The sequence below is a fragment of the Podarcis erhardii genome (assembly GCF_964252035.2).
Source record: "Podarcis erhardii genome assembly, chromosome: 8".
NCBI classification, from domain to species: Eukaryota; Metazoa; Chordata; class Lepidosauria; order Squamata; family Lacertidae; genus Podarcis; species Podarcis erhardii.
Window position 1 is genome coordinate 33,890,371 of NC_138499.1, and position 144,179 is coordinate 34,034,549.

General features: G+C 39.7%; 1 protein-coding gene and 1 long non-coding RNA gene across 12 annotated transcripts; one reads left to right on the plus strand and one right to left on the minus strand.

Moving 5' to 3' along the window:
• Positions 1-14,636: 14,636 nt before the first annotated feature.
• On the minus strand, positions 14,637-17,970 carry LOC309349153. Its single transcript, XR_014159773.1, has 3 exons — positions 17,835-17,970; positions 15,795-15,849; positions 14,637-14,704 (listed from the first exon to the last, which is right to left on the minus strand). It is a non-coding gene; the product is annotated as an uncharacterized lncRNA (long non-coding RNA).
• EYA1 (EYA transcriptional coactivator and phosphatase 1) lies at positions 16,448-100,172 on the plus strand. Of its 11 annotated transcripts, XM_081874289.1 has the most exons (20): positions 18,499-18,603; positions 18,712-18,750; positions 23,907-23,956; positions 25,431-25,558; positions 26,864-26,926; positions 43,395-43,472; positions 45,145-45,214; positions 45,519-45,661; positions 49,343-49,480; positions 56,472-56,554; positions 56,939-57,125; positions 58,447-58,589; positions 59,172-59,255; positions 65,476-65,565; positions 85,737-85,795; positions 85,988-86,148; positions 86,326-86,440; positions 87,778-87,899; positions 89,923-90,023; positions 97,377-100,172. In XM_081874289.1, the coding sequence occupies exons 4-20, from the start codon at positions 25,435-25,437 to the stop codon at positions 97,455-97,457; spliced, it is 1,842 nt and encodes a 613-aa protein (XP_081730415.1). In that variant the 5' UTR covers positions 18,499-18,603; positions 18,712-18,750; positions 23,907-23,956; positions 25,431-25,434; the 3' UTR covers positions 97,458-100,172. The 11 variants fall into 11 exon arrangements, with proteins under 11 accessions (XP_081730417.1, XP_081730410.1, XP_081730408.1 ...); XM_081874291.1 differs by lacking the exons at positions 18,499-18,603; positions 18,712-18,750 and adding an exon at positions 16,448-16,466; XM_081874284.1 differs by lacking the exons at positions 18,499-18,603; positions 18,712-18,750 and adding an exon at positions 16,912-17,282 and having other exon boundaries at positions 58,450-58,589.
• Positions 100,173-144,179: the final 44,007 nt, after the last annotated feature.

The window sequence follows — 144,179 nt, forward strand, 5'->3', positions numbered from 1 at the left end:
CTGCCTTACCCACTAGCTGTGCCATAGTCGTTTGGTTGGGACAATGCCAGCACCAGCAACTCTTTGCATGCTGAGTAAAAGTGTCTGAGAAACATAGGAGTTGGGCAGGGTAGGGGAAGGAAGACTGCCCCTTTCTGAAGTAAAAAGAGGCAATGTTGGGGGGAAATCAAATCCAAAGATTAGCATTTAATTTTTATTTATTAATAACAGAAATAGAAAGGGAAGACTATGAGAGGAAGAGAATATAGGAACTGCTTGTCACAAGGAAATGCTGTGGAAAATAATGTAGCATTTTCAAAACAAATAGATTACTGTTGGTGCCTGGAAACTGTGCCTCCATCTGCCACCATTTTGTGACTGGTGGGCCTATGTAATTTTCAGCTAAGTGAGCCATGTGGGTAGAAAGTTCGAGAGCCCCTTTTTACTATCCCCATTGTAAGGCAAGGGAATGGAGAAAGGATGGCTATTTACTGTTTTCTGTCTGATTGCCTCTTCTCACTAGCAACAGCTGCTGATCGGCTGCTTTTCCTTCAAGTGAAAAGTGGTAATGTTAAGCATCCTTTAAAAAAAGAAAGAAGTGTGCTTAATGTGCAGCTTGACCCTGACATTGGCCAAAGGGTATCTTCCTGTAGCCTTTCAAATGTGCATATTAAGAAGCAATATGCACAGATGTATGCACACATCTATAATGGGCACGGACTCATATGGCAGGATAGAGTGGTGTGGAGCCAAAGGTTCAAACTTACTCTTGAGAATTTTGACCGAATTTTCATTCCAAGGTCAAAAAAAGCAAGACAGTGTCAGAATTAGCTAAAACAGCATCAATCATTTAGAAACCTATTCAGAGAGCTACTTACCAGTAAGGTGATATGTCTCTGCAAAACGCAATTCTTTGCCTTACATTTTGCATTTATTCATCTGGATGCTGTGTGTATCTAATCCCTTTGCTTTTTAAAATTAAATTGTTTACTTTAAAAAGAAAACAGCTTTTCTGTGCATAATTTCCAGTGAGGGAACTTTATTATCCTCCTTTGGCTTTTCTCCACTCACTGCTTCCTGGTCACAGAAAAAGGTAGCTATCAGGTGCTATGATCCTAAATAGGTGTTCTAAAAATGATTGGGAAATTTGAGGGTGCCTCGGTTTTATATACCATGTAAAATATCAATTTATCAATAACATGCACTAGTATATTTAAGCATAGATAGGTGTTGAGGGTTATATCCATGTGGATATTATTACATTTGTTCCAAATATACTTATTACTAGGAGATCATATTGGTTGGGATTCAACACACAAAAATAAATAACATGGATCTAATTCCTCTCCCCCACCCCACCCCGTGCTAATATGAAGGGTCTAGCTGCACATACCCAGTTACAATGCCCTTGTTGAAGCCATTTTACAAAGTGCAAGACTGCATCAGCCATATCTTCTCTGGGATTTGACTCAATGCCAGCACACTGTATGTGTTCTTCAGCATCAGGAAGACCGGCCTGAAAGAACAAGATACATAGCCTGCTTCTCTGTCCCCTCTCTCTTTTTGAAAATAACACTGATCCTATGAAGTTTGGGCATTTGAGATGTGCAAACATTTCAGGACTAGTGGAAAACTGAACCGAATAGGACCCATTTCTAGTCATTCTTAAATGAATGACAAGTAGAACAAATGGGTAAATACGGCAAATGTTAGATCCCAGACACAAGGAGCCCTGGGATGTGTTGTTCTCCAGATTTTTGATGCTCAGGACATTTCCCAGAGTCCCTGAAAAATGTTGATTTTGCAGCATTTGGAGCACCAGAGGGAAGGGAATGAGCAAAAGTCTTGCAAAGAACAATGAAGGTGCATCTGGAGGCTATCTGGAGATGCTGAAGTATGATGCTCCAAGTCAGGATGGAATCCCCTTTATAAACTTTTGCTAAGTCACAGTTAAGGTGAGAGGTCTGAGCTGTCCGCAGGACTTCTCCAGTGTTGAGTCATAACCCCCAGTGGCAGCAGCATCCCTTTTAGCCTGGGAGCTCTCCTAGGTCCTAGAGAGTTCCATCTATGCTACCATCTTATGCACACCATACATGTAAAATCTTAAGGCAGCCCTGTTCAGGGAAGTTTTTAATCTGTGATATTTTAGTGTATTTTTGGTTTCTATGGAAGCCGCCCAGAGTGGCTGGGGAAACCCAGCCAGATGGGCGGGGTATAAATAATAAATTATTATTATTATTATTATTATTATTATTATTATTATTATTATGCATTTTCAGGGAAGTTTTTAATATTTAATGCTATATTGTTTTTAACACTTGATTGGGAGCCGCCCAGAGTGACTGGGGAAACTCAGCCAGATGGGCGGGGTATAAATAATAAATTATAATATTATTATTATTATATTTAAAGCACACATACACCCAAGAATCCTGGCAACTGTAGTTCATCCGTCACAGAGCTACAACTCCCAGCATCCTTAACAAATTGGTTTCCAAGATTTGGGGTGGAGGATGTATGGAAGCCTTAATCTAACTTCCAGTCTGTTTCTTGATGCCTGGTGCTGAATCACACCAGTGTCTCACAGGCTCTCTGCCTGGTCAGTTGAAAAAATAGATAGACAAGTTAAGAAGACAGGGAGGAAATATTGTCTTGTTGCTGTGGAAAAGAAACATTTCAAATCAGTTAGGGTTGCTGTGTCTGCTGAAAATGGGATCTCCCATCCGTAGCTGTAGGGGAATTAGCAGAAATAGGCTCCTTCCTGTGTTCATCCAGCTGGAGTCTGTGCTGGATTGCATTCCCTGCTGTGGATGGAAGGGCAATTCAGGATCCAACCCTTAGCTTGTCTGCTTGACTCAAAATGGATGATGATAGCCAAGCCATTATGGCGAGCAGCTACACATGAACACTTCACTGATTAATTTTTACAGGCATCTGCATAGCATTCTGTGCATGCATGATGGGTCTATTGTCATACACCCACACCTTCACTCTGTTTTGAGCAGATGAGTTAAAAAAAGCACCACGTTAACAGGATGCAAGTTTATTCCTTACATTATTTATGCAAAACAAGTGGCAAGATGCCCGAGGCTTTATAACAATACCTCATTAGTTACAATCAATGTAAGCACCTCTGTATTGCTCGCAATTATGAATCCTGTTACTTTATGATCTGCTCAAAATATCTCTAAATAATACAGTAGAAGCATAAGTATCTGTTGTTTATGCTTGGTTTCTTTCAGTAGCATATTATAATAATTACTCAATTGCCCAATATAAGTGAAAATATAATCTTAATTTTGCTTGTTTTACGGACTGAAGATGTAATTCAGGATAATTTAAGCATTTGTGATTCTGACTGAGTACCAGTGTACAGTTTGTATATAGGGCATACCTCTTGCAACTTTTTTCTCAGAGTAGCACTGGACACTTTCTAAGTTTAGAGTATATGCTAGTTGAAAAGGAAAATGTTTGTGTTAGCTACAATTATTAAAAGATAGTTTTTGTTGGATAATTAACCAGTTCCCACTTTTAATCACTTTTAACTGTTTTTCCGAGAGAATCTCTGTTAAAGTGAAATGCTGATATCAAACCAGCTGAGTTTTGTTTGTCTTCAGTGTGACTACTCAGCTCCAAAAATGAAACAATTGATGACTCAGCTGATCTAAAACCATTGGATTTCATCTACTGATTGCCACTTGCTCTACATCAGAGCCCATCGGTCCATGGGGAGAAATAATTTTCAGAAAATGCTGACTGTTAATGCATAGAGGCGTGTAGCAGATGACTCAATGATCCCAAACATTCAGGATTATTTACTTAATTTCTTTATTTTCAAGATGTCTAGACCACCATTCTGACCGAAATTATGCAAGGCAGTTTACAATAACGTGAAATCAATAACAATAAAAATCAAGACATATGACCACAATATAAAGCATCACTCTCAAATGACCAAAATGATAACGCAGCACCTGCCAATAAACCCATACCTGTCACAGTCAAAATATGAAAAAGGTGGTGGAATAAAAATGTTCATTGCATGCCAAAAGCTATAAGTGAGCTGGCCTAGCAGGCCTCCTGGGAGGGACAGTTTCAAAGCAACAGTAGCATCATGGAAGAAATCTTGCTTTTTGCTTGATCCTAAAAAGGTCTTGCCCAGCAGATTGCCAGCATCTCAAGTGCTCACACGGCAGAAGACATTCAAGGTTTGCTTGTTCAGGTCATTTAATGGCAAAGTGGAAAACCAGTGCAGCCGAACAGGAATGTAAGTATGTTGGAAGCTGCCAAATAGTGTTGGAACAGTGGTCCATCTTGCTCAGTATTGTTTACCCTGACTGACACACAATCTCCAGGGTTTCAGACAGAGCCTCTCCTCCTCCCAGAGGGGAGGGGTTGTGAGTGGGCCCTCCTCTTATGGGTATTCTGTTAAAGGAATCCAGCGGTCGTGGATCCTGTCCGATGCCCTACTAGTGGCTAGGGCCATGGCACGACCCCCGGTGATGTCATGGGGTTGCTTCCAGTTGTATTTGCATCAAGAAGCTCCTCCTATTGGTTGTTAACCCTGATATGACCTCCGGCTGTGTGGGGTGGAGTCTTGTATTGCTGTTTCATCCAATGCCTAAGCCAATACTACTCACATGCTGTAACCAATAAAAGTTGTGGCCTAATTTTGCCCATTAACCTAAAATAACATGTCTGTGTGTCTTATTATAACCCTATGTGGGTGGAGAGTCCTCAACTCACAACTGTCTTACCCTTCCTGCAGTTGCCGGTTATTCAGCATGTGACCTTCTGCAAGCTCTATTACTTTTTTTTTTATAAATATTTATTAAAGGTTTGTTTTTTTTAATTACAGTACAAATAACGAAACAAAATAACACATATCATAAACATATTTTCTTAACTTCTTTGGACTTCCTCACATCCCCTGCTCCTGCGTTCCTAATTTCTAAAAATTTAATCAGCAATTTATCTCCTTAATTCCATTCTTGTTATCTAATTTTCCAATGTTGTGTCTCTAATTTTAGATATCGTTTATTCAAACCTTAAAAATTTAAATTTAGCCTAATACTTATCTAGAATTTATCTTTTCTTAAATTTAACTTATCTTCATACTTCACTTCATCTAGCTTAATGGTGCCAAGTTATTTTTAATCTAGCATCCTTCTTAACATTCATACAATTTACAATATTTTTGTAGATAAATCTTGAATTTCTTCCAGTCTTCTTCTACCGTCTCCTCTCCCAGGTCTCGGATTCTGCCAGTCATCTCGGCCAGTTCCATGTAGTCTATCAGTTGCATCTGCCATTCTTCCAGTATGGGTAAATCTTGGGATTTCCAGTGCTTGGCAACGAGTATCCTTGCTGCTGTTGTTGCACTGCAAGCTCTGTTACTGAGGACCAAACTAGGTTGGTGTTAAATATGTCTTTGCCCAGGGGGCTTGGACTAGGTGACCCAACTCTACAATTCTATGATTTAATGTGCACATTTTTATTTTAAAAATGCAAATATAAATTGCTGTGGGGTGATAATCATCAGCATTATAGCAGGTACTGCAGTCCTGACAACAAGTGCTTCTTCACTGCTGCTGCTATTTGCATTGGTTGAAAGCCCTGCACTGGCTTCTTATTTAAGTAAGTGGGATGTAACTGCTGCTGTTGAATTATGGGAAGGGGGGGTGAAGGAAGGAAGGCCCCAATTTTATTTTGTGATACCTGTCCTAGCAGCTGCTTTTAACAGGGACAAAGTGGGAGGTGATTTGGCTAAAGCTGGGGATATCAGATGGTCAGACTCATGGATTTCATTAAGAGCCCAGTGACATTTCCCCAATAATTCAAAAATTCTTATTGTTTTGCTTTTTTTACACACATACATTTACACTCATACATACATAAAATCAAATACAAAAGTTAACCATGTTGAATTGATAGGTTGCATTTTTTTTTAACCTATCTCCAAAAATACTGTATTTGAAAATAGCGAAGAGGTGAGGTTTTCATTCTGCAGCCTTCCCAGTAGCCTATGCTTCCTGAAAACCTCATGACGTCCACTGCTGGGCTTTCCTGTAAGCATGGGAAGCCAGGGAGCCTGTCTACCTGTGTTTCAGATGGCCCTCTGTTAGTGCTGTTGTTGAGAGTGGAGTCTTTTCACCGTTAAAGAAATCATTGCAGAAACTGTTTTTGTCTTTCTTTAAAGGTAAAAGGGAAGTGTTGGCAGGCTGCTAGCTGCAAGAGCCTGGGAGGCATTTCGCTCCAGTATTGACTATGGTTTATTTTGCAATAAAAGCAAGGAGGCTGCTGGATGCCTGCCTGGTGGAAATTGGTCACCTCGACTGAGATGATGTTGCAATTCACATGCACAGGACCTCAGGCAATGAAACCCTGTCAAGCCAGTATTACAATAAGGCATCGCTCCAGAGAGGAGGCCGGTCTAAATTTAATTTAATCATTCTAACTAAAGAGTGCATAACACTATTGGCCTCCACAAAAGCAAAATCTGCAGGGTGGGGACCCCATCCTGCCAATAAGTGCATAGTTACACTGTGCTGCAAGAAAGGCTGCCCAGGAATTACACCTCCCTATAGCAAATCAATTTGGGAATTTGCTTCAGAGATTTTGTTTAGGGCAGTATATAAACACCAGGCTTCACAGCCAAATTCTGCAGTTTGCTGCTTGAAACCACTCGTACTGAAATCACTTTATTTCAGCATGGAACTAGGGGACTGATTCAATTCTCTTCCGCAGCTTTTCCTCAACTACCTCCAGTTTTCTGCCTGCCTGGATCCCTACTTGTTGGTGGTCCTTGTTGGTGGTCAAGAGTCATTTTAAGGACTCCTTCTCAGTTGCTGCATCTCTGGATCCTGGCTTGCTGAAGCAGAAATCTTTGCTCCTTGTTATCAGGCATCACTGTAGTTCCTTTTTGCACCTACTAAAAACGATTTTGTTTTGCCAAGTCTATCCAGATATGTAGAATGTTGATGTCCCACACCTTTCTTATAAAGAGCGGTGTCAACTCTCTTTGGCTTATTCTTCTCCCTTCTCCCTGTTGCTGTCCTATGCCCTCAGCTTGACTGAATATGGTATATGCTTCCATTCAAAGAGCAACAGGGGTCTGTTCAACCTGGCACATCCCCACTCAGAGACAAAAGTGTGGTGGGTTCTTAGCTGAGAGATGATGTTTGCAGATGACGCAGCCTTGACAGCGCACTCCAAGGAAGCTCTACAGAGACTCATGGAGTTCGGGCTCACCATCAGCCTGACAAAGAGCTGATCACCAGCACTCCACACATCAGCATTGGTGACTGCTCTCTAGCAGCCCATTCTTTTAAAAAACACACCATTGCCTTACACAGACCACTTGTTACTCACCCATCTTTCTCCTATGGCTTGTGTATTTTTTTGCTTCTTGTGTGTGCATGTTAATGTAGTACTAGTTAGATTTACCTAATCCTCTCAGTCCAAAGAAGTATGTGTGTACACACACATATAGTAGCCTCATTAAACGTGTGGGTGGAATTCAATGCAGTGCTAAGTGGGGTAGGCGTGAGTAGAACAATTATTACTGCAGAGTACACAAGAACAGGGACGTGGGTGGTGCTGTAGGTTAAACCACAGAGCCTAGGACTTGCCGATCAGAAGGTTGGTGGTTCAAATCCCCACAACAAGGTGAGCTCCCATTGCTCGGTCCCTGCTCCTGCCAACCTAGCAGTTCGAAAGCACGTCAAAGGGCAAGTAGATAATTAGGTACCGCTCCGGTGGGAAGGTAAACGGCGTTTCCATGCGCTGCTCTGTTTCGCCAGAAGCGGCTTAGTCATGCTGGCCACATGACCTGGAAGCTGTATGCCGGATCCCTCAGCCAATAAAGCGAGATGAGCGCCGCAACCCCAGTCGGCCATGACTGGACCTAATGGTCAGGGGTCCCTTTACCTTTACACAAGAACACTGGATAGCAAATCAGATCATTGGTCCCTCTAATTCAGTATTGCCTAAACCAGGCACCCCCAAACTTGGCCCTCCTGCTGTTTTGGGACTACAACTCCCATCATCCCTAGCTAACAGGACCAGTGATCAGGGATGATGGGAACTGTAGTTCAAAAACAGCTGGAGGGCCAAGTTTGGGAGTGCCTGGCCTAAACTGACTTGCTGTGGGTCTCCAGGATTTCAGGTGGAGACATGCCCAATCCTACCTGGAGATGACAGGGATTGAACCTGCAACATTTTGCATACAGAGCTCTACCACTGACACACAGCTCCTCTCCCCTGTAGTCCACGCTGAGAGATGCTGGCTAGTCTAAAGTCAGCCATTGCGTTGCATAATCAAATGGAGATTTGAAAGCAGGTCTCCCTGGATTTAGCACACTACACAAAACTGTGGTTCTTCAGACATTTTCACTAGTACTAGCCTGCATTTTGGCATAGGGCCCCATGCTACTGTAAACTAGAAAAACATGGGCTTTAAACAAAGTGAGTAAATACTGTATTAGAAACTGGGCTAAATTACCTCCTTAATATTGCCGAATGAGTATTGTGCTGTATGAAGCAAAGTTATCGGAAGTTTCACGTTTTAATCCGTAACTTTAAGTTCTGTTTAGTTTTCCCCCACCTAGGAGTTTCTGTTTGGGAATGAATTCATATCTCACTGGCCAAGAAAAGAAAGTGAACAGCCTTCCGATTAGGCCTCAGCTAATTGGAGCTCAATAGATCAGCCAGCAGGGGATGACATGATAGCAGCACTACTATTATCCTTCTCCTTGCTTCTCAGTGATTTGTTTTCCTGAGGTAACTTGAATCCTAGACAGTCTCTATCAGCACGGTTAACAGCTTTTATTTTACAAATGCTGGAGGAAATCTCATTTCCAGTTGTAGTTTGTCATTTTATTTAGTCTTGTTCATCTAAACTAATACCCTGCAAGAGAATAAAACTCCATTCTTCAAGGCAGAATCCCAGATTTTTATATGATACTTCCTGAAACTGGTTTTATAGAAACATAAAAACAATTCACATTGATTATAAGAAAGGCCATTTAGAATTCTTAAATGGACCCATTTGCAAACAAAATGAAGACACTCATATTTGGCAAAATAATAATATTTCCATATAATTTATTTATTATTCTGTCATATAAAATTATTGTGTTGGCAAAATGGCTGGGGATATGACTGAAGCAAAAGAAGTGGGAATATAATTGAAGGTCAGTATAAATATACAAATAACTCCCCCCCCCCCCGAAAGTTATGTCACCTTGTTCTCAACTGCAAAATTAATTTCCAGGTAAATTTTGTTCTGTTTGTTGTGCCTGAAAAAGCAGTTTCTCATAACAGGGTTAAATCTTTATTTAATTCTATATAATCTGAAATGGCTGGGGGTTAATAGAAGGCTATATTAATAGAACTGTCTCTCGAGTGCTTATTTATTATTTTGTCTAATTTTTAGTACCATGAAAGTATGGTACTAAATAAGATCTTAACCTTTGTTTACATTTGAGCTGGAAAAGGTACCTCTTTTAAGTATTTGATAAAACAAACCAAAGCTGTTGCTTTTATTACCAAATAACACACGGTCCAGTTTCCTCACCTCCCAGAGAACTAAAGTAAAATTCAGCGGCTTTAGGCTACTTGATCTCTTGCAACCGTAAGTTAAGGAAAGGTTTTTTCCCCTCTCTCTCTGTCTCTCTCTATTTTTTTAATATAAATGTTTGTGTGTGTGTAATATGTATGTATATGTATAAATGTACTGTGTACAGGTTGTATACTTACTGACATTGCTTAATATAAGCCTCAAGAATGCAAATACTCCTCAGTGTGTTTCCAATAGCAATGTGATTGTAGTGTTCTGTGGATTAAGTTACCAACCCTTTGAATTCTGACCTTCAGTCTAAAACAGCTTTAGAGGTTACTCTTTTTCCGATTTGTGAGACTGAAGAAAAAGAGCTAATGCTGCTGGAACGAAGGAGGAGGGGTAAAACTTTGAAGTTGCTGGATTCCTCCACCCCTACCATTGTTCTCCAATTATAACTCGTTAGATTTTCATTATTATTAAAAAATTTAAAGGAGAAATTTCAGCCACTGTGCAATCATTACACTTTAACTCTGAGATTAAATCCTGCTTGCATTGACTTTGGTTGGAATTTTGACATTGTATTCAATGGCAAACTAATGGATCTCTGGTAAATACAATTAAAATAATATTACGTATATGATATGAAGTATTGAAGTGAGTCACTACGGTTAATTGGAGTTAACCAATTAATAGGTGGGGGAAGTATACAGCAAGTGATTCATCTAACTATACTTTTAATTCAGACATCCTCCTTTGTCATTTACAGTTGACACTTCTACAAGATGGTGTTGTTCATCCACCCCAAAACAAACAATAACCAGGCATGAACTAGCCAAACTGAAATGATTGGTTGCAATAGCAGCAAATTAAGCATGTGCTTTTCTCCTCCATGTGCTGCAAAACAGACAACACTGAAAGATCAATGACATTGGATCTGGGTTGGATCTGGGTTGTATGGTTGTGCATCTCCCCCACAAGCCCCACAATCTGATTCAGAGCCTGATTCAGCTATTTATACCAGCCCTAACTCGGGGCAATCAGGATCCAGCCTGACCTGGCGCATAGATCCAAACCACAGTGGAGGAAAAAACAAATCAGCTGAAATGCCATTGACTTGGAATGGAAAACCAAAACAGCCATAACTTTCTTTGTTTTTAACATTGGTGCATGGACTTGGGATATACGGTTGCCCCTCAAGAAGGGATTATTCCTGTCAAATTTCAAAATGGGTAGTTCTAGGTGTGTGTGTGTGTGTGTATTCAAAAATAAAAATTAAAAATACACTCATGTATGTATTATTGCATTGCATGTGTGCTGCTTGTGCACTTACTGTGTACAATATAGGTAGGCAAACTAAGGCCCAGGGACTGGATCAGGCCCAATCACCTTCTAAATCCGGCCCGCAGACAGCCCAGGAATCAGTGTGTTTTTACATGAGTAGAATGTGTCCTTTTATTTAAAATGCATCTCTGGGTTTTTTGTTGGGCATAGGAATTCATTCATTTTTTTTCCTTCCAAAATATAGTCCGCCCCCCCCCCCAAGGTCTGAGGGACAGTGGACCAGCCCCCTGCTGACAAAGTTTGCTGGCCCCTGGTGTACAATGTACTCACAAGACTTACACACACAAAAGTACTAATAAACGGGAGGGTGGAAACAAGAGAATGGGCCTTTTCTGCAGTGGCTCCCCATTTGTGCAATGCTTTCCCTTTTAGGTGCCAGGAGAAAATGTCCCTCTTTAACCAGGCCTTTGGCTGATTGACACCTAAGAGACAGAACTTATTAAAAGAGAGGTGAGCTTGCTGCATTTTGACACCACCATCCCTCTATCCAAGCACTGTGATTGGAGAGTATTTGGTGAGATTCTAGCCCTGGATTGGAAGCTAGAGCTGTCCAGCTCTCCTTCCTCTCCCCACCCAGCATTCTTCTTATATGGCGTGCTTAATAATTACAGCAGTGGAGACAGTCTAGCTTTAGAGATACTAATATTTAGTTTCAGATTGGCACAAATTGTTACAGATTTATTCAGGCCCATGCAACCCACTCTGTGGTGTTTTGTAGCTGTGTCAATCTGATCCAAATTTGGCACAAATCTGTACAAATTGGCTGGTTCAGTTTGCATTTGGACAAATTGGTTGCACAGCCTTGAATTGCCTCCAGGGAAGAGTATTGTAAGCAACACTCTTGGAAATAATAATTAATGAAATGTATGTCATGGGCGACAATGTACTTTTCTGAAATAGCTGCCTAACTCTTTCCTTGGTGGAAAAAGGAAATACTTTAGGCCACCAAGTACAATTCAGTCCATGTTAGACACTTAAAAATACAATTGACTTTAATGACAGTTAAGCATTTGCTTAACACTCTCTTAAATTAATGACTGAATTCTAGAAAAGCCTGTATTACAGTATAATTTTGTGCGGGTTTACTCAGAAGTAAGCCTCATTAAGTTTAATGGGACTTACTTCCAGGTAAGTGTATATAGGATTGCAGCCTTAAAAGTACTTAGCCTTGGCTGCACTACGCACACGGCTAATTTTTATTCAATTTTACAAAGAAAAATAATCTGTTTTATTGTTGATTTCAAAGTAATTTTTAAAAGGCTAGCTAACATTTCATAACCACATGCATGCTAAACTTCTGTTTTTATAGTTTTGGTGAAGGCCAAGGAGCCAATAAAGTATTGGAATAGATCTGATTATTCTAGGAAGCATAATTCAATCTGTTGTTTTTCACACAATTAAATGTATTTGTAAGCATATACCCATAATAATTATGATCTAGTCACAAAGCGTGCTTATTATCTGTGTTGAGTGCTTTATTAAAATGAATAACCAAATTACCGTCAACTCATGTAGCAAATGATTATTATATTATGTTTTTCCCCTCTCATATTGAGAATGCATTAAAATGTTAATATAAATCATTATCAACAGTGTTTTGTATGGAGCCTATAATGTTCCTGATCTGTTTTCATCTTGGTCTTACAGTCATTTAAGTAGTGTACAATGCTTGGTTCAGGAGCTTTAGACCCTAGTGGAACTATGCAAAAGAATAAAGTTACTTAACTGAATCTGTGTGCTCTGAACTGGATTTTATTGTTCATTATTAAGTGACTTCTACGGTGACACAAACATTGTGTTTGAGAGAACTAGTGCTTTTAAAGCTAATAAAAGATGTTTTACTTGATGGAATTACAATGGCGTGACACAGACAATACCTACAGACTCCAAGAGCATTGTTTTGATATTGGGTCACATTATAGTGAACATACAATGACATAGCCATGCCTTCTCAACCTCAAAACTCTACTGCAGACAGTGGCTTGCACATTTTATCACTAAATCCCAGTGAGCCTTTTCCAATAACTAGAGTTCCTTGTCCCCCTTCTCCTCAAGTGTAAGTAAAGAGCTGTCAGTTGCCAGAGATCTTGCTATTATTACAAGCATAGAGCCAGGTAGACGGATCTAAAAAGAAGGAAACAATAGATCTACTACATGGAGTGTTGGTGTATTTTAAGATTCCCAGAGAAAGACCCAAGGAAAGCCACAAACTGCTGCCTAAACTACATGAAAGGCCATCTTTCCCCACATGAACTTTCCTATTATAATTTTCCTTGGAGGCTCTTCTTCAGGTCTCACTATCATTAAAGGAAATATGGGTGGTGAAACTTGTATTTTGTGATGCCCAGGTTATAGAATTGTTTCCCAAGAAGATTCATCTGACGCAAAGCCTCATTTTTAGAGGTTTTAATGGATGCAACCCACTCTGAAAGTCTTTTGACTAAAAAGTAGGTTGTCAAGAATTCTTAATTAATTAATTAATATAAAGCTAGGACTGGGCATCTGTGGCTCTCTAGGTGTTGTTGGATTAAAGCTGCCACCATCCTTGACCATTTGCCATGCTGGCTGAAGCTGATAGGAGTTACAGTCCACAGGTTCACTAACCATGATATAAAGAATTTCTTCCTTGGCTTCTAACACCAAAAACTAATGTTTTTTGGTGAAGCACACTGTGTTACAGTGATTGGGATAGGGTGAGAAGTTGCAAATGAAGATGAGAACCACTTTCTTGACCAATCAAGGTGCATCCAAAATCTGATGCAGAGCTATTGCTTTTGCTTCCTTTTGTTAACTGCATTGGCATATGTGCAATTATGGTTCCATACACATGATCTGCCTTGGTGGATCAAGATACGTAATTTAGGAACAGAGAGTAAAGATTCAAACATCAAAACTATGGGTTCATAGAATCATAGTTGTAGCCAACATTATTCATATTCAGAATGAGATTACTCATGTCTATTAATTTCAGTGGGTCTACTCTGAGTATGATTCACACACACACATTCTGACATGTATTTCTGACTAGGAGAGTCAAGATCCATTATGCACAGTAGAGTTTCAAAAGCAGTTTTTTGATACAGCTTTGAGGGCTTCTGTTCAAAGATTTAAAAAAAAATAGAATATCACACTGGGAATGTGCAATCTTTTGAAGGTGTTTAAATCAGCTCCTTAAGATGAGTGGGAGGGAAGTAATTTGTAAAATTTGCATACTGCAAGATTTGCATTCCAGTACATAGTTACCAGATTCTGTTAAACAAGGACTATTTATGAAGTAAATTGCTCTTTAAGGATTTCAGAGATGGCAGGATATAATTTGAAGATGCCTTAAGCAAATGTATTGCCTTCGTTTCACCTTTTGCAAGTGATGCAAAATGCTGCTAAATATCAAACTTTTCGGCTTTCGAAATTCGTTTGCTGAGATTTGCAGGAGAGGACCAACTTCTGTGTCTGTTGGGAAGGACATACAACAGGGCCTTCTTGGTTGTGGGGCCTGCTCTATGCTTTCCTTTCCTAGAGGAGCCTGCTAGAGTTCTTCCCTGTAGATTTTTAAGAGTCAGGTGAAAACCTCTAGTTCAAACCAGCAGTTGGCATGTGATTTGAATTTTAAAAAAACTTTTTCTCTGCTATATTTATTGATTTATGTTATTTTACTATGTCTTATGAGTTATTGTGAACTGCTTTGGAAATTTCTGAATTGGAGGGTGGTTTAAAAAAAATTGACACCATTTGACTTTTTTATTGCTTTATTGTATTTTTTTAACAAAACAAAACAAAACCCCAGCTATGTCTCCTCAGGAGGAGTCTTCTCCAGTAACATGTCTGAAAATTTATTAGACAAATAAATAATAAGCATATCAGTGGGATTTTAGAATGCTTTTTTCAGACTTCTCAAGCTTAAAAGGCATATAAAGAAATAATTTCCATTGATATTAGTAGAAGAGCATGTCCTTGCTTGGGATCACAGGCTATAAAGTTTCAGGATCATTGTCCAACACCTTGATCTTAAATGCATGTGTTGGATTAAGTCCTACTGATATTAATATAATTTAGTGCCAGATAAGTTGCATGCAAGAACTGTGAATTGGAGCGGGTTGATTGGACCTTGGTGACATTAAGAGCAGAAACAATGTATGAAAATCAACACACTTCCCTATGCAGAACCCAGGAATCTGCTCATATAAAGTCAAGAAGGGCGCTTCAGATAATATAAATAAGGCTCATAGTGAAATCAAACACTTATTTTACCCTTGCTGAAAAAGTGGCCTCCAATAGCAAATCTGTGGTTTGTAAATTACATTTAAAAAGGAATGCTTATGCTGAAACAGGTATTTTTTCAGAGACTACTGGCATTTTGACAAATAATTATATACAAATAGTCAGATCAGGAGTTTAACACAGACCTACAAAGCTATGATCCTTTATATCTCTGCTCACTGTATGAAGTATGAATGAATGCTTTACTAAAGGATTATTAAAATGTTCACCAATGAATCTCTTGCAAATCCAAGGTAGATTAGTCTTTCCAGACTTGAATATATCTATCTTGTACATAAAATTAGCTACTTGTCTGTCAACCACTGTAAATACATATTTGAGTATAAATGATTTTGACATTGGATACATTCAGACTGAATTCATCGTGTAACCTTCAAATGATTTCAACACAAAATTTAAGCATGGAAAGCAATTGCTTTAGTATCTATTGTAAAACTTTTGAAAGAGCAATTTGATACATGACTACTCAGAAGTAAGCCCCACTGAGTTCACTAAAACTTACTCCCATGTAAGTGTATGTAGGCTTGCAGCCTTAATGTAGTTAATAAAACTGTATCTTTGGCGGGGGCGGGGGGGAGAGACTGGGTTAGTATTGTATTTGTATAGTAGAAATATATCAGGCTTGGTACATTGCCTCACTTTTTTATTCTTTGCATATTTGCAAAATTATTTCCAGCAGTTGTGTGTTTCTGGGGAAGAAAGCAAGGTTTAATAGGTATCTACATACAATGTGTACCAACTTTTCTAATGTTTTCATTTTAACAGTGTGCTGGAGAAACAAATTTATGCTGATAAACATCAATAACATATTCTTTTAACAGATTGCTTAGAATGAAAATAAAGCCCAAAGCAATGGCTATTCCTTGTGTCATAGTAAGTATAAGGATTTCATTTTAGTAAAATCTTGCCTAATAAAATTAAAATATTGCAAATAAATTTATTTCTAGTGCAGTTTAATGAACCATTATAAAGAACACTTTGAGTATGACGTTAAAGCGATATAAAGAAGGCAAGCATCTCTGTTTATACTGGCTCCATTAACAGATCCAATAGAAATATGTGGATTTTGACCTTAACCTTCCATATATGGTAGGTGTCTATCCCATGATTTTTTATTTTTTTGCCAGCGCTAAGCAAATAGAGACCCTTGGTGTATCAGCTTAAGACTGTTAGGCACAACTTTTTTGCTTGGTGGAAAGTTTTATTGATAGATTTTCTTCAGAATGTGTATCAGCTGGACATTGCAGCCAGAAGGTATTTTCTATTTATGAGAGTTGTTTTCAATCACAAAGTTTGTTAATGGAAGGTAAGGCTATACTCAATATATGATAACAGAGTCTGAAACAAAATTATGAATGTGAGTCGGAAACCAGCTAGGGCATTTGAACTTGTATAAGTAAGTTATGTGTACAATTCACAGTGTTTATCTCCTTGTGAGAAAATTATTTGTATTGTGGAGGAGGCTGTGCTTATTTATAAATGTATATCTTATGGTGAGATTGGTTTAAATAGCTCAGGATAACTCTGTTATTGTGGGTGGGGGGCACTGCTTTCTCTGGTGATGTGTAGTTCGATTTTTTGAAGAACGGTAATTGTATTAAAATATCATTCTTTTAAAAAGACATCAATTACCAAAAATATTCCCACTAGATTCTTTCCTAGCTTGAGTTTTTATGTACACAAAGGACAGATAAAAACACAATTAATGTAAAAAGACACTGTGCACCACCAAGTATGAATAAGGATGAGGTGCAATTGCTCTAAAAATGAAATCCAAGTGGAAGTGTGTTTAAATGATTCATTTTGCCCACCATCATTTGTATCTGCACATTATGAACTGTTGAAAGGTTTGTGGTTATCGTGTCAGATTGCTTGATGTTGGCACAGGGCAGGGTTTAGTGTAGGTTAAATATTTCTGAACTGACTTTTTATGTGGATATTTTTGCCCCTTTCCTTACGCAGCAGAGGACGAATCTGCTACGCGCGCCCAAGTCAAGTTCAGACGTGAATGTTGCGTGATATTATTATTATTATTTTTGTAAAGAGTGGACTCGATCGTCCCCTTCCTTATGGAGCTTCTCCCGGCTGGATCCCGCGTTTTGTCGTCCGCTTCGGGCTTCTCGTAAGAAACCTCACTTAAAAGAAACTGCCCCGTTCAGAGGGGCTTAAATCCGCTCCCCCCCCCCATATCCCCCAAGGCTCTCGGCTGCGGAAAGCTAATTATGCTCTCTCTCGCTCGGAAGGTGCAGATCTGGCTTTTCCCGTGCCTCCTCTCCGAAGCTATAAATGGTTTGGTGGTGATGGTGCCTCAGAAGCAGCAGAGAGAGAGAGAGAGAGAGAGAGAGTGAGAGAGAGAAAGAAATCCCGCGCGCTTCTTGACAGGGCGCGCTCGGGCCGCATTCTTCCCCCACAGCTGTTTATTCGCATACCGCGGGATCCTTTATTTGCATACTCAAACTGCTCGCCAGCAAAGGTTTGCCTCTGAGGCAAGCCAGCCCAGGGCTCTCTCGGTTCGATTGTGTTAGCATTTATTTATTTTTTAAGGACAAGAGAATAGCTGTGGTTTGCATTACAAATAAACAAAAGGGGGAGAAGGAGAGAGAGAGAGAGAGGGAGGAGAGAAGCCTCGAGGCAGACCTACAAGACTGGGCAAAAAAATAAAACATAAAACCACCTATATGGAGAGGGGGAAGAGATGAAGATTGGGCTGCCGCTCCTTTGTCTGCTCAGCCTCCCCACAGATAATATCTTCGGCCGCCTTCGCTGAGGAGCCGAGCGGGAGAGAGAGAGCGCGCGCGCCGGGGCTTCTTCCCGAAGCGGCGTTTGAGCGGGAATTTCGGAGCGGCGGCGGCGGCGGCTGCGTCCTCCTCAGAGCTGGGTGCTGCCGCTGCCGGAGACGGGCCCCTCGGTGCCACTTCCGACTTTAAGCCTTCCTGGGAAAGCCCTCGGTGGCTGTTTTCAATTTCTTCGCCGAAGACACAGCGCCCTCCCTCAGCTCCGCTCCCCACAGCCACCCCACCTCTCTCTCTCTCTCTCTCTCTCTCTCTCTCTCTCTCTCTCTCCCACACACACACACACTCGCTTGGCAGGCACAGCCCGCGGCGGCTGCAGCAGCAACAGCAACAGAAGTCAGTCAGTCCAGTCAGTCTCTCGCTCGCTCCTCAGCCACCCTCTGCTCTCAACTCGGAATTTTCCCTCCAGACTGAGCTGCGCTTCTGGTCGAGGGGGAACTTAAAAAATAAAATAAAAAGTAAAAACTACGTCTTTTTTTTTAAGCCAAACCAGTGCAGGCTAGAGAGAGAGAGAGGATTCACCCAGGATTTTTTTTAAAAAAAAACCCAACCAAAACAAAACTATGTGAGCAACGGTTGGTTGGGCTTTAAGTTAAGCGCCAGCGTGAAGGCAGCCCATAATACTTGGTGGATGCAGCAAAGCCGTTCACTGTAAGTACGAACCCGGCTGTTTCAAAAAGTGCATGGATTTGACAACAGCTGCCCCATCTTGCAAAACAGGGAGAGAGGACACGTTTTTGTTTTTGTTTTTGCTTTCAGACGAAAAGCACCTTCGTCCGTGGCCTGTTTGCAAAACAAGTTTGTACTTTTCCAAGAATCTCAGTAATCTTCCACGCCTGGATCTCCTGCACGTTTCTTTCTTTTTCTCTCTCTCTCTCTCTTTCTCTCTCTCTCTCTCTCTCTCTCCCCCCCAACTCCCACCTCCAATTAATATCTAATATACGTCACTTTTTGCAGTTAATTGTGTTTCCCGGCTGGCTCCGTAGCCTCCCCACAAATCAGATGCTACATGGCTCTCAGCTCTTTATTTGTGTTCAACTTGCATTTTGTGCCTTGTGTTTGGTTTTCTAAAGTGTTCGAGGGTCACTGAAAATAAGGAACACAATGCTGACTGATTATATATATATATATATGAATTTTTATAGACCTAGTTAAAAGGCACAAGAATTTAGAAGAACAGAGAAAGGGGGACATATGGCAGAGACTGACAGCTCTTGCCGAAGCAGGAAATCCTGCTTAATATGTTTAAATGCTGGCAAAGCTCTGCTGAACCTTAAAGGAGGGCTTTATCAAAATGGCAAAATAAACAGTTCCCTGACAATATTATATATGACGTTAGGTACTGCTGGAAACTCAACACTTCGAATTAGGAAACGACCTCTTTAAAGCCCAGGCATACTTTACATCATGTTTATGAATCTCCTTACTCACGAAATTTATAAGAATGTTTTTCTTGAAGCTGTTTTATGAACGTCAAAATATTCTTTAAAAAAAACCCAAAAAACAACAACCAGCCATCAAATTATATAAAATTACCCTCGAGCCCAAATTTTAGGTGCACTTTAATGGGGAGGGGGAGTGCAGAAGTCACTTTTAAAGCCGATAATAAATGTAAGTTTATCTTTTAATGAAAGGAAAGTCCAGATGGTCAGCTTTAGGATAATTTTTTTAGATCATCAGAATGGTGTATGTGTGTGTGTGTGTGTGTGTGTGTGACTGTTTTGTTTTGTTTTTTGTCTCTCTTCCCCCTCCCCTTCATGCATACTTTCTGGAATCTGCATTTTAAGGTTTCTTGGAGGTTTCTTTCTACTAGCCTCAAGAGAATTATGGATTTCATAAATGCATGGTGCTGCGTGTGTATAAAATACATATTAATGGAATTTTGGCATTACCTGAGGTTCAGCTTTGTTGCTTAATGACCTATCTTTAGCTTTAGGAAGCTGAAAACCCAGCACAGTGACAGATTTTTTTTAAAAAAACAAGCCATTGTTTCAGTTGTGGTGGTCGCAGCAGGGGTTAACACAGATCCAAATGAGAGGGAACAAATGAGTGGGGTTTTGTTGAATGTTTAATAGTAACTAAAAAGTTGTTACACAAAGTGCAACATACAATGCAATGCTGGGCATGTTTACTTGGAAGTAAGTACCATTGTGTACAAAATAAGAGACTTTAAGATTGCAACTTCAAAGTTACATTTATGTTGTTTCAGAAGCATTGTCACAGTGACATATGTCTTCTGTTTTTAAATTTCAGTGATATGTCAAAATTTTAGATGTATTTAGGGAGATTATCATTATAATATTCTGTTTGGGGGATTGATGCACTAATTTAATCTAGTTTTAATAATATGGTTACATTTTTAAAGCACATGGTTTAAAAAAGTGCATTTAAATACTTTAGCATTTGGAGGTAGCCCTTATTGAAGATTGGCAGGGTTTTGTAAAATACTGAAGTTAAGAATTGTGGTTTTCTTCATTTTTTTTATTTCCATTTCTGTCAATGTTTTATGTTGAAGATGTTAACTTTGCGGGGGGAAATGCAGTTTCAGATATAAAAAAATATGATTAGAAAGTTCCCATTGTCTTTATGATTTCTGGTTTAGATCACAACTGTGGTTGAAAGTAAGTTACTAACTCACATGTGAGCTATATTTGTTTGAATAAGCATAGCTTTTTTTACTTTGATTTTTTTCTTTCAGCTGGAAGAAATGTTCTAAATTATAGTCATTTTATAAGAATTGCTTCTAGCAAGTGAAAAAAAGTCTGGAAAACCAATAATTTAGACAAGTACCTACATTTTATTTGTTCTATGGTGCTGAGATTTAGAATCCCTTCCCATTTACAGTTTACTTTTCACAGAACATTATTAACTTTTTGGCTTCATACATGATTTTCTGTCAGATGCTTTTGATTTGTAATTTACCAAAGTATAATAAACAGTGCAAAAGTCATGAATTTTCTCCTGCATCTTGAGCTCTGTGGTAGGGAAAATGTGATAAAATGTGTACCTTAAGTCTTGTTTGATGATCTCTCAAAGCAAGTTTGCCTTCTGGAAATAATTTCTGGGGTTGAAGAGCATGGTATTAACAGATTTAATGTGGCTATTCAGTGGATTGGTGGAGTACTATGTGAGGTTTAACAAAATGAGAGCGACAAATTGAACATCAACAAAACCTACATCTGTGAAGAATTATAAATTTAATTAGAAAAAACCCAAAATTAAAAGATCTCATTAACTAATCAGAATTAGATGTTACTGCTTTAAGATACTTAAATATAATTTTGGTGTTATTTAAGATGCTAGTAGCTTTGCTATCACAATCCTTTCTTTTTCATTTTAGAAATACTAAGAGGCAATGTTAGTCAAACATTTTTTAGCCTTTTAAAGCCACTTCCTAAGTAGTAATCATGTGATTATTCATAAGGAGCAGTAAGTTTTATTTAAAATATTGTTGGCCTGATTTCCCTGTGCATGGCATTTGCTCATTGTAGCAATTCTCCCTCCCATTTTTAAAGTATTCTTTCTTGAGTAAATTTTAATTATTGCTGTAATCTTCCTACTTGTGTAATAATTAATGAGCCATAGAAGACCATATACTTTGTTGTTTAAGGCTGTATTAGATGACAGTAGATGCAGACATATTAATGTAGCAGTAACGGTGAAACGCTATTCATACATACCGTATGTTGCTTTCCAAAAACTGGGCATCCTAAGTGCAGTTACTCACTGCACTGTAATTTCGCATCCTGCATAAAAAACTGAAAGCATGTAAAGTGTAGCATTTTGTAAATTGTAACTAATTTCACCAACATCTGTGTCTAATTGTTGTCTGCATTTGCATTCTTGAGAGTAGATTTATTTTTCCTGTACCACTATGTGGATTCACTTGACCAATCTAAGTAAGGATTAGTAGTTTTAAAGTTATTTTGATTAAAGAATCATTTTTAAATACCATAACACACAACACATGGTTTAAATAATCCTTAATAGGAAAAGGACTGTAACTGAAGTATGACGAATTAAAATGAAGGTCTTGGATATGAACTCTCACAGCTTATAGAATCTTAAAAAGATATGCTAATATCTGCAGCATATGAGATATATACACACTAGTAGTTATTTAAAGACAGGTAATAGAATATTTCATTATCCATTTTCAGAACAATTTTTGTTCATTGTCTGTAATTGACAAATTATATTCTATAACATCAGCAAAATAATATACAAAACATTAATACATATCACTAGAAGTTCAGTTAAAATTATTATATTTAAATGGCCCTCCATATTGTTAATAAGAGATAACTGTTAAGTATGCATCGTTCCCTCCTATAATTTATTAAAGGTGTACAGAAGTACAAGGAGAGAACATATCCTAAAGCCATTCCACCGCAGTGTCTAGGGTTAAGAGTAAAAAGTTTCCATCTTACACTTGGGTCCTTTGTATTTTCCTTTTTAAAAAATGTCTTAGCTGTTGCAAATACACATTTCATACTCCAGTTTGATTTGGTTTGCTATGGTCTATTAAAAAGCACACTATGCAGCATTTTAAATACCTTTGGTGGGGGGAGAGTTACAGTTTTCCTATCTGTGTTAGTACATGCTTTTTGTTATTGTGTGTAACATTATATGTTGTCTGGCTGCTTATACGAGTGGTGTACTCCTGCTGAAGTAGTAATTCTGTCTGCGATTAAAAATAACAAAAACTAGAGGCACACAAGTGAGATTTTCCTGGATGACTTTTATGGCACTTAAAATGCCTCATCTTGCTTGTCTTTGTTCTGTGATCATGTAAGAGATGTCAGTTCAGGTTGGGTGGAATTCTGAATTCAGACATTTAGACAATGTATGTCCTTGCTGGGGAAGTTTTGTGCTTTCAAGCCAGCAGCCAGTCTTCACCTGGGCTTTATCACCTGCTGGCAGTTGTTAGTGGCTTTTTTGGCGGGTGTGGGTGTGTGTGTGTGTGTGTGTGGAAACTGGTATCAAAGGCTATTCATTTAAACACAACCTTACACATTTTTTAATAAGATGCAGCAGCACTGCACTAAACCAGTGAGGGTCTAGATTTCAAACATTATTGAATCCCTCACCCACCCTAGTCCAAAGAGTGTACATTCACAGAGAATGCAAAAGAGCAATTCATGACCACAGAGTTCATTTTAGAAATATATTTTTGCGTACTGCTCGTATTCATTCATTCTGAAGTGTATGCTCTTTTTTTTTAGTTTAACTTGATTGTGGGGAGAGGTGCAGATAAGAGGAGGGGGAATTTCTGGCCTAGATAAACATAAACATTCAGGAACTTTCAGTCAAATTATAGGAGCCTAGCATTGCATTTGACTTTAAATCCTTCAGTGTTGGTTTGCAGTCTTCAAAGTTGGCTGGAAACTGGACTTGCAAACTTAAATGACGGAGTGGAAGGAGGAGGGAGGGATGAAAACTAACATGATAAGGATAAGAGACTGTCAAGAGTTAAAGGAGTGGGAGGGTGATGTGTTTCAGCCAGTGATAACAAAAACTGAAAGATCTTCAGAGGATGCTGGGAGAGAGCATTAGGGAGCTTCTTCCCTTTGCTAGATATATTTTCTCTGTTAATAGCTACCTTACCCAGGCACCTCTTCCTAAACTACCTTAGCAAGACTGCTTTGCATGTTGATTGGGGGAGGGGAAATCCAGCGTGCAGCTGTCATAGGCCAGTGATGAATCACTATCCCGTCATTTGGCTGCCTTCCCCATGACATGGGCAAGGGGGGGGGATAGACCTGCTGGAGGAAACAACAGTTGAGGCTTCAATTTAAAGACAATATGTCTTTCACTGCAGCAGTAACCCCCTCCTTCTCTTTTGGTTAAAAGAGAGCATTACCATCCCCAGGAAGATTTCTTTGTTTAGTTAGATTAAGACCTGACATGAACGTAGAATAACAGAGGCTTCTATTTGTGTCCCTGGTTTGCAGGTGCAAAAATCCCAAACCAGTTCAGATGTTGCTGTTTCATCCATTTGCAGGTAAGGATAAGATCAAAGTGGCCTATCTGTAGGGGGAAAAACTACTTAGAATGAAGTTATTTTACTCCATGTGAAAGACATATGAATTATATTTGATTGTTGTTCATTTTAAACTGGAGAATATTGTTTCACTGCTTTGAGAAGTAATTTAAATATGCACTTTTAAATAAAGGTTCTGCTCAGCACTAAAATGTTTTATAATTCATGTATACACTTCTGTGTATTTTAAAATTGTTTGGATTTGGTCATGAAAGTAACACCAGTAGTCTAGCATTTAAAAGGACTCCAACTGGTAATTTTTAAATGGAGCATTATTAGGGAGAAAATTTGTAGTGTGAAAGCAATATAACTGTGAAAAGTAAAATACATATTTATGTTAGAAAATGTGCAATGGAATTCTGTGCATGCTTCCTTGGTAGTAAATTCCACTGAGTTGAGTGGGGTTTACTCTTAAGGAGGTGCACAGCTTTGCAACCAAAGTTAAACTGATTTGGTGGACTTCAAGTATATTGTGCAAACTTTTCCTGATAATATTTAGTCCAAAAATATTACGAAAGCAAAATTTGTTAGCATATTGTAAACTTTGGGCTTAATGCAAACTGATACTTCATTACATAGAAATGTATCAAGTGTTCCAAAACTTTCTTCATGCCGAAGGGCCCTTATTCTAGAGTACATGATTTGAACATTGCCCCTTAACTATATTATGCAGATCTTCTATTCAGTATAAATCTAATGGAAGTTGAGTATTATAAAAGCTATTATGATCAGGAATCGTAAGCACAGAGGCAATATATTCTATAAAATATTGACAATTTGCACTGATTCTGTTCTTGTTTCACTTTAAGTGACAGTTCAAGTACTGCAAAGTGCTAAGGCATACTAATGCCTGTATGGATTCACTGTATATTGGCCCTATCCCTTTTCAATTGGGCACGCTTTATGTAATCCACAAAGCAAACAAGAGAGCAGACATAATAATGTTTTAATGCTGCATTTGTTTCAACGGAAACAGAAGAACAATTAAGTAGTTTGCCAGAGTAAACACATACATCAGGAATATCTCATTCCTTGTCAGTTGAGCGTAGGTTCAACTATTGCTTCAAGTGTTTTATTTGGTTTGGAGGCCCATTAAATCGTAATTGGGTGGTAAATTATATGCAAGCGAACAGTGTGACTGTATTGCACTTGGGATGTGCTTTTCAATGCATTTTAATTTTTGTCTCTAATTTTGCACTTTATAAAAATGTGTAGACAAGCAGGTATAAATGTATTTTAAATCTGTTAAGGATTGTGTATTATACAGAGCCAATATGAAATGAGTGTATGAAACGACTCAAAAATGTAAGGCAAACTAAGGAAGTAATAATGTATATGAAATAGTAAAATCAATGGTAGGACATGGGTTGTACTTCCACAGTCAGATCTGAAAGCAGTAGTCAATTTTTCTACTCACTTTTTTTTTTTTTTTTAGGTCTATGGAAATGCAGGATCTAGCCAGCCCTCATAGTCGACTAAGTGGTAGTAGTGAATCTCCCAATGGTCCAAAACTTGATAATTCTCACATAAATAATAATTCCATGACACCCAATGGCACAGAAGGTGAGTTGTTGGTGGGGTTTTTGTGATATGATGGGATTACTTTAGACCTCAGTTTTCACTGAGATGGTAAATGTGTGTCTGGACTATGCCACTTCGGACTAAAGGTGGGGGCTTTCATGACAGAATACTCCTTCATACAAGAACAGTCTTCTGCACATAGACAAAGCAGCATGTCAGGGAAAGTATCCTTCTGCTTCCTGTCAGCTAGCTTTCTATCTGGTGGATTTTACTATTATTTTGGATGGAGGAGCTCCCATCTGGAAACTGAAATGGTAGAGCCTTTACACACTAGTTTACCACCTCAGATTGCCAGGCCTTGCCTTTCTATTAGATATGAAATACTGTATAACTAGATAAGATTCCAATGGTTATTCATGGGCACTTACTGAAGTTTGACTATAGCAATGACAGTGATGTGAAACATCTATCAAATGAGTTATCCATTTACCCACCACTCCCATGCCCTTTACCCAAAACATTTTTGTGGTCTGAGTTCTAACTGAAGACTATTTGGGTTATCAGATTATACTTTTAGCCTCCATTCCCTCTAAATCTAATGGAGCTGCATTGTATTTTGTCAGATAGACCATTTTTGTCCCCTTTCTCTAAATTAAAATAATGCAAATTTGTATCTTTAGGATTGCAACCTTAGTCAATACTAATGACTGACCACTGCCTTTTGGATAAAGACATCTGATTGAGAATGTAGTCATAGCATACTTACCTGTGAATAAAGATCTTTAAACACAGAGATTTGATTCCAGACATGCAGAGGAGTGTGCTGTTTATCTTTTTTTGTGTGCGCATACACCACTGACTTCTGATTTTAAAATTGGAATGTAAGCATACTGTTTTATCTTAACAAAATCCAGAAAACTTTTCCTGTTGATAAACACACTTACATCGAAGTTAAGTTTTAATGTGATGGCTCCAAGTAAAGAGAAAAATGGTGCACTGGTAAGGAGAAAAAGAACTCCTTTAATAGGACCAACGAATATGTTATGAAATTGTGATTTCCCCAGAAGTCTTTATCAGGCAAGGTATCCCCCAGAGCAAGGGATAGTGGGTGCATGAGGAAATGAGGAAAAATAAAAAGGAGTACAAAAATTAGTCTGGATGTTGAATCAAGGTTATATTTTAGAGATTGTAGACTGCAGGAACACAGTCTGAAGCACTGCCCTTTAATTAATTAGTTAACAATTTTAAAAAGAAATGGAAAATTTCTGTACATTTTTATACGTATTCTTTTGGGACATGTGTGGAAAAGGTACTAGCTTTTTCATTTTCTTTGCAATTTTCCTTTAGGTGACATGACTCTGCTCAGCACTGCAGACTGGTTGTTAAATACTAATACACAGACCACTGCAGGTTTGTGTAGTAACGGTGAATGCACAGTTATTAGCATGCGTTTTAAGGTTTGCAAAAATATTAAAAGGTTCTGACTGATTGTAGCTAATCAAAACTGGAAATGCTGTGGTTTGCCCTCATTGATAAATAAGCAAAGTCTTAACCCTTTATATGATTTCCATAGGTAAACTCCCTTGAACACTACAGCTTCCAATTTGGCATGCATAGGGTTAGGGTATAAATATAGTTTTCAAGCAAAATGTTAGCACAAAAGCCAATTTTTTAATCGGTTGCTGTGAGGCGGGATAGGACTTTGCTTCACAATTACTTATATAGTAACTAAGGAATACACCAAGAGCTCTTTTATCTCCTTAAAATGAATTTGATGTTTTGTGTGTTGGGGTGTATTACTTACCCTTGTCCCTATTTGTTTTCCTTTTGTTTATCTGTTGGGGTAGAGGATAATAATGGTCTAGGACAGACATTTGGATAGTAATAGTAACTTGGAGGCGGGCAAGAGAGTATAAACTATTAAAAGGAAATCTTACTTTAAATAAAAGTATTTTGAAAAATCATAGGATTGATGGAGATGCTGTTAGTGTTTGGTTTCCACGTGCTTCTCTTGAAATTAATGTACACAATGTGTAATCTGCTTGTTTGCTGCATGTGAGAGAGAAAGATGTCACTGAATAGTCAGGTGGTCAGTGTCTGATGGTAGAATGGATCAGATTCTAATGTGAACTCTGATGTCACTCCTATGGCAATCTTAATCCTGTTACAGTATGTGTTTTAAATTAATTCTGAAGTAAAGTTAAGTTTTATGTCATTATAGACAGGTCAAGCTGCTTTCACTGATTTTTTTTTTTTAATGTACTAAATAAAACAGCTCTGTCCAAACCCCATATTCTTTAATTTCTTTCAAATGTGCTTGCAGGAGGATGTGGTTGATAGATATCTATCTGTTAGTAACGAATATTTTTCACTTCACACTTAGTGGTTAACCTTTTACGGCAAGAAATTGGGATGTAGATGGGTGCCAGTGGTCTGGTATAATCAGAGTTTAGTGCTGATTCCTGCCGCATTAGTTCAAGAATGAACTAAATTATAGAAACTCCTTGTTGCAGTATGTGGAAAATGTTACTTTCTTAACATGATCCTCAACATATTTCTGCAGAAGGGCATCAGGATGTGAAAGTATTTACTTCAGCATTAAGCATAGTTGCGACTGAAGTTTATTCATTTAGTTGTTTAACAGAGACTTAGCCATTCTTGCAATAAATCAGTTATAGAAATAGTTGTATGCCACATCTAATGGGCCATAAATTCATGTTAGGAATATACGAAATTTTAGTTTTCATCTCTCTCAAGCCTTGCTCTGAGCCAAGTTGGAAAACAATAGCTTATACCTGATACGGGGGGAAATAATAATTGGTAGTTGGTGGAACTGCATAAGTGCTTCCCAAGAAATAACTTTTGTGGATAATGAATGTGAACAGAATTTACCAATACAAGATGGGATGTCATGATTGGCACAAAAAGCCTTGATTGTTGAACCAGATAGTGGGCATTCCGGCAACAGTCTATCAATATAGAACTACCTAGTGCAAGATGTGAATACTGAAGGGAATAAGCAAATTTGAGTTTAAATCAAACTGCTAATGGCATGAAGTGCCATTTTAGGATGTAAGTAGCCATGATTCTCAGAATAAGAAAGGAGAACCATTTCCTCAATTGCTTTCTAGACCACGGCTAGCAAACATAGTACACTCAATACATGTTGGACTACAATGCCCATCAGCCCTTACCAGCTTCTATCTGATCAAAAAAAATGTATGCTACATTCACTTCGCAGTTAAGCTGAGGTGTGTACATTTGAGACAGGAGTTGCATATGCATAGATGAGAGTTTCATAAATAGGAGTTAGGAGGGTGGAGATGCATGGAAACAAAACAGGTAATGCACATTGGTTGAAAATATCCCTGCCTCCTCTCTGGTGTGTACAGCAATGTGCAAGTGTGACTTGAAATTTGAAATGTGACTTAAGCAAATAATATGTTTAAGCAGAGGTTGGATGGCCATCTGTTATGGATGCTTTAGCTGAGATTCCGTCATTGCAGGGGGTTGCGCTAGACGACCTTCGTGGTCCCTTCCAACTCTGTGATTCTATAATTCTATGAAACACAATTAGGAAGAACAACCTCACTGAATGATGGGTGTTGTAGTCCATAATGTCTGCAGTGCACCTGGTCTGCTATACCTGCTACAGAATATATATATTCTTTTGCATATATATACTGTGCTAAAGTTGTCAGTTGGTTTTAATACTGTGGTAGACTAGCTGATATTAAAAGTACTGTTTGGCTTGTTTTAATAGAAAATGGATAACTGTATGTGGCTGTTGTATGTGCTGTTATGGAATGTGTTGAGTATGTGATTTATATTTACATGTGTACTGCTTCATTGCAATTACTTCTTTTATTGTATGCCTGCTTATGTAGTGTTATTGTGAGAAATATTGTGCAATGTTGTATTGGACATAGATACCTTTTACAGGAAAGGTACACTGTACTCCTTAGCCCAATATTCCCTTGAGCAATAGGTACAGCTCGTGAGATGAATCCATTTTGTGAAAGGGATCCTGCAGGCAGCTTGGACTTGATAACCCACTGAACTTTAGAACACACACAATATATTATTCTGATGCCAGCAGATCTTTTGGGGAGTGGCTGTGTGTAGGTGGGTGCTTTATAAGAATTAATGTATTTTAGGTGGTAGAATACTAACACCCTGGCAATAAATGCAGTGGGTGAAACTCAAGAGCTATGGGGGCAGTTTCTATGCATTCTAAGTTGCAGCTTCTGAGTTTACATGCCTATTGAATCAGTTTATGATACCCAAAACACTTTTTACGGAAGTCAGGGACTTTTTGGGGTGGCCTCTGATGCAATATGTGCTTGGAAGAGGAGACAAGAAGAATTTGATTTTTATATCTTTTCACATCCCACATTGGGACAGCTGACCTAAAAGCCATTTTTGCAACAAACTCTGGCAATACATGTGGGAAAGTTGTTCTTTAGATCTGAAAGGAATATGGTTTGCATTTTCTGAATCAGTCATTTTATAGGCAAGACATATCTCATGTTTTATGTTTCATTTATTGGACTGAAGGTGCAAGGTGTTAGATTCTACTGTGTATCTTAAGGAAAGAGGAAGGATAGCATTTGTTTTTATTGCAGGAATTAGGCTTTTTGTAATATTGTTTTAAAAACAATAAAACAGCTTATTAAACATGTGTATGATACATCTTTCTTTTCCCCTTTTTCTAATTGAAAGAGCAATCCAGTGCAGTGTTTGCACAAACTGTCCACAGTTAAATCATATAGCAATATCTTGTTCTTTGAAAGCATTACTTGTGAAGGTGCATCTATTTTATTGTATTTTTACACTGTCATGACATTTTATACAGGAATTCATAAAAAAAGAATACCTGTTGCTATATAATATCTGGAAAAGATACAGAGATATAAATGGTGGGGATCAGAATTGTTACCTTCTTTAAAACCTAAGGCATTTTAAGAAGAGATACATTTTTTTCTCAGAATGGATCAAGGAAAAGTTATATGTATTGCCACTGTTCATTGATACCAAAGTTCTTGATACCACACCCCTTGAAAATTGGTTAGACAAATAGTTTAAGAACCCTTAAATTCTTAATTTGTGGAATTAATTTCTACTTTCTCAGAGTGTGTGCAGATATAAACAATGAGCATACAAACCTTTATGGCAAAGTTACTCAAGCATTTTCAGCTTGGGCTCTGACTTCAAAACTTACTCTTCTTTTGGAGCCCGCACTCTACATAAATAATATTTTACACAGATGAGCATACAGACACCTTTGCATGCAGTCACAGCACTGTCATTATGGAAAGGCTAGAATGAGATTTTGTACCTCTTGTTCCACTCCTAGTAACATGTGCAGCAATTTAACAGGAGATGCTGTATGTTCAAATATCAGAACCCTCATTTTCAAATCACAATGGGATCGTGAGGAAGGTGCTGTCACCTCACAAATCCAGTGTTGATCAATAAGGGTCCTTGCCAGGTCCTAGAGAGGAAGAAAGGCAACGCCTACTAAAGGTCCTATCTGTCCCTATAACTTGGTCCATTCTCACATCTGAGTGGGCTATAAATATTGAAAATAGAATAATAATAAAATATAAGGCTGGATTCAGCTACCCTGTTCCATTAGTAGAAGCCAGCTCGAGGGCCCCTGCTAGTGTAAAGGGGCTTTCTGTTCTTCCCCCCTACGACTCTCATCCCCCCAAAAAATCCACTCTAAGAGGTCAGAAGACTTCCCCACCTCGACCAAGGTACAAGGGACAGAGGGGAAGTCATTTCATCAAGCAAGCAGAAATGACAGAACAATTTCTTCATTGCTCTGTTGAATTCCACCCACATACTTTAATATATGCTTATTGCGACGGTTTTATGTGGACTTTTAAAGTGTTATCTAACATGGGGCAATTGAATGAGGTAATTGAAAATTCTAATAAATAAATTAAGAGTGCTATGAATGTCCAAGAAAAATAATATGTTCACTGCATATCACATATACACACATTCTGGCTCAGTATTATTATTATTTTAAGATATTCTAGTGCAAAGTTGTCCATTATCAAACCTTACAGTATAAGAAGAAATGGAAAATTATGGAGTATTCATGGACAGGAAGAAATTTCAGATGAAATTTAGGGATACTTAGTACTGTCCGGAGGCTGAGCCTGCTCTGACGTACTGTCACTGCATGCAACAGGGAGAATGCAACAGGGCATGCAAAAGGAAGATGCTTAATTGTGATGGGTGACAACAACATCTCCCAATTTTTCAATATATTTTTGCTTAAACTTCAATAAGTCAAACAGATTTAACAATTAATGTATTTATTTTTAGTAAAACAACAGCAAAAGACTAAGGGTGGTGTCCAGTGTTAGTCATACTCAGAGTAGACTCAGTAAATCAATAACTGGCCCACTGAGTATGACTAATGTTGGATACCAGCCCAACAATTTTATTGTGGCTAAATGTTTGCTGGTCAGAATCCTTTTCATTGTATCTGAATTCATTAGGCTTAATAGTACCACAAAAGTTCTTGCTATTTTTGATACAGCCAACTAACATAGCTGTTCCTGAAGTTTATTTTCAGTGAATATCATCAATAGTAAATCTATTTGGAAAATTGAATAAAGACAATAAATTTGAGATTTAGGTCTGCAATTGTATTTCTTTTAGTAGTAATCTCCATGAATGCAAAGATCTATCTGCATAAACTGTTCATTGTGCATAGGACTACAATGCATCTGTGCTGTCAGATATTGTAGTACTTCAGTGGTCTGTGGGTCTCCTCAGATTTGTGTGGTCGTACATGCAGCCAATTTACTGCTGCGTCAGCCACTGTTAGTTCAGCATTACTGTAATGAGAATAATAAGGGAGTAATGCAGCAATGTATTCTGAAGCAGCAAAAAAAACCCCACTTGTGCCTGTATAAAGCTGTAGAAAGAATGGGATCATCATAGGCTATGTTTGTAATCCACAAGCCTTTCATGCTGAGTGGTCCCGTTGTGGTTAGACATAGTACTACATAATAAGTGTTTGGGTTGATATGCATTTAGAAACATTAACTCATTTATTTTGAGTAACCTTGTCATGTCATACTAATGGATGATGCATGCAGCCTCCATCAGACACCTAAGCATTTTCACCAGCGGTCTATGTGGAGCTGTTATATATAGTGAAGGCAGGGGTCTTGCTTTATCTTAAATTATTTCCAACTGAGAGCTAGCGTTAGGAACATCTCATCAGTACTCACTAGCCTTCAAGTTGCTCTGATTTAAAACAAGAGGGATTACTATGAAATCCTATACATGCCACGCAGAAGTAAGTCCTATTGAATCCAATATGGATTACTCCCGGGTAAGCAGGTATAGAATGACATCTTTAAATAAACAAAATAAATTATTTAATAATTTACTTAAATCAAGTTGTTCAGTAAGTTACTCTTGTATTTTCTGAACAAGAGCTTATAGTAAATGGCTGATGAAACAAAACACATTTAGTTGGCATATTTAGTTGGATCACTGGAGAGTGGAGGCTTTAAGGCCTTCTAATGATCCTGATGCAGCCAAGATAACTGTCTGCAATGGCAAAAGCAAAATGAAAACAGTGGCATGGACTGTTCTGGGATTTCTGGAGGGAGGTACACTACCCTGCAATTTTGCATTAGTAGCATGGGGACAGTAATCTTTTGATCACTGGGATCTCCTTTATATATTCCCACTCACCCACTCCAGTCTGTGGGACTAGCATTGTTACAGGTGCCATATAATGCTTGTTCTTCAACTGTAGGAAATCAGTCTTTTAGTGTGGTTCCCTGCCTGTGTAGAGGAACTCCCCGCCTGTAGACATATGGCAGGTGCCTACTTAAAACCTTTTTGTTTAGGCAAGCTAATCTAGACACGCAGAAGGTACTTATGTTTTAATCTGTTTTTAGCTGATTGTTGATTATAATCAGTGTTTGAATTTTTTAATACCTGTTTTTAACCGTCTTTTTGTTGATATTTTAAATGTTTTGTTTTGTAAACTGCTTCAAGGTTTTATTACAACCAAGCAGCTTAAATCACCATGCTAATGCTTATTAGCAGTATGGAGAGTGATTGTTTTTCTTTGCCATCCAGTTCCTGCTCAATGAGCTGGAGGGAGTTAATGGGGCTCCCAGGGAACTTGGCAGGCTGTACAGAGAACAGCCAAGAGCTGCTTGCAGCCTATGGGTTACTGTGTGTTTTATCTTACTACTGTTGTTGTTGTTGTTTAGTCGTTTAGTCATGTCTGACTCTTCATGACCCCATGGACCAGAGTACGCCAGGCACACCTGTCTTCCACTGCCTCCCGCAGTTTGGTCAAACTCATGTTGGTAGCTTCGAGAACACTGTCCAACCATCTCGTCCTCTGTAGTCCCCTTCTCCTTGTGCCCTCCATCTTTCCCAACATCAGGGTCTTTTCCAGGGAGTCTTCTCTTCTCATGAGGTGGCCAAAGTATTGGAGCCTAAGCTTCAGGATCTGTCCATTCAGTGAGCACTCAGGGCTGATTTCCTTCAGAATAGATGATAAAATAATAATAATAATAATAATAATAATAATAATAATAATAATAATTTATTATTTATACCCCACCCATCTGGCTGGGTTTCCCCAGCCACTCTGGGCGGCTTCCAACTGAATATTAAAAACAATATAGCATCAAACAAATAATAATAATTTGATTTTCTTGCAGTCCATGGGACTCTCAAGAGCCTCCTCCAATAACATAATTCAAAAGCATCAATTCTTCAGCGATCAGCCTTTTTTATAGTCCAGCTCTCACTTCCATACATCACTACTGGGAAAACCATAGCTTTAACTTTATCGACCTTTGTCGGCAAGGTGATGTCTCTGCTTTTTAAGATGCTGTCTAGGTTTGTCATTGCTTTTCTCCCAAGAAGCAGGCATCTTTTAATTTCGTGACTGGTGTTACCATCTGCAGTGATCATGGAGCCGAAGAAAGTAAAATCTCTCACTGCCTCCATTTCTTCCCCTTCTATTTGCCAGGAGGTGATGGGACCAGTAGCCATAATCTTAGGGTTTTTTGATGTTGAGCTTCAGGCCATATTGTGTGCTTTCCTCTTTCACCCTCATTAAAAGGTTTTTTAATTCCTCCTCACTCTTTGCCATCAAAGTTGTGCCATCAACATGTCTGAGGTTGTTGATATTTCTTCCTGCAGTTTTAATTCTGGCTTGGGATTCATCCATTCCAGCCTTTCGGATGATAAATTCTGCATATAAGTTAAATAAGCAGGGAGACAATATACAACCTTGCCGTACTCCTTTCCCAATTTTGAACCAAACAGTTGTTCTTTATCCAGTTCTATCTGTAGCTTCTTGTCCCACATAGAGATTTCTCAGGAGACAGATAAGGTGATCAGGCACTCCCATTTTACTAGGAACATCTAAAACTGCTAGTCATGACACTTCCATTTGTAGTAAAATACAAGGATACTGAGCAAGAACACGTTATTATTTTTGTTGTTCGTTGCTTGTTACCTGGATATCTGCAAGCGACTTACAGCATTTATAAGGCTGTGTCTGAATAGAGATGAATGACTTCTTCCGCCACCACCAGATCATGTCAGGTTGGCTCAAAAATAGGTGAAAAATCAGGAAATAGCTTATGTCTGATCTAATCTGATTTCAGAAATAAGCCGGCCTCCCTCCCTGAAACTCTCCTCTCTCTCATGGATTCTTTCTCCCTCCCGTTCTCTGATCCCACAAATTCATTCTCTCCCTCTCTTCAACCCCACTTATCAGTCATGGTGAGTGTCTGGTGAAAAGAAATTGCATATAATTTAATTTATCATTGAACAACAAAAAAAAGTGTAGGCTGTTAAGGGCAATACAACAATACTGCAATACACATTTCACAAGTACATGTTATAACTATTGTTGTACAATGCTCTCTGAAATGATGGGGGGAAATATTATTTCTGCCAAAAAGCTTGCCTTTTCAGATGTTCTCTTCCTCCTTTCTCCATGAATATTTGCATCATGTTTATTTACACTTTGTAGATATACAAAATAGAAAAATTAATAGAATAGAAACAATGAAACTATTCTTACAAGGGGACCTATCTGCTGAGCTGGTGGGGAAGGTTTATTTTTTAAAGGCTTGGGGGGATGGAAATATAATTATGTGATACAGCACAGACTTTGTATGCAGAACCATGGTAGGACTGGCATCTCCAGATAGGGCTGGAAAAGACTCTTGTCAAAGCCCCCAGAGAGGTTATGCCAGTCATTGTAGACCGTACAAAGTCAATGGCCTGACTTTGTAAAAAGCAGCAACTTATATACTGTATAAGTCAGCTGAAGGTATTGGACTCAATATCATTTGAAATGGCTATCTCATGGGTGTTCCTGTTTTATTGTGGGTGTACAGCATTCTTCAATGTGTTCTTGGCACAATAATAGTGGTGAATTTATTCCACTTTAGTTTCTTTTGAGGTGCTTTCACAATGCTATCATATTATTGCTGTTCGGAGTGGCTATAGCACAAAAAAGTGGGACAGAAATAACGAAAAACATTTGTGGTACATAAAGTTAAAGGATTCCAGTAGGAAGTTAGTACTGAAATCAGGCTTGGGTGTAACTGCCCCAATAGCATCATGAGGATGGCTTATTATGATGCGTGATAAAAAGGACATCTGGAGGGGCCCTGGATGGTTGTTTTTCTCTTGGAAGGTGGATAGGAAGAGATATCTAGAATTTGACACACTTGCAACCCTTTCTCATGGCTGGTGTACCATAGCCTTGGTCTCCTTTTCTGCTCACTTTCCTCAGATGCAATGGTACACAGCAGGAAGAAGGATTTCTCCTCCTATATTCCCATATTTCCACTTCTCTCTTCCTCACTGCCCCAACTCCACTCACTAGCCTCTACCCTTCTTTCAAAAGGAAGTATAATCAGGCTTCTTTGTCAACATGAACCATGAGAATCTATTTTAATTGGTAGTGCTTTTGGATAACTGAGGGCCAAATGAGACATGGTACTAGATGTGTCATTAGCAATTATGTGTGTGCTTGTGTGTTTAAGTTAATAGGTACATGTGGGTCCAGTTTTCATTGAGACCACAGTGTGTGGTGGAGTGCAATTTGGCCAAAAATGCTATCTAAGCTGCTCTTAGGAAGGAAAGTTCCCATTGTCAAGGGGAAATTTTCATTGGTTTCACAGCAGGAAGAAAAGGTTAACCCTTATCTCCCCATGCACAGCTGCTGTGATGAAAATAATATACACACCTGCTGTTTAAGGTTGTTGGTTTTTTCCTTAAGGGTGTGTGCTAATGATGTGTATAGCCATTAGTCATCTAATTTGGTCCTAATATCTGCTAAGAACCAAGTTCAGATGTTATTTCTGAAAACCTAATTATGGATGTATGCACATGGGCCATATTCATGAATGGAGAGAAAGCATGTGCTTGAGCTGCTTTGAAGGTTTTTACTGCAGCTAGATCACTAAAAAGAATTGGCAAGCTATTTTCCATTTAAAACAAGTCTGCTTGCTCAGATGGGTACACTGCAACGATCAATGCTGATGTGCTCCATGTCATGCCTTTCAGCTAAATCTACTATTTTCTGTTCACATACATGGGCAAATGATTTGGGGTGGTCCAATGTGTTTTCCTTGAAGTGTCATTGTATGTAGCAGAACTTGCATGTCATTCTTTTGAAACTGAAGCACCTTGTTGTCTTCAGTGTTCCTAAATGCTTAACTTCAGAGCATACGGTGGCTGGAGAACTCCTTTTTCATGCTAATGGGCATGAACACTAGGGCACTGTATACATGTGCAATATTGTATCAACCCCTGAGAACTATAGTTTGGTTAAACCTGGTGTGACTCAACCCCACAGCACCATCCATGGCAGAGAGATCCTCCTGTAAGCGAACACATTTGAGAGCAAAAAGTGTTTTGAATCTGGATGGGGCACAACAAACAAGCATAAAATATTTCCATTAAACAATAAGGATAATTGGTTGAATTGGTAGAGAAGATGTGCATCAAAGGGTTAATCTGACCATGTGTTTCACAGCAACCTGTGAGATTCATCAGATGTCAATGGCTAACTGAAGGGGGGGGGGGACTTATGCAGATGCAGTTACCATGTAGCAGAGTATGCAGTCATGTAATTTCACAGCAATGAACGAGAGAGGTTAGCTCTAAAAATAACCTATACAAATTCACCCACAAAGCACAGCTGGGTTGGGGTACCTGGTCTGTTGAATGCTAACTGAGCATGCACAATATAGTTTAACATTCTGAGTTAACTTTTCAGGGATATGATATACAATTTGTAACACAGTCAAGCATTACAGGCTGAACAAGTCAGTTTATGAAACCAGGTATTGAGCATTTCATTGCCATCCCTATTGAAGAACCAAATGTAATGTGACTTTAACTTTGTATTTTCCAGCCTTCTGCAGTATGAATATTTAATTATTATTAAGAAAGTAATGCTCACTTAAAGATTATGGGGAATTACTCTCTTAGATAACAGTATTACTTAAGTAATAGTATCCTTTGATTTTCATGTCATGGATGTAGAACCTCTGACCTTTCACAAGATGAATTCCAATTCCGTAAGCCCCACCCAGAAAAGTTAAGGGTCAAGGATGATGGTCGCTGTAGCCCAACAACGCATCCCAGCTTTGCCTTCTTTCAGGAATTAGGAGTTGAGTGCCAGGCAGGCAGAATATGCTTTAAATGGGTACGCCTACACCCATACGTGCTCCAAGGACTTCTTGATTGGCTATATTAGTGAAAGTAAAATAGATAATCTCCACCTGCTAGGCTTCTTTTCATGCTCCATAAATTTAGAGAAACCTCCTCATCCCTCCCGAAGTCTTTCCTACCTGCATTTTCCATGGATCAGGGTAGGGAATTTTCAACCTTTGTGACAACTGTGATTAAGCAGTATAGCGAAATAAAAATAAATAAATAATGAGATGCTCAGTATAGTAATTTATCTGAGCATTGGAACTCTAAAGACATCTGCACATCTCAGTCTCATCATGGCCATGCTTTTCCCGCAGTTCTGCAAATTGTATTCCAGTGGAAAATAGAGGGCACACTTGGTTATCAGAAGCTGTAATAGTTCTGCATTTTATGAGTGAATCTAATGGGTGATTAAGATTATAGGAATATAATAGGAGCGTGCTCTGGTCCATGGGGTCACGAAGAGTCGGGCACGACTAAACGACTAAACAACAACAAATGTTACCTAGAAAAGAAACATATGTTAAATGTTATTTACCTATCATTTAAAATTAGGTCAATTTTGCCGTAGTAGTCTTTCAGTAATCAATTTTGGGGTTTATTGTAAAGATCGGCTAAATGGCTAATGCATTTTGAAGTTTGAATTTGTACTTTTCTTCCCAAAGCTTTCACCTATAGTAGTGTGTCAACATCACACAAAATATGAGTGATATACTAACTGCTGTAGGAAGGACGGGATGGAACTCATAGGGCCAAGAGCAGGGGGAAATTCTTCAGAGAAGTATCAGAATATAAATATGGTTTTGGAAGAAGAAACAATTGGCAGTACAGGAAAAATGTATTCAAGGCTGGACCGAATTCCAGCATTGCTTGAGTAGAGTTTCAGCTTACTTGGATAGTGTGGTTTCTAAAATGTGGTAGAAGTGGCTTTAAGCACATTCACTGCATTCTGAGGCATTTGTTTCAGAAAAGAGGGTGTATGTCAAAACTCTTCTGTTCCACACTTAAAATATCTATTTGTTTTTAAGCTTGGAGCTCCTTCGGGAGTGTATTTTACTGCCAGATTTTGGGGATTTTCCAAAACTCTTACACCTGCAATAGGTTACAATGCAGAATTGCTTATCTGCACTTTGGCAATGTTTTAATATAATGTGTGAGTATGGAGCAATCTGAGAAGGTGAAGCCCTTAGAGCATAGCTGCTGTGTATGCCCTGCTGAGTGCTATTTTCTTCCTGATGGTCTTGGTGGTCTTTTGCGCATCAGGCCTTATGAAAAAATTAGGACGAACTGACCGTATGAAAACCCAGTTTCATCTTTGCAGACTCTAGTGTGCAAACTTCTAGTGTCATTCCCAGTAGTCGCGCAGTGTTTCCCAAACGTGGGTCTCCAGCTGTTTTTGGACTACAACTCCTATCATCCCAAACTATCAGGACCAGGGATCAAGGATGATGGGAACTGAAGTCCAAAAACAGCTGGAGATCCAAGCTTGGGAAACACTGAGAATGCATGATTTGAAGTCTCACACCTTTCCCACTCCACCGTGTCAGAAATATCCAGTTAACAGGTGATGTGAGTGGGTTAATGTATCACAGGTGCTTCAGGTCTAAAGGGCTGGGAAAGTTGAAGGTTTAAATTATTATCCTCATTGGCCTGGTTTTCTCAGTTCTCACTAGCATTGCATAACACACTCAGCCAATAGAAACACAAACTTTTACCCACAAGGGAAGCTTTAAATTAGGAAAACCTCTTTGGATATTGGTTGAGGAGAGGTGCTAGTGTGGTATAGTGATAATTAAAAGTGTTTTCAAGTTGGCTTTGGGATTTTTGTACTATTTGTAACCAAATGAAATAAAATAGTCTGTCAGCTATAATACCTGGCTAGGTATGAACTTTGTCATGGTTGCTTTTTGAACTGTTCATCCTTCCAACCTGGTGCAGTTTGGGCTAATAGTACCAACTGCCCCTGTAGGGGTGTGGGACCCATTATTATGGTCTGTCCCCAGAGACTTGTGGACCACAAATGATTCCTGTGAAATTTTCTGGTGAATAGAACTGGCAATCCTGCAGAAGACCTTATTTTGTTATGGAATGACAAGATGCAGAAGGTTGTAGATATGATAGATCTTGAGCATTCTCTCCAACACTGTGGAGCATATTCAGCTCCCTGGTATACTGGGGAGCTGCATGTGACGAAAAAGACCAGGCGATGGCTAGAGTGCAGGTGGTGGAAGTCCCACTGCAAAGATGACCAAACATGTGAGAGCACCCTATTGTGCTTACTGCATGGGGGTGAAAACAACGAAGAAATCCTACATCATTAATTCCACTGGGTTCTCTAAAAGTCAGCAAGCGGAACTAGTGAATATGTGGTTCATAGGCTATTGACACCCATACTGGTGGATGGAGTCCAGGGTACCTCAGAGACCCTTTGTGACCTGCCTGAGGACAATGCCATTTGTCTCCATAGCATGTGAGATGCCAATACTCCATCAAGCCATGTTTAGTGGGAGCAGTTTCAGTGTTTGCAGCCTGATTGAAGCTAACTAGGGAAACATGGTTGGGTGGGTTCAGTGTGTGATGTATGCAGCTTCATGATAGGGTGGTGCTAGCCACTGTGGAGATGATTGTGTGGCCATTCATGGGGGGACCACCCAGTGGTATTTTACAACTACTACCCAGTTGTTAATACCTTGTTTGGACAAGAAACTTGAGAGGGTTGACCCATTACAATCTGTCTTCAGACCCAGGTTCAGAACTGGGCATTCCTTGGTCACCCTACTGGATGACCTCTCTCAGGAGAGGGACAGGAGGAGTGTGATGTTGTTGCTGTTCCTCCTGGACTGTCATGAATCCTGGGAAGATGGAGCCTTGGTGGGTGAGTGACTCCCAGGTCAGAGAAGTTGATGCGTTGCCTGTCCTAGATGAGGTTGTGCTCTCACTGAAGAAGCAGGCGCCTATATAGTTTCAGGGTGTTCCTGGATCCAGCTCTGTTACTGGGGGTGCAGGTGTCCTCAATGGCTAGGAATGCCTTTTACCAACTTTAATTGGTAAGACAGCTATGGACATTCTTGGATCAAGATTGGCTTGACCACGGTTGTGCATGTATTGGGAATCTTACAGTTTGATTACTGCAATGATCTCTGCTGGTGCAACCCTTGAGGTTAGTCTGGAAGCTGCATGCAGGATTTGCACTGGCAGCCAATCTACTACTTGGCCAACTTCAAGGTGTTGATTGCTAACATAAGGCTCAATACAGCTCAGGACCAGGTTACTTGAGAAACTTCCTTATTGCTTATGAACCCTGTATGTCGCTGCAGTCTGTGGGAGATTTCCTCCTGCAAGTTCCAAAGATCTGAGAAGCCTGTTCCACGGTAACTGAAAGCAAGGCTTTCAGTGTCACTGCCCCTGATCTGTGGAATAGCATTCCTTACAAAATATGACAGGCACCACCCACTATCTGCACTTTCCAAAACAATTGAAGACATGTTTGTTCCCATAGGCTTTCACAGCTGGATAAATTTTACTACAAGTGTCTGTTTCGTTGTATTTTAGTCTTGTTTTAAATGCTTTTGCAGTTTTTGTGTTTTTAATTAGCATCTCAAGTGTAAATGGTTTTATAATGTCTAGAAGATTATTAATAAATCAGTATTAATAATGATCATTCTAATTTATCAAGTGCCTGTAAATTTCTGATTCCATAAATAAATTCATGTTTTACTTTATTATAAGGGCTTTAGTTTACTCATGAGCCGTACTAACCCACACTCAGCTTATGCTAGTCAAATTCTGGGAATCTTCTCTAGTTACAGGGCATAGCTCATGCCCCACCCCACACCCTTCCCAGATTTGCTCCAGAGAGTTGGGGGAATCCCTGCAACAGCTAATTAAACCCAATCTTCCACTCCTGTTGCAAGACCAACTACGCACCTGCCACTATCCTAGTTAAGAAACAAGGTAGACTACAGTTGCAAGGGGCACTGTGGTAGTTCACATGTTTTGCATGTAAAATGATACAGATTTAATACCTGTGATCTCCAGGTAGGACTGGGGAAAACTCCTGTCTGAAACTAGGAGAGCTCCTGATAATGTGTACAATAGTCTTGCTCAGTGCAAGGCAGCTTCCTTTGAAATGTACAAAACTTGGAATATTAAAGATACCTGTAAATGTATAGTTTAGCAGAATGTAAAATAACTAAGAGTACTGCATTGTCTGTGTGTTTGTTACTGTATCATGAAATGTCCTGAAAGTTATAAAGATTAGGTGTAAAAAGTTAGAATAAAGTACAGGCGGCGGCCATTTTGCACTACCTACAATTACCTGAAATTCAGAAGACATCTTAAGGCAGCCCTGGTTCAGGGAAGTTTTTAATATGTAACGCTGTACTGTTTTTAACACTTGACTGGGAGCCGCCCAGAGTGGCTCGGGAAACTCAGCCAGATGGGCGGGGTATAAATAATAAATTATTATTATTATTATTATTATTATTATTATTATTATTATTATTATTATTATTATTGCAGGTGCTTTTGGTACCAGAAGAGGACAGAATGGGGGGCAGGGCAGAATGGGGGTGAATTGGGGTTATGCATGCTCCGCCTACACCAGGAACAGAACCCCTGTGCAAAATGGTTGCCGCCTGTACACTAAATTATATAATTGGTTTTGTAACAGCAGAATTCTGTTCCCGTCTACCCAAGTTCAAGTGGACTTGCTCCCAAGTAAATGCTGTAGGATTGCAGCCTAATATTGTACTCATCTGACAGTAACTTTTTGGCAGTTATGTAGATCACCTCAGAGACTTGCTAGAAAGGCAATCAACAATTCTGTTGTAATGGTTTTACTCATTTCAGACAGATGTACATATTTTTGTGTATAATATGTTTATAGAAAATAAATGTACAAAATAAGCTTTGTGTTTCTTAGAATTAGTGCTGCATTAGTATATATGAACATAAGCAATTAGTGTACGAGTGTGTTGCACGTATGCATGAGTGTTTGTGCACAAGTATGAAATTCTGTGCATGTCTACTCAGAAGTAAGCCCCACTGAGTTCAGTTTTACTGACTGTCAGGGAAATTTGTCTGGATTGCAGTCATAGTGAACATAAAAGACACTTTATTTATATTTTAGTTAAAACAGAGCCAATGAGCAGCAGTGAGATTGCTACTACAACAGCAGACGGGTCTTTAGACAGTTTTTCAGGATCAGGTAAGGAAGCATTTGCCATGTGTAAATATGATACCCATATATGTTTCAGATATTTAATTAGGAAACTGTTTCTGAGTAAAGATAACCATACATTCTGTGGATTTTCATGTGTGTATTCCCCTTATTGGCAGCGGTTGCCACTTATTAGCTGCCAAGTCTATTTTGAAATTAATAGTGAAATTCTATACACGTCTACTCAGAAGTAAGTTCTGCTGAGTCCAATGGGGCTCCAGTTCCAGGTGAGTCTAGCAGCCTCAGTTTAGTCTAGCAATATTTTCTTCTTAGCTGAAATACAGAGCTGTTACTGGTGACATTTACTGGGCACCCTTTAGTCTCAGTGTAGTCCAAGCCCACATTTTATTTGGCATGTGTAAAGCAGATAGCTTTGCCTCAAAGAATCTAGGTTTGTGTGAAGACAAAAGTTTATCAGCTGTGGTGAGAACCTATTTTTTAAGTGCCAAACTGTCCCGGTTATTGCAGCAGGAGGTAACAGCCAATCTGCACTGTTCATAGCTTGCTACTGCTGCAAACTTAAAGATCCTCCCACCGCCCCTAATCTTGACAAAGAAAAAGAAATGTACATTTGAACAGCGAAGGTGCTTCAGCAGTTTTACTGCTGAAAAAAATGGGTTGTATTCCGTGTTAGTCCTACTCAGAGTAGATCTATTAAATTAATGGACACGAGTAAATTAGGCCCTTAATTTTAGTGAGTCTGTTCTGAGGAGCACTTAGCTGGATGCTGCCCACTATGTCTGCCTGCAATACTTTTTAAAGGCCAACCAAAATCTCACAAAATATTATGCAAGGTTTCAAGTTTGATATGTCAGTTTTACAATCTCAGTATTGGTACACTGTAATTTTTTTTTAAGATTCTAGCTGATAAAATCCAACAAGGAATGCTTCCTTTTTGGTTCCATAGCAGTGTGAATGTCTTCAGCCATCACTGTTCTTGAAAACATGCTTTGCGATGAAAAGGTTTTGAGTCCAATCGGTGGCATATCTAGATTGAATGGGGAAGTCTCTTGTCTGTAAAGCTACAGCTAGTCAGTGGATGGACTAGTAAGTTGGATGGACTAGTGGTCTGACTCTGTGTAAAGCAGCTTCCTAAGTCACACACAGTCATTGGAAGGAATAAATAAAAAGCTGAAGAGGAATTGCTCTCTTATTGGCATTTGTTTCATTCCTCACTACAATGTGCTAAATAGCTGTTTTCAGTAGTGGCTATAGTTCTTGGGAAGGAAAAAATGGAAGTATGATTGTGGGTTTGAAGAATATCTGACTCACTAAAATGTCACCCTTGTATAAAAATGCTGACATTTTACAGCATTTAAATTTAAGAACCATGCATGGAGTAATTCATTTAATTCAAGTGCAAAATTGTGAGAAAAGTGGAGAGTTAATTAAATGGCTAGAAATATGACAGGGCGTGTTAAAAAGGCCTTAAAGTGTGACATATTTTTAAAACGGTCCCTTAAGAGCAATTGCAAAAGCCTAATTTGCAATAAAGATGTTGAGAATTGTTGTGCTAGCCTGGATCTAGTAAAGTATTACTTGGCGCTGTTTTAATTTTATTAAACTTCATTAAATTTCTAAAGTTCCTTTAACAGAAATAATATTTAGGTTAGATGTGTGTGTTTACACTTCCATGTGCTTTCTTTTCTCCTTCGTACAGCAATTGGAAGCAGTGGCTTCAGCCCAAGACAAACTCACCAGTTTTCCCCACCACAGATATACCCGTCCAAGTAAGATGTCTTTTACGTTTAAGAAAAAGAAAAAGAAAAAGAAAAAAGTGGAGTTAAACCTCATTTATAATTATAATTGAATCCATCTGCTAAATCATAATTGAAATCAGTTTACCCTTGAGAGAGGTTGTACTTTAGAATAACTACAAATGTATCTTTAGACGTAGAAAATTGTTTAATTAATTAATTTGTTTTGCACAGTGGCCAAGGAATTTACATTCTGTCATGCAGCTTAACCAAAACGTTTGCATGTTTCTATCTAATACAAAGGCTTTCCTGTTTTCTGTCATTTTGCAACGAACAGCAGACCATACCCGCATATTCTTCCTACTCCTTCACAAACGATGGCAGCATATGGGCAGACGCAGTTTACCACAGGGATGCAACAAGCCACAGGTTATTCAACGTACCCACAGCCTGGTCAGCCCTATGGAATCCCATCATATGGTGAGTAAAGTTTTTGGGGAGATGGTGACAAACAGTTGTGTATTGGGCTGTGAAATCGCTTTGCTGATGAGTGCAGCGTTACTTAGTGACAGAATACCGTATTTTAGTAGCTTAAGCATAAGTATGTTGCAAAACCACTGAGGCCTGAAAAGAAGTAGAGCATTGTTCCTCAGTATTTAGCAGCATCTTAACTTTCACATCCCCACTTTCTTGCTATGGGCTATTTCCAACTGATGTCCTTGCAGAAACACAAGAGTTTTTGATCCAGAGGGAAGTATCTGCTAGTAGAAGAGGGGAGGTTATTTTTTTAAAAATCCTTGTCCCATGGGCAGTCCCCAGTGTCCCACAAAAATCTGTTCTGGAGGATATGCAAACCCAGTAGAACGGGAGCATCCTGAAAATTTCCCCCTCCCCCTCTGTTGTCAGATGCCTCCAATGGAGCAGCAGAGCAAGGAGGGTTATTTGGTTCCTAGTCTGTGGGTATATGTTGCTATATTAGGTACTTGAATGTCCTGTGACAAGAACCAAGCTATATCTATGGTTTGTGTAAAAAACAGAAAGATCAGTGCACATTTTCTTTATGGAGCATTAAGAATGTTAAAGACGCTCCCAGCATGCATGGTGCATGTAGATGCCCTTGCTGCATTTGACTTATTAAAGTATTTCTTATGAAATATAGAAAGAATAATTCAACCAAACTTAAGTCACATTAACATCAGGTGCCCTTTTAAAAGTGTTGTGGGATGTGGGGTGGTATTGGTTTGTTTTTGTTCCGGTTTTATTATATATTTTGTGTTTTTTATCTTGTATTTTTGTGTTGTGAACCGCCCTGGGATCCACAGATGAAGGGCGGTATACTACTACTACTACGACTACGACTACTACTACTAGATTTCCAAGGCAGCTATTAAACATACCCAATAAAAGCAACCCACAATTTTATTTAAAACAACAGTTAATAAACCAAGAAGTACTCAACAATTGAAATAGGAGCCAAAGAACTACATAATAATATATCCAAAAGTACTGCCTCATATAAAAAGGCTTTACACTTTCTTTCCCTAGATGTTGACTGAGAAGGGCACTGGCTCATCTCAACTGGAAGCACGTTGCCCTAAAAGTTTTGGTGATCCCCACAGTTGAGCTCACCTTTGAGGACTTCTGAACTATACTATCTCCCTATATAATGGAAAATAAGTCCACTGGGGTATATTCTCTAATAAAGTGTGACCAGGATTTCCATCTTAACCAACAAATTAAATTGACTGAAACTCTGGAAATAATGGGTTATGTTTTCTTTAACTGCCATTTACAAATCCGTTTCTTTTGTATTTGCTTAAATCTAGCAAATATAATCTTGTGACCTGTTTTAAACTTCATCTTAGTAGAGTGACTATCAGGATTATACTTTCAAGTTTATTTTTAAATTAAAGTAAAAATTAAAACTTTGGCCACTTGTGGTTTATTCCTGTGGTGTTAGAACTGATTTTTTAAAAATACATTTTTTAAAAAAATAATTGAAATTTATTCTTAAACTGTTAGAATAGGAAAATTGATCACAATGCAGTTTGGTTATTTGTTGCTACTTTCTTATGTTAATACAGTTTACATTCTTGTTTTAGGGTTTATATCCTTTTTTGTAATATTGCCAGTTGGTCTGTTTTTGTGTTTCTTTCCCCCCTTTTTCTGAACAACAAAATTTTAAAAACTCCTTTTGATATATTTATATATACTTGATAACGATTCAATATGGTGTGATACATCACAAAGATAGCTGTAATAACAAATCAGAACTGAATTTTTGATTGAACACTGATTAATTTACTCTGTAGTAACTAAACATTTTATGGAACACTCTGGCAAAGGCTTTTTATTATATTGTACAATGAGAGAATGGAGAAATAATGTTTGTAACAGAGTGAGCTTGGCTGGTGGAGATGATTGCCACCGACAGCTGGTTGCTAAGACTTTCTTGGCTCTAATGCTGCAGAAAAACTGTTAAAAAGACTTTAAAATGCAGATTTTCCCCATTGCAGGATGGTTTTCGGTTACTGCTTCTTTATCAGACATGCTCTTGGAAGTTTATTATTTATTTGAATTAGGTTAAATACACATATTAACATACATATATTCATGCATCAGCATAATTCTCATCACTACCATCATACCATTCATGAGTTTTCCCTCTTAATGCAGAGAAGAGGTTTAAAAGAGTTAGGATTGCTTTTTCACAATATAGCTGCCACGTGGGGAATGAAATTTTACTCCCCAGCTGCTTACAATGTTATCATGACACTTGCTTCTCCTTTTCAATGCACCCTTGAGAGTGGATGATTTGCAGTGGAAAAATAATTGAGGGTTTTTATAAATGAGAAGCAGCTTACACACCAATACATGGTCTACATGCAGCTTTGTCATATCTAAAATTGCAAGTGCATAATCCACATGGTGATTTTATTTTGTATGCCAAATCACCAGATTAGCTCCAACAGATTTGTTGGTGTTCCTGACACCACCTGCATGCATCTTGCCTCACTTCAGAAACCCAGGGCTGAGCTTCGGTTGCATTGCCGAATGTCACTGATTCTCTGCAGCAGTTAAAGCTTACCTGTACAACTGGGCTGCAGGCAATACCCTTTTCCAACACAACATAAAATAATGGCCTATTATGGTGTGGATGCAAACCAGACAGTGAGGTGCCAATGCATATGGCAGGCTGCAAAATGTTATTTTTGTCTCTATCTGTTTATCAGGCTAAATACATTCTAATTTTCTGGATTGCATTTATTTAATGAAAACATTTGCAGGGTTGTAGATGTTTGAATTTTGATGAAATTCAATAAGAAAAGAAATAAAAAAGACTATATAATGTTACTCCAGTCTGAAGAGACATGTCAAAGGTGTGGGATCTGTATTGTTTACATGGCAAAAAGGCTATATTCCTTTTGCAGTTAATAATGGATATGTGCCTATAGGCCCAAGCAATAATTCAAAAAGAGATAATTTTCAAACCCCTGTTTGAAAATGTCTAGGAAAAATCTTAAAACTATTGAGTTGTAAAAGGTGCTTACTGTATGTGTTGGCCCCTGGTAACTAAACCAACTAAAGCGTTGGGACCCAGGTGTTGGAAATTCTGTATATGCAGTTGCCCAGTTACCTTGAATTCATGTACAGGATTGCACTGTAAAACTTGTCAACTTTGGTACTAAGAAAGTTTTAACTCACATCCTGGACTTCATAAATATGAAATTCCCTATTGATATTCAGACCCTCTTTAATTATTAAGCTCTTGCATGTGAAAAGTTATAGAAGAAAGAAGTACTTATATTAATAAAACGAGTTGTCTAATGTCTTTCTGAATGAGCAGAAAACAAAAAATGTATAATAGTATCAAATGTGCTTTAAACATCTATAATTTCACAATTTTAAGCTAAAACTGTCACTGTTCCTTCATACTGATAATGTAACGATTGCTAAATAGGTGAATCTACAGTATGCTCATGCAAGATTTAAATTAAACAAGAATTTAAATTAGAAAGGTTGCATCAGTTCAGATAGTGCAGCTTAATTAGATTATGGGTTGGTGTCCTTTTGCATACTTACATGAATACTTGTGTGATTTTATTTAATGCCCTCTGTTAAAATATGAACAACTAGCTTTGCTATCACTAACTGATTTAGGTGCATTGTGGGCAGGCATCAAGACAGAAGGCGGATTATCTCAAACACAGTCACCTGGACAGACAGGCTTTCTGAGCTATGGTGCAAGTTTTAGCACTCCCCAGCCAGGACAGGCTCCATACAGTTACCAGATGCAAGGTCTGTATAAAGTAATTAGAATTTGTTTGCTTTTCACATGTTGTTTTGGTTTTGTGGGGTTTTTCTAAATAATAATTGAAAATGCAGATAGCCAAATGAAGATGATAGCAGTGTATATTATGTGCAAAACTAGATAGATTTTAAATGCAATTTTTGCATTGTTGATGATAAATTAGCATTTTTAATTCAAACCTAAGTTTTAAAGGGCTCATCAACATAAACATTTTAAACATGGCTATTTTATTATGTGATTCCAACATTACAATGACCTTTATTGTAAAATTCCATTTCTTGCAGCATAGTTCTCTACTGTGATAGAAAACAGAGCAGTGTGAAAAATTGTGTCAAGAATACAAATATAAACTGACATAATTTCATCCCTTAGGTGTGTTTTCTTTGTCTGTAAATTTAAGATGACATTCCCTACAAGTTAACTTGTCAGAATTATTTAGGTAATGTTGGCAGTATAATTTGGAAGTTCTATAAGTATTAGATGCTATCAGTTGTGGTTTGTTCCCCAAAGTAATTTGAATGTTTACTTGATATTATACATAATGCCTAATATATTGTATATTTCTTTGTGTTGGTACTTATGGAATCCAGTTCTCCTTAGGAATAGAGAAAAGGATTCAAAACTAACCAGAAACATGATCTCTAATTTTAGACTGGGTCAGTGGGAGCTATGCATGTTGAATCCCTTGGAAACCTTAGAACAGATGTTAGGAAGCAGAGAAGCCTTAATGTCTTAACTGTATCAGACTTCATTGATGCAGAATAGCTTTTAGGATGTACTGATCTAGTCCTTAGCCAGTAAGCAAAGGAAACATTTACCTTTAGAACTGACAGCAAACTTAGAATGGCAGAGGTGATGATCTGACATAAGGTCTGGATTAAGACACATTACCACCAAGTTTTCAACAGAAAGAATAAGATTTCTTTCAACTGATTATTATTATTATTTTTAAATTGGAATTATGTCTGTCATATCTTCGTTTGTAGGATCTGGCAGCTGCTTCAGCCTCATTTTTAAATATTGCTTAATTTCGTCTTCTTCTTCTTTTGGAATAGTGGCCTTATCATATAACAATTCAAATATGGTTAGCAGCAACATTGCTGAGAGCAAAAGCAGCAGAGTCAGGGCTGTGATTCTTGCATCCTACATTTTTCGTATTCTAAGTGCACAAGCACTTTTGCATCCTGCTGAGTTTTCACAAATCACCAAAGAGCGATTTTCACAGAGGTTCAAAGGGTTCAAAGATGTGCCTTATCTTCTCCTAATTAGTATAAGTTGAGGACTATAGGGAAGTTGCATATGTTGGTAGCTATAGTAAAATAGTTTGAAAATGGCATTTTCTTCTTTCTTATCTGTACAATCCGTACAATCTGAAATGTTACAGTGGGTTTCACTTCTGTATAGGATTGATAATTCTAAACTGAGGTTGTGATGGTGAAAACTTAAATAGCTTTCTTTATTGTGGGTAAGTTAATGCAAAACACTTTTGCTCTGGCTTTGCCCATCCTTGGCTTTAGCTCCGCCTGCTGCTGGCATGCAGCCTTGGTCTTAAGTATGGAAAGCTAGCTCTGGATCCTGTAATGTATATTCTGTTTTTAATTTGTTTTTTAATGTTACAATTTTGTTGTCCTAAAAAAATTAATGGGTGTCAAACCCTCAGTAAGTTAGGGACTTCCCCTGCATATGGCTCCAATGGGTTGAGCAGAAAAGACCAAAAGTGAGTCCAAAAGTTATGAAGGTGGTTTCTGCATGTGCCGTAGAAGGAAGTGAGGGGCAGATGGGGCTCACCAACCTGGGAACGTAGCCCATCTAGGAGAAGGAGAACTCTGTACCAAAACCTCCACTGCCTTGCGGGATACCTTCGGGAGAAGAAAAGGCCAAGGAGTAAACCCTAACAGGAGTCCCTGAGACAGTTGGATGGCGCCTTGTACACCTCTTTCTGGCAGCTCCTGCAGCCATGCTTGTGCCAAATGTATTGCTCTGCTTTCCTTTGGACCTCATCAGCAAGGCCAAGAGAGAGGTTTTGTCAGGATATCCATACACACTGCTCAGGTTTGCATCCTGGGGAGGTCACTTTGGTGCTTATAACACAGCAGTTTGACTTCACCCCCAGAGGTGCCCTCCATTTTATCTCAAGACAGACGGATGCCAACAAAAACACTGAAAGAACTTCCCATTTATTCTTACTGTCTGCTTCCTGTTTTTAACCAGTTGCTGTTTTTAACAAACAACAAGATTTCTGTTCTTATCCCATGACTGCTAAGCTTACTCAGGAGTCTTTGGTGGGGTATTTTGTCAAAAGTGTTCTGAAATTCTTACATACACAGTGTTGTGGTCCTAGCATTACTCATGAGCCAATTGTTTCAGCACAATTACCTGTTTATAAAATGTAGTTTTAATTTGTAAAGGTGCAAAATGATTTTTGTATAATTTTATAGTTCATTGGGTTAGATGGTGGCACTCACTCTTTTTTGATGATCTGCATATCATCTGATACAATAGCACTGTGCTTTTGTGGCATGACATACCTTATTAAAATGTGGCAAACTTTAAAGAATGTTTTAAGTACTCCTAAGCTGATGTCCTTGGGTGGTCTACATAGCAGTTTTCAGAAACCTGTTTCACATTTGTTATGGTCTGTGAGACCCTACTTGCTCTCCATAGGAGTCAGTAATGGCATAAGATGAAAGAGATGTTTGTTGTAATATGCTGGCCTAGGTGCAATAACAGTTTTCATTGGCTCTTGTGAACTTTCTGCCAATATGCAAGAAAGGCAAGTTTACAATCCTAAGCATGTTTACTCAGCCATAAGTCCCAATAAGTTCAGTTGGGCTTACCCCCAAGTAAGTAGACACAGGATTGCCGCTTAAGTGTTATTTTAGATGTTAGATATTTTTCTTGCATTTCTGTGAAATTTATACATTAATTGATTCTATATAGGAGTACTTCTATGTACATATCCAATTAATCACAAACAATAAAATGTTTATTCTTAAGAAATGTTGCATAAGGTGGTTACTTGGTCAGCATGATCCCACTCATGTTTACTTTGGAGTAGGGATATGGATATCTATTAGACCTCTTCATAGTTCCAGAGGAAACAGTAGCCAACAAGAATCTTTGATGAGCAACATTCGACAATTATTTTAATCACTGTCCCGAAATAATGTCCTAAATGCTTAGGCACTGATATTTATTTTTATTTTCCGTATTAATATAAAGGTGAATGCTTTTACTAAAAGCAAGTATTTGAAAAATTGGGAGTTGAAACCCCTTATTCCTGCTACTGAAATATCTCTTTGTTCTACTAAAATGTTAATGTGTGTCTGTTTTTTCATATACAACTAGTCCTGATTTCTCCAAAGGCAGTGGGTTGGATCCTGAGAACTGCAAGCAGAAGAAAGCTCACAGAAGGGGATTTTCCCCACTGCAGTCTTCTGCACTCCCCGCTCAAAAGCAATCTGTCCTGAGGGTTGCAGGATCATTCAGAACAGGGTGAGATTGAACATGAGAGGACTGCTTTGGAAGGGGTGAATTGACACCTTCTGTGAGCCCACTATTCATTAATTCTCTCTTTCTGTTAATTTTCATTTGCTCATCCTGTTCTGTTCTGGAGGGTCCCCAACCACAAGGACCAGCTTTTTCGGGCAGGGTGGAGGGGGTCACTGGGAGGAAGTTTGTAAAGTCCCCTTCTGCAAGTTTGTTTCTGCTTATGGTTGTCAGGATCCAACCTGATGTCTTGAGGTATCCATAGTAAGTGTTTGTATAACTGGATGGCTCATGAGCATGAGTATAAATAACTTTTTATTGTTTTCTCTAAGGCATTTAGAGAGAACACTAGTTAATGTAGACTATTTTATCTAAAGGATTACCATGTAAGTTATTTATGCGGTAAATCTCATACTTCATCTAAGGCAGCTCCAGAAATATGGATCCCATTATATGGCGTTTACAAAATTAAAGAAGGAACATTTCTAATATACTGTGTAGTTTAGATTTCCTTTTTAGACTTTTAAAAGTGAGGGTCACTTTTTACAAAATCCTTTTAATTACAATCCTATGGAAGAGTCAAAAGGCAGTTACAGATAGGTAGCCGTGTTGGTCTGCCATAGTCAAAACAAAATAAAAAAATTCCTTCCAGTAGCACCTTAAAGACCAACTAAGTTAGTTCTTGGTATGAGCTTTCGTGTGCATGCACGAAAGGTATCTGAAGAAGTGTGCATGCACACAAAAGCTCATACCAAGAACTAACTTGGTTGGTCTTTAAGGTGCTACTCAAAAGGCAGTGCTATTTTTCTAGAAAAAGAGGTGCCAAAACTCACCATAAATGCCTCCCCTGTTCTATTATAATGGCAATGGTGCCCACCTGAGAGGTGCCAGCTACAAAAAAGTCCTACCAAAAGATATCTCTGTCCTAGGAAGTGGCTGGAATCTGAAGGATCCCTCTACCACTCTCCAGCTTGTGTGTGTGTCTTAGATACAGTTGCAAGCATATCCTAACGTCATTCTCTCAGATATCTTTGGACCATTGTTCCTCTCATTGGTTCTCCTTTTGGTACCTTAGTTCTTAGCTATTCTGTAATCATGATAAATGAAATTATATGCTGGGGGGAGGTGTTTGTTCGCCCCAGAACATTGGTATCACTTTAACTTACTGCGTTCCATCATACCTCTCCTCCCTTTCGACTGTTGCCCATAGACTGGCCTTCACCAAAGCGAGGTTCAACGTTTTTCCCTCCAACGTCCTGAGACATAGATTCTCAAAGGGCCAAGCCCCCACCACGTGCGAATGTGATAAGGAGACGCCGGAGTCGCTCCAGCACATCATGTTTACTTGCCCCCTGTTCAATGTGCCACGGGCAAATTTGTTGGGATCAATCATACAGAAACTAGAGGGTACCCCACCAAAATTCCACCTTGCCCAAATCTTGCAGGATAAGGATACTCATACGACCCTGAATGTGGCAAGGTTCCTGGTCGCTGTCCTTACCCAAAAGCGACGCCAAGGAGCACTACAAGCTAACTAAGGCGTAGTATGCCATTCTATTTTATAGTATTTTATTGTTATTGTGGTGTTTTAGCGGCTGTTTTTTTTTTTTTTTTTCCCCCACGTGCACAAGCTGTTATTTATGTGTTGTTTTTATCTGTATGGGCCTATGGCCGTAATAAATATTGTTTGTTTGGGATAAATGAAAAAGGCAGATTATGAGGGTGCTTTGCTACTTCAGTGCCTCCTGGAAATTGCAGCTTTTTGTATTCCCCATTCCCTCTCCCCCCCTCCATACACTTTCACTATTAAGTGTCCATATGTTCACATTTGCTTTTGGGCCTAAAAGGAGGTTGCTGCCCTTTTAGAAATTCAGCTTTGTAGATAAAGGCATTAAAGCAAGAGTGCCCATCTGTCCATTTTGGACAGCTAAGGTTGAGAGAGTATTGCAGTGTCCAGGCACATTTAGGCTATGGCCTTTCTACTTGAAATGTCATATAATAATTCTCGTAGTGTCAGGGGCAACCATAACTTCTCAAGGAAAGAGAAAACTGCTGCCCAAGGCTGTATAAAGAACACTTAATGAACTATAATTATCTGTGCCATTATTGAGAAGCCCATAAGGTTCATAGATTGTGGTGAAAACTTCTTTTGTGTTTCTATAGCATGGAAGAAAACATTATAGCAATAATAAAAAGTTTCATTTTTAAGGACTACAAAGTATAAGTCTTGTTACCAGCAATAGAAGTTTGGAGTTCCCAGTATCTTCCAGGATATGTGTCATTCCCCCCCCCCCCCAAAAAAAAAACCAACAACAACACAATGTGACATTGAGACATATTTTAATAATATTTATTTATAAACAAATAAATCAGTGGAGTTTCCAAGTAATTTTTTTAGGACCACAATATCTATGTAGTTTTGTACTGATTTGAAACTTACAAGGGTACATAAGCAGAATAACTACATAAGCAGATATTGCTCTGGATTACTATTTAAGACAGTAGGGGGAGATCTCATATTTGAATGCTTATCCAAATAAAAAATTCCTCCACATATTTCCAAGGAGTAGCTGTGTTCGTCTGTTTCAGTAAAATTAGATAATATTAACCTATTTATTACGACATGGACTAGAGTTTACTTAATCAGTGCTTGACGTGTTATCCGGATACACATAGTTTGGGAGGGGGTGTAGTAAACAGGTGGGGGGGGGATGAAATATAGAATGTACAGGAGGTGATAATTATGTCATTAATAAAGGCCAGTCACAAAACATGATCTCAGACACCCTGGAAATTGATAAGCCAGGAAAAATAGATGGTCACCTCCCTTGAACAAAATAACTTCAAATAGAGACCACAATGTGAAATGAATTACACACACACACACACACACACACACACACACGTGTATGTGTATCTGTAACACCTTAGCCTTCTTGTGAAGTAGACTCTAGTCTATGAAAGCTTATGCCATAATAAATGTTAGTTTTCAAGTGCCACCAGACACTCTTGTTGCTTTTTCTCTTCACATAGAAAATCAGCATGTTAGTTTTCACTATTTTCAATAGTGGAGGGAGTCTTTTATATGAGGAACCATTCTTAGCATAGGAACCTTCCACCTGTAGTTTGAAGTGGCACTTCACTGAAAGTGACACATAGTGAAAACTGTGCCATTGATTCTACTGATCAAGCTTTGCTTCATTCTATTATGTTAGGTATAACATAAGAGCAAAGTGATTTTGACTTCTGATTCTACTCTTAATACATTCCATTTGAATAACTTTTTAGCTTTCAATCTAGAACCCTGGAAGTAATGATTTATCATTCATTCATTCACAGTATAGTCTTGCCTATGACACAGTAGATTACTTATTGTACCAGCATATGAAAAATTCTGTTTTGTCACTGTTGATTTGTTGTGTTGTTCTTTTTAGAGACATTGTATTGACTATTCATATAAACTTTCTTCCTTTTTTTGTTCTGTTTCAGGAAGCAGTTTCACTACATCATCTGGAATATATGCTGGAAACAATTCACTTACAAATTCTACGGGATTTAACAGTTCGCAACAGGTAACTATATGAAAATTATTAAATGACAGGGTGCCAAAAGTGTGTTTTGAGAAGGATAATACAACTCATATCTGTAATTCTACGTAAAACCTTGAAGTTCTTTAGAATTTTGAGTATTACCTTAATGTTACTTATAACAGCCCCTCTTTATTGCCTTAAAAAAATATCAGGATGATATTTAGACCCAATTCTGATATAGTTTTTCTAAAATTCAATTTCCTATTTATGCAAAATAAATAATGTTTGTGATTTCCTACTCTGCAAAATTCAAGATGGCAGAGAAATTGAGGCATCTGTTTCCACTTCCACTTTAGAACGCACACCAAAGTAAGCAGCATGTTGATGGGAAAATCTCTAATACAGCTTTTTTCTCAACTCTGGTAGGAGTATCCTTCTTACCCCAGCTTTGGCCAAGGTCAATACGCACAGTATTATAACAGTTCTCCATATCCTTCGCATTATATGACAAGTAGCAACACCAGTCCAACAACCCCTTCTTCCAATGCGACTTACCAGCTTCAAGAACCACCATCTGGCATCACAAGTCAAGCAGTTGCAGATCCTACAGCAGGTAAATGCATAGATTTGATTGTACCTATAGGCCACAATTTGGTACTTGAAATGTATTTTTAGAAGAGTTCTGAATGTATGGTGGCACTTATTAAGAAAAGGCTGGCTCAGCAAGGGGAAAGTGGACAGCAGTGAGTTTTTAAATACAGGTTTTCCCATAGTTACCACCTCAAATAATTTATAAACACCAGCATTAAAAAGTAAAAACACAGATTACAAGATGTGTTATAGTCTTTTCAGATGTTGAGCTCATTACTCAAACTTTAGCTAATATTTGCTATCATGACTATCCCAGTGTTCATGACTGGTAGGTGGGGTAAGCATGGCACACCATAGCTTCTCTGGTGGCACTGCTGCTGGTGGTGGCTCCACTGCAGCAAGAACCCGAAGTGTTGCCCAGGTGGGTCTGAAACTACCATCCATGGTAGCTGGTGGGAAGTCCTGAAATGGGACATTTCAGGGGTATCCACAGCTCTGCAGATCCCCCAAAGAACTTCTGGCTTTAGGGCATCTTAATTGGACCAACCTGCAACAGGCACAGCCAAAAAAAGGATGTTAAAGAACTTCACTACGCTTGCTTAGTCCAGCTGCAACCCTGCGTACATTTACTTAGAGTAGACGCCACTGAACGCAGTGGGACTTCTGAGTTGGATTGCACTGAAAAGCTTGACTGCAAGTTGCAAGTCCATATTTAGCTATAATAATCCCCAGATGTTCCAGTCATCACTAAGCATCAATCCAGAGGGCTTAGGGAGGATGGTGGCCATTGGATGATAGTCAATGGGAGAAGCTCCAGCAGTGAGTTTTATCCCACCCCATTTGACCCTCTTTGCCCCATAATATTTATCAGAGATGTTGGTGCCCTACTTCCTCCACACTCCAAAATTTAAGCTGAAAGTTCTCCACAGAAGACATAGTTTTAAACTAATTCTAAACTATCTTTAAACTGATTTCAAGAGCAAAGAATGTGAGAGAGCAAAGAACAAAGTTTACAGGAATCAGTGAGCTTTTAGGTTAACTTTGGTTGGCTTATGTTCTATGAATTCTTGGAAGCTGGAGGATGTTTTGTTTTTTAAGAAATAACCCCTCCAAGTATTGGAAAGGAGAATTTTCAGTTGACTTCATTGTTGTATATATTTGGGTTAGGAAGAATTCTGACTTCCAGGAATTAGTGTACCACTGGTAACATAAATACATATGGTAATCTATTACAAAAGTACACCAAAACTTTGTGTGGCCATTTCAGTGCATCATACTTAAAGAGAAACAAAATCAAAGAACTACAACTAAACTAAAATATAAGCAATTTTTTTCTTCTGAAGCAGAGTACAGTACAATCCACAGCCCAGCAACACCCATCAAAGATTCTGATGCAGAAAGGTTGCGTCGCAGCTCAGATGGCAAATCACGTGGTCGAGGCAGAAGGAATAATAATCCTTCACCACCGCCTGACTCCGACCTAGAGGTATTGTATATGAAGTAGCTATTTTATTTATTTATCTCTCATACTCTTCAGAAGCATTGGGGCGAGTTACAGCATACTAGGCTATTAGATGTATAAAACCAAATTCCAGCACATGAAAATCCTCAAAAGCAAAGCAAAATTATAAACTCCAGCTATAAACCATTCCACTCCTACTAAGTCTTATATTTTGACCTTTCTCACAAGGGAGTTTCTACCCCCTTCAAAATTACTTGCCCCTAGATTGTGTCCTCTGCTTGCTGAGAGGTAATAGCTACCCAGGGCATTACTGCAACACTTCTACTGCTTCCTGCTGGAAGGGCACCTACCTAAATCTAATGCAGGAATAGGAAACCAGTCACCTCCAAATGTTAATTCTTAGTAGAAAAGTATGTCATTAATGTGGAGGTGTTATATTACTTATTGATGTTGCTCTGAAATGTATGGGTTTCTCTAAAATAGCTTTGTTATGGTACAACATTCAGAATAGTTTGTTCACGTGTACATCCATTGATCAAAGCTTTTTTTCCTATTTTAATTATCAACTTTACAGAGGGACCCATTGATTTGGTTATCTTTTTACAGAGAGTATTCATTTGGGATTTGGATGAAACAATCATCATTTTCCATTCCTTGCTTACAGGATCCTATGCTAACAGATATGGGAGAGTAAGTACCATGACAGTCAATGTCTATATGTCTTTGTGCAGAAAGAATCTATAGTATGGTGTGGTAGTGAAGTAAAAAGTAAAGTAGGAGAACTGTCTAATGGTACCCATCCAGGTTTTCAGTGCTGGTGGCACAAAAACAAAATTAGTAGTATACAAGATTGTCAGATCATACATTGCTTTGATCTAATTATCAGTGTAATCCCATGCTTGTTTCCTCAGGAGTAAGTCCCACTACTTATTTCCCAACCAGTGTGGTTAAGGTTTTATCCTATAGAGTTATTTGACAATGTTTATAAATTAGAAGTGAGGAATTAAATAATTACATTCTATTAACGAACAAACCAACCAATATTTGCATGATTTTAGTATCAGCCACTGGGAAACAACAGCAGAAGATGCCTATTGCACTCATATCCTTCTTGATTGCTTCCCATAGGTATCTGTTTGGTCACTGTCAGAAACACCATGCTGGACTAGTTAGGCTTTTGGCCTTAATTTGCAGAGTTACCCTTAAGATTCTTATTACTGTCTCTGGGAGTTTCCCAGCTGAACATTCATGCTATTACGTTCACACAGAGGTTATAAGACATCATCAGCACTTGGTTGCTATCCTGCAATTTCCAGTTTAATTTCTTTCCCATCACCTTTTTAATTGGCCTTTCTGCAGTTGGAAAAATGATGGACTATTTGCACTAGAAAGTGTGGGTTAACCACATTTATTTGGATTAACCACATAAATGACCTGATTGCAAGGGCCCTATGACATAAGAAGTCTCATATCATGCAGGAAGATCATATTCTATGGCTCTTCCCATTACATTAGTCCAATTTTCAACCTATGAAGCTGCCTTATACTGAGTCAAACCAGTGGTCTGCCTAGCTCAGTATCATCCAAACTGACTGGATGTGGCTCTCTGGGGTTTCAGGCAGGACTCATTCCTACATGGAGATGCCATGGACTGAACCTGAGACCTTCTGCTTCGAAACAGAGCCTCTAGCACTGAACTATAGTGCTTCTCCTGTTCTCAAAGGATTGATACTGGTATGGGAACAGCTGCAGCATGGCTTCCTCCCACACAGTCTAGGACTTTTCACAGTATCCCAATGCACCGGAACGAGTAGTGCTGCAGCTGCTCCCACAATGCTAGGCCCAACTATCACCCTCTCCTAATATTCTAAAACTTCTTCCCTTGAATAGCATTACTGCCCCATAATTCCACTACTGGACTTTGGGATGTGAGGAAGTCTTTCCCACCCCAATTAAATTGATAATATATATACTATACTAGTAAAGAAATGAATGTGTTGTCCCTATTACTTACGTTGAGTGAAAGCAAAGAACTATGTATAAGATTATGAAAGGGAGTTTGCTATGGCAGATGTCCAAAAAAAAGAGTGCTTGCACTGTATGACTCAGTGTAAAAAAATATTTTAATTGAAAAAAAGGCACTGAAATTGCCTCCAATACTTTAAGATAGATCAAGCACTTTAATCTATAGAGAATTGAATAAATAACTTTTGATGTGTGTATGTCAAAGCTATCCTGCTTTTAAATAAATGGGCTCATATGTATATCTCTGACATGCTTCAGAATGATGATGTGATAAAGCACTGCACGCTACCCTTAAAATATTAGTCAATGTAATCTCTGCTTCTCTTGTTCTTAGTATGAAGTGCTGTTTTTACAAAGGCTAGATTAATGTTTAAGAGCACAATCAAGCTTTTCAGTGTTTGCTGGAGGAGTTTTTTTCTTTCTCATCAAAAGGGTGGTGTATGTTTTTTGTATATTGTATTGCCAACAGTGCAATCCTGCTCTCCCTTGATGTTGATGTCTGGGGTGCTGGTGATTAGGATATTGTGAGTCTTCTCTTTGGTGGCCTCTATTTGCCACCAGTTGGAGAGGCTCTACTGTAGCTGCCATATTTGGTGGTTTTCCTATCAGTGGAACTCTCCAAAATAAGGTGGGATGCTGGCAGCTTGGGATCCCCAAAAGGGCTTTATCCTAGATCTTCTCTGCTATTCCAGTTATATAATGAAAAACTGGGGGCAGGAGCTGGGGGGCACTTCAATGCCCTGGCTGGTTCGATGCAGCAAGTTTTGGGATTTGGCAGTCAGTCCTCTACTCCACCTTGTTGCTCCCTGGCCAGGGTTAAGATTGCTGTGCTGCATGAGTTTCTCATACTATAAGCAACTTTAGTGTGTTAGAGTGAAATTTGATTCATCCCCGAATGAAAGAAGCAACAGCAAACAAAACCTCATGTGCTCATTAGAATGCAGCTCAGAGCAAAAAGGAATTGGCCAATTCAGGACAACAACTTTTTGCTCAGAAGTGTCATGAATGTGCATTGTACAGTTTGCCCAAAATCGGGTGTACATTTTAAAAGTAATTCTAGGGTTACAGACATCAGTGAATGCAGCATTAGTGAACAGGGCTCCCCAGGTGTACACTGTGCAAGTGTATTAATACTGCACATGTACAAAGGGGCATTTGATTTAAATAAGAGGCTGGCCACATGTAACCTTGCATGAGTGATTTGCATTTATATACCCAGCATCACATTTAAATCAGGTGCGATCCCTGTGACGGGGTGAGCTCCCGTTGCTCGGTCCCTGCTCCTGCCAACCTAGCAGTTCGAAAACATGTCAAAGTGCAATTAGATAAATAGGTACCGCTCCGGTGGGAAGGTAAACTGCCTTTTCATGCGCTGCTCTGGTTCGCCAGAAGCAGCTTAGTCATGCTGGCCACATGACCCGGAAGCTGTACGTCGGCTCCCTCGGCCAATAAAGCGAGATGAGCGCCGCAACCCCAGAGTCGGTCATGACTGGACCTAGTGGTCAGGGGTCCCTTTATTGCTGTTACAGCTCTGTTTCAATGAGAGGAAGAAAAGAAGCAAAGCAACGAAGTTACAGTGACAAGTCAAGGGGGGAGAGATAGTAATTTTGGCACTGATCAAAATTACCATTTTATCTTCTTCAGTAATTCTGCCATAGTAGTGGGTGGAAGTGAAGTCCAGGTTTGATGCATTATATTTTTAGACCTTTTAAGATGGATCTAAATAGCTCACTTAAAAAAAAAGATAGCGTTATAACAAATATATCTGACAAACTGATGTGTTTCATAACAAAAAAAATTACACTGATGTTGTGGATGCTAGCCATGGGGTGCTCATGAGATTCACATTTCACATTTCTCACACCAATCATGATGGCAATAGATGTGGCTGGAGGGGATGTGTGTGCATTTTCTCATTAACAAAATACTGTCATTTGAGCGCAGGGCAAAAGCAAATTCTCTGCAATATAAGTACTATCTTAAATAAAGATGTTTAGATTTCATTCAAAAAAATGACCAACAGCTGTGCTAAAAAAGAAAGTGTGAAAGTGCTGGATATATTCTTCAAATGTTTACAAAGAGAGATGCCTTCTGCAGATTTGTGTCTCTAATCAAATCAGCTCTTGCAGCGTTAACAGCTGGCATGCACCACAAAGTGGTCAATGCCAAGTGCTTCATGAATGATTATTTGAAAGTATTTTTAAAAATCAATTGCTGCATAACATGAAAGACGCTAAGAAAAGTTGTAACATTAAATGGTTCAGGTGTAACATCAAACCATGGTTTGATACTATATGAATGAGCAATTTTGGTTTGTCCACTCTCCACTTTTCCCATTTCACTGCCAGATCCTAGTGTTAAATCCTGATTTGCGGGACAACAAAAACCATAGTTAGCTAGTTCAGATGAAAGGAGGTAGGGAATTGCCATGTGCAAGGGTAGAAAAGGAGGAAGAGTGCTAACCCAAGGCTCCTTGACAACTCATTCATGTACCTCCAAATAATGGTTTAACATTATGTCTGAACCACCTTAATGGTATTTGAATTTTTGCAATCCTGATCAGAAAAGTTATTTTCTCTAGGGGGCGGGGAAGCCTACCTGATTTAATTCTAAGAGATCCTTATGTGTGCTTTAATGTTCTGTGAAGAAGGGAGGGAAAACAAAAACCCTCTTTCACAGAAGTCTTCAATTGTGGCTTTCCAGCTTAACTGGAAAATAAGCCAAGACACGTACAATAAGTGAACTTTCCTGTTTTTCAACTACTTCTTACCCACAGAACAAAGGGAGTGAACATTTTAAAATCACATACTGATAGTTTTTGTACCCTGACTTCCATGTTCAAGAAAAGAATATGTGGTCTATCACGCTGGTATTTCCCCTTTTAAACTGAACATTCACCTGAGATTTGCACCTTTATACCTTATTAGACATTCACATTGAACTACAAATCCTAATAAACTTACAATGGATGGTAGTTTTCCTTAACTTTCAGTTCCCAGTAATTATTTGGAAATTAATGGTTCTGAATAGCAAAAGAGGACTTGGGTTGTAGTATTTGATTACACCAACGCTATACACCATTGTACTTGTGTTCAGTGTACACAGGGATTTCAAGCACAGGGATTTTTTTCTTTTTTAAAAAATCTTTATCCTGTAGATTGCTTGAGTCAGTGCAGTTTGGTTTGGGAACAGAAAGAATCTAGGAGAGCAGTGATAAATTTATTTCTATAGATTCTTGGTAGTGTCAAAAAAAAAAAAAAAAGCATTTTGCAATATTGCTGTTCCAGAGACTCTAGGTAGGAAAGTGAGGTTATTCATAATCATAGGATTCTGCTCTTTGATGCAGGAGAAAAGGGTATAAGCTAATCAAAGAAATGTAGTCCTCGAAATAGTAGTTAAAATTGGAACGAGAAACCAGACTGGAATTTATATTATATAATATAGAAACATGCTTAATACTGAGTCAGTTCATTGATCCATCTTCCTCCACATTGTCTACACTGGCTAGCAGTAGGTCTCCAGGAATTCATACTCAAGTCTTTTCAGACCCTGAAGCTTTTTCATTCAAAGCATATGCTCTAGCTCTGATCTATGACCCTTTCCTTTGAGATATAGAATAGATATAGATACCTACACATACACATACATATATTATAAATAAATTATGTTTATAAATTTTGTCCTGTTCTTAGCATTGTTCTTTGCCCCCACTTGGATGGTCAGCCATGTTAGGTTTAGAGATTTCAAACCTCATTTTTCTTTATGAATATATTCAGAGTAGCAAAATTACCTAAACACATCAGAACATTAAGTACAAAATAGTTGTATTTTGTTGTTTTAATGAATTTAAAGCATTTATGTTGAAGCACTCTGGGAAGTTATTGCCAGACGAATGATTGATTAATGTGGGAGATATCTATCCCAATCCAGTTTATTTATTAGCTTTTTAAAAATTTATAACCCATTCTTTCAAAATTATGTTTTCATGTTCATGACCTTGAAAAATAATTTTGTTAAATTGCATGCCCTATGTATATACTAGGGCCCTGTTGCAATTCATAGATTAATAATGTATATTAAACACACACATCTGTATTGTATTTGCAAACCACAATGCTGAGCACATTCTGATTTTATTAGATCAGTAAGAAGTAACTTGTTATGGTAATGTCTGTAGAGCAATTAAAGTGGGTTGTACATGAATAAAAAAAACCCCTATAGATTTCTTCTCCATATGGGTGGGCTATAGCTGAATGATTAGTATTTTATTAGAGTCCTTAAATCTATTGTGTAGTATTTCGGGAGGAGTCCATAGATCTATTTCAGAATATATGTGGAAGGTTCTGGTTCAGTTCCTAGTGTTTTTCCAGAATTGAGCTCATGTAGCAGAGCTGAGGAAACTCTCCTGAGGACCTATGAAACAAAGGTTTGCCAAAGTATAAGGAAGCTTCGTATTTCTATTCAATTAGACTTCAGTGACCTCCACCCCCCCAAAAAACCCATCATGTATAGGGTCTTTCCTGGCCCACCTTTTTAGCAAATCACTTCATACCCCTCCACACCATGTAGCCCAAACCTCTCTAGTCCACAATATCCCACATCCTAACTACTGCAGCAACAACAGTACTTCATTGGAGCACCTTTGGGCTCAGACCTAGGATGGCAGACTCTGGAGGAACAGGAGGAGGGGGAATGGGAGTAGGAAGCTGGATCAAAGAAGCCCTTCCCTCCCTCTGAACACATCTGGCTTCAATGTATAAATAACCTAAATAAATAAATGCAGAATCTGGGCTCATAACAGACTGGTTTGGGTGGCAGAGAACTGTAGAATTCTAGGCTTCCTTTCTATACATTACCGACTATAATTGTTATTTTTTTCTTTGAGGACCCCCCTACTTCTGTTTCCTTGGGACTGAGGATGGAGGAGATGATTTTCAACTTGGCAGACACACATCTATTCTTTAATGATTTAGAAGTAAGTAATTATAGTTCTATCAAGACAAAATTTACTATTAGTTTCTTTTTATAGGCTTGTAGAGGGAAATCATAGCTGGCGCAAGGGAGGAAAATAACACTGGATCCACAATGTCACTTCTGCTTCATACCAGCCTTGGCAGAAAATGAGGAGGGTTCCTCCTCACTTTTCACTCCAAGCTGGTGTAGCTGACAGGCCCAAAGATCAGACCCTTCAGGGGATCTGGACAGTTTGAGGTCTGCTCCTGACCTGGTGGTTCGCTACCCATGAAAAATCCAATCTCTGGGCTTTCCACTTGCTAGTGATGGCAGTAGAATTATTGGCTGTAGCTTTCCACTCACCTGGATGCAGCTGGAGCCTCCCCAATGCAGCAGAGCCCTACCCTTGGTGACACCTATGTGCCATCCTAGCCCTACACACACCAGCCATCAACATAGGAGTGAGGGTTGTTTTGACCTCTCAGAAATGCTTATTTGCTTGAATATGGCAGGGGTACTCCAATTCACATCAACTCGAACCAGCGTAGCCAGTGGTCAGGGGTGATAGGAGCTGTAGGCCTGCAACATCTTGAAAACAGTATGTTGGATAATCTGGAAATATGCTGCACAAGGGCTGCATGAATATATTTGCTCACACAAAATATCAGTTGTAATTTGTTACACTTCCACATTTAGTAGCTGAAAACGTTGTTTGGAGTGTTGATGGCTATATCTTATTCAGTTATTATAATTTTGATCAAAGTACGCAAGTTCAAACATCAGAACATAATTGTTTATGCAGACAATTGAATATTAAACCTTGCTGCCTTCTTAATGATCACTAGGTGTATGTCTCTTTCTCAACTGCAACCCACTGGGAGGAAGTCTGTCTTTTAACCCAAGGAAAATCATTAATGTTGAATGATTGGTAGACTCAGCTGCTTATTAAAACGGTGTTTCTGCATAGGACTAGGGCTGGGTGATGTTGGGTCTTCAACATTGCCGTATATTGCTGGTGAAACTGCTGCCGCTTGAGTCCCTCTGCCTCCATCTCCCAGCTAGTTAGTTTCTCCCTCTGCCCCGCTGGGTACTGGAGGCAGAGGAATTCAAGAGCAGTGACGGTTTCACCAGTGATATACCGCTGAATGAAGCTGTCATTGCAGTCTGCCCCCATGTACCAGTCCTGGGCGATATATTGATATATTGCCCAGGCCTACATAGTACACAGAGCTTGTTCCACTTCTTTTCACTAGTCATGCAAGTCTTGTGTGAAGACCAATTCATAGACATTTGTAGTTGATTGTGGTGGTTGTTTTCAGCTTGTCAATAGACCTTTCCATGTGAGTAATGAAATGTGACCAGAGAACTAGCAGGGACCTCTGTGATCAGAAGGATCTCAGCAGTAGAACTATTACATGAACTGGAAAAAGAAAAAGAAAAATGGGAAGCCATTTCAGTCATCGATGCTGTTACTTTTGTATCCATCTCTTTGGAACTTTCTGCATAGACTTCCAGTAAAGTGCTTGTCTGTTTAATCTTACAATGGGAAAGGCAATTTCTGTTGTTATTATCATAAAAAGAAAAGAATATATTAAAACAGTCAAGTTTTGCTCCCATCATAATAAAGACAGCTGTTTATTTAAAATCCAGCCATTAAACAAGCTTGTGGCAGGGCTGCCAACAGGCATTAATCATCACATTGTTGTTTTGTTAGAATTTATAAATGTATGTTATTCCAGACAGGCAAAAGAATCCAAAAGATTCAAATACAACTTTTGCTGATCAAAGTTAATTGGCAGCAATTGGCCTTTAAATATTTCCTGATGTTTCCTTTTCTAAAAAATCAAGCAAAATACACCTTATTTAATAGATGAGCCAATATCATTTGAAAAATGCTAGTGTGTGAGGAACCTTAAATGTGGTTTCTCAAACATCTGTCCTATATTTTGATTTCTTTTCATCTGCAAAGAAACTACTCACAGATGAATTGGCAACTTAAGAATGTAATAAAATTATTTAAATGTGCTTTATTTTTTCTTTCATTCCTTAGTGAAGTATTTATTTCTTCACATTTAAAATGCAAGAATTCATGCATTTGCAAGTGTTTTCAATAATGCAATTTAATGTTAAAGACATTTATTGTTTTGGTATTGAATGACATGTATTGGATTGTTATTCTTCCAAAAAAGAAAATAACAAGGGTCCTTACTTTCCAAGGCTGTATATGTATTTTTGGTTGCATTCAATTTTATGCAAGCTACTAAAAAATAGTATCATATCCTAAGCCTACGTCCAATAGTTTATAGTGTTTTCTTTTGTTTTACCCAACCATAAATCTACATGTATACATATGTAAGGCCTTGTAACTTCTTGCAACTACAACTGATGTCAATAGAAATTATAAGTTTAGTGGTTATGACAAAATGCTGGCAACGTTAACGTAGAATTTTGGAATTTACTTTGTATGCCACACAGGGCTTGTGAGTTGAGTTTCCTGAGCAGCATCTTCTTAACTCACACTGTAAGCTGCTTTTGAAACATGGTGACATTTCAAAAGCAGTTTCAGTCAGTCCATTTCAGCATGTGAATTTGTGATCACATTGTACATTCCAAAAAATATTATGTGCAGTTCTATTGCCGCACCTCAAAAAGGATGTTGAACCCAGTATATTGATGTGGAGTGCAGGAAAGTTCCTCCTGCAAGTTCCAAGGATCACCCATGCTTTTCAGAGCAGGACTTTGTGTGCTTCCCTTGTTCTGTGGAATAGCATTCATGTTGAGATACAACAGCTTTCCATTATCTGCACTTTCCAGAAACAAGTGGAAACTTCTGTTCTGACAGGCTTTTCTGGCTGGATAAATGGGTCTTTAGCACAAGTTTCGACTTGTTAGGGTTTTAGTCTTGTTTTACATGCATTTGCTTTTTATGTGTTTTTAACTGTTTTTAATTGTCTTATGTGTAAATCACATTGAGACGTAGTTTAGAAGCTGATTAAGAAATCAATGGTGGTGATTAAGAATGATTATGGCAGTGGTGGTGATGATGCTGTTTTCAGTGGCAACCCCTTGTTTTCATAATATGTGGCTGTGCCTTTAGTAAATTATTCCACTAATACTGTAATTCTTTTATGTTAGTTGTGGCCCTGCAGTATTGTGGTAGAGTCGACATTTATATTCTAGATAATAGTTTTGGAATAGAAACTTTAAAAAGACCAACTGCACAGTAATTCTCTGAACTATACATTTTATTTTAACTCTCTAAAGGACAGAAAACAACATTCTTTCAGAAAATGTGGAAAATTTTAATGTGCACTGCACTGCAAAACCTCACAATAGGTTTCAGGAGGGGGGGAGTTTCTAGAAAAGGAATACTAATAGTTACACCTTATGTGATCATTATAAATAGTTGAATAGACAATGTGACCGGGTTTGAGAAGTATTTGGTCCTTATGAAAAGTATGTGCAGATGTTTTGAACATGAAAACATTTTTTCTGCTTACAAGATTACCTGTGTTTCCGGCTTCTTGCTGGGTTATGACAACACTCTTTATTAGAGTATTTTGGCACATCTGGTCTCAGGCAGAACCAGGAAGTGTAGAGGCATGAAAAAAAAATGAAAAACAATGGCAGGGAAGTTATCTGAGCCTTTCAAACCCCTTAAACAGGTTTGTTTCCACTCTGCACTGAGTTCTAGGGAAAGCTTTGCGTCACTTTTGATTTAATCTCCACTGGATGAACCTTCCTTTAGTTCAGTTTAGTGATGGATTTAACTGTGTGTCCTCCCTGCCCCCTGCCACCCACTGTTCTACTCTGGAGACGGACCAGTTGTAAGGTCATATAAGTTTCTTTCTTTATAGATCAAAGTAGACACTGAGCAACAATGAATAAACACCCCGGCTGCTGGGGTGTTTTCAGCATCAGCTTATTAGGCTGCCTGAAAGCACTGAATTATGTATGGGCTAGCAATACAATATATCTGACCTTTTGGTTTGTCAACTGTATTGTGTAAGAACAGCATCCATATACATACAAGTTGGCTTCAGCTAGGAGAATTTGTTGCCTACACTGGTCATTTCTCACTGGTCTGGCATGACCTGAAATGCTTCCTTGCAACTAATTCTTCCCACCCTGCAATGTTTTTCGTTTTCCCCCAACCCACCCTTCCTGCCTGCCTTCCCTCTCACCTGGTATGTTGTAAACTCTGTTTTTAACTTGAGGGAGCTTCACAGATGGCTTGTTATGTGGCCTGGGGGTTTGCGGAGATAGCATTTAGGATAAAAGTAAACCTCTTGGGCATAAACACCAACACTCTCAGTCAGTGACAATAAATGTATATGAATAGATGTTTTCTTAATTTCTTAATTTTCTCTCTCGGAATGTCTACACCTCTGGAATAATATCCTAAACAGTGTGGCCATGGTGCATTAGTAGGAATACAATTTTCACTCTTTTCATCTATATGGTATGTTTGCTATATCTTAGGCTTTCCGCCATCAGAAAAAATAACACTGAGTACTGAGCTTTGCATTTTGGAGTATGATGGAGCAGACAAATCTGTACAATCTCTTGGCAGCAGCGAGGCATTTTCTAGTGCAGCTGCTGAGAAGCACAGATCACGTCCACCAAATTCAAATACTTTCTCATGTGTATAGTTTTCCTTTTGCATAATATGACTCTACCTCTCAAAACAACTTACTAACCCACCTGTCTTCATACCCATATTATACATTTTCCATGATACTCATTTCCCAACATGCTGAGCATTCTGTTGTAAACACCAGTGCTATTCCATGTTCCTGTTTAGCTGAGTTTCTAATTAACCAGATAAGGTGTCATTTACAAACCATTTAACACCAAGTGTACTTGAAAGTAAGCCCCATTGTTTTCAGTGGGATTTGCTTCCAAGTGGTGCTGTGGGTTAAACCACAGAGCCTAGGACTTGCCAATCAGAAGGTCGGCGGTTCGAATCCCCGCAACTGGGTGAGCTCCCATTGCTCCATTGTCCCTGCTCCTGCCATCCTAGCAGTTCGAAAGCACAAAGTGCAAGTAGATAAATAGGTACTGCTCCAGCGGGAAGGTAAATGGCGTTTCCGTGTGCTGCTCTGGTTTGCCAGAAGCGGCTTAGTCATGCTGGCTACATGACCCGGAAGCTGTATGCCGGCTCCCTCGGCCAATAAAGCGAGATGAGCGCCGCAACCCCAGAGTCAGCCACGACTGGACCTAGTGGTCAGGGTTCCCTTTACCTTTACCTTTAAGTTTTCTGAGAACAGCGGTCTTCAGCCATTTGACAAATCTGATTGCTCAGTAGTGGTTTACACTGCTACTTTGTAAACATTTTGTCTTGGTAATGCTATAACCAGTAGATAAGTTTGAGGAGTTTTTTTTTTTTTCCTATAAAGGAATAAAATTTACTATTTCATTGTGCAAATTTTATGAAATTAATCAAATAAATAAATAAATGATATAGACATACCAATATAACTGTATTTTGTTCATTTCTACACACATAAACACCTACATCCACACTGAATTTATACTTACTCATGCCTGCTAACATACCTATACTGTGCACATTTTTGATGGGGTAATTGACCTAGGTGATTTAGATGTGGCAGAGATATACAAAGCAAAAAAGAAAAGAAAAAAAGCTGCAATCCTAAATTCACTTATTAGAAAGTAAGCCCTATTAGACAAAGTCAAGCTTGCTTTAGAGAAAACATGCATATGACACTATAAGTTTCTTATTCCAAGCAAACCTTATTGGAAGTAAATCCTATTTAAAACATTACAACTTGTGAAACAACTTAGCTAGGCTCAGTCTGTAGGATACATACTAGATATTTATTTTTTATGTTATTGATATACTGCTTTTTAACAAGATATTTTCAAAGTAGTTCGTCAGTCTGTGTAAAATAGTTGCTTGGAGTTCCACATGATGTCCACATAACAAATGCTAGAAATTTAGGCTTTTTATTTACAGATATGTTTTGATCATTTAATTTGAAAATAAATATATATTTTTTAGCTCTGTACCTCAGTTACTTTTTAAAAAATATGTGAAAACAGACACTGAAAGGAACAAAAAAGTACAAATTTCAAGGCTTCTTACACATGACATTTTATTCTAGAATCAATGGAGACTGTGCTTGTTGTTTTTCCTATGTATCAAATAATTGTAGAGTTGGAAAGGACAACGAGGGTCATCTAGTCCAACCACCTGCAAAACAGAAATCCCTGCTAATGCATCCATGACAAATGACCATCCAACCTCTGTTTTAAAAATCTCCAAGGAAAGAGAGTTCATCATCTTTTAAAGAAGTCTGTTCCACAGTCGAACAACTCTTACCATTAGAAAGTTCTTACTGATTGTTAGTTGGAATCTCCAGCTATAGTCTGGCCAAGGCAGAACAGAGCATAACTCTTACTTCATTTGATCAGTATGCTGTACTTCCGTTGATGCAGCCTAGACTAGCATTAGCTTCTTTCTTTCTCCTTTTCATGTGTCCTACTGGCAAGCCAGGTATTCAGGTCATCTTTAATCCCAATTCTGTCTTCTGTGGCATCTGCAAACTGCACAAACATCCCCTCAATTCTTTCATCCAAGTCATTTAGAAAGACATTGAACAACAGCAGGCCCAGAACAGAACCCTGTGGCACCCCACTTGCCACTTTTTTCTAGGACGATAAGGAACCAATTCTGAGCACTCTTTGGGTTCGACCAGTCAACCAGCAACAAATCCATCTAACAATTACCTCGTCCAGCCCACATTTTACTAGTTTCTCTGCAAGAATATCATAGAGTACTTTGTCAAAGGTCTTACTGAAATCAAGATACACTATGTCCACAGCATTCCCCTCATCCACCAAGCTTCTAGCTCTATCAAAAAATAAAAAATAAAAAATGAGATTCATCTGGCATGACTTGTTTTTGAGATTTGTTTTTATTTTATTTTTTGCTGCAAACAGGCAGCCCAAGTTGCCAAATAGTACTAGCAATGAAGAGATTTACAGTGATACCTCGGGTTAAGTACTTAATTCGTTCCGGAGGTCTGTTCATAATCTGAAACTGTTCTTAACCTGAAGCACCGCTTTAGCTAATGGGGCCTCCTGCTGCCGCCGCGCCGCCAGAGCACAATTTCTGTTCTCATCCTGAAGCAAAGTTCTTAACCTGAGGTACTATTTCTGGGTTAGCGGAGTCTGTAACCTGAAGTGTATGTAACCTGAAGCGTATGTAACCCGAGGTACCACTGTATTAGCTTAAATGACTAAAATACCAGAGTTCATTTGATAGTGTATTTTCAGTCATTGCGGTTGCAGAAAGAAGCATGGAAACTTTATTCCCCATTCTTGCCCACAGAAAAATTTTAAACCCTGGCCATAGAGCCGTGGAGCAATCGCTAAATTCCAAGAAAGAAGGAGATAATTTTGTCTCTTTTGCTGTACCATCATCCTGCTCTGAAAGGTCCTGTTTTGTGGATTTTCCACAGGCTGTCACTGGTGGGAGAACCATTGGCAGTAGCTTCCTTATCCCATAGATGCAGTGGGGACTTTTGCAGTGGCAGAGGCTAATGGAGCCTGAAAGAGGGTTGCTCCTACCTTAATCCTAGTCCTTTGTAGCAGTTCAGATAAGAGATTGGGATTGCACTGCAAGTATCACTACCTGAAGTGCATTGAGCAGGGGGTGGAGAGAAAACAAAACTGTGTCCACAGACATATCCTAACTTAAGTCCAGAACCCATTGTCCTGTTTCTATCTTGTAACCTTGCTTGTTAAACAAATCATCTTAAACTTATTTGCACTTTTCTATGTGGTATACATTCTAGCTGAATTTTAAACAGGGAGTCGGATCATTACTTTGTGTTGTTCAATTCTAGTTTCATCTGTAAATAACACTATTCTGGTTTAGTTGTGATTCAGTAACTGGCAGGCCTGCAGGAACTAGCTGGTTCAGTCTGCAGGAAAAAATAAAGGTATGTACCATTTCTTAGTTCAGATTCAGTTTGACATAATGCCCCAAGTTTGTTAAATAAATGTGTCTCCCCTCACTCTCCTTTTTAACTTTACCTCTCATTTTTGACAAGTGTACTCTTTGAAATTTAATATGACCATATTGGACTCTCTGGGCAACCTTCCATTTCTATATATGTTTATGAAAGAATGGGAAATGTTGGGCTATTAGGTATTTAAGTGGGAGAGAGAGTTATTTGCAAAGTTGTCTGAAAACAATAAAGAGGAGTGGTATAATTCAGGCTTCCAGAATGAGCTTTAGATCCAGGGCCCCCAGAGTCTTCTTCTGTTTCAGGAGTACTACAATAAAACCTCTATGTGAGTTTCATTTAGTTCAGTGATTATTTTGTTCAGTCAGAAAACCTAGAAAGAGAATGACAAGAAAGAGAATTCATCCCATGTCTTATCAATCAGGCTTACTTGCTGTAGTCTATAAGTATGGGCTAAAAGAATTTAAAACCAATTAAGACAGCAAGTCTATGTACGCTATGGCCTTGACAGAATGTGTTAGCTGAATACCACTTGGGGTTTTTTTAAATTAAGAAAAGGGTTACAAACCAAAATCTGCTGTTCTAATACATACATATTTTAGTGCTGGTTCTGATAATTCCTGGAAGGATAATTTCAGAAGGTCATGAGGTGAGATAAGCATATTGTCACCTATTGACACCCAGAGAGTTTTATCTTGTTTCTCTATGATGATTAACATGTACATGAAACTGCTGGAGGAAATAATCCTAGAATTTGTAATGTGGCATCCCACGCTATCCTTTCTATTGTCATTTCAGGGAAGATGTAGAGGTGCTGAACTGGTGTTGGATGCTGGTAATAGATGGGATGGGAGCAAATAAATTAAAGCTTAATGCAGACAAGACAAAGGTGGTTAATTGAACAGCTGATCTAGTGATATGAGTACACTTCTTCTCAATGCACATGCTTACTGTCTGGTAGTGCCTCTGGATCCAACTCTGAACCTAGATGACCTTTGTTGAGCTTAGGTTAGTATGCACACTAGAGGAAACAAATCTGGCATGGTGTCAGACGATTTCTTCACATCACAATTAGACTACCACAAAGTGTTTTACATGGCACTGCCTTTGAAAGGTGTCTAGAAACCTCTTTAGGTTTCTTTAGTGCTGCACTCTTTAGTGCTGCACCCAGCCTGCTGATTGGAACTGGTTATCAAGAACATACGATTTCCTTTTTACAACAGCTTTACTTGGTTTTAATTCATTTTTTAGCCCAATCCACAAGGCTGAGTGTGACCTTTCAACCTTTTAACAGCTTTGGAACTGAGATAACTGAAGGATCATCCTCCCCTATACAAGACTGCTTGCCCATTCAGATTAAGACCTTCTGCAGAGGTTTTCTTTCACCTCCAACCAGCATCTGAACTGTTTCGTTGGAATGTTGAAGAGGGCCTTTCTGTGACTTGTCCTAAATTCTGGCATTTCCTACCAAGGAATACCCATATCACCCACTCTTTGATCATCTTCCACTTCTGTGCAAACTGGTTCCTCTCCCCTTTTTTTGGCAGGCATTTGACTTGATCTAATCACTTCTGTTTTCCTTTCTCTTTTTTAAATCAGATAATCTTGTTATTGTAGTTGTTTTATTATATTGTCAATTACCTAGAGCATTTTTAAACGTAAAAGTGGTGTTAAGATTTTTTAATTAATAAATATAATCAGTAGGTGAGATGTAAAATGAGTTAGAAACTTATTGAAATCCTAAAATATTTGGTTTATCATACTTTCCTTTGTCTTATTTTTATATGGAATTTTTCAGTAAAGTGAATACTTCTAAACATAGCCTGGAAAAAAAATTAATAAAACAAACAAATACAGCCAATTTAATTAGATTATGTAGAGTGCACAATCACAAAATGTGATGAAAATCATAGATTTCCTATTCTCCCTTTGAAATGCCTTTGAGACCTGATTCTATGGAACTTCCTACCATAGTGTATAATGAAGTTCTCAGATAGATGTCACTGTTAAGGAATGCTGCATTAACTATTTCCAGAGAAGTAGCAGTGTTCCCCCCCCCAAAAAAAAAGAAAAACAGCAGTCTTGCAGCACCTTAAAGAGTAAGGCATTCAATATGGCATAAGCTTCCACAAAAGTTTATGCCATAATACATTTGTTAGTCTTTAAGATGTTGCAAGACTCTTTGTTGTTTTTGCATCGTCTATAAAACCTTTAAATTTTGCCACTAAACAACCCCTCCTTCTGTAAGAGAAACCCAGTGGTTTAGTTCCTAAAGACAAGTTTTTACACACACACACACACACACACACACACACACACACACACTGGTATGTTAAAGGAATTATTTACATAAAGAAATAATGTGCTGCTTTTCAGATGGCAGAATAAGATTGCTTAAGTGTACAGTTCTGAATTAATCAGGGTTCAATACATTTAGTTACAGTGCCTGGTATTTAAAAGTCTTCTCAAGCCAAATAAGCTCTCAGTAGCCTATCCCTCTGGCCAGATTTCTCTGACTTTCATTCTAGTCAATTGCTTACAACTAGGAACAGATGCTGTACAATAGTTCTTCCTGCTGCTTTTGACTTCTACGATAGTCCAGATGCTTCATGGACTGCTTGCTGAAATTCACCCTTTGGTCAGACCTCTGCTTGAAGCCATCTGGTGATGGACTCTGCTGCCTACCTGAAGCTTCACCACAACTTCACACCACAGGTTCTTGCTCTCTGCAGCCACAAGCTCTGGTCTCAGATTGCCAGCCTTAGGTTTTTCTCAAATCCAAGTTCTATATTATCCCAGTCAACAACTGACTGTGTATTGCCTTTTGTTCTCCTGGTCCCCCTCCCGTCCCATCAGAACCTCCTCTGAGCAATCACATTCTTGCCCCGACAGGGCTCTCACCTATTGGTCTTTTAGTGACCAATCACTGATTCTTTACAGACCTTTTTACACCAATCAAAGTTACTGACCCCTTCAGCCAATACAGTTGCTTTTTATCATCCACCTGGTCCATATATGAACAAGTGGCTTCTCACACTAGCTGTTTTCAGACTTACCTTGAAATATCCTTTACCTTTGCAACTGTTACTAAGGTATCCACAAGTGTCTTATGCCCAAATTAAAGTAGCAGAGACAGGCTTCTGGGTTAATTGGTTACAGTATAACTCAGAAGTTTTTCACATATATAACATAACATTACGCAATGTAAGCATATTCAAATATATTCTTTAAGCTGTAATTACTTTCTCTTACTAGTTCAGCAAAATGATACTATAAAATGGGTTCCATACTGAATATAATATTTCAAGTTTTGCATGACCCCTAACAACTTTTATGTGACAGTTTCTAGAGGGGTAGGTAGATGAGCTTGTCCATTAATAAATTGTCCTGAAAACAAGCCTTGATAAGAACAACCAGTTGGTCACTGGTTCTTTATGGCTAACCAGATGCCCAGAAGACTCCACAAGCATAACCTGAGCACAACAAGGCTCTCCCCATATGCTGTTCCCAGAAACTGGCATTCAAAGGCAATCTGCCTCCAGAAGTATAACATAGCCACTGTGTCACTGATAACCTGCACAAATTTGATCCTCTATTAAAACCATCCAAGTTGGTGGCCTTGACTAATTTTGTAGTTTATCTAGGTGCTGTTCTGATTCTTCTAACATACAGCTTCATTGGATATCCCCAGATTCTAGTATTGTGAGAGAGGGAGAAAAACATTTCTCTATAATCTTCTCTTTTTTTGACTGATAAATCTGCTGAATTCTTCCAATGGGAAATTATTGATTGCTCTTTCTGCTGTGAAAGAGTGCACAAGAAATTTTTTTGTACAGTTTAATCTGTAAATCTGTCAGGAAAATGCCCATGGCCATACCAGTTTGTTCAGAAAAAGGAACATTGATATGGTGTTTGTTGTCCAATGAAGAATACTATTAGTTCAGACAATGAAAAGTAGCAGATATTTTGGTCATTATTATGCGAGGAGTGCTTCCTCTCGTGGAAGGAGTGAGAGTAAAACAGGGAGAATAGCTGCTTTCTACAGTTGCTTATGTTAAATTTTATTCATTCACTCTCTCCCATCCTCACCTAAATTTAAATTAAATTCTGCATGTATTCAGTTTGCAAAGGAAAATCCTGCCTTTTACTACATAAAAAGTCAGGCCTTTTCATGTAATTTAATTTTTGTCTTAGCCTTTCATTAACAGGCATTGTAGTATGAATGTAAATTGTGTAGGTTCATTACACTGAATTTAACTAGAAGTATTTTGAAACTCTTCAAGGTCAGTTTTAATTCCTTGACTGTTAATCCACAAATTGTCAGACGGAATGAAATGGATTTCAAGAGCTCTCTTTGTTCTCTATATCTTGTGCCTGTCCCACAGGTAATCTGCACCTTTCTTCCTACCCTTTGCACAGAATAATTATTGTGGGAAAGTTGAGGAAATGTCCAGGTCACAAAGTGCAGACCAGACAGGGATGACAGGTTCTGCCAATTGAGGGCTAGTATTGAGAACCTGCGAACTGTAGTCTCTCCTTTTTCACATGGATTTATGTTGTATGTTAACAGGAATTTTGTGATGATGGGTTAGGCAGAAGCACTTAAGCTTCTATTGTCAGTAACTAACAGGAAGTCAGCAGTGGTCCCGAATAGAGACGAAGGAGGTACAATTAAAAATAATTTTCCAGTTATTTTGGAATGGCTTTTGCACATAAAAAGGCCTATTTCTGCAAATAGATGCTGCATAAGCACTAATAAGAACTAGAGATTTAAATGCAAAATAAGTCAATTTTAGCTACCTTATTTTACTTTTTTCTAATTGGTTTTGCTAAACAGATGTCAAAAAAGGTTTGTTTATTAATGAAATTTGCTATTCGGTTATAAATTAAAATACCTGTGTATTAAAGTACCTGTGAAACTCAATAAAATTATACATTCCAGTTATCAATAAGAAAACAGGTGTGATCACACATACATCATCAAATAACCATTTACAAAATGCAGCGACTGCCTGATAAATAAGTCCTCAGTTGGTTCACTACTTCCATCCTTCCTAATAAATAACATCTTTTGTTACGGCACTACATCCAACACCACTAAATGCACTCTACAATTTAAAACTAACTCGTATTCAAAGTAGGCCAACTGAAATTAATGGACACATGACAGGTTAGTAATTAGTTCAATATAGTTACCTCTCGTAAAACAACTGCATTTTATATGTAATGCCCTATCCCACATGCCAGGTGGCAAGTGAGCACTGATGGGGAGTTGCTCCAAGGTCCTAACCATGTTGCTGTCTACAGCATTTAAAAATGTTGTCATAAACATTCCAGCACTGGCTTCTCTGGGGAGGGAAGTGCAGAACCAGAAGGGAAATTAACCAGCAGGTTTTCCAAACAGTTACTTTTTATGGCAGACAGAATGGGAAAAGGAGGCAATACCCTTAAGGCTCTTCATTGGCACATCCTCCAAGGATATTCATTTCTTTATGTAAATTAATACCTATATATTAACAAATTACCTTGGGCATGGAGGTGGTGGTGGTTTCACTCATTACATGAGAGGAGGAAGAAGAGAAGGAGATTGTGAGCCAATGATAAGTAGGCACTGAACAAAATGGCAATGGATGCCCTAAGGAAAAGATATTATATTGCCAGATACAAGAAATGGAGGAGGAACAACCCCCTCACATCTCCATGCTTGGAAGCACAAACACAATGAAGGTATCAGGATTGGGTCCACTACACAGGTAATAAGTGCACATTCATTCATGGATCATAGTGAAAGCCCAACTCCAACAACTCTGATAGGGCTCTGTAACATGTGCAATAAGTCCTTTGTTTTCCTTGGGCAAGCAGGGAATATTCTTCACATGCTTTGAAATTCTCCAAGTGCAGATGGGATCCTTTCCTTCATAGTTTTGGGTAGGAATTCCGTGCAGGTGCAGGGCTTTGATACTTGGATATTCCATGAATGGGTTTTAAAATTAAGTGCTTCATCAAAGACAAATGCTACACGGAAACATGTAGACAGTTCAAACAGTTCCAAAATAAAGTTGTTTGCGTTTTGTGATTATGATTATTTATGGGGCCATATTTGTATACCTGTCCTGAGGGGTTCACCATCTAAAGGTTGACAGTAGTGAAATAAAAAACAGAGAGGGCCGGAGAGGAAGAGGAGGAGAAGGGATAAATGTTTAAGCACATGCTTAAGTGTTGTTTCAGTTAGGAATGTCAAGGTGCACAAGTTTCTTGAAGTTTGTGCTTTCTTTGGTCTAATGAATTGCAGCATATGAAGAGGCAAGTAAAGGGAAGAATATTGTTGGAACAAACATGCTGTATTTTTCTTTTCAACAAAATAAATGCACGCACATACAAATATAGGTTTGAACCTTCAACGGCTTGTTCTCACACATATTTGGACCAGTTTTCCCTACTGTTCGTTCAGTAGGGAAAAAAGTGAAGCAGTGGGGATAATTGCATAATGACAGATACAAGGGGAACAGAGAATCCACTGATCATTTCCTGTGAGTTGGCCAACATCCAGCCAGTCTCAAAGGACACCCTGATGTAAAGGCAAAAGGAAAAGAAGGAGTTTTGTTTTGTTTTTTTCTCTCAGCTCATTTTACTTTGTAAAGCAAATCACTGAAACAATTAGTTGACAGCATGGTGTTAGTTTTCTCACGGTAAATTAGGAAGATTAAGCAAACATGGAAGTGTATTTTAGCTGTAATCAGCAGGTTTGGAACTCTGGCCTGTAATGCTTTCACATTCTCAGAGGATATATTTATAAAGTTATTCATATTGTCCCTTTTCATTATGTGCAAACTTGTCCAAAGCCTTTACACACACTGCTCGTTGAGGCTACGAATGACTTGATTTTACTTTTTTAATTTTTGAAGTATAAAAGTGGAGCCATTACATCATTGCAGCTGACATGCTTTTGGCAAAGTTAAGAGCCATTGTTACAGGTTTCTTCCCTTTGATTTTACTGCAGTATACTGAAGAATAAAATGTATTTTATGTTATCATGTCACTTGTGCACCTTGAAAAATGACAAAAAGAACCAAAATAATGTAATTATAGGCAAAAATAGCCTCAGTTTAATGTTTGCGTACAGACTCATATCCAGCTACCAACTTGCCACCTGCCTGAAAGTGTTTATTTCAATTGGTTGAAAGCAAGAGTTGGGAAATGTAATTGTCTGACCTGTCCAATGAAAAGTTATTCAATGAGTTGTGTGAATCATGTGAGCATGTGAGAAAGTGGTTTGTTAATGTGGTAGGGCTTGTGCTTAGTCTGTGATGGAGGAAAGATATTTTGCATATTACTGGAGGCAACTGTTCTTTTCATTATTACATCCTAAGATCCTGGTCTGAGTCCATAGATAGATAGACAGACAGACAGATAGATAGATAGATAGATAGATAGATAGATAGATAGATAGATATAGATATAGATATAGATATAGATATAGATATAGATATAGATATAGATATAGATATAGACATAGATAGATAGATATAGATATAGATAGATAGATAGATAGATAGATAGATAGATAGATAGATAGATAGATAGATGATAGACGTGTGTAAAACATAATTTACCATTTCAACTAAAACGTTTTCAAGGCAACATCCATAAATAGATAAAATTGATGAATTTAAAATACAATTTATGTTGTCTTAGTTTCTTGTTCTAGTTAAAAAGCTAAATCATTTGTGGTATATATTGTTGTTGTTATTGTTGTTACTATTCATTTTATTTTGATACCACTTTATATTTTTAAGAAAAAAATCTCAAAGTAATTTACAACTTACATTAAAACATCAAATAAAACAATTCAGAATAAAACACCACAGAAGGAAGTAAGATATAAAGTATACATTCAAAGCAACATAGTATTTTAGCTTCCTGTTAATTACCTTAAAAATTTCAAAATATAACATTACAAAGGGGGTCAACAACAGAATGCACATTTAATGCAGCAAAGTTAACAAAAAAATCTTCAACATTTCAAAAGAGAACATTACTAAGGGAACTCAATATAAACTGTACATTTAAAACAGCATACTTAATAAGAAATTAAAAACTACTGTAAGCATTGTTCAACTATTCTACTTAAAATCAGTTCATAGATAAAGAATCTTCAAAAAAAAAATTGCATGGATTGGAAGACATGTAAGTTGTACATACAAATCAGAGACAATTGTATTTCTTGTGGAAATTTCATAGAGATTTAAATGTTTGTATTTAAAACTAAATGCTTTTTTTTTACATTATTACAATGTAATAACCTGTTACAATGACCTGTTACAATTATAAATAAAGCACATATATTATTTGTATATATCTATGCAGGATACATATCTTAAAACCTCATTTGTTATCCATTGCAGTTCTTCCTTGTTTATTTTCTGTGAGCCTTTGAAGTTGTTAGTACATCAGAATTTTCAGAAGTGTAGCAATGAAGAGAAGAGATTGACAGGCTGTCAGTCATTCCACTGAAGTTCATTTGACTCAAATCCCAATTGTCCCAATTCAGCAAATTAAAGCTTTCAGAAGTTAAGTCTTGTAAACCTGTTGACACTTAATTATACCTAACCTACACTGAACAATGCTTTGAATGCTTCCTTCTTAGATCAAAAATCCCCAAAAGGCAAAAACAAACACAGGATGTTTAGAGAATAGACACAATAGATTCATTAAGAATTAGAGGGTAATTTGATTCTATCAGCTGAATTTGCTGTTTAATTTTTTTCCCATCTCTCCCAGCAGTTAAAGAATTTTTCTCTTTCGGAAACCTGGGATTTACCTCTAGATTTTATATCTTTGCAGGGCCATTTAAAATAGAAGCAGTCAGCCTTTTATCTTTTGTTTACCTTTCTCCCCCTTCATCCACTGAGCTGGTCATGGTGCCTCTTTTCATTTTCTCCACTTCTCTTTCATTCCTTTCTTGGTGTTACCTCTCTCCATCTTTTCTGACTGTTTTTGTTCTGAATTGCTTTTCCTACAGTTCCTCAATATTCTTCCCTCTCTCCTATCCAGAACACTCCACTTCTAATCTGTCCCACTTGTCTTTTTCCTACTCAACGCCTGAAAAAGTATCAAATATATATATATTTTTAATTTTAAAACGTGTCACTTTCCCAAAGTGGCAAATGTTGGGAGATGTTACTGCCTAGTTGTGTGGATTATTGCCACACTTTAGAAAATGCATTTTATCTTTATGCGATTGTTCAGAGGCTATAGTGTTGCAAGAGGACCTAGAAGATCAGTCCCAGCAAAAAAAAAAATAATTCATAGGCTGTCATAAGCAAGCCAATAGTAATTCATTCCAGTGATTGAAAAGGGAATCATTATGACTACCTTGTTTCAGATTGTAAGCCTATATAATTTAAGGATTCTGATTGTACTTCAGAGTTTGAATAGTAATAGTAATAGTGAATAATTGGATTCTGAATGCCTTGGTACTTGGACGTTTTGGCTCCCAAACACCACGAACCCGGAAGTCAGTGTTCCAATTTGCAAACGTTCTTTGGAACCCGAACATCCAACAGGGCTTCCGCAGCTTCCAAAGTCGTGCTTTGGTTTTTGAACATTTTGGAAGTAACAGACTTCCAGAACACATTCCGTTTGACTTCCAAGGTAAAATTGTAATAATAATAATCCTATTATCCCTAGGTAGTCATATATTTTTTAATCCTCTTAGCTAGATGTGACAGTTGGTTAGTGGAGTAGAGAAGAGAATGGCAACTAACAGAACATGTCACACTCAGATCCTGACTCCCGCTGGAGACCCCATCACACCCCAAAATCTGCTCCATCCAGTTTTGGGTCTTGGAAGAGCTGCGGGTTCCAAGTGAAGGGAAGCAGCTTTGGCTCTAACCCGATATTTTGCTTATGTTCCAGATTCTCTTAACCCCTTTGTAGGTATACTATTATTCCTTTTCACCAGGCAGCTAAAAACTGTGAAGCAGATGGGAGCAGCTCTGCTCTTGTTAACTCTTGCCTTTCCTTCAGATTACCCAGAGTTTTTATAAATCATATTGCATTATTGTCCTTTCTGTTTCCCTGCCGTTATTTTGCTTTGATGCCGTGAAGAACTATTCTGCTTGCAAACATGTATGTAAAAATAATGAGTAACCAAACTCCATACATGTATGTGTGTACATGCATGCACATATATATGTAGGTGTGCACACAGGTAAAGTTATTCAAGATATGTTAATTGGTTCTCCTCAGACTGGTGCACATTAATTTTATTGCTGCTGCAAATGCCTGCCTCAAATAAAATCTTGGTTCAGCACAGTGTTGATGGCATATATCTCTATAATTTGCCATTAGCAATGGATTTTCTGTGCTTCCCTTTATGCATTGCTCCTGATTTTCATATTTAGAATAAATTTGGTAAGACAGTTTTAATGTTAATACAGTGGTACCTCGGGTTAAGTACTTAATTCATTCTGGAGGTCCGTTCTTAACCTGAAACTGTTCTTAACCTGAAGCACCACTTTAGCTAATGGGGCCTCCTGCTGCTGCCATGCCGCCGGAGTCCGATTTCTGTTCTTATCCTGAAGCAAAGTTCTTAACCCGAGGTACTATTTCTGGGTTAGTGGAGTCTGTAACCTGAAGTGTATGTAACCTGAAGCATATGTAACCCGAGGTACCACTGTAAGGATAAATTCAGAGAGTTGTAAAAACAACTTATATATGAAAAATGTTTGCCATTCAATTAATCTTTTTTCAACCATTATTTTACTGCAGTGTAAACATAACTCTGTGCTGCTGGCAGTATGCATTTTAAACTTCCAGCAAACTTGCATTGAACAGTAATATTTAATGCTTCCAGCTTCTCTGCATGCTCCCCCTAACACACACACACATTGGTGCCAGTGCTGTGTTCCACTGTTCTGTGCTATATTCTCAAAAGGCAATCTGTGTTCAAAAGACTCAGACTCATAGCCATCATGTGAGGCCACATAGACTCCCCCCCCCCTTTTTTTTCTTATCTGAGGTTGTTGACCTCAGGAGAGGAGAAGAAGGTTATGAGGTCAAAGTCTTTTCCTCCTTGGAGCTCACTGCTTGCTGGGAGAGGGTTGGCTGGAAAATAGATGTTTTAGAACAGGGGTTAAGGGTCATGATTTTAATTCTGTTAGGGAACAGCTGTTTTGAATTTCTTTCAACTTCTATCTCCCCTCCCTCCCTCCCAAGTCCAGAGAGAGAGAGAGAGAGAGAGAAAGAAATTTGTTCAGAGGGAACCAGCAACACAAAAATACGTGGCTCCAATGTATTAGTTCTTTTTTAAAAAGGACCATCTTTGCTATTGGCCTTCACTTCTTTAAGAGAGGTCACAGACAATTGTTTAAATATCTGAGAAACAGAGCTTAGGTTCAAATGAAAGTGCTATTTTGGAAGGTGTTTTATTTACTCATCAAGTGCCAAATGTTACATAGCAACTGATGTTTTCCTGCCCAATGTTGAAGCAAATGGAATGCACACATGTGACAATTTTCAGGCAGATAAACCTACATATAAAGGTGTGAGGCTTAATTTGTGTGCAGAGGTTTCAAGGAAGGAAAGAGTTACTTTGTAGATTTTAAAAGTGTTCCCGCAGCACTCTGGATTTGCTAATTCCATGTTTTAAGAAGAGATTGGGTAGCCAGGAGAAAGAAGCTCACAATTCTCAAGTGAATGGAAAACAAGTAACAGATTTTTTTTTTGGTCTGCAGTATTCTGAAACATTGGCCTCAGGCTGTGTTGGTGTGTGGCTCAACAGCAATCAGAGGTCATAATTTCATTGGTGGTTAGCATCAGGTTTAATTTTTCTAATATGTTACATTTACCAAAATGTCTGGTTTTAGTTACGCACATACATTGCCTGAAACAGCTTTGAGTAGATTGAAGTCTGAAGGTACCTGAAAGGCTATAAGAACATGTACAGAACTAAACATGGTAATTGTTTCAACTACACTCCTTTTTAAATATGCAAATATTTTCCACCAATTCCACTGAAGAATAACATCTAAAAATAGAGCATGCTTGTTACAATACAGCAACATAAAAAGTAAATTAATTTGTTGGTTTTGCAGGTTTGCTTGTTTTTTAAAAAATCCTCTGGCACAAATATTTTTTTGTATTGTAATTGTCAAATGAAAGTAAACATAGTGGCAACCTTCTTTCATTGTAGGAATGTGACCAAGTTCATATCGATGATGTTTCATCAGATGACAATGGCCAGGACTTAAGGTAAATCCATACTGATTTATATAAGAAGGCGACTATAAATGAAATACTGAAATAAATAATAATAATTTTTGTACAGTTGTTCCTTTGGATCTTTTTGCAACTCAACTAAATTGCCCATGTAATGTTCAGTTGTTCTTGGTCTGGAATAGTCTGATTATTGTTATTTTTTTTAATTTCTTGCAACTAAATCAGCACCTATAACTTCGGAACAGATGGCTTCCCTGCAGCAGCTACCAGCGCTAATTTATGCTTAGCAACGGGTGTGCGTGGAGGAGTGGACTGGATGAGAAAACTGGCCTTTCGATACAGACGAGTAAAAGAAATCTACAACACCTACAAAAATAATGTTGGAGGCAAGTGCCCGTCATACTGCATGCTGCTTAATAGTCTCATTGCTTTCTGAATCTTTTTCAACATGGCTGTGTTTACTCAGCTACTTAGAGCTGCACACTTTATAGATCTGTAAGATGTGGTAAGTGATCTTAGCTGAAATGCAAACACTACAGTGCTTGCTCCTTTCCTCCCTGCAGGTCTTCTGGGTCCAGCAAAGAGAGAAGCATGGTTGCAGCTTAGAGCAGAAATTGAAGCTCTTACAGATTCTTGGTTAACACTTGCACTAAAAGCACTCACACTAATTCACTCTAGGTAAGTGGGTTCAAGCTGGGGCAGCAACACATAGTAACATGAAATATAAATTAGGGCATTTCCGCTAATGACACCATGTATCTTTACCACTAATATACATCCCCCCCTATAAAGCTTGTGCTTGTAATTAGCAGGAAGCTGATCTTTTAATCCCAATTGTAGCTCCCTGGAATATGAAAATTAAATTGGAATGATCTGGTGGGTTTCTATATTTGTATAGTGATGTTGCCCTAAAAGTGCATATTAAGAGTTTCACTTTTGCCTTTCAACAACATAGTATTTGTTCTGCAATAGGGATGTGATTGTAGTGCAGCAGAGGGATGGGGAACCTTTGGCTTTCTGGAAGTGTTTGGACTACAACTCCCATCACTCTTGACTATTGGCCAGGGGTAGGCAACCTAAGACCCGTGGGCCGGATGCGGCCCAATGCGGACAGTCCAGGAATTAGCGTATTTTTACATGAGTAGAATGTGCCCTTTTATTTAAGATTCATCTCTAGGTTATTTGTGGGGCCTGCCTGGTGTTTTTACATGAATAGAATGTGTGCTTTTATTTAAAATGCATCTCTGGGTTTTTTGTGGGGCATAGGAATTCGTTCATATTTTTTTTTCAAAATATAGTCCATCCCACCACATGGTCTGAGGGATGGTAGACTGGCCCACGGCTGAGAAAGGTTGCTGACCCCTGCTATTGGCCGTGTAGGTTGAAGCTGATGAAAGACATAGTTCAGCAACATTTAGGCCAAAGTTTCCCCACTCGTGGCATAGCAGGAGTGTCTCAGCAAGGGAAAGAGCAGGCAGGCAGATAGGGGTGAAAGGGGCAGTTTGTAATTTGGCTGCTACTTGGGAACAATTACTGCTTGCCCCAGGCAAGAAGACAACAAAATTGCACCTCTGACTCTATATAAGTGTGATTTCACCAACCATTCCTTGGCATATCTTTGCCAGTGGAAATGCCCTGCAGGTAGAGGTGGTACATATGGTGGAGGAGGGTCTGGATTTCTGCTGGCATAGAACGGCTTCCACTGAATCCTTTAGCCAGCAGATTTTCAGTCTAGGATTGTGCCCTTAGTCTTTTTAATATAGCAGCACCTGTCTATGCTGCTCTGCCAGTGCAGCGTCCCAGCGCTGACATGCTTCATCAGAAGAGCAACAGCTTTAACAACAACAGGTGTACTATATAAATGCTGTTCCTCTGCCTGTGGACGTTTTCTAACTATGCTTCAGTCTGTCTCTCCTACCTTTCCCTTTCCCGGTTTTAAACGAGGATAGTAGTAATATGCTTGTAAAATGGCAGTCTTTGTTTGGTTTATGAAAGATACTTTCCCTCTCTTCTAGGACAAATTGTGTGAATATTCTAGTGACGACTACTCAGCTTATTCCAGCTCTTGCAAAAGTCTTGCTATATGGCTTAGGTGTAGTATTTCCAATAGAAAATATTTACAGTGCAACTAAAATAGGTGAGTTATTTTTACAACAAACAAAGCCTATTTGCTTGAAGCTATAATTTCAAATGAGATGGCACAATGATTGAGATAGAAGTGTCTCTTTACTAATACAGAAATACATGCTTTGTTTACACATGCAACAGACTTGTGCATCTTTCAGAATTTCCTGGGGCTCTGATTATTAAACTAAGTCTTAATAACAAGAAACATTGATTAAGTTAATTTTGAAAATCTCATTTAGTCTGCCCTATTAATCCATCTGCCACTCATATTGTGATGTGTTCTTCTAATCTATCTCTGCTCATAGTTCAATGCTTAAGGAGAACCTTATAAACAATTCCACATTCTACTTGTTTATAATGTACAGTACATTATTCCACTAAAATACTAAGTCAAAAGGAGACTCCGGAACTGCTTCTCATGAGCTATTTTTATATATAGGCCAGTATCCAAAGAGCTACCTTAGGAGTGCCCAAGAACTTGTTTACACCCACTGAGATTGTTGATCCCCCCCCCTTTGAAAGCTGATTTGCCATACCAGAAACTGCCCTGTGAATCCTCCTTTAAAAAATGGAACTTTCCCCTGTGGCTTTGGGAGCTACTATTAAAGGAACATAATTCTGAAATATCATGTAGTTCTTTTGATACTAATCATTGTGTATAGACAGAGATATCATCATTCTGGGCGATGTCCTTAAAATATTATTCATTTTTATAGTGTTTTTTTGTGTACAAAGTTCTTCACCGTTCTGATTTTAGGAACGCAGGAAGCCACCTTATGCTAAGTCTATTGGTCTATCTAAGAGCTCAATATTGTCTACACTGACTGGCAGGCACTGGCAGGGGTTTCAGACAGGGGACATTATGAGCCCTTCTTGGAGGTGCCAGGGATTGAACCTGGAACCTTCTGCATGCAAAGCAGATGCTCTGCCACTGAACTTTCTCTACAACAACCCTGTGAAGAAAGTTAGGTTGACAGAGATGCACTTACCGTATATCCAGTCACTGCTCAGTTTCTACCTAGAAACATAAGCTTGGATCCAGAGTTCCTATGAATGAGTTCTGCTCACAGGATGCTCCTGCTGAAGGAAGGGGGTGAGGTGATTTATCACCAAGTTCTCCTTCCCCTGTAGTGTCATGTGTCTCCTGAAAAACTGTTTTGTAAGGTTGGGAGTTCCTCTAGATCAGCATGAGAGGTGGCACAGAGGGTCCAGTGGGAATTGGCAAAAACTGCCTTCACATCCCTTCCTTCAGAGATAGCCTTCACTAGATCTCAGTCCTTTCTGTGAATAGAAGGAGCCTTTCTGTTTGATGAAGGAGCACTCTGGTTCCAACTAATTATCTTCAAAGCTATGTGTGCAATTACCCTTCCTTATTCCATTCATAGTGTCATAGAATTGAAGAGTTGGAAGGGACCATGAGAGTCATCTAGTTCAACACCCTGCAATGTAAGGATCTTTTTGCCCAAAGTGGGGCTCGAACCCATGACCCTCAGAATAAGATTCTCATGCTCTGCTGTTTCATTTCACTTCATTTTGCCCCTGGGTGCACCTATACTAGCCATTTCATATTCACATACATACACAAGTTCTCTTCTCAAAACCATGAGCTCTGGGGTTTTTTAATTCAATAATTCCGAATATTTACATGGGTGCACACCAGTAACTTTGATAGCGTAGGCAGAAATAGTAGACTTGCCATGCCACTGAGTCCCTTCCCTGGAAGAAATTGTCAATGTAAAATAGGGACCTTAGTGAATATCCATGGTGAATTGGTGGATTTGACCAGCATTGGCTTAAAATACCAGAAAAGTAAGAAGCCAGGGAAGGGAAATAAGTTGAAGTGTAGGCTACATCAGAGCCTTGTGATATTTTCAGTGACCATTCATGCAAAAAAAATAAGCTAATGCCAGGATAGGGTTATTGGTATACAGTAATATAAAATGTTTTTAGCTGCACTAGTTGCTTTCTTAAAGTAAAATGCAATATGGTTTGGGTTACACCACCTCTGGTGGTTTATGCTTTTTTGTTTTTAGGAAAAGAAAGCTGTTTTGAGCGCATAATTCAAAGATTTGGAAGAAAAGTAGTATATGTTGTTATAGGAGATGGTGTGGAAGAAGAACAAGGATCAAAGAAGGTAATAAGTCAAGGTTTACATTTCTACAGCAATGTTCCTTTGAATTGCAGGTTCTAAGCATCTCATTAATACACAATCTTTGCTGCTGGAGGTAATCATGTAAAGACTGGGCAGTCATCTGTTGGGGTGGCTGTAGCTCTGGATTTCATGCTCATGGATTTTATTAGTTTTCCTGTGTTATACAGAACTGTGGTTTTTAGGTTGATATGCCCCCATGTCACCCCAAATTTCATTCATACCAATGGGCATGATGTGACACAACAGCTGATGTTATAGACATTTTGCCACCCTTTTTTAGCATGTGAGCTTCAGTTCACCCATGGAAACTGGGTAAGAACTGTATTCTGGAATACCGCCCTAAATTTCATCACATGAGCAGTGGTGCTGTGATCCATGAAAATCATGGGGAAATTACTGTACAAAACTCTCATGATTTTCTGGGTTAGCAGGATTGCAATCTGTTTTTTTCCTGGAAGCAATTAACATGGAAATGAGTGCTTAGATTCCTCTGGATTTCCAGTAGTGCCTTTTACATTGTGTGAAAGATCAAATAAATCCTGAAGATTAACAGATAAGAAAATTTCAGGGAAAGGAGGGGAGTGTTATCTGAACACCATGTGCATTTGGGCCATATAAATGACTTACATTTATTAAGCCTTCTTGCCTAAATGAATTACATTTTTAAACTAATATCTAAAAGTAAGAGAAATATCTACATTTTGATTCATTTTTATATCCTGTATCGGGTGGGGAAGCTTTGGTTTTCCAAATGTTGGTAGACTCTGACTCACACCAGTGCAAGCCAGCACGGCCAATTGTTAGGGACAATGAAAGTTGTAGTTCAGTAGCACCCACCCTTATTTTTTATGAATAGTACTGAATTCCATGTGCTGGTGATTAAAAAGTCCTTTGCCAAAATAACTGTGCACTTATATCAGTGCCTAATCTAAATAAGCAGTTTCTGGAAGTTTCCTTCACAAAACTTTTACATTTGTGGAATGGACAGATAGTACAAAACATCCTCCGGAGGCATTCCTTTCATGTGTTCTTTGTTGCCGGAAGGAATTTCCAGTTTAGGACAGAAGGAAGCATCTAGATTTTCTCCTGGCAAAGCAACAGTGAATTCAATGGGATTATATTAACAAGGAATTTTGTAACTATATGTATTTGTGCCTAAGAAAAACATCTTCCTGTGTCTACATCCATTCAGATTCTTATCTCACCTCAAAAATACTACTTTTCAAGCTCCCCATGGCTATATTTATATGCCTTTAACTTAAAGGTCTCAATTGTGGCTTTGCCCCAAGCCCAGAATAATAAAGGACACCCTGTGGTTTTGTTAGTCCCATATCTGCCAGCAGGGAGATTTTCCTCCAATTTTTCCTGTTCTTTTGGGGAGAGAACAAACTGTGCTGGCTCTCTGCCCACCACAGCAAATGCACTTTCTCTGTTTTGTTGACCTAAGCTGGCACAGAGTTGCAGGGAGAGGCGAGCTGGAGCCAGTGCTGCACCCTTTTTAACACATCTATGGCACACCACTGCAGTTATATAACCAAAGAACTTCATGCTTCCTTTCTAACGTAGACCGAGCTTTCAGTCTGAATAGTTAAACAGCCGAAACTAAAATCAAAAAAAGAGAAATTGACTTTTGAAGTGAGCTGCTTTTCCATACTATGCAAACTAATTTCACACAGTCCCAGTTGTTCCTTGGTTCAAGTGGTCAAACCAGTTTCCCATCCCAACCACCAGCTGTCAGTCAAGTAAACGAAGCCGCTATCTCCCAAAAGCCAGCTCCTCCTCCACTGGCTATGTCTAGTTCCTTCGCTGGCTATGTCTCATCATCCATTGCCTAATGCCAGCTCAGATTTGATGCTGAAAACACTCAGTGCACCTTTAGGTATTCCTTCGTGAGGGAGTAAGTGAACTGGAAAAGTGGTGATGGTATGACACACAGTTATTCTCAAGCATTCAAAATTATCAGTATATAAGACTGACAAATGCCATTGTACATTTTAAAAAAAATTATTTAGAGAGTTTAATGTGTAACAACAGAAAACACATTTTCCCTGTTTGAGTTGCTGCATGGTCAACCAATCAAATACTCTATTCCAGATCTGTTTCTGATGACAGTGGCTTGTCTGTGCAGTTTATTAAGATGGTGTCAGAAAACCGTTTACCATCTAAAAACTTACAGATATTACAGACAACAGGGGAACAACTGGCACTAGGGATAATAGCAGCATTGATGGACTGGAAACTGATGTGGTTCTACAGAAACAAGCTAAAGGGCAGAAAACTACAAGAAGGAAGCTGCTAGAGGGAATGACTTGTGGTTTCAGTTCTCTCTGTACTAATGCACAGAGCATGGGAAACAAGCAATACAAATTTGAGGTAATACAGGGTGGTAAATAATAGTCGTTACTAATATGTGTTACTGAAACAGGGTGGGATAAGGCTCATGACTGGAATGTAGAAATTGAGAGGTATAACCTGTTCATAGGAATAGAACAAATGGGAAGGGTGGAGGAGGAGCATTATATGTAAAGGATGTGTACATCTATCGGGGGAATGCTGTGGGTGTAGTGTGTCTTGATTTCAGTAAGGCTTTTGACAAAGTGTTTTTACAAGGAAGCTGGTAAAATATGGGCTGGACCAAGCAACTTTTAGGTGGGGTGGGCAAAACTATAAAATCAGTTGCTTGAGGAACTGATGTTTTTTTCATATATTACCATGTATAACAAAAATTATTATACATGTTGTAGTGTGTTGGAAAAACTAGATGTACATAACAGAGAGCCCGTTTTTTTGTAATCTTAAACCAAACCTGTCAGAAAAAGAGAATGTGCATCCTTTCAAATGCACCATTTTTAAGGCATCCCTTTTGATTGATTAAAAGAAATATGTTTCACTCAGGATGCAACACACTCTTATATTTCACTTGTAGTGAATAAGTCATGGCATTTTCACCTTTCCATAAGCTGTTATTTCCTGCAGACTCATTTTATAAGACAATTAAAATATTCAGACTAAGCAGTAATATAAAATGGGGGAAACGTATCTGGACTAGTTCATAGAACAGCTGATGCAGGTGGGATTATGAGGAGTTCGGGATACGATGCATAGAGTTCACTGTCTTTGTATTTGCCTCCTAGGAGAGAGATTGTTGTGCTAGGAAATCCCTACACATAAATGCTATTAAAATTACATATAGAACCTAGCAGTAGATGTTTACTGGAATATTTGGTCATTAACCTAAACCATTCCCAAATTGCAGTCTTCAGCTTCTTCATTTGCAAACAGATTCAAATACATTTGGGCTCAGGTTCTTTTTATGAGTTTGCAGTAATATAAAATTAGTAATTGCCACAGGGGGGATATGGGACAACTTGGAGCATGTTTACTTTTCAAATAGCAAAGTGTGCAAAAAGTATTGAGCTATGTTCTATGTAGAACAGTAAGAAAAGAGGATCACTGTGTAAACTACTAACAATCAGTGAATCAGTAAATTTATGCCACGTTCTGTGGCTGTTGTTACATTGTTGTCTGTTGGTTCACTCCGAGTTTTCGCTTAGGACTTGAAACAGAGATGTGTTGGGGCACAGCTGAGACCACTTTTGTGCTTTTTCCACACTAGAATATGTTGATTTTACATTTGTTTTCTGAAAGCAACACTGTAATGAATTCAGCTAATGTTCCTACACAAGGTACCAACATGCGCTGGTTTGAAATCAGCACAGATTGTGCTTTCTACAAGAGAGGTTGCATTAACAAAGTGGCAGATGAGAGACAGGGGTAAAGCACCCAAACTCAAATGCACCCCACTGCTGCTTCTCTGCTGAAAAATCACCCCTTCTTGATATCACAGTTTTGTTACATGTGTTTCTGTGCAATGTGTAGCTAGACCATAAGGCAGCTTATAAATCAGCTAGACAAAAATCATAGCTGTGGATTGACATGATAGCTAAATGGATGCTGTCCAAGCATGCTGTGTCTCTCAATGCCAGGTAGGTGGGACAGAAGATACTGCAACAGCTGTTACCTTCATGCCCTGATTTCAAACTTCCCAGAGGCATCTGGCTAGCTGCAGTTGTTGACTAGATGTACCCAGCAAAGCCTTGTTTTGTCCTTAGACTCTTAAACAGGAGCCAGCCTTGGAGTACTGACAAATATGACTGGAGAATGAAGTGGATTAACTTGGGCAATTTCCCCCCTTCTGCTGTCACTCAGGGCTTATGCTGGGCTGCTTCATCTTTCCCTTTCTGACCACAACCTAGGTTCCTAAGTGGAGTAGCTTGAGCCCAAGCCCTGGGTGAGCCAAAGGACAGCAAAAAGGCGTTGGGAGGAGGAAAACACAGCCCTAACCAGTCCATTCCTTTCTTTGCCAGAAATCTCCATATTTCTCTTAGACAGACTCCGACTTCCTACTATTAATACAAGAGCTGCAGGAATGGCTAGTAGATAAAATCAGGGTTTGCCCCATTTATGCCATATAGATTGCCTCTTTCTCTGGTCTTGCTCACAAGCCAAACCATGCCTTAGCATGAACATGCAATAAGATTAAGCTTGCTTCACCCCTCCCCAGTTGCTTTGCTGCTAAACCCTGCTGAGCCATGCCATAACCTTGCTTAGTGTGTCATCCAAACACAGGCTTGCGATTTAACTCTAACTACATGCTGTAATAAAGATTCATTCTTGGTTTACAGATTGTGGCTAGTCTGGAGAAAGCTAACCCATAAACTTAGGTGTGGATGACACCCTAAGCCAAGCCAGGGTTTTGCTTGGTGCAACACAGCAGCAAAATGACCACGGAGAAGCAAAGTTGCCACAGCTTTCTCTCCAGGAGCACACGCGTTTGCACTTAAGTCATGGTTTGCCGCAATGTGGCATGCAATCCAGGCTCTCATATTATAGCAGCTTAAGATTTAAAAAAAGGATTCAGCTATTTGTTGCATACTCTAAAATTAACTGTGCACATCTAAAATAATAGAATCCAAAACATACTTCACTTCCTTTACATTTTAAATGTCAAATATTTTCCCATGGGATAGCTTGAATGTTTTCTCTCTGAAAGGTTATGGCTATCTTTTCTTATTATTTGTATAAAATATTTCACTGACATCAAAAGTCCTGCTTTTATAGCTTTAGGGTAGTTTGGTTTCCCAATCACATTTTCACCCCTTGTGAATGATATTTGTGTATTTCCCTTCCCCCCACCCCAGTTGTTCATATCTTTGGTTTATTCAGGGGTCTTGCAAACACACTTGTAAGTCCAGATTCAAATTTTCCTTTTATTTAACTAGTAGAATGAAACGTAAACATTCATCTTTAAGATATTTCATTTGGGAAATTTGTTACAATGTCAACATGAACAATGCTAGTATAATACGAATCACTGGGAGAAGGTTAGCCAGAAAATGATTTGGGCAACACAGTGATACATTTTGATTCTTTGCTTTAATAACCTGTTTAATTCACCTGCCAGAAAGTTTTAAACAAGCATGTTTTGGCAGCAAACAATAGATTATTAAATGTGTTGTCACCAAATGCTGCATCATTTTGGGATATGTATCTTGTGGACAAAGAAAAGATTTTCTCTATCTCCGTACGTTTCCAGTTTAAGAAACTAGCTTTCTTTCTTTCCTTCTAAGAAAAAGCAGTTCAGATTTGCTTCTTTAATGAGGCTGTTCAGCTATGTATTTTAGTACAGATTTTAAAGGATTGCTGTGCTGAAGAAATATCAATTATGAAACAGGAAGAATTATATACTTAGGAAACCTCTGAAGTCATAACCACACTTAACAGGGATAAGCACTATTGAATTTCATAGGACTTACTTCCAAGTAGACATGGTTAGGAATGCAGCCTTTAACCTGGGTTTCAAGGACAGCTTATGGATTTCCATATGAACAGTGGGGTCTTTCCAGTTCACCTTTCTACTGCATACCTATCTTAACCTCTGAAAATCTGTTGTTGGTGGTTAGAAGAACCCTCTGAAATGGAATTCCAGCATGATGCAAAGGAGTGCAATTTGAAATGAAAACTGGCATTGTGCTACTAATGCACCACACCCATGAGTCGCAGCACTTCATGCTTTTGCAGTGCTGTTTGGATTCCTGCTATTACTTTTTTATGTTGGGTAGCCAACATGGGAGCCACCAGAAGTTGCTGGGGTCCAAATCCTAACATCTCCAGCCAGCAAAGCCAATGGTCAAGGATGATGGGAGTTGGAGTCTGAAAACATCTGGACGGCGCTATGTTGGCTATTAATATGTTGTGTTTTGTGAAGCTCCCCTTCTATAGGTCTTTAAACACCATATCATATGTAGGTGCACCAAAACAAACTAGGTTGTGTGTCTCTGTTGACAAAAACCTCTTTAATCCAGTGTAGAATTTCTGAGTGGAACAGGGAGGGAAGGAAGGAAGGTGACTTTTGCATATTCATTCCCTCCTCCCATGTAGCCCCATCATGGTTCCCATCGGTTCCCTTGGAGGATCTTATGGACAATTTGGCAGGTGATGCAAATGACTGCAGTGAGAGGGTGAATCAGCGAAAATAACTTCCTCCTCATTCTACTGAATTAAAAAATCTTCCATTTGTGGAGGGACACCATTGGATACAACCCAGTAAACTTAGTTTCCTTTGCCAAGTAACCATCAACAGCCCTGATTTAATCTACCCAATGTTTGTTGCATTCTTTCAGAGAAAAAACTAGGATGTCTGACCACAAAGCCACTGCCAGCTATCAAATTAGTCTCAGAGAACATTAGTATGGAGCAAGAATACATAATGCAGCTTAGTATGTCTTTGAAACCGAGAAATATTTTATCACACTTCTTCCCAATATGATCTCATAAGTACATTTCTCACCACACTGTTAAGTCATTCCATTCTTTCCTTGGGTATTGGCAGAAAGAGGCTACCTGTGTGGAGGTGCTGATGCTGCCGACTTTGGCCCTATGTCTTATCTTGTACTACAGCTTTTACCTTCTGGCCACAGGGGGCACCTGGCTCCAGCTGTACACTTGTAGCTCAACAGCTAGAATTCTTAATAGAGAATTTGGGTCTGCATTTGTAGTAAACACTGTATAGAAAAAAAGAAAGGGCAGCTAAGCACTGTGGTTTTTTTGCATTCGCTTTATATGGTCCGTTTCAATATGTCCTGCCTCTATAAACATCCTAATGTTTTGCTTCTGAATCTTATGAAGTATTTTTAATGTTGAATCGGTACATTTTTGCAGCCATTCTCGCATTTTCATCTGCCTGCTTTCCAATACGAAATGGGCCAAGCACAGCTATACTCGCAAAATAACATATAGCTTTGCGTCCTTACATTGTGTTTTTATTTTTCACAGCATGCCATGCCATTCTGGAGGATCACAAGTCACTCTGACCTTATGGCCCTTCATCATGCCTTGGAACTGGAGTACTTATAGTAGCACTTTGTAACCCCAGAACTTCCCTTGCGCCCATGGACAGTGTGCCTGCAACTTGTGTCATTGCTGGGCTACAGAAATTTGTGATTTCATCATGTTGATGTACAGCTGCAACTGGTCTCAACCTTTGCCCTAGCAGTAAATGGAGGAGCATGTCTCTCGTCTTCAGAAACAGCTGTTGATTCTAGTACTGTGAATCTAATGAAAACAAGCCATGATGAGAATGTTTAACAGTGTGTCCTTATCACATTCACCACATTGAAACGTTCATACCTGTGAAGAGACTGGGAAGTGCTTTGTGGTTTCTAGATTCTTCATTGTGGCGCACATACACCTTCTTAAATACAACAAACTTGATTGCACAACAAAAGACTGAGCTTTTTCTTTTCTTTTTAAGAATCCCATGCATACATTTCTTGAAAAGGTTTACTTTCCCCCACCCCCACCCCTCTCTTTCTCTCTCGATCTTTTAGTTTCTCAGACCCAGGGTACTCTGTAAATCTTTACTTATTTATGAACAGACTCTGTTTTGGCACCATCACCTAAATGTGGAAATGTATGATAAATGAAAGGCTGTAATGTGTGTTTGCCTTCTGATAACAAATTGATTTTGAATTTTAGCACATTGCAAAGTAGTTTAAAGTATGTCTAATTTAAGCAAATAGGTACATCACTGAGACAATCGTGTACAGGAAGAATGTTTTGGTGTAAATTTGTAATGAATGGATGACGTTTTACATATTGTTTAGGCAAATACTATTGAAAGGTAGTAATGGCTTTTTGGTGAAATATGAGGCAGTGTATGCACAAACTATTGTGCTGTGCCTTATGAAAGTATTGTGTATAAATATGTAGATAATTGATATTTTTTTTAGATCAATTTGTCAAGACCAAAAGCATGGATGTCAAGTGTCAATAAGGAATCACTTTTTATTCTTTCTGTTCTTTCTTCTGGTTTTTTCATTGGCAAATCTATAATATCTAAACATACCTCCCTTACTTGCACCATGCCCATCATGGGCTTCTTGTTTACATTTTGTACTTGCCTATAAGTGCAAAATATATGGGCCTCACATCAGGTTAGAATGGTTTACGTGTTTAAATTGCCAGTTTTCTTGACAAAATACCTATGTTTGATGAAGGCTTGATCTGGCTCTGTTTCAGTGTGTTTTGCCAAAAGAAGCAGCAATTTAAATACACATGTGTACTTTCAACTGATGTCATTTTTTGCTCAGGTATTATACCTGAGTACAAATGGTATAGTCTTGAAGTGATCTCTTTTGTTTAATTGGCTTTACTGCTAAACACTGAATGTGGGAGAAGTAAATAATTTATCTGTTGATTCCCCACCCCCAAAAAAGGTAGAGGACTGGGTTTTTTAAAAGTATGTCATGTAACATATCTTGACTTATAGAAAAATCAGAACCAAGTGTTCATGCACTGAAAAACTAAAACTGAATGCAACCACTTTATTTTCAAGTGCAAAGGGAGAGGTCTTTCTGAGATCTAGTGAGTACATACTAAATTAACTATGGCTCATAAGAAACTTATTGCCATCTCAGTCCCTTTCTTCTCAAAAAAGTAATAATTTTTTGCTTGAATATTTAAAATGCTTTAAACCTTACACAGATCTGTTGAAAAACGGGCAGAATGTAATGACAGTTCTAGTTTCGCAATGAGCAGCTGTCAAGCAAACTGATGTAACACTGTGATAACTTAGTAAAATATCAGGTGGATGGGGCAAAGCATGGCTGTGAGTGTTGGTTTGCATTAGCTGTTGAAACAGTTCATGCCCCCAGCCTCCCCTACCTTTATTGTGAGAGTACCCCCCCCCAAAAAAAAGTGGCTTACAGTAAGTATTGAAATTATTATGCAGCTCAAAAATAAGCAAACACTGATTTTGTAAAACCTTCAGACTTTGAGTGTGAGAATTTTGGCACACAATTCTTTTACCTTTAGGCCCACAATATGAAATTAGAAACTGGCAAATGTCTGGTGCATCCTTAATTTTAACCAGGAACCAGATTTTTCTATTGGTCCATTGCCGGCAATGGGCATAGTAAAAATAGTCATTGCCAATTTTGTTAAGACTGTTTGTAACTAGCTTCTATTACATTTGAACTGTTCCCATCTTCTGTAACATATGAAGATCATGAACAATCTAGTCACTTTCTTTAAATATTATCAATGTGATTCTCTTAACCATGGTTAACATCCTCTTCCCTCCCCAGAGAGAATTCCTCCCTCCTGCTGGTAACTGGGGTAAGGTAATACATTAGCATCAATGTCATGGTTAGGGGTAACCAGTTTCCTCAATTGGGTTTACTGGGCTGCAATCCTACACTCTTACCAGGGAGTAAGCCCAACTGAACCCAGTGGGATTTATTTCTGAGTACATGCACAGGATTCTATTAAGGTGGCAATGTGAGATTTGCAGATCAGAGGGTTGGGAGAAGGGAGTACCTGATCTTGCAAGCTGCCCCTAATCTTGTAAATGTGGTTAAGGGAAGGCCTTTGATACAGCTGCATGTGGTTTATATGGCTCCCCCCCTTTTTTTTCTTTTTTTGCCTAAACCTTGGAACTTTTTTCCATTGGTGTCTTTGTTAGACTTCAGCAGCAGTTATTTTAGTCCTTTCTTAAAGTTCTTGTTGTTTTTTGCAACATAAACCAGCTTTTAAGCCAGCTACAAGCAAACATAGTAACTGTGAGGTAAACACCCTATTTTTGTGGAAGATGCATACTGCTGCTACACTTTATAATTATATTATGGATTGTTTCAAATTGTTTGATTTTAAATATGCCCCCCACCCCAGCCTTCAATAACTTTATGTACCAAGAGCAATCCAATTCAGGGACTACTCACAGTCTGTAAAGTTTAGCACATATACACAAATCTTTTAATGACAGGGGCTGTAATTAGTTTTTTCCCGTTTTTTTGCTTTAAGCAAAATAGAGATGAACTTTCCCCCCTTTGTTTCAATTTTTTGTAGTCAACATGCTGACTAAAAAAAAGTTTGTCTGGGCCTTATTGTACAAAAAGTGTGTTGTGTCCACAACTGTGTACAGAAATTTTCCTTCCTTCATTTTGTGTTTAAATTAATAAAATTGATTTGTGACATATTAAAGAGTTTTATCTTGGATGTATTTGATTTCTCCCATCCCTTAATACATATTTGCTCAGACTACTGCTTACAGTTGCCAGAGATTTGCACCCGGATGTAGGAAAGAAAATTCAAGTTCAAACATCCACTTATTTTTTAAGTTAAGCTACACCCTATTGGCATAAGCTTTTCTTGTAAGGAAAAATATGCTGCTCTTGAATTCCCTGGCTGAAATTTAGGTTACAATATTAACAAAGAAAAAATACGTTCTCATAATTCAGTCCCCAAAAGAATTGTGTGCTTCAAAATTGTTTTATTTCAACTTCCATTGGAGTTACAAAGGCCAACCCAAGCATTTGCTGTGAGTCTCTTGGCAGAGTTGCACAATATTCATATAGAAAAGGGCCTGTTGAGGGCTAAGCTAGTCTCCTTAGAGTAGGAGATTTGATCAGGGCCTCAGCAAAAGAACTTAAGTGGTGGGCGGCAGGACTCATGAGAGAAGGTGTTCCCTGAGATAATCAGGACCCAAGTCATTTAGGACTTTAAATGAAAAAGATGGCATTTGAACTGAGCCTGGAAACAGTCAGTGCAGATGCTCAAAGCAGGTAGTAACTTTCTGTACTGATAGCAGAGTATATAACCCAAATTGTGGGGAGGAAGGTTGGTAGTAGTTCATTTTGAAAGGCCACACACACACACACACACACACACACACACACACACGGTTTTTTGCTCATTTTAAAAAGCTAGTTTCACTTCTGTTTGTTTAAAAAGAATAAAGATCATTGCTGGATCCATATTGGGAATATACGAAACAAAATGACAATGACAGGTTGGTTTGAGAGTTTAGCCGATGTTATACGTACCAAGTAATCAGAAACGAAACCCCAGACCACAAATCAGAAAGCAATGCAAATGCCTACAAGACTACATACACCAATTCAAAACAAATGCCCACAAGGTTTCAACCACAACAGGAGATAGCATGACATCAGCCCAAGGCAAGACTTCATCAGTGGAACAGGCAGATCATCCTGCTCTCTGTTGTCCAGCGAGTTCTTCTTTGAAGCTGCACCTTCAGTTGACACAACTGGACCTAATTGTGTCAGGTGTTCACATTCGCTTACCTTCTCACCCCCCCCCCTTTTTTATCACCCTCCTCCCCTTATGCTAGAATTTTCCATTCCCTGTCCTTGCAAAAATTGACTAGTGACCTCACAGGACGTTTGCAGGGGGTTTTTTTTTAGCTGATGCCTATACTGTGAGATATACCCACACAAAACGTATCTGTGCTTACACAAAGTGCCTAGGTGTAAGAAATTCCCTTAAGATCCAAAGGCATGATCTTTAACCTATTTTTCTAATGCCCCTCACCATTGAGCTTGAATATCCCCTCATTGTTTTCTTGCCCCTTCCCTTGTATACACATTACTACCTCTTTGTTACCTTCCAAATCCTGCCAGCTCTGCATAGCTCTGGTCCCAACTTTTTAGCATCCAGTCCAGGCATGATCTGCATATTCCAACCATCTGTATATTTTTGTTAGCTGCAAGCGTTAAGTATAAATGTCACACTGATTCAGAGCAAATACTTTGCTCATGTCAGGGCAGTTTGACCAGGATAGAGGTATGTGTGTAGAGAACAGGAAATTAAAAGTGATGTGATTTGGCTCAGGTGTCTCAAAATGAGATAAATATTTTATTTTAGCCCATAAAATATTTTCAGTACACAGCACCATGAAATTCAAAGAAGCAAATAAAACATTCTCATAAGAAGCATGCATACATCAAATTAATGGTTTATGCATACAACCAGGGTTTGGTCATTTATGACAGCTTTTGGAAATTGAACAGGAGACAGATATGCTTATATACTCCATCTCTTCTGCTTTAGGCGTAATAGGTAATGGTTGTGACCAAAATAGTAAAGGGTAATAAATTGCCATGTAGGATTCTCATAGTCTAAGGCTACCTTCTTCAATTAGTCCTCCCATATATGCTACAGTGGCTCTATGGGATAGGCCTTCTAACAACAGGGAGCCTTTCTAGCAGGGCTGAATTTCAACCAGTCCAATAAGTCATATGGTTTTTCTCCATAGCAACTCATGGGAGAGGCCTTGTTGCTGAGTGATGTAGAGAACAGGAAAATGGAAGAAATACCTCCATGAGGTCCAATATAAAATATGTAGGGGACAGGAAAGAGTGTGTGGCTTTGAGATTTTGAGGAGGGAATTTTTTGAGGAGGGGATTTTTTAAATCTGACAAACCAACCAGATGGGAGGGGTATAAATAATAAAATTATTATTACTATTATTACTAAATTGCTTGAAGTTTTTAGCATGAGGCCTGTGCCCCATTAACCCCAGTGGATCAACCGGCACTGGTACCAACCTCCTGGAATTGAGGACGAACTTCACTGTCATTGATCTGGTCTTCACAACGTATTGGGTTGGGAAGCATCCAGTTTTGGGGAAGATGGTTATCATACCATTGCCATGGACAATTCCCTGGTGAGGCTTGGATTGGCTGTGGCTGATCCCTCTCTCCCCCCTGCCAGTGGGATGGGGGACCTATTAATATGGTCCAGCTCAGGAGGTATTCCTGACTGCTCTTGGGGAGCTTCCAATGATTTGGCTGGCACACCTGTTGATGCCTTAGTCTTGTTGTGTTATGTCAAGATGAGGAGGGCTCATCTACCCCCGCTCTCTGATCTGGTGCAAGTTCTTGGTACATTGAGGAGTTCAAACTATGAAACAGGTTAGAGGCACATGTGGTGCAAACCCAGTAGTGAATGCAACTCAACAAAGGTTAGAGGAAGGGGGATTAAGAAATAATAATATTAATAATAATAGTTTTTATTTCCATGTTGACCAAAATGCCTTTACAATGAATGCCAAGATGTGCCACCTCCACTCTGGAGCACTTAAGGTCCCCAATATCTGTTTTCCTTTCACTTAGTATTGCACCATGGTGCTATGCTGCAGTTGGCAATAGCTACAAAGCCATAACCCACCAGAATGCCTATATTACGCAAATCCAATTGAAAACACACGTAAACGTAATAGGCCGTATAGTAACAATTACAAAGTTATTTACTAGAACTACTTCTCAAAAATTAGATACCACTTCTCATAATGTCACAACCAACCTCGTGATATAATAGTATAATAAAAATATAACTTTTCGGTTGACCACTAAGTCCAGTATGTACAAAATACAAGTCCTACACAGTGGTACCTCGGGTTACATACGCTTCAGGTTACATACACTTCAGGTTACAGACTCCGCTAACCCAGAAATATTACCTTGGGTTAAGAACTTTGCTTCAGGATAAGAACAGAAATTGTGCTCTGGCGGTGCGGCGGCAGCAGGAGGCCCCATTAGCTAAAGCGGTGCTTCAGGTTAAGAACAGTTTCAGGTTAAGAACAGACCTCCAGAACGAATTAAGTTCTTAACCCGGGATACCACTGTATAGTCAGTGCCATGGTACATTCTTTTCTAATTTCTTCATCTCTCTTGTATTTTTCTGTCTGACCTATTCCTCAGAAGAGTGGCATGAAATAATCTTCTAAGTGTCCAATAAAGATGATTGGGTTGGCAGACAAAAGAAACTGGCACTGATGGATGCTGGCACAGGCAGACAAGACAAGGATTCCTGGATATTCCCCTGCTTTACCCAAAGGGGCTTCATCAGCTGTGCATAGTTCAAAATCATATAAACATAGACATTTTGTAGTATGATAGCTACATAAATTCCAATGTACTTACAAGGATATAAAGAATGTACATACCGGTACTATATGTAACAGCTACATGAAGCTTAGGGACGCGGGTGGCGCTGTGGGTTAAACCACAGAGCCTAGGACTTGCCGATCAGAAGGTCGGCGGTTCGAATCCCAGCGACGGGGTGAGCTCCCGTTGCTCGGTCCCTGCTCCTGCCAACCTAGCAGTTCGAAAGCACGTCAAAGTGCAAGTAGATAAATAGGTACCGCTCCGGCGGGAAGGTAAACGGCATTTCTGTGCGCTGCTCTGGTTCGCCAGAAGCGGCTTAGTCATGCTGGCCACATGACCCGGAAGCTGTACGCCGGCTCCCTCGACCAATAAAGTGAGATGAGCGCTGCAACCCCAGAGTTGGTCACGACTGGACCTAATGGTCAGGGGTCCCTTTACCTTTACTTTACATGAAGCTTATTTGTAATGAATTCTCAGTCGTGGTGAACCAGTAAGTCTGAGTATTATATAAGATGGGACCACTGACTAAGGCAACATATATGGCCTATTACGTTTACGTGTGTTTTCAATAGCTACAAAGCAGCACTGACTCACAGCATTGAACGGCTAGAGTGCTTTGGGTCAACTCATGGTGCTACATTTGTGTCACTGCTTTGGTAATAATAATAATAATAATAATAATAATAATAATAAATTTTATTTATATCCCGCCCTCCCCAGCCAAATCCGGGCTCAGGACGGCTAACAACAATAAAACAGTACAACAGTACAACATAACACAACACTCTAAAATCATTCATTATAAAATTAATTCAAATCAAAGCAATGGCTACCATTGGGCCAGAGCTCCGCGAAGATTGCCGAAGGAGGGGGTCAGGCTGTGCCCTGGCCAAAGGCCTGGTGGAACAACTCTGTCTTGCAGGCCCTGCGGAAATATGTCAAGTCCCGCAGGGCCCTAGTCTCTTGTGACAGAGTGTTCCACCAGATCGGAGCCACAGCCGAAAAAGCCCTGGCTTTTGGGTCTCATCCTAGCACAGTCATTCACAGTAGACTACTAGGCTACACTATGAGCTTTTAAAAAAGAAGTCTTGTTAACACAATGTTAAGGCATTATTTCAAATAAAACTTACATTTCTATAAAGGTATCACTAATCAGTTTGTCATCTGGATTTAAAAACCATGTGCTCAGGAGGATTATCACCAGGAAGCTGGAGGCTTACAAATTCCATGTCCTTGTACTCTTTAGAAAGAATACCACAAGCATGCAAAGGAAAGCCACAGTCTAAGAATTAAGGCTGTGTGTCATGTTGAATAGTCTCTTTTTTTGCCAGCATGTTTTGAGCATTACTCGTATAGTTAAAGAAAAGCCTGACCAGAGACAATTTTAGAGCTCAAAATCATGCCAGATACACAAGTTTTAAAGCTTAGACTCCATACTAGACAGATGAAAGAGTGTTTAAGCAGCTTTGGAAAATATCCAGAGTTAAAGATTTTCCTATACGTTTCAGGTACTTCATTCAACTGCATCTAGAATGGAACAAAAGATATTATTGTGTGATTGAAGTATTAAATTCCTATTGTATCAAATACCAGTGCTGTGACACTGGAACATTTGAACTTAAGAGGTTAAAGTGAGAGGCTATGTTTGCAGACCCTCCAAGCATTCCTATTTTCCAGGGACATCCCTGATTTAGAGAAGCCGTCCTGGTTTCTGATTTGATCCCAGAATGTCCAGCTTTTTCTTAGCATGTCCCTATTTTCATTAGAGAAGTGTTGGTGGGTATGGAGTTATCTGATCCCCAAGCTGTCTACAGGGAAGTTTTGTTTAATGTTTAATGTTTTATTATGTTTTTATATATGTTGGAAGCTGCCCAGAGTGGCTGGGGCAACCCAGTGAGATATGTGGGGTATAAATAGTAAAATTCTCATTATGGAATGGGACGTCCCTATTTTCATCGGAGAAATGTAGGAGGGTATGTGTTTGAAACACCAAAGGTGAATTTTTCAGTGTGAAACCATTTTACAGTCAAGATTCCTCTTGTTCAGGTAAGCACTTGTGCTGTTGCACAGGAGAAAAGACAAAATGAAACACAATTCTCCAGTAAAACAGTTTGCAAAACATCTGAAACTGAATAAAGCAACAATTGATTTGATGTTACAGATAGGTAGCCGTGTTGGTCTGCCATAGTCAAAACAAAATAAAAAAATTCCTTCCAGTAGCACCTTAAAGACCAACTAAGTTAGTTCTTGGTATGAGCTTTTGTGTGCATGCACACTTCTTCAGATACACTGTGTATCTGAAGAAGTGTGCATGCACACGAAAGCTCATACCAAGAACTAACTTAGTTGGTCTTTAAGGTGCTACTGGAAGGAATTTTTTTATTTTGAATTGATTTGATGGTTTAGTCTAATTATGTTGTAGCATCTAATGAAAATATTTGAACTCAGGCTTAAACATGGACCTTTATGTTAAACATGCTCATTATATGACAGCCTGCTTTCTCCAGGACTCCTGTAGATACAGTTCTTCAGTGAGGCAAAGTGTACAAAGACCCTCAACTGAGTAAGGATATTGAACAACTATCATCCTGGTACATGTGCCTGTAGTGGATCTTGAACTGGTGAGGAATGTCAGAGAAGCATTTGGTTAGGCATCACAACCTAACTCTGACCAGAGGAAGTAACTACAGAATAAGTAGCCACACCTGCCAAAAGTGCCGATAAAAACTGTGCTCTTCCATCAAAGGCACTAGGAGAGCTGTCACTGCTGTGTATAACTGCCTTCATCTTTATTTCCCTCCGCCGTTGTTTCACCCTACCCTTATGTTCACAGGAACCAGGTTTTAGTAGCATTAACTATATACTTGATTCCTTTCAAGCAAGAGTAATTTGGAAGAGAGCAGATTGATTTATATGAATTCATCTCTCTGCAGACTTATTGTGTAGCCCTGGGTGACTTTCTGGGTTGCATCCAAACTAATAAAGGAGGCCAATTAAAATTAATGGTCCTATGTTAGTCATATCCCTTAATTTCAATTGGTCTACTCTGACTAATTTTGGAGACAACCCACTGCGATCATTCAGTCACCATCTGTAAAATGGGAATAATGGCACCCTACTTTAGAGGGGTGCTGAGACAGCAAACAATAAAACTTTTAATTTTTCTGTATATAAATTACTTGGAAAAATTATAGCTTTGTTGGAAAGCTTGAAGTCCCTGTGTCAAGCTTGAACACATAGAGTAGCTAAAAAACTTTACTCCCTCGCTGTTGAAAAACTACCTTGCTCACTTAAAAACATTATGTATTTCTCTCCTGTTTTAGGGACTCCTGCTTCAATAGTAGACCTGTGCATTGTGCCTTTGGAATGATTACCTTGATCTGTGTTATCATTCAAGTCCCCATCTGAAAACATCATTAATTTAAATAGAGATTGAAATAAAATTCCATTCATGCTTAACTCTCCAAAGTGGTTTTGAAAAACCTTTCTTCTTTAGCCAGTCTTATGTTACATACTAGATGGTCTTTGCTTTGACCACCTCATAAAAAAGACTCATAAATACTTTTCATGTGTTACCTAAACTAGCGGTACTCCCTAGGGCACAGTGCCCTTTAAAAACATGTATATTTCTTAGGCATTTCTAAGCCAGTAGCAGAGGTAAAGGTATGTTTTAACACAAGGACACCATGCTCTGATACAACAACCAGATCACAGTCTTTGTTTCTACTCTTTGTTGGCAAGAATAAAAGGTGTGTATGAATATACATATGTAAACACACACCACACACATATATAATTTGATACTATCATATAGATTGGTTGATATCTAGATATATTGTTTATTTATGGAGGGTTGCACTCAAATACCATGTGTCCGTGTGCCACATTACTGACATATACCTTTTTTTGAGGCCCTCCAAGATGCAAAAAGCATCCCTAGCTTTTTGCAATGCAGGTACGCACACTCACCTCAACAAATTCTTTCCTTCAGCACTTGTTTTTGCAGCAAGTTGAGAAATCTCATATTGAGAGCATAAATGGAAAGCTCTCTTGTATGACATGGGCAGCAGAAAATGTTGGTGTTAGTTGATGTTTTGCATTTTACATGACGGTATGCAGAAAATATGCTATCTGGTTCGGCATTGTTATATAAGCTGGTTTATATATATTTCTGTTATTGAGTTACTGAGGATTGGATCCCAAGGTGCACAGTGGAAGAGACTTGGATCCAGCAGAGCGTTTGCCAAATGAAAGAGAGCTTCAAAAGCAAGGGGAAGCTGAGTACCCCCTTTTCTGTTCAGCTCTGAATCCATCCACACAAAGCATCTCACAGCAATTAAAATATAATACAATTAATGTTCAGTACCTAATGCTGCTTCAGGTGTTCCAGTCTGGAAGCATGATGAAATGTAGCTGCTGCCTCATTTTTCCAATCTAAAGTTCAATTTCCCACATTTCTTCATCAATTTGCAGAAATTCACAAATATGTCAGTATTTCATTGCATATTTCTCCCAATATACACATATTTGCAAGCAAATTTCCATGATATTGTTGGTAATTTTTCACTATTGTGTGCATTTAAACCCTACTTTCCCCTAATATAAGCATTTTGTACACACATTTTGGTTGGAAACCTGCATTACAAAATTCAGAGAAGTGAAAAATTCAAAGGATAGATGCATATTTTTTTTAAGTACAAATTAGGCAGGTTCGCAGAAAAATGCAAAACAAACCACAAATTTCCCTCCATCCTAGTTGTAATTAACATTCTAATGAGCAAAATCCTATGGAGGTTTACTCAGAACGAATACCATTGGCTTCAATGGGTCTTTTTTCCTCTTACTGCAATTGTTATCTGTTATAGCCTAATTAAGAAAAAAAACCTGTCAGAAAAAGGGAGCACTGTTTCCTTTTGAGTGCTATATACATGCATTATGTTATACACATGAACTTGGAAGGGATGAGTGGGATTCTGCACATGTATTGCAGCTAAGGAAGTGAAGAACATGACACCTAAGTAGTGACATATTAGCATGTTTTGTTGCTTTAAAGATGTCTTCCCCAGAAACCATAAACTCACTCGCACTGGGCACCAAGTTTTCTAGGGTCTTCATATCTCAAGTAAAATAAATGTGATCTGTATTACAGTGTTTGGTAACTTTGGTAGGGAAACTGTGTCCTAAGAAGAAAACAGGATGACCTTTGTTCCAGAGTTTCATAGACTCAGGCCCATTCCAATTTGAGCTTAAGAGTGGACTATGATTCTCCTCAGTCCCAACTCACAATGCTTATGGCCAGGGATGATGGGAATTGTAGTCTGGCAACAACTGGAGGGCCACAGGTTTCCCACCCCTGGTGTAATCTATTAGCTGAAAACAGCATTCTGAAAACACTGACAAACTCATATGTATACAAAGTGTATACATACAGGTGTAGGTTGGGGTGGAATTTGCCACTGAAACCCTGTACCAGCAACATCACCCTGTGAATTCTGTCTACTCAGGCAGGAGCAGTGAAATAACTGGTGATGCTCAGATACTCCCTACCAAGCATAGTTTCCCCCCCTACTTAGTAAAGGCAGCAGCGCATCTCCAACCCACTCTAAACAATCATACAAAGAATCTAGCGCTCTATTAATGGCTACTTTTATGAAGCTATTAAAACCCAAGAGAAAGGCTGCATGAACTGATGTACCCCATAAAGAGACAGCTGATGTTTTATTTAATGTGATAATTAAAACTTTTACAAGACGCTCCCCAGGCCTGTACTATAATAGTCGAGTTTCAGCTGAATGCCCGAAGCAACAGGTTTAGTAAGTGTCCAAGAGATGAATTTTTAATATATCCAATAAAAGTTTAAACAGATTTAAACATAGAATCGTTCTTCATAATCTTCTGAGCCCAAAGGGTTCATGGTACAACAGAAGTTTAGCCATTTGTATGCCAATACTACAAAAGGCTTGTCTGCACAGGCTGAAAACCTGTGCCATGTCCTATTAATTAAATAAATACTTCAGTTTATATAGCTGTACATCTCTTCCCAACACACACCCCTTGAAATTACTTTGTGCACATTCACTTTTAGACCTGACGCTCTGACCCTGTCCCAGTTATGTCCCTCTATTATTTAACCCAAATGAGAACATCATTAACTCATGACTTGGTACCTTCTTCAGTACCTGCAAATATCTCCTGCACTTTCCTTGGCTAACAGTTTTCCCTCAAAAGACAAGCTGAAAAGCAGTTTTTAGGTGGGGGTGTATTTCTGCAAGCGTACAGCTATCTTCTTTTGTGCCAGAAGCAACAGAACTCACACATAGGAAGAGCTATGTGACACAGATCTGTGCCAAAAGTTAAATAACAGTGGGTTGTTTATAAATGATGCAGACAAAGAACTAGAGAAGGGGAGGGAGATGACATTTCAGGGACTTGAGCTCCATCTTTCCCTGCATATTGGATAGGGAACACAGGATCAGGGCGTATCTTGCGCTATTGTAACCCACTGGTGTACAAAACATTATTGACATAAAACCACAGAATCGAATGAACGAAGACATTACCACACCAGATGAAATGAATTTAACTTGTTGTGACACCATGCATGGGAAGAAGGTGGCACAGCCTAAGCTGGTAATTTGAGATGAATCTCTTCCATAGTTCTAGCTGGTTTTTTCTTAACTATGCCTGGAAACCAGCAGTGATCATACGAGGGTTGAGGAACCTGGGACCTTGTAGATGTTGTCAGCCTACAGTTCCTGTCGCCCTTGAGCGTTGGCTGTCCTGGCTGGGGGCTAATGGAGGTGGAGTCCAACACCTTCCGGAGGCCTCCTGGGTTCCCCATCCCTGCAGTGAAGAGACTTGTTCATCTCTACCCTTTTGTGAAGATCTCCAAACCCCATGCACATTAATAGGCAAACAAAATGGCCCTAGTTATTCTAGTGGTGACAGCTTTAGGATTAGACAGATTTACTGAGGATAGGGCTGTCTCTGAATAGCTGTTGCTAGGAGTCACAAATGGGGGGGAGTGTGTTATATAACCAGTTTGTGGGTTTCCCACAGACATCTGGTAGGCCACTACGGGAACAGGAGGTTGTGCTAGATGGGCGTTTGGTCTGATCCAGCAGGGCTTTATGTTTCTTGTGAATGGAGGTGGCACATTAATTGTTACTAGCACATAATGCTCTTTTGAAACTTGACCTCAGCCCAATAGTCTGACTCATTATTCCTTTTTAATTTCCAGCATGATTAAGTGGCTTTGTACAGAGGTGGAGGGGGTAATCTTCTGTTGCTTTATTGCCAAAATTTGTTTAAGGATTAAGCAACCTAATAATTTAAATCAGTTTTTTCCCAGCTCAGGCTTGGCCTCTTGTCACCACCCACATCTGCATGGAATAGTGGATCTTGATTGGAGCCAGGATCCAGCAGAGCTTACTCCTGTCAACCCACATTCCACGCAAATGCTCAGCTCTGAAATCTGCAAAGCAGAGAGGCTCTCTGAGCATGCGCCAGGGCGTCTTTCCTCCTACATGTGTAACTAAATCCCATCTGGGGTTACAGCAAAGCCTGTCAGGTCAGATTGTATAACTTCCAGACAATCTTAAATTCTTTTGCTCTGGAAATCAGGCACTGCAGAGTGTGTGATTGCTGCTTTCCTCCCTCCACAGTATTAACTAAAATAAAAAGCAGCATGACTAGTGGAAATTGCGTTGGTGAAGCTTTTCATGGCGTGTAGATAAAGTTCGCATCCACACCATACATTTAAAGCATGTGGCTTTCCCCAAGGAATACTAGGAACTGAAGTTTACCCCCTCACAGAGCTACAATTTCCAGCACAAACTACAATTCCCTCGATTCTTTGGGGAAAGCACTGAGGATGATCAGCATCACAGTAGGCAAAGACCCTTTCCTCCTCTGCTTCAATTCTGATGAAAATAGCGCCTTTGACGTTGATATCTGCAATGAGAGGAAAGTTCTTATCAGCCCCACCAACAACTACTAGCTGCATTTTTTTAAGGTGCACATTAAATGCAAAGCTGTATTTAACATCATGTCTAGTTGGATCATAGGAGAATGAGCATTTTAAAATTCTGCCTGATCAGAATACTATTTGGTCCCATTCACCATTTCACACGGACTGGGAGAGGCCATGTTCCATGACAGATGTGAAGACTGCTTGAAATGTTCCCATCCCCGATTCCCCACTTTTTTCTTCAGCATACCTGCTAGGCAAGTTTCTCTCTCTCTCTCTCTCTCTCTCTCTCTCACACACACACACACACACACACACACACACACACACACATATATATATACAGTGGTAGCCAATTCTATACCCTCTAGGTGTTAAAATCTCAGCCAGCATGGTCTATGGATAGGAATTCTGGGAGAAAAATCCACATCTTCTGTACACATCTCTTTGGTAAAGGTACCAAAATGAACAGTGATGCTTATCTTTATTCAGACTTGCTTCCTATTCCCAGAGCCTTGGTATTCTCTCCACTTCTGTCATAAGAACATTAGAAGCACTTGCTGGATGGTCCATTTAGTCCAATAGCCTGTCCTCACAGTGGCTGACACATGGGAAACTTGCAAGCAGGATTTGAGAACAAGCGCACTCTCTCCTTACGTGGTTTCCTGTAGCTCATGGTCAGAAGCACTGCTGCCAACCATCGATAGTTCTCCATGTCCACACTCTGCACCTTCCATTTATTTTTTTACTTTGAAATTGCCACAGCCCTCTTCTGGGAGCCAGCATGGTGTAGTGGTTAAGAGTGGTGGGTTTGTAATCTAGTGAACCGGGTTCTTGTCTCCTCTCCTCCACATACAGCTGCTGGGTGACCTTGGGCTAGTCACACTTCTCTGAAGTCTCTCAGCCTCACTCACCTCACCTAGTGTTTGTTGTTGGGGAGGAAGAGAAAGGAGATTGTTGGCCACTTTGAGACTCCTTAAGGGGAGTGAAAGGTGGGATATCAAGTCCAAACTCTTCTTATACTTTCCAAGCACTTCCACTCTTTTCCTTACTTTCAAGAATATTTTAATGGACATTTGTGTATCAAGGAAAGAAATTTATAACCTGATTGCTTGCTATCTTTCCAGAGCTAGCTGATTTGCTCACTGAATGGCTTTTTACTAGAAGATGATAGGTGTTGCTGGCTGTCTGGAACCGTGAACAGGAGGATTCCTGTTATAGGCAAATATGTTACATAACAACATTTGTTGCAGGTCTCATTTGTACCTCCTAGGCCTGCATTTGAGCTTTTTCCTCTTCTGGTTAGACTATAAGTTTACTGTGCTGTGCGCACGCACACACAAACACACGCTGATCCTTTTAGCCTGGGCTTTGTTGGTTTGTGAAGGTACACGACTTGAGGCAATGTTCCTGAAAGAGTTCTGGGAACCATGATAAATGAAAGCAATTAGTCCCTCTAATGTCAGATGCCCCATTCTTTGTGTAAATCACAAGGTAGTCTCTTGGTTTCAAGAACAGTAAATCACAGAGAAGGCATCACACCACCCTGTGAACAGCAATTTTATGGGTGCTGTTCAAAACAAACAACGTATCAGGAGAAGGGACTGTGTTTTGCATTGCCACTAATAGACTCCTTTAGTCAAATTTTCTAGTAGCAAAACTTGTGTTTCGTCAAGCAAAAGGGCCCAGTTCCAGATACTCTGCAATGCTGATTGTCATTTTTATGCCTTAAACACATTTTGTTATTTAACGGAGCATTAAAGTGGTCATTGACAATAGATTAGGTATCATATGTTTGCTCACATAAGTGGGGCAATTAACACATATTAGTAGGGCAGTTAATGGACAGTTTTCTTATTTAGCAGTTTTATTCAACAGTATATATGATATTATGCAAATGCTATCAAACATTTCTAGGATGGAGTAAGCCCAGCTTTCCCTCAAGTTTGAATAAGCCAGCCTAACACTTCATCCACACAGTATGATGAGAATTGTCAGATGTCAAGGAAATAAACAACTATCTGACTTTCAGAAGACGTCTGAAGGCAGCCCTGTTTAGGGAAGTTTTTAATGTTTGATGTTGATACTTTTTTATTAATGTTATTGGTGTTCTGTTGGGAGCCACCCAGAGTGGCTGGGGAAACCCAGCCAGATGGGCGGGGTATAAATAAATATATTATTATTATTATTATTATTATTATTATTATTATTATTATTATTAACTAGCCTGTCTATCCATAAGTAGTGGGAATGTAACTAGTGGGACTATACCTCCTGGAATATTCAACAATAAGAGGAAGAAGAATGGGGAAGAAGTAAGGTGAGCAGAAGAATGAATGACAGATATGTAAAGGAAAGTGTCAAAAACAAGCTGAAGAAACATAATCTACGTTGGGTGAAAGATTCCAGGGGGTGGACTAAATTATCCTCATGGTCCCTTCCAACTTAATGATTCTATGCTTCTATCTTGTAAAATAATCTACCTTGGGGTAACTGCATTTTGAGATACAATTTGCAAACAGGTTCTAATTCATTTTCACAGTCATGGCATGAGAAATTGAACTGATGTTTTGTTATACAGTACATGAATTGATTGTGATAAAGCAAAGGCTGAATGTGGGAGGCATGTGGCCCAAACAACTATATGTAGATGATCACTGCACATGATTTGAATATCTGCACAGGACTTGCATCTTGCCATGCCTGGTGGCCTGGAACCTCGAGTTGCCAATGCTAACATCTCAGTTGGCTCAGCACGTTTTAATTTTCTTTGGTGTTGGCACTTTCAAAAGCAGGATGCAGGGCAGAGTCACATCCTTCAGATTTATAGCTGGATTAAATCAAAACAAAACATTCTCAACATTCCACTGTGCTCAACATGGTCCCAATTCAGCATGCTGTATTATTAAAAGGGGATTTGCAACGCAACTGATGGTATAAGACAAATCTCCTAAGTAATCAGGGAACATGGAGAGAACCATCTACTTTATATCAAATGACAAAAAGAGTAGTGCAGTTGGTTTTTCTGCATATTTAAATTCTGACCAAGAGTTTGGAGTACCGATTGATCACTCTGCTGAGCCAGCTGCCCCTTTTCAGTTCCTAAGCCATAAAGTTCTCACATAAAGAATGTTGTTAGTACACCTAGAGACAGCAAATCATTTTGAGGTGTTGAAGCAGGTGAAGATTTACTACAGGCAAACACAACTGTGGATTAACTAGTCCCTGAGGTGCCTGAAGCAAGAGTGGGTTTCGTTTGTTGACAATTTCATTAAAAAGGTTGCCCCATAAATATTAGCACTACCTCAGACTCATTCACAATATACATAAAGGGCTGTCCTACACAGAATGAAGCAGACTTGCTTTCTGTTGATTGAACTAATGGGGGGAAATTGCAACATAGCGGATTACACAGCAGATCAACACAATACATTTAAAGTGCACCCAACAAACATTTAAAGCACAGGACTTCCCCCAAAGAACCCTGGGAAGTGTAGTTTGTTAAGGGTGCTGGGAACTGTGTCTCTGTGGCGAGTTTCTCTCTGAGTTTCCTCTAATCCAAGCATGACCGCACTATGAAATTGAGTTTCATTGTTGCCATAACATTTTAGGATTACATTTATTTCTCATATAAGAAAAGCATTGTTGACTAGTAATAGATGCATACAGAGTTAGTGCCATGCCTCATTCCATATTACTGAGCAGAATCCCCACTGGCTTTCAAAGAGCCCAGATTTTGCTCTCACCGTGAATCATGATAACACAATGCATTTGGTTTTCTTTTTTAAAAAATCCACATGCTCTGTTGCTATTCTTCCATTATAGCAACCTTGTCAACATGCCTTTTGCATTTTACTAATGGTGCTTGATTTCTAAAGCTACATATGTAAAAACCACATGAGTTGGGCTGGAAAATAAAAACATAAATAAAGCCTTCTTATTTTGATATAGTCAAATCAAAACCATTTTTACAAATGACTGGCAGATGTTTGCATTTTGTTTATACTATCAGATACGCTCATTGTCAGAGTTGGTACTTTTTGGTGAATATCATTTGTTTAGACTATGGGAGATTTTAGAGAGAGAATATTTTTCTAAACTGGTCTTTTCAAAAGAAAACCCAGACTTTCTGTGTTTTCCAAGTACCGGAGAAGTCCAAATCCTTTACAGGACATTACATTTTCGTGGTGGAATAATACCATTATAGTCACGTTATACCAGAATTGGGGTTCCTTATACACCCAGTAAGTCACTGTGGTCTGTGGGAAAGTTTCTCCTGCAAGAGCTTGGGGAAAGTGTAGGAAAGTGCAATCACCATGACCAAGAGGTTGGCGCAACTCCTCTAGGAGGAAGGTTCACAACAGTTGAAGATTTTTTGCTTAGAGAAAAGGTGAGGGAACATGACAGAGGTGTGCAGTATTATGCATGGTGTGAAGAAAGTGGATAGAGAGAAGTGTTCTCTTTTTACCATAACACTAGAATCCGAGGCCATCCAACGAATGTTGAACGTTAGAAAACTCAGGATGGAGAAAAGGCACAGTGAATAAATAAACTATGGATTTTTCTCCCACAGGAGACAGTCATGGTCACCAACTTGGATAACTTTAAAAGAGGATTAGATAAATTCATGAAGGATAAGGCTACCAGTGGCTACTAGTCACAATGGCTGAATACCCAATGAAGTGAATTGCAAGTGGAGAGAGTGCTCTTCTGCTTAGGTCCTGCTTGCTGGCTTCCCAAAAGACCTCTGGTTGGCCACCGTGAGACCAGAATGCTGCAGGAGACAAGCTTTTTGCCTTTTTCAGCAGGGGATCTTCTTATGCTCTTATGAGTAGAAGAAGCAGAGGTGGAAAAGACTGAAGTTTACATATTGACTTGAGCTCAATCTTTGGCTGCAGGCCTTCGGTTTAATATGGAAGTCCCAACCTTCAAATTTTGGTGCACTAAAATATGCACTACGGTAAGCTAAACGGCTGTTTGGTTTGACCATATCAGGTTATCTGAAACCAGATTCTCCACAGCACTGCTCTAGCTCTGTGCCCACAGACAGGCAGTATTGATTTAAGCCTCCTTCGTCCTCAGTCCACCAATCATGCCTTTGTGAAAAGGACGTACCCAATATTGAGCATGTGTTTTGAAGCCTAACAAGTCCTTCTTTCTAAGCTCAAGTGTGTTCCCACTTCCCAGCCATTGAGTATTTCTCTGCACCAGTAGTCATAAGTGAAGCAAATGTGAACCAAACTTGACTGAGTTTTTTTAAAATATGCAAACTGTTGCCCCTCCCCCGTACTGGTTGTTGCTGGTTATATAGCAGCTGTGTGCCAAGGTAGTAAGAACATAATGTAAAAAGAGCCTGCTGAATCAGGCCAATGGTCCATCTAGTCCAGCATCCTGTTCTCACAGTGGCCTGTTCTCACAGTCAAGTACAACACTTCCTGTTTGCCTAGAGTGGACACAGACAGGGGGATGTTGATCCAGCTAGTTGAACTTCCTGTTGCACCTGGTCTGGAGCATCCTCCCCTTGCATGTGACAAGGTAGGTGGGCGTGACCCTTGCAGACCCCACAAAAGGTCCAATCATGCAGCCACCTTCCTCTTCTGATGCCTTTTCTTCTCTTGGACTGCAATGCTGGCTGGCTGCCAGCGGCACATGGACCCATCCTTACAAGGATGTAAGCCACACTGTATCTATAACTACAAGCTAAAGCCTGCCTTCAGGAATGATACTGTGAACTGAATGTGAGTAAACTTTTCATTACGTATAAGGAAGACTCTTGTGTCTTTATTCTTTTAAGAGGGAATCAAAGGGGTCTTACCAGGAATATACTCCAATCTGGGCATGCCAGATTGGATTACTTAACTAAAGAGATTCAAACGAATCTGCAACTAGCTTCTTGCTGTGTAAAGGGGAATTAGCTCTGCTATATATAGGTAAAGGTAAAGGGACCCCTGACCATTAGGTCCAGTCGTGGCCGACTCTGGGGTTGCGGCGCTCATCTCACTTTATTGGCCGAGGGAGCCGGCGTACAGCTTCCGGGTCATGTGACCAGCATGACTAAGCCGCTTCTGGCGAACCAGAACAGCGCACGGAAATGCCATTTACCTTCCCGCCGGAGCGGTGCTTATTTATCTACTTGCACTTTTGACATGCTTTCAAACTGCTAGGTTGGCAGGAGCAGGGACCAAGCAACGGGAGCTCACTCTGTCGCGGGGATTCGAACCGCCAACCTCCTGATCGGCAAGTCCTAGGCTCTGGGTTTAACCCACAGCGCCACCCACGCGCCACTAGCGTGAGTGAGGAAGGATAATATTTAATCAATATACCCTCTCCTACTATCCTTAACATTCCCACACTACCCATAAACCCATGGGAAACTCATGAGGAGGACCTGAGCACAACAGCACTCTCCATTTCTGTGGTTTCCAGCAACTGGTATTCAGAAGGATATTCCTTCTGACTGCGGAGACAGAGCATAGCCTTCATGGCTAGTAGATACGGATAACCTTATCCTCTAGGAATTTGTCCTGCCCTCTTTTTAAAGCCACCCAAGTTGGGAGTGTGGGAATGAGTTCCATGTGCTTTGTGAATTGGTGCTTTCTTTTATCTGCCCTGAAACTTACAACATTCAGCTTCCTTGGGTGTCCACGAGTTCAAGAGAGGAAGAAAGACCTTTCTCTGGCCACTTTCTCTATGCCATGAGTAATTCTATAAACTTCTATCAAGCCAACTCTTACTTGCCTTTCCTCCAAACTAAAATGTCCCAAACGTTGAATTAGCAGCTCCCCGGCCTCTGTTGTCACCTCATGACACTCTCTGAAGAGCCACCTGATTCTTTCTCCCACTTGATCGCTGTTCAGTTCAGCCTCAAAATCATATGACTGCCTCACTGTCCGCTAATCCACAGCTCAGCCTATACAAGAGACGGCACTGTGTCAAAAATAGATAGCAGAACAGGTGCATTACATGAATGTGCCTATGGTCTAATGATTACAGATGACTGAAGGAAAAAAAGGGAAAGCAAAGCAAGCCCAAATGCAAAGTTGAGATAAGTGGAGGATCTGTGTGCCCACATCATTCATGGGACCAAGCTGGCTTAGAATGAGTATTCCAGCTTAAGAGATAATGTAAGTGAAGGACTTCGAGAAAGTGCTAAATAAATACTATCTTAGATTATTGTATTAATACTGAGCCTTGCAACCTTTCACATAAATATGAATATATGCCATTTAGGAAAGGCAGGGAAGCTTTCTCCTTCCCCTAATATTTCAGACCATATTAATTGTCCCAAAGGAACACACAGAGAGAGAGACACATACATGTCATCAGCATCATCATTATTATTTTGATTTCTTGCCCATATGTCACCATCAGTGGTGGATTTACGTATAAGCTAAACAAGCTATAGCTTAGGGCCCCACTCTTTTGGGGGGGGGCAAAAAAATTTAAAGGAAAAAAACCTGTACATTTCCAAAATATAAGATAAAAAACAAATAAAATAAAACTTACATACAGCAACAGTGTTTTGTGTTGTGTAGGCCCCACCTGCTCCCTAAAATATCGCTGGTTTGCTCATTTCTATATATAGGGTGCCTACATTCTGCATGTGCAAATGGCTTTAGATACCTATTAGGTCCATAAATTACCATATAGCATATATTCAAGACAAAACTAGTGACAATTTGTCATTGACATTTCCTTCAGTAGTTTAGGGCCTCATCAAACCTAAATCCAGCCCTGCTCACCATACAGGCGGGCTACAACAACGTAAAAATTCAATATTAAAATCTTTGAAAGCAATTTGCAATCAGGAACATAGAGTGGGCCCTAAAATTATATCTTTCCAGTGTCAAAGAAGTGTGTCTGCAGTATGTGATGAAAGCTATACAATGAAGGTGTCAAACAGATCTCTATGCGGAGGGAATTACACCTCTTAGAGGCTGTGATCCCATTAACTTCTGAAGGTGGTGGAACTGCCCAGATTAAAACACCCACAAGAGTCTATAGGAATGAAGGGCATATTTCATATACTTGGAACCTATGCCATTTTGGACTATAAACACTCATGTGAGCACCTTGAATTGAACCCAGAAACAAAATGGCAACCAGTGCAGCTGTTTTAAAACAGAGAGTTGGAAATGGAACCCTAGCTAGTTATTTGGCTGTTGCATTTTGGAACAACTGAAGTTTCCAAAACTTATTCAAGGTCCTCCTTCTGTGCGCTGTTCAACATCTGAGACTTTGCTCCATGTGCTTCTATTTAATGAAGCTTGGTGGGTATCCACAAACAACAGGGCCTATTCAGTTGTGGTGCCAGTTCTATGGAATATCCTCCCTTTGGAGGCTTGCTAGGATCCAATGCTTTGACGTTTAAGCACCAAGTTAAGACCAGCTCTTTAAACGATAGGGCATATTTGACCAGACATACTTTGTTTTCCTGTAGTTTTGTTTTGTTTTCTGTGCTTTGATTTTTTTTTACTTTTAGTTGCCGTTGTTCTTAAAATACATTCTATTTAATCTGAGTATTGTTCAATAGCTTAGCCTTTTTCTAGTTGTAAGCCTCCTTGTTTCAGATTTAATAATTTATTCCCAAGGAATAGGTTGATGACACATGAGGCCACACCTTGCTGAAACCAAGTGAGTCTGGATCTTGTCAGTGTCTGGATGGAAGACCCTCTGAGGACCACACGTAATGCTGCCTTGTGTTCCATGGTAGAAGAAAGGTAGGATATAAATGTAAGAAATCATATAATAGCCATTACAGGAAAAGCCTACTTAAGTTAGCAGCTCAAAAGTTTTACGTGTGTAATGGCATTTGCTATAAATCACAGCCTAGCCAGAATGGTATGTGATACAGGATATAAATACATTTTCTTAAAAAGGGGTGGAGGAACCTGCCACGGCTTGCTTGCCCTGTGCTAGTTATTATGAGGCATAAAAAGCTAAAACAACAACAAGAACCAACAACAACAAACTTTCTCAAAATCCACTCCTCACAATTTAAGCTTGAGAGAGGGTGTTAGTAGAACACCTGCCTTGCTTGCAGAAGGTCCCAGAATCATTCCCTGGTGTCTCCAGCTAGAGGAATGATGGGACACACCAGCTCAGGACCCCCAGGAAAAGAAGGTCCAGAGCTAGGTGATTGGTGGTAGGACGATGATGAATGGTTAGAGGGAGAAACTGGGAGAAGGAGGTGATGGAAGCAGAAGAGGTAACAGGGTTTTCTGATCAGGAAGAGTCTAGGGCAGAGATCAGAGGCAGAAGCAGAGGCCAAAGAGTTGGGGGCAGGAGGCAGAGATGAGGCAGGCTGCTGAGAACAGTTGTGTCCCCACCCCCAGCCCAGCATGTCTCCCAAAACCAGAAGAGGTATGAAGTGGTTGGAGAAAATACAGACAGATTGCTTGGGACCTAGGGAAAGAGGAGACTTAGGGAAGGTGGGGACATTCAGTCCTCACAACTGCCTTACTGGGGCAAGATCTACCAGGAAGAGATGCTGTGCTCACTAGGCCTCCACTGTTTCGGTTCCTTTGAATGATGCTGTGATGAATTGATGCTGTGAGAGTTATTGTTGACCTGTTCCTGACACCTGCTCCTGACATAGGGCTAGGAAAGACTCCATTGCCAGACAGTGTGGGCAATACCAAGTGACTCATGATAAGGTAGCAGCTTATGCTCCTATGAAAATATTTAATATATTATCTTGTTAAATCTCATCCTCTCCTACCCCCCAAAATCCCTCTGTCCATCTCATACACATTGAAATCTGAATGGCCCCCTGATTATTCCAGAGCTAGAGGAGCAAGTTCTTCCTGGTGTTATGCATGCCAGGTGGTTACCGTAGGAGTTCTTACAACAGTATAATGGTGAAGGAAAGTGAAGTTTTGCAAATGAAACAGCTGCTTTGTTTCAGTCAAATGGCCAGGAGGGATGAAAAGCTGAAGCCGCAAACAGCAAAAAACCACAAAGACCGTTGTGTGTAGGAACACACTCATGCACCATTTCTATGTGTAGGATCCACGGCTAGCAAAAATGCTACTGCTGTCCTCTGCCAGGATAGACCCCATAGGGACAAAAGGAGCAACATGTAATTTAGAACAGCCTCAGCCAGCTGCATGGAGTGATGTCAGTCTCTGTTGCATGTTCTCCATTCATCAACCAATGGTAGGTGTACTAAATTTATGTGTGTTTATGAATGTAGAACATGCAAAGTTTTATCTATGAGAGCATGATATCAGAGGGTGGAATCCAAAGTGATGCTCAGGAGAGTCCTCTATCAGTGTAAGCATTTCCTGCTTGCCTGATGGAATGATCTCCCCTCTTGCCCCCACTGCACCCAGTGGGGCAGTTCTGGGAGTTCTCCTGACACCCCCAAGCTGATTGGGGGGTTCAGGGGAAGAGAGGGAGAGAGTCCCATTGCACTAGCAAGACTTATCACACCACCTTCCACTAGCACAACTGTTTCGTTGAATCCGACCCAGAAAGTGTGAATTGTTTTACTAATGGACACATGTTCACCTACACTTCATTTCCATTGATTTAAATGCTTTTCAGATGTAAGCTGAAGAAGTTGCTTATAAGAACTCCTGTTAGGGAGGAACAATCTGTTAAGACAGAGAGTAGAGGACACCTAACTGATGTAAATTGTTTAGAATGGATTTACAAGCATAACATTTGACTTGGGGATTGTTTGTTAGAAATATTTTTAGAAACTGGGCAGGGAGTAAAGAAGGAAATGCAAAAAAATAAAATAAAAAACTGCACACCCACCCACATGAATGAGAAACTGTGCATATAGTGATATCTGTCATTTTTTAATGCTGGTTCTGAGTTTTCCTTTCTTTATCTGCCTTGCAAGTGTTTCATTAATATCCAAACCGTTCTGAGTACTCAGGACCTAGAGATGATAGAAATGCACCAGCACTTGTCCCATGTATCCAGGCACTTACCCGCTATGGAATGTGCATGTAACCATAATTACAAATGCTGGAATGTCAGGCATGTGCTTGCCCACAGAACATTGTTGTATCTGTGCCAGAACAGACAGCAAATGTATCACAGCAAAGCTAAAGTACAGATAATATGAAAATGATTATCACTAGTAATTTTATACACTACTGCAGCGTATCACTTTTCACTGAACTGCATGAATTCATTTTGCCTAATTTCATGCCAGGATTCAATAACACCGAGTCTGATTTTTTTTAGATTGTGAAACTCTGTGCTGTAGAAAATAAAGAATAAGAGGAATAATGGGCAAAACTCCAATCCTGATAAATAACTAGTTTGGATCAGCAACCTCTGAAATAGGGAGCTTAAAATATACTCTGTGAAGACAGCAGACAAATGTCAAGAAGAATCTCTCTTTCTCTTTCTCTTTCTCTTTCTCTTTCTCCCTGAGTACTTCCATATGACCTGTTTATTGAACATTCACCCTGATTTATTCACAGAGAGATTAGACAACATTGGCTATTTAATGCATTGTTTCCTGGGAGTTCAAGTGATGTTGCATCAAAGCAAGCATTATCCCCTCACCCCCCCCCTTCCCAGTGCATTTACCCATCTCTTTCCTCATCACGAAAAGTCTGGTCTTTGGGGATGACACATCATTAGGGCTGCTGAGGCAACACCAGCTAGGCCTGCATTAAGCCCTTTTTATGTCACAACTGAGCATGCAAGCCTGGGATAGGACCAGGCAATCCAGGCTAGTGGGAGGCAATGGAAGTAACTGTCTATGTGGCAAGAATGCAGTCACTCCGATTGGCCACTTTGCCCATAATGCCAAACCCTTCAAGTGTCCTGATTTTCCTGGGACATCCTGGAATTACAGAAGCTATCCCGGCTTCTGATTTGATCCCGTTTCCCGTCTCTAGCACCATCATCAAATTTGTGATGTCCCATGAATCAGCAGCACCAAAAGACGTGTGAGTCAGCTGGCTCCCACCAGTGGTGGAGCAAGCCGATTGGGCACCTGAGGCGGCGCACGTGCCCTGCGCCCGGGGGCAGGGCCAGCTACCTGCGGGGCAGGGTGAGCCAGGGCAGGATGCTCCATGGGGCCTCTGAGGAGTCTGCCTACCTCCTCCCACTCAGCTGCCCTACAGCTGAGGGAGAGGCAGCGGGCAGACCGTTTGAGGCAGTGGGGAGCCTGCAGGCTCCCAAGCCACCACGTCACTCCCAGGAGAGACGCATAGCTAGGGCACACTGCAGGCCCTGTGGTGAGCGCCACCCGGCATTTTGTCACTCCCCTCAGTGGTGACACCCAGGGCAGCCTGCCTCCATCACACCCCCTTCCTCCTCTCCTGGCTCCCACTAGAGTGCCGCAAGTAAAGACGTGTGTCCTGATTTTTGTCAAAGTAATGTTGGAGGGTATGCAATGTCTCACTCAGGTGAAGAACCCCTTCCTCAGAACACGGAATGGAAAGCTCTATAGGAGACTTGCTGGCTGCGGCCTGGCAGCTGGATTAATAGATGGCTTGCCAGCTGGTTGGGGAGGCGGGGTGATGGGTAGGCCAGCTGGAAGCGGAAAATGAGCTAGGGTAGTATATAGAAGGGTTATTTGTATAGCTGTCCAAGTTGGGGAAGGCTTCAGCCAAAAGCCCTGCAGGCTGAGAATGGTAGCTCTGAGGCAAATAGCTTGCCCTTGGACCAATCTCTGCTGCTTCTCACAGAGGCTTCCCTCCTGCTTTAGGTTTTCGTGGCAGTTTAGGCCACAGAGGAACCAGTTGGTGGACTCTGGTGCCAGCCATTCTGTGCACTGTGCAAGGAGGAGCTGTAGTTGGGATAGGCCGCCATCAGGCAGCCCAGCCTGTGTGGCCATTTTTGTCAGTGGCGTGCGACGGGCCGGGCGAGCCCTCAGCTATGTGGCTTCACCTGTCGTTCTGGCTTGCAGAGCACATATGCAGGAGCAGCAGGGCTGTGACAGCTCTGAGGAAGCAGCGGCAGCTGCAAAATAGCTGAGAATGAAGGGGGAGGATTTCGTTCCATCCCCCCCCCCCCATCCCTCTAGCAATCCCTGGCACAAAACCCACATTACAAGGCTATGCCGTGGAGCCAAGAGGTTGACCTCACACCTATTTTAGTTCATTCATTTCCCTTTATTTTATAGCCTCCAAAAGGGTTGCTTAAAATAAAAAACAGGGGTTGTGTGCTTTTAATAGCTGCAAGGCAGGCAAAAATTCAACAGGCCAAGTTTTGTGGTGGCAAGGGGGAGGGGCTGTGTTTCAAAGAGTTATACTTCCATTCCATTTTCTATGTGTCTACCCTGCTGCCCACTAATGCCAACCCCTCCAGCTAGCACATCTGCCCTGACTGGGAGTCAAATGGGTTAGTAAAGGTAAAGGGACCCCTGACCATTAGGTCCAGTCACAAACGACTCTGGGGTTGCGGCGCTCATCTCGCTTTACTGGCCGAGGGAGCCGGCGTACAGCTTCTGGGTCATGTGGCCAGCATGACAAAGCCGCTTCTGGCAAACCTGAGCAGCGCACAGAAACGCCGGTTACCTTCCCGCCAGAGCGGTACCTATTTATCTACTTTCAGTTTGACATGCTTTCCGTTGCAGGGATTCAAACCGCCAACCTTCTGATCGGCAGGTCCTAGGCTCTGGGCATGGTCACTAGTGATATGTGGCACAAGTCCTTCTCCTTCTATGAACACACCATTTTGTATACTTGTTACATTTTTATTCTTTTTAATATTGCTTTAGGGCAGGAGTTACCAATATGGTGCCCGCAAAGGCTTTCTCTGGTGCCCGTGGGTTCCTGTCCCTCCCCCCCCCCTGCTGAAACTAGGCTTGGAAGCAGCTCTCTATTGTAGCCAGTATAAGAGTTTGTGGTGTGTGCTTGGTGGCCGTATGTGTGAGAGAGACTCTCAAACCAGTGTGTTCCTCTGGTTTTAAGTGGTCTCAATGTGCATGCTATGCTGTCTAAGGGAAGAATTGTGGAGCAGGGTTGCCTTGTCTTCCTAGCCTGTATGTCATTGCCAGCTTGCTTCCTGGACCTGCATCCAGAGTTATCAAGGGCAAGGCAGGCAGAACTGCGACTGACAATCTCCTGTTACCTTTGAGAACTACAACTTTTCAGAATTTGTGCTTGAGCTTGCTTTCCCTCCTCCCTCCCACTCCTTTTGCCTTGGGTGTCATGTCTTTTTGGATGGTGAGCCTGAGGGATGGCCCCTCCCAATCTGAGGCCCTCCGTATGTTTCGGACTACAGTTCAGATGGCTAGAGCTAATGAACTGTAGCCCAGAACATGTGAAGGACCACCAGGTTGAGGAAATCCCAAATGCTGCAACCTTTTCTCAATAAAAAAGTTGCTCTTTGGTTGTCCTTTCCTGAACCCTTTTCAACTCTACAGTGCCCTTTTGGAGGTGAGCTGAAGTAATTGGTTAACTTCAGAGCCACCATATATATTTTCCTATGCAAATCCTTATAGTCTACATACAAACTAGGACATAAGCCGACATGCCTCATATGAAAAACCTGTGTTCGCTCGAATGGCTAAAATTTATGGTTCAATGCTGTTTTGTCAAAGCATAACATTATTTCTGCAAGCCATTGCATTGGGAATAGTGAAAACATTTTCAATACAAATTAGCACAATTCACCAACTATCAACAACATTTGCTTCTTTGGCATGATGAGCCACATCCCATTTCCTTGTAGCCATTCCCTATCTATATCACTGGAGCTTAATTCATCATAAGTGCCCCGACTCAGCAACAGCATTCTGCATTTGGAAACAGTTATCTGCTACACACCTGGGCTGATGAGAGTTGTGGTCCAATATAGGTATACCAAACAACTGGCTTCCATGTGTGCTCTTCTTTCCATCAGAGAGAGGGGGTTACCCAAGCAGAATCTCTCCAAGGAAGACCTGTGCATTTAGGTGATACTACAACACAATACAGACGTACTTTGGAAGTTGAACAGAATCCGTTCCGGAAGTCCGTTCGACTTCCAAAACGTTCAAAAACCAAATCGTGGCTTCTGACTGGCTGCAGGAAGCTCCTGCAGCCAATCAGAAGCTGCGGAAGCCCCGTTGGATGTTTGGGTTCCAAAAGAATGTTCACAAACCGGAACAATCACTTCTGGGATTGTGGCGTTCAGGAGCCAAAATGTCCGAGTTCCAGGGCGTTCAGGATCCAAGGTACAACTGTACTATAAGTTTCACAGTACAGTATTATACTGAATCATAGCTGTTCCTATATCCAGAGTGGGGTTTAGACTTATGCTGCAAATAATATGCACTGTTTCCTAGCATAGATATCTAGAACTATTTAACACTCCCGTAGTTATTACATTTTCACAATTAGCAGGAACTAAAACTGAGGTTCCCTGCAGCATTTCCTATAGAGAGGCAATGCCCTTTCTTGTCATCTCTCTTGGCTCAGAAGGTGTAGCAGAAAGTGAAACACACAGCAGTGTCTACTGAGCTGCCCAACCAAGCCTTGTAACAACTGACCTTGAATCCGAGGGTGCAAATAGTTCAAATGGCTATATGATTGGGAAACGTGTGCTCTTGCCAGCATTTTAGCAAGCCCCCATTCAGAAGCACTTTCATTAGAGCAGTTGTGCCAACACTGAAGTATTTTCAGACTTGAGATGGATAAATCTATCGGTTTCAGTTTCTCTTGCTTCCTCAGTTTTCTAGTCTTAAGTTCAGTTCTCCATGTTTCATATCAAAATCCATCAGCATTTTAGTGCAAATTTCTCCTAATATGCACATTTTAAAATTCAATTTTGTCATATAGGACCTTTTCGTCCCCACTTCCAGCCACTCTCTGAAGACTGGAGATGAGACCCTCTTAAGAATATTAGGCGTGTGGGGATTTTTAAAGGTCCTTTTCCCTAACATAATGTAATTTTTGCACGTTTTTCCCAAATCACATTTGTATTTTTATGCACACTTTACCCCAGTATAGGCATTTTTTGTACACATTACCTGGCCGGCGAACTGCAATGCAAAATTCAGAGGTGTGCAAATTTGGAAAGATAGTGGCAGTTAAGTTCACCTATTGTTTTGCAAAGTGTGAATTAAGCACATTCGACTTGAAATGTAAACTGAACTTAATTTCTTTCCCATCCTTACCTTCTTCATCATCAACAACACATAATGAGTGCAAAAGGCAAGGCCCATTGAAGAAAGGTCTGTCCCCATCCACTTTGAGTTATAAAGTAAATGAGCACCATTAATTCACACACAAAGCCTAACTCAGCATAGCTGTGCATGTGGATGGCTCCCTTTGCTAGTGCAAGAAGCTGCTGTATGCAGCCGGCATCCCACCTATTTCTGTTCATACAGTGATGAAAGGCACCACTTGTGGAGATCCCACCGTGGTAAGGGAGGTGAAAGCTCCCTTCCCTTTCTCCCGTTGATCTTATGTTCATTGGTGGAAAAGGGAGGGAGATTATCCACAAGTGCTACTGCTCTCATGAACCTCTGGACTAAGGGGCTTGTCTCTGGTTTAACAGGAAGGTCAAAGCAGCACCTTGAATAGAAAACAGTGAAATGCAAGGAAGACTTCAACAGAGAGCTTTTGTCACCACACTCTTGGACAGATGCATTCTCCCATCCAATCTCAGATTTCAGCTGTGTTGACTGACATACTATATATTGTGAAGGCAATTTCGGTAGTGACAAAGTTGTACAGGTGTGTGTGTTGGAGCCTGATTCCATATCATAGAATAGAGGTGAGAACATTGCAGAGCAAACCTTTTGTCCCTTGAAATGAGATTCTCTACAAATAATGCTGTTTCTCTTTCAAAAACAAGGCGCTCTCAGGAATAAGTGTTAGAAAATTGTGATAATAATGCAACTTTCTCTTCAACTTCCTCACCCTTAAAAAAAAATATTATTACATAACATGCAAGCACAGCTCACTTGTGACATATTGTGGACTACAATCCACTGTTTTCCTTTTCTTTTTTGCATCAAGCATTACAAATATAAAATATTTATGTGCAGCTTTCACATGCGTCTTTATGTAGAAGAACAGAGCTAGACTGACCAATGCATCAACAGCACAATCCTATAGATGTCTACTCAATAGTAAGCCCCAATGAGTTCACTGAGACTTAACCCTCAAGTATTTATGCATAGGTTTGCAGTCTAAGCTCAGGTGCTCAGACGTAAGCTGTTTTGTATGGGGCCAATAGGGAGTCCCCTAACAATTCATCATACTTAGCAAACTACAAAAACCAGGATTCTTGTGGAAGGGAGCATGACTGTTTAAAGTGGTATCAGTGATTTAAATGTATAGTGCAGATGGAGCCTAGGGTTGCAGCCCCAGTTCCATTGACATTAATGGGGCTCCCCTGGCTTCCGTTCACATGCTCCAGTGGGTTGTTACTTGCAGCCCCATAATTATGTTCCTAGACCTTCAGATAACAATGCCAAGTTAAGGCAGTTTATAGGCATCTAATTGTCTCAAATAGATGTCAATCAGCTAAGAAGGGCATGAGAAGGGCCTATTAATAATGGAAGCTCCAAGTCAATGTATAATGCAGGCTTTTCAGATCATTACACACAGCTTGGGTACTTCTGGGAATCACTTAATGAAGAGACGTTTTGTTAAGAAGAGACTATAATAGAAAGGTTCAAAATGAAAGCCTGCAGAAACTTTATGTCAATGTCTTTGGATAATATACATCTAGTGAAAGTAAAAAACACCCATAAGGTATCGATTTTTGAAAATGCATAAAAATCTGTATGTAATTCTCAACAGAAATAGTCACATTGATTTTTGTTTGGCTCATACGATAATCCATAATAGGCGGTAACTTGCTTCCTGTGGTGCTCATGCTAGGTTAAAACTGAGCAACCATCTCTGTTGCCTGCAGCTGTGCTTTGTCACTTACAAGGACACTTTGTATTCTGAGGCTATATTCTTCTGTTTCTGGAAGGCTGTAACAATAAGATTTCTAACCTCTCCATCTCCACCTTACTGAATGCTCTGAAAAGGTCCAAGATACAGTAGACTAGGGGTAACCAATGGGATGCTGTCCAGAGGTTGTTGGTCCTCAATTCCCATCATCCCTGACCATTGGCTGGGACCGATGGAATTGTCATCAGGGCTGGATTTAGGTTTGATGAAGCCCTAAGCTACTGAAGGTAATGGGGCCCTTTATATGTCCAGCTGTCCTTTGTCAACAACAAATTATCACTGTTTTTTTGTGTTGAATATATGCTATATGGTAATTTATGGCCCCAATAGGTATCTAAAGCCATTTGCACATAACAAAATATGTATATTATCAAAGTTTTTTTTCTTAAAATTTTTGAGGGGCCTCAAGAGTGGGGCCCTAAGCTATAGCTTGTTTAGCTTATGCGTAAATCTGGCACTGGTTGTCATACAAAACCACTACATTATGTTGGCTGCCATCCAAAAATCATCCAACAACTATCCAGAAATGTCATGGGGGTCCTGTATGCTAGCATCTGAACAAGAAGATACCTGGCACTAGGACTCATGGCCAGTGGCCTTGCAGACTAACTGATGTTTGTCAAGTGTACTACACCTCTACATTTCAAAACTTTTGGCCATGCATCAAAGTAAATATCTTAAGAACGTTGAGGTGTGATTTACAGTCACATGCTTCTCCAAGCATGGGCCTACAGCCTCTTCCTCTAACTTCCAAACAACTGTATTTTTCTCTCTTTCACAAGCTCAGCACTCAGCCTTCTGGAGCTCAGTTAGGCCATGTCTTGCAGCTCCTATGAGAGATTTCTACTTTTATCTTCTCCGAAAGCATTGCTTTCTTTCTTTCAAGCAGAGAAGAAGCACTCCAACACTCTATTCAACTTAGCAGTACTCACAGTGGATTCCATAACACAGTCATCTTGCCTCACATAAAATAGAGTGTCTCTTTCACTAGATACTTCCCATGTGACCAACGTTAGCCAATCACATGAGAACTATTAGAGAATGCTCTAGAATTCATTTACCAACCAATTTAATTTAAACACATAGGAGTGCATACAAGCATTTACCATTTCAATGAATTAAATTGCCAACCAGATCTCTACTCGCTGACTTGAACCATCTTCTTGTTTGCAGTTCCATCTTTTATCAGAGAGGTCCCATTTCCAATATCACAAGGCTTACCTTCCAGGTGGCCCATCTTGGCATAGTAAATTAAAACACATTCTGTAGATCAATCTTCTGACCTATAAGATTCAAATCTTATGGTTCAGATCTGATTCCGATGGGAAATGGGAAGTGAATGAGGGGGAAATGAGGAGTCAAAGGTTAAGGTGGGATATTAGTAGATTTATTTTTATTTTTTAAATGAAAAGGTAATTAGGAAATGGGACTCATCTGACAAAAGGTGCAAACAAGAAAAGGTGCAAACAAGAAAATACTTTGAGACACAGAACATAGGCTGTCTTAAGAAAAGACAAGGAGTGGATTAGAAGGAGCAAAAGCTATTTCCACCCTCATTTCCGAGGCTCTGTATGCACTCCAGAATGGGGATTACTCATCAATTAGTCTGTAGCCATTTCTTTTGAGTTCCTATCATACAAATGCTGACTGAGTGGCACTTAAATTAAGTGAAACATTTGACATAGATTTGGGGTGGCAGGTTAAGGTTGGGTCTGTATTATGTGCATGGGTTTATAATGAAAACCCATTGAGAGTGTTCAAATTAAAAACCTTTAAAAATGGACGCCCAGGAGTCGATGGGGGAATTAAGACAAGGGAAATGTTTGCGTCTGTCTGCTGCCAGCTGCACTGAGTCACACAGGCATGTCTTTGATATGAGCTTGGGCACTGGGTGGCCCCACAGTTATGGATCTCAGCAGCACCCACAAGCAAAGCTTTGGGGTCTACTTTGGAAGGAGACACCATATAACATTGACAGGAAAGCCTCATTATTAGGCCGAAATGTTAAAGAGATATTGAGCCTTTTATTCCATACAGGCAATAACTGATTGACACATGTCCAAATGATGTGTGATTGTGCATGTGCGCACAGCACCGAACCCAGAAGTGATCCAAAAATGTCAACAGAAGGGTAGAATGGGGGCAGGGCAGGAGCCGTGCGGAACACTTTATGCAGGCTCTGCTGATGCATGCAGGGGTCCATAACATAACCCCCGCACAAAAGAAGAATTCCCTGTACTGAGAATTCGGTTACAGTCATAGAAAGTTGTCTAATACTGAGTCAGGCGCTAGGTCTATCTAGCATGGGATTGCCTAGTCTACACTGACTGGCAACAGCCCTTAAAGGCTTTTGATTGAAGCTCTTCTCAGTCCTCCCAAGAGATGACCATGATTGAGCTTAGGATATTTTGCATGGAATTTATGTACTGTATCACTGAGTTATGGCCCTTTCCTAACTACACCATTTCAACCACTTTGGAAGAAGAAGATTTGTATACGTGTCTGGGAACCGCTTAGCTAGGTCACACCACCTCACCTTGGTAAGGAGGGTAATTAAGCCTATTGTTCCCCTTCAGTGTACCCAAGAAGCTCAGCATGTGAGGTCTGAGCTGGTTGCTCCAAGCTCAGACCGCATGGCTCCAACAAGCCTTCCTTGAGTTTCGATACTAATGATTTATAAACTTTCATCACTGTAAATAAGCCAAGTTTTACTGCCTGAGTTTTCTGACTGATGAATGGAAAAGCACATCAACCAGACCATGGAAATTTTTGTAAGTAAATCATTTTTAACTTACCAAACATGTGGTCTTTTTCTATGATGGGGGAAGAGGGGACCATTTTGGAAATCACAACGGTATATTTTAAAGGTATAACAGCCTGCATTTCCACACATTACTTAGCTGCGTAAATCTCTTGTCAGGGGTCTCTCACCAACTTACCCCCAACTTGGATCTTGGCATCCAGGGAATTCTCCTTTCCATATAAATATTTTTTTCCTGCCACCAACAATTTTGTCCTTGATTCTGCAAAGACACTCATGCAGTTTATCCTGTTAGAATTCTTAGAGCTTCATGTGGTATCCCACACCAAATAGAGCATAAAATTAAACATTGCTGTGGTGGGGGTGGAGTGTGTACACAGCCAGCCAGCCACACCCATGGGACCAGTTATTCTGGGGAAGTCACTCTATGTAGACTCAGTGGACCTTGGAAAAGATCAGTAGACAAATGACTGGGCTACAGCCAGCCTAGTAGTTGTTCATGCAATTCAATACTATTTTTCATGTAAGGAAGAGGAACAGTCCGCACTGCATCCTGTGACCTTTTCCAAGCTGTTGCAAACATGGAAACTGACAACCCTGAATCCACCCACCATGTGAATTATAGTTGAGGGTACTTAAATGCAGTCATTAAACTGAAAGAATCTAACTTCCTTCCTCATGCTATTCTGCACATGACATGAAGGTTAGTCTGATAGATTGGGTCACAGAAGAATATACACCCCTACATTTGTAAAAAGCTAGAAAAGCATTGTGTGCACATCCCCTCCCACTTTTCCAGCTTCTGCTGATCCTGAAATCAAAACACAAAGTTGCAGCTGTTTGTGTCGTAAGAGATTGTGAGTCCATAACGCATGTGTTATGCTAGGATACAGGAGAGCACACAGCAACAAGGTAGGCCTCTGAAACACAACAGAACTTTATCACAACATAAACAGATCTGATATCTCCATCTAGCAACAAATTCTAGAAGAAGCACTTCCAGGAGACTTTTTAAAAGTTCTGACTTTGAACCACTGAAGCACCTACAAAGAAATAGCTCTGGTGGTTCTGGCAATACAATGGCCCAAACTACAGAGTGGCATCTCATGAGCTCTTCTGATATTTGCTTATCACAGCTGAAGAACTCATACTTTACTTTTTTAAAGTCAGGCACCCAATGTGCTCCTGTTTAAATGACATTATTATTATTTCAGTTACAGATAGGTAGCCGTGTTGGTCTGCCATAGTCAAAACAAAACAAATTCCTTCCAGTAGCACCTTAAAGACCAACTAAGTCAGTTCTTGGTATGAGCTTGGTATGAGCTTTCGTGTGCATGTATCTGAAGAAGTGTGCATGCACACGAAAGCTCATACCAAGAACTGACTTAGTTGGTCTTTAAGGTGCTACTGGAAGGAATTTGTTTTTTTTTTATTATTATTATTATTATTATTATTATTATTATTATTAATAGCCCGCCCATCTGGCTGGGTTTCCCCAGTCACTCTGGGCAGCTCCCAACAGAATATTAAAAAATGATAAATACATAAAACATTTAAAACTTCCCTAAACAGAGCTGCCTTCAGATGTTTTCTAAAAGTCAGGTAGTTGTTTATTTCCTTGACATCTGATGGGAGAGCGTTCCACAGGGTGGGCACCACCACCAAGAAGGCCCTCTGCCTGGTTCCCTGTAACCTCATTTCTCACAATGAGGGAACTGCCAGAAGGCCCTCAGAGCTGGACCTCAGTGTCCAGGCAGAACAATGGGGATGGAGACACTCCTTCAGGTATACAGGGCTGAGGCCATTTAGGGCTTTAAAGGTCAGCACCAATACTTTGAATTGTGCTCGGAAACGTACTGGGAGCCAATGAAGGTCTTTCAGGACTGGTGTTATATGGTCTTGGTGGCCGCTCCCAGTCACCAGTCTAGCTGTCGCATTCTGGATTAGTTGTAAGCAAGACCTTCAATAGTGAATGGCACATTTAAATGGTTGGGTTCTATTGCAGCAGAGAAGGAAACAGGGCACAGCACTTTCCTGACTACCAGCTCCATGTTGATTGCAGGAAAACCTACACATTTCAGAATGCATATGCTGTTCACAACTGATTTTGCCATTGAATTTAGGCACTTCTCCCTACCCCTCACCCCCCCCGCCCAGTTTAAAAAATAAAGTCTGAACCAATTTGCATGATGTATCTTCACTACAGAATCATACCTGTTAGCAGCCATTTGCTCACGCCTGGGGATTGCAGTTCTTGAGAAGAGTTATTAATATCTTTGTGGAGAATTCTCAGTCCCCTCGCCCACATTACAATTCCCAGGATAGTTTGGAGGAAGCCTTTAAAGTTTAAGCTAAGAATGAAATGATTGTCAATGGGATACCATATTTTTTACTCTATAAGACTCACTTTTTCCCTCCTAAAAAGTAAGGGGAAATGTGTGCGCGTCTTATGGAGCGAATGCAGGCTGCGCAGCTATCCCAGAAGCCAGAACAGCAAGAGGGATCGCTGCTTTCGCTATGCAGTGATCCCTCTTGCTGTTCTGGCTTCTGGGATTCAGAATATTGTTTTCTTGTTTTCCTCCTCCAAAAACTAGGTGTGTCTTATGGCCTGGTGTGTCTTATAGAGCGAAAAATACGATAGTTGCAGAGTTGCAGACTGATGATAGAGTCAGTAGTTGGGCAATATAGGCTGCAACCATGGGAAAAGTTTTGTCAAATGTTTTGTCTGGTACCATTGTACCAGAAAACAAAGCAGTGCAAGATTAGCTGTGTTATCCCTGCCTCCCATTCCAAGGAACACAGGAAGCTGCCTTACACTGTGTCCAGTCCATTGGTCCATCCAACTCAGTACTGTCTACAATGGTGGCAGCAGCTCTCCAAGGTCTCCAGTGATGAGGAACATTCCCAGTGCAACCTGCAGGTGCTGGGGTTTGGACCTGGGAACTTGTGCATGCAAAGCATGGCATTTGCCCAACACTGCAACTGCCTCAAATAAAAACGCTTCTTACAAATAACAAATGATTGCCACGCATGCACCTCCTAAAAATAATGGAACCCGGAATATATTTCATTTGCTCTTCCCCTGCTCTCATCCCCACCCTGGTCTTGCTTGGCTGCACAACATCCAGTTGCCTACATGAAAATGACAGTTAAAGCCTTGCCTTTGAAATGGATGCTCAAGGGAGTGGTTAGTAACTTGCACCATGTTTTTTTAATACACCAACTGATCCAGATTCCTAAGCACCTCACTGCATATCTTGAGCATCATGTGCACATGCCTAATCAATTTGGTTAAGACTTTACATCATGCTGTTTCATCACTCACTTAAACGCAGTAAATTATTTCCCAGCCAGATTTTACTTTCAGATGTATGCAGCCATTTGTCCAACGTTAGTACAAAGGACAAGTTTGCCTCTCATCTGTATTTTTTTTGCCATACACAGAAAACAATTAAGACCCTCTTTGTTATGTTAATTATTTTGGAAGTAAATTCAGTGAAGTCCTCTGAACTCCTGATGTGATACCAATGTGAAAGAGCTTGTTATTCAAATGTGGCGTCTGCATAAAACACAGTTTTGTGAACAAAATTATTTTCATTTACAGTGGTTCCTCAAGAGGCTCCTTCTTCTTTCTCTTTAAAGCTACTAGATCATTCTAATTTTAACCCCTTCTATATCATTGTGTATATATGTATATCTGCTTCCAAGCATAGTTCAGATTTCCCCAGATTTTCACATTTAAAGCTATTTGTGGGCAAAGATCATTTACCTCAAGTGTTGCTTGATCCTGCATGAAACTACTTGAGTGTTTAGATCTTTCTCACAGATCCTTCTACATACCCTCAACGTATCCCTATTTTCCAGGGTCATCCTTTATTTAGAGAAGCCATCTTGGTTTCTGATTTGATCCCAGAATGTCCCGCTTTTCCTTAGGACGTCCCTATTTTCATTGGAGAAATGTTGGAGGGTATGGAGTTACCTGACCCCTGAGCTGTCATAAGGCAATCCTGTTTGGGAGATTTTTTAAATGTTTAACGTTTTATTATGTTTTTATATGTGTTGGAAGCTGCCCAGAGTGGCTGGGGCAATCCAGTAGTATGATGTATGGGGTATAAATAGTAAAATTATCATTATGGAATGGGACATCCCTATTTTCATTGGAGAAATATTGGAGAGTTTGATTCTATGGGTTCCCCTGCCAATACAGGGCTTTTTTAGTGATGGTGGCCTGCCTTTGGAATTTATCTATTCATTTATTAAATTTCTTTCCCATCTTTCCTTGCAAAGGATCCTAGGGCACCTTGGCTGGTGCTGAAAAAGCTGTCCTTTCAGTATCAGGTGAAGACTAAAACGTCTAAAAATGCCCTCCATTTTTAGATACTATATAACAAATGGTTTTAAACCTTACCTGTCTCTGGTCTTAATAGTTGTTTTCACTGTTCTGCTGCTTTGTGATTATTCTGTGTATTGTAGGCATCTAGCATGTTATAATTATTTACTATGTCGATGGATTTATTATTTATTTAACCTTAGGGTTTGGGGGGCATTCTGTGAACCCTTGAGGCTGAAGAGCAGGATAAAAATGTATTGTTATTTAATCAGTTAGGCGCTTTGAGTTTCTTCGAAAAATAAGGCAGGCTAGAATTTTTAGTATAATAAATAAATAAAATGTGTGGAGTTTCAACTTATAGCTTGCCCCATCTTTGTGGTTCAGGGTAGCTAACCCTGCATTATTCCCTCCTGTCCTATTCTTTCATTGACTGATACCCATGGAATTGCAAGAAATCCTAGGGAGGGCTTTCCGCAAGTAAATATACCAAGATTTGATACAAACAGGTGGTCTGTTTTGTACTTCTCAAAACAGCAGCATTGAATAAAAGGGAGCACAGAGTTTTGTGGGTGCTGTGGGAGAGTTTCCAGAGCACCTAGGGATAGTGAGTCCTGAGGTGTAAATTAATAGAGGTAAATTGATGACTCCAACTCGCATTGTTAGAAGCAGGGCAATTCAGTCACAGTGATATTGCAGTCAGTTTCACAGTTGTTGAAACAAACTCCACTAGCTGGGAATCAACGGCCGTCAAAATGATTATTTGAACTTATGCACAATAAGATCATGAGTTCTGGAGTTCAAATCTGGAGGTCAACATTACTGAAGAAATCATCAACACCTGCAGATCTGGCTTGGCAAGGGAAACCATCACAGCTTCTAGTCTCCCAAGTGCTGCCACCAGTTATGGGATAAAGGGTAATAGCTGCCAAGAGTCCCTGTCAAGAAGAAGGGCAGGGTATAAATAAATTAAGAAGAAGAATAAACAGAGGAGTTTCTGTGGAACAGCCTCTGGTAGATTAGGCCAGACCATGGCCCCTACATTGCCTATTGCACTGAAGAGCACACAGTAATTTGAACAGAGCATATACTGTTGTATATTCATTATATAAAACAAGAACCCAAAAGGGGAAAGTAATGAAGCCATTTTTCTGCACTGCATTCACGAAACTGATCACTCTTACAGGTCTTCATTTTACATCTACTGTATTCCACCCTTGGTTTACCTTTTTGGCAACCATAACCAGAGGGGCACTTTAGAACATCTGCAGGCAATTTTTATAGGCACTAGTGATTCATAAACTTTGATTTCAAAGACATTTCCTACAAGTCCTTGAGCTCTGTGGGACCACATGAGTTCCCCACAAAAATCCTTGGTTTGCTTCCAGAGTTTACTTCATGATTTCAGTTGTCTCAGGGATAAAGTGGTTTTGTTATAGCTCAATCACTGAGAGCTATTAAATCAAGCAACTCAAACAATTCCCTAACTTGGACCACCACCCCCTTCTCCCTTCTCCACCTCCACCCTCCCTTCACTGCTTCTCCTTTTGAAGTGGTTGGAAGCTATGTACTTTCAAGCTGCATTTGTGCTGGTTTTCGGATTCCGCCTGTACATGTGTAAGATGGTTACAGCATTTTATTCGTGACATCTCCTGAGCTGAGGTGGGAGTAGGTGGGATAATGATATTGTGGAGCAACGTCATTCCGATAGGCTACCATTTCCTTCCCTTTGAATCAAAAACAGTGTCCATTCCAACCCATTTCCAGATGGTAAGGCTAAGGCACATTAGCTTTCCCAGCTTAACACCTCGTTTTTCCTGCGTGTAACCATTACACAAGCAAGTACTGTTGAATTGCTGCATCCAGCCACCTTTAACGAGCCTAACGGAATGGATTGTGTTTCCCTCTCCAGTGGGTGGAAGATCATATGAGATCCAGAGCCACAATTTACACAGATGCAGTCATGTAAATCCATGTCTGCTTTAGTGCTTTCAGTGCTGAGAAATACAGCCGAGGCTTAAATACATGGAGGTATTTCAACCCTGCAATCCAATGCATGTTTTACTAGTGAACACCACATTGGATTTTGATGTGATTACAAATAAGGGTTGCAGCCATTGTCCTCTAATGTGTTAAACACATTATAACAATTGTCTTAAGGGAAAAAATGAAGCATGAAAATATATGGTGGCCTTTCTAGCCTGGTACTGCTCATCCTTTTCGGGGTCAAGGTTCTTTCCCATCCCTGCATCCTGAGATTGATGTGCTTTGGCCCAAAGAACACTCTCTAACCTAGGAAAGTAGGAAAGTGCCTTACAGAGAGCCAGACTATATACCTCAGTATTGCCTGCACTGACTGGCAACAGCTCTTGGGATTTTAGAGAGGAATAATTCCCAGCCATATTTAGGCATGTCAGAGATTGAACGTGGGATCTTGACAGCAACCTGAGGTCTTGCCAAAAATATATCCTGCTACCAAGCTATTAGGGACGCGGGTGGCGCTGTGGGTTAAACCACAGAGCCTAGGACTTGCTGATCAGAAGGTCGGCAGTTCGAATCCCCGTGACGGGGTGAGCTCCCATTGCTCGGTCCTTGCTCCTGCCAACCTAGCAGTTCGAAAGCATATCAAAGTGCTAGTAGATAAATAGGTACTGCTCTGGCGGGAAGGTAAACAACGTTTCTGTGCACTGCTCTGGTTCACCAGAAGCAGCTTGGTCATGCTGGCCACATGACCCAGAAGCTGTCTGCAGACAAACACTGGCTCCATTGGCCTATAGAGCGAGATGAGCGCCGCAACCCCAGAGTCGGTCACGACTGGACCTAATGGTCAGGGGTCCCTTTACCTTTACTTTACCAAGCTATTGACTCTCCCCATTCTTGAGGAACTGTGCTTATCAGAGGTGTACACGACGATATGCAGAATAAATATCACACTGCATATTTTCATAGCCTTTGAGCCCATTCTCATGGCCGCCCCATGAAGTAGTAGTGGGACATAGGAAGCTGTCAGATCACTAGCGCATCTAGCTGAGTATCTTCTACACTGACTGACCGTGACTCTGCAGAATTTCAGGGGACATTTCTAGCTCCGCTTGAAGATGCCAGGGAATGAACCTGTGACCTTCTATATTCCAATAAGATGTCTTCCCACTGAGGTATGTTCCCTCTCCAGTCATGGTGAGATGCTTCTATCACAAGAAGAGGTGACCAGCAGGGCTTATGTAAAGCCCTGCACATCTAGATCTGTAGTGTTGGCCTGCAGTCAGCTAAAGTAATGTGAAACCTCAGAAAGGAGTGTACAGTGAGTTGACGGTGAACCTGCATACTTATGTATTTTGTGTTAAAAATGTCTAAATGGTAAAATCCATCCAAAACATAGGTTTCAGAGTACACAAACAATCAAATATCAAGACAATATTAAAACAATTTCTAAAGATCAAACACGGAGGAATAGTAAACCAAAAACTATTCAACCAACTAACACAATCCAGCAAATTTTAAAACCCTGAGCAAACAAAGCCATCTTAAACTGCCACAGGAAAAAACACAGTGTTTATGCCAGACCAGTAATCCTTTAGGAAAGTATTACAGAGCTGGGGCATCACCACCAAAAAGGCCCCTCCTTCAAGAACGCATAGTTAGGAGGAACATATTTTGATGACTGCGATCCAAACTAATGAAATTATTTAAAACTGTGGTGTTTAAAGTTGTATGTTCTCAGTTTTATCTGTTCATTTCCTTCAGGAATAAAATTACATGGTAGAAAACCAAGCAAATTAAGCCCAGTTTTCTTAATGAGTAGATGGACGCTTACCTGTAACACAGCATTCTGAGTGCATGGAAGTTGCATGACTTTTCTTGTTCAATATGCAGCCTGATCCGACCATAAATCCTAACCATTGCAGCACAAGCAGAGGTTTACCATCCTAGGTAACACAGTATCCCACGTGAAGTAGGAAGAGAGTAGGACAAATATGGACCACTTGTCAACAAGCAATGTCAGAGATATGCTTTGCAGGAACTTGGAGGCTTTGATGGGCCTTAAGATGGGACAAAAAGAGAGAGCTGTGACCCTATCACCCTCTCCACCTCTTGCCAAAAATCCCTGTTAGTTGATGTTCTTACATCACACTGGGTTTCTCTCTTGTTATGTGCTGGATTAGTCACATGGATGGCATAGGTCTGCACCAGCTTGTAACAAGGCCTATGAAATACATATTGAATTCTAGGCCTAGGCCAGCTGCAACAGGAATTAAGCTGCTGGTGAAGAAAGATAAGAGGAATTCCAAGATCAGGCACACTAAAAAGATGAGCTTTAAAGCTGGACCTCAAGAATGTGACTAAGTGGTTTGGGACTAATTGATGGATTCATAATTCATACAGAGTTGAGTGTGGTTAAGGGCTCTGTAACAGACATGAGTAAAGAGGACCTGCAACTCTAGATGGTAGGAATTCAGGACATGCCTTGCTGAAATATATGCTTTGTTGTGAAGTGAATTAGTGGCCTCCAGGGAGCCAAACCACAATGGCAAACTGCTTTCATGAGGTAATATCTTAAGCAGGACAACATGCAAAATCTTAACAATAGCTAACTGCCGGTGCTCTTATCTTTGACTTGTTGCAACATGGGCAGACTCGGGTTAAGACAGTAAGCTTATGGCACATAGTGTTAATACACTGTTAAAGTTAGGCAGATCTCAGCCAGGTCATTGCCCTGAAGGGAGGGAACCCAAGTAAGTGACTCTGAGGCACTGGAAAGAAGTGTAGGATGAAAGTGTAATATCTCCAAGGAAGATTCATTTCAGAAATGTAGATGTGTCAAAATGCAAATCATATACAAAATGAGCCAAGATGCATTAAAGTACAGCATGTATCATAAAAATTCCATAAATATTGCAACACAATGCACATATTAAATTCAATCAATCAATATTACAATAACCATATTCATAAGAGAGTCAAGTACTTACTTAGGGGCAGGAAAGCAGCAGCACCAGAAAAAAAGATAAAAAATTTTTTGGAAGGGGAATGACATTTGATATTTCAAAAAAAGCATCCTAGTAGTAATCATGGGGGAAATCAGGACTTTTTGCACTATACACTCTTCCCCCATTTCTTCCTGCTCTCTTTTTACTAATTATTCCCACCTAAATGAGGGGATGTCCTACTAACAAAGATCAAAATAATGCAAGGAAATCAGGCCCTGTCATACCTGCAAGTACCGTATTTTTCGCCCTATAGGGCGCACTGGCCCATAGGACGCACCTTGTTTTTTTTGGGGGGGAATGAATAAAAAAAATTTATTTCCCCCCCCCAGCCCCCAGAACAGGCTGCTATCCGCAAGCCTTGCGAGCCCGGCGGCAACTCCCCCCAGGCGCGCAAGGCTTGCGGACACCTGCCCAAAGCACAGGGCGCCCTCCAGAGGGTGCCCCGTGCTTCAGGCTGCAGGCTGCTGCCCGCAAGCCTTGTGAGCCCGCGGGAACTCCCGCCGGGCTTGCAAGGCTTGCGGATAGCTTCCTGAAGCCTGGAGAGTGAGAGGGGTCGGTGTGCACCGACGCCTCTCGCTCTCCAGGCTTCAGCGAAAGCCTGCATTCGCCCCATAGGACGCACACACATTTCCCCTTCATTTTTGGAGGGGAAAAGTGCGTCCTATAGGGCGAAAAAATACGGTACATCTAAGCATACATGTAAGTTTTGTGTCATTTTGAAAAATACAATTTTATTTTATGGTTTGGGTTTTTTTATTTTATATATATATATATATATATATATATATATATATATATATATATGCAGGTTTTGGTGTCCTCGGGTGTCTTCCCGTGTAAAAGTTGGGGTGTCTAGGCGACGTTTCGACGAGGTCTCACTCGTCATCTTCAGGCTGGTGCTTTCGGCTTCTTGTTACTGGAACAGAGCAGGATCTCAGTGTTTGAGTTCCTATAAATACTGTAGAGGGGGTGTGGTGTATAGCCTCCAATGTTCTGGGCAGAGAGGAAGTTCCCAGGCTAGTGTGCCTTTTCTTCTTTTGTTCCTTAATTACTTGAGAGATATCTTGAATGCACGTATCGCAGAACACAAGAATGCCGTCAAAAAAGAAGAAAAAACTTCCTCTCTTTTCCAACACATGAAAGAAACAGGACACGAAATTAATTTTGCAGATTCCAAATTGCTCTTTAACACGGAACATCACCACAAGAGAATAATCATGGAAGCCATCGAGATAGAGAAACACCCTCACAACATGAACAAGCGTGACGACACATCCCGCTTGCCAGACATCTGGAAATTAGCCCTCCCCACAAAAACTGACACCAGATCCAGAGGCACACAGAACGCCAACACCAATCAACCACACCAGACCCAAACCCAGACCCTCTCCACAGATGAATTACAGACACCATCCAGTAGCCAATCCATGGTGGCACCTCCGGATGCTGCACCCCCCTGCAATCCCTACACAGATCTGGCTGACACAAGCCACAAAACCACAGCTCGCCCCTATACACGAAGCCAAGCCAGAGCACAACTAAGTACAGTACAGCCATCTTCTCATGAAAACTCTTCACAAAGTTCAAGAGGTCAAGACACAAAGACTTTAGCAACTAATCCACACCTAATGACCCACCTAAGTGGTACTCAGGATATCACTCAAGAAATCACTCAAGATATCTCTCAAGTAATTAAGGAACAAAAGAAGAAAAGGCACACTAGCCTGGGAACTTCCTCTCTGCCCAGAACATTGGAGGCTATACACCACACCCCCTCTACAGTATTTATAGGAACTCAAACACTGAGATCCTGCTCTGTTCCAGTAACAAGAAGCCGAAAGCACCAGCCTGAAGATGACGAGTGAGACCTCGTCGAAACATCGCCTAGACACCCCAACTTTTACACGGGAAGACACCCGAGGACACCAAAACCTACATATATATATATATATATATAATTTATATATATAT

Excerpts from the sequence above, each read along its gene's own strand:
- EYA1 (XM_081874281.1), top strand. The coding sequence starts at position 17,169 with ATGTTGCGTGATATTATTATTATTATTTTTGTAAAGAGTGGACTCGAT. Across the intron at positions 45,662-49,342 it reads CTATGGAATCCCATCATATG|GTGCATTGTGGGCAGGCATC; the intron begins GTGAGTAAAGTT and ends TAACTGATTTAG. Across the intron at positions 58,590-59,171 it reads CGCCTGACTCCGACCTAGAG|AGAGTATTCATTTGGGATTT; the intron begins GTATTGTATATG and ends ATCTTTTTACAG.